Raw genomic sequence first — 144,179 nt, 5'->3', positions numbered from 1 at the left:
CCTCTCCTCACCACTCTCTCTCCCCCTATCTATCTCCTCTCCCCACCACTCTCTCTCCCCATATCTATCTCCTCTCCCCACCACTCTCTCTCCCCCTATCTATCTCCTCTCCCCACCACTCTCTCTCCCCCTATCTATCTCCTCTCCCCACCACTCTCTCTCTATCTCCTTTCTCCACCACTCTCTCTCTATCTCCTTTCCCCACCACTCTCTTTCCCCCTATCTATCTCCTCTCCCCACCACTCTCTCTCCCCCTATCTATCTCCTCTCCTCACCACTCTCTATCCCCTTATCTATCTCCTCTCCTCACCACTCTCTCTCCCCCATCTATGCCCTCTCCCCACCACTCTCTCTCCACATCTACCTCCTCTCCCACCACTCTCTCTCCCCCATCTATCTCCTCTCCCCACCACTCTCTCTCCCCCATCTATGCCCTCTCCCCACCACTCTCTCTCCCCCTATCTATCTCCTCTCCCACCACTCTTTCTCCCCCTATCTATCTCCTCTCCCACCACTCTCTCTCCCCTATCTATCTCCTCTCCCACCACTCTCTCTCCCCATCTATCTCCTCTCCCACCACTCTCTCTCCCCCTATCAATCTCCTCTACCCACCCCTCTCTCTCCCCCACTCCCCATCTATCTCCTCTCCTCACCATTTCCGCTCTATCTATCTCCTCTACCCCACCACTCTCTCCCCCATCTATCTCCTATCCCCACCACTCTCTCTCCCCCTATCTATCTCCTCTCCCTACCACCCCCCCATTACAGTATCCCCCCATTACAGTATTCCCTTTTCCCACCACTCTCTCTCTATCCCCTCTCCCACCTCTCTCTCTCCCCCTATCTATCTATCTATCTATCTATCAATCCCCTCCCCACTCTAAAGTGTATTCCTCAAAAGTTATCCTCCCTATAGCCCCTGGTAGCCGTGAGCGAATCAGAAAGCAAATGTTTGTTTAATGTTAATGACAGCCAGCTGCTCGGTTCGGCACCTTTCAGAATGACTGTGGGTCTCATTCGTTGTCCCAAATTGCACCCCATTGCCTACATAGTGCCATTAGGGTGCCATTTGGGACACAGTCAATGGCTTCAGAAGATGGCACTGTACCGCATCAATACCAACAATACAATACAAGCAACAGTGTTCCAATAATAACATGCACAAATAAAAATGTGAAATTAATTTAAATCAAAAAGCCAGTGACAATATTGTATTTTCAAACATATCCCTGCTTATTGTTTTTTTCCCCCTTATTTAACAGCAAATTGCCAACAGCGATTCCGGTCAAGCCCAATCGCACGTTACATTCTAAACGCCTCCTGAACAAACAGCCTTTTCTTACAGTGTGCATCCCAAATGGCACCTTACTCCCTATATAGTGCACTACTTTTGACCAGTGTCCTATGTAGGGATAGAGTGCCGTTTAAGACGAAGAATGTTTGAACTCAAATTCAGCATTTCCTTAAGTCCACACGATTAGCCTTTGACTAGGTCTACACAACAGGCCAGTCGGGGCCAGGGACGCTGATAACAGCAATATAGTCTCTCTTGCCAGATAACAATCTAATTTTCTCAATTACTCCCCCACAACAACAACTAAAAAGAGAGGGGGAAAATGCAATCAACTCAAAACAGATACAATGTGCCCTGTGGAGAAACTGCTAGGGCAATTCTAAATACTGTAGTCACACACATAACCTGTTATAATGTACTGGACCCTAAACAGCACCTGTTGTAGTGATGTGAAATGGCATCTTATTCCACTTACAGTACATAGGCATTAGGGTGGCATTTGGGACGCAAAATCAGTAAAGGGTCTGTAATTATAAGCTGCACTTTCATAAATACAAACACACAAACATTTCAACTGCTCATCTTTTGGAAAACCACCAGGAGAAAATAGCTGTGAATTTATGGACCAAAGTACAACATTTTTTATTTATATATAAATTAATATAAAAATGAATAAATAATCAAATACCACATTCTCACAATGAAAAATATATATATATTTTTTTATATACATCATGAAATATACCATTTTATTTTTAAATGATTCAAGAATGTCACCTTAGCTCTTTTATTATGTCTTTGTTTTAGTTTGGTCAGGGCGTGAGTTGGGTGGGTTGTCTATGTTTTGTTTTCTATGCTGTGTTTTGCGTTTGGCCTGGTATGGTTCTCAATCAGAGGCAGGTGTCGTTAGTTGTCTCTGATTGAGAATCATACTTAGGTAACCTTTTCCCACTTGTGTTTCGTGGGTGATTATTTTCTGTTCTGTGTTTTATTTCACCGTTCAGGACTGTTCGTTTGTCGTTTTATTGTTTTTGTTTCAGTGTTCACTATTCGTATTAAAAATCAAGATGGACACTTACCACGCTGCGCTTTGGTCCTCTCCTTCATACGACGACCGTTACAAAGAATAAGTGCTGCATTATTGTGAAATAATTTTTCATTGTCACTTTTCAAAATAATGTTACCATATTTAATTGAATAATCATACATAGTATTTCCCAGTGGCTTTTTCATTAGAACATTTCATAATGACACCTTATCACAGTATGTATTTCTAGATTTCACTTCATTACCTTTTTCACTTCATGGCCTTTTTCACGTTCTGACCTTAGTTCCTTTGTTATGTCTTTGTTTTAGTTTGGTCAGGGCGTGAGTTGGGGTGGGTAGTCTATGTTCTTTTTTCTATGTTGTGGTTTTGCATTTGGCCTGGTTTGGTTCTCAATCAGAGGCAGGTGCTGTTCGTTGTCTCTGATTGAGAATCATACTTAGGTAGCCTTTTCCCACCTGTGTTTTGTGGGTGATTTTTTCCTGTTTAGTGTTTTTTTCATTCACCTTACGCGACTGTTCGTTTGTCTTTTGTTGTTTTGTTCAGTGTTCAGTTATTTTATAAAAATATGAACACTTACCACGCCGCGCTTTGGTCCCTCACCTTTTTCCACCACAGACGATCGTTACATCATGGCCTTTTTCACTTCATGGCAACTCTTTCCATAATCGCAATATGTCAATCAATGCAAGTGGGCAAGGTCAAGTAGGTAGGTCATTGGTTCAAAGCCCTTGAACAAAATTGCAAGGAAAAAGTAGTGGCCTTGTGTTTTAGATGATTGTCCTGATGAAAGGTGAATTTGTCTTCCAGTGTCTTTTGGAAATCAGAATGAACCAGGTTTTCCTCTAGCGTTTTGCCTTTGCCTAGTCCTTGCCAATGACAAGCATACCCATAACATGGTGCAGAGTGGTGTACAGTGATGTATTGTGTTGGATTAGCCCAAACATAATGCTTTGCATTCAGGACATTAAGAAAATTTCATTGCCACATCTTTTGCAGTTTTACTTTAGCGCCTTATTGCAAACAAGATGCATGTTTAGGACACTTTTCTTTGGGGGGGGGGGTTACCCCCTTTTTCTCCCAATTTCAATCTTGTCTCATTTCTGCAACTCCCCAATGGGCTCGGGAATGGTGAAGTCATGCATCCTCCGAAACATGACGCGCCAAACCGCACTCCTAACACCTGCCTGCTTAACCTGGATGCCTGCTGCACCAATATGTCGGAGGAAACGACTGTGGTCAGCTTGCAGGCACCTGGCCCGCCACAAGGAGTCACTAGAGCACGATGAGCCAAGTAAAGCCCCCCCCAGCCAAACTCTCCCCTAAACCGGACAACGCTGGGTCAATTGTGCGCAGCCCTATGGGACTCCCGGTCACGGCCGGGATCAAACCCAGATCTGTAGTAACTCGGGAGGCCCTGTCTTGGAATATTTTTTACTCTGTACATGTTTCCTTCTTTTTACTCTGTCATTTAGGTTAGTATTGTGGAGTAACTACAACATTGTTGATCTATCCTCAGTTTTCTCCAATGACAGTCATTAAACTCTGAAACTGTTAAAAAATATATAATAACAAAAAATATAGTGCCTAAAGTCAAAGATATCGCTGAAGTCGAGCTCGTGTTGCCCTATTCTGGATGTAGATACTCTGTTCAACAATGGATGAAAACCACAAACCTATATCAGAGCGTTGGACCAATGACCTACAGTCGTGACCAAAAGTTTTGAGAATGACACAAATATACATTTTCACAAAGTCTGCTGCCTCAGTTTGTAGAATGGCAATTTGCATATACTCCAGAATGTTATGAAGAGTGATCAGATGAATTGCAATTAATTGCAAAGTCCCTATTTGCCATGCAAATGAACTGAATCCCAAAAAACATTTCCGCAGCACTTTCAGCCCTGCCACAAAAGGACCAGCTGACATCATGTCAGTGATTCTCTCGTTGACACAGGTGTGAGTGTTGACGAGGACCATGCTGGAGATCACTCTGTCATGCTGATTGAGTTTGAATAACAGACTGGACGCTTCAAAAGGAGGGTGGTGCTTGGAATCATTGTTTTTCCTCTGTCAATCATAGTTACCTGCAAGGAAACACGTGCCGTCATCATTGCTTTGCACAAAAAGGATATTGCTGCCAGTAAGATTGCACCTAAATTAACCATTTATCGGATCATTAAGAACTTCAAGGAGAGCGGTTCAATTGTTGTGAAGAAGGCTTCTGTCTCCTAAAGTTGATTCAGCTGCAGAATCGGGGCACCACCAGTACAGAGCTTGCTCAGGAATGGCAGAAGGCAGGTGAGAGTCCATCTGCACGCACAGTGAGGCGAAGACTTTTGGAGGATGGTCTGGTGTCAAGAAGGGCAGCAAAGAAGTCACTTCTCTCCAGGAAAAACATCAGGCACCGACTGATATTCTGCAAAAGGTACAGGGATTGGACTGCTGAGGACTGGGGTAAAGTCATTTTCTCTGATGAATCCCCTTTCCGATTGTTTGGGGCATCCGGAAAAAAAGCTTGTCCGGACAAGACAAGGTGAGCACTACCATCAGTCCTGTGCCATGCCAACAGTAAAGCATCCTGAGACCATTCATGTGTGGGTTTGCTTCTCAGCCAAGGGAGTGGGCTCACTCACAATTTTGCCTAAGAACACAGCCATGAATAAAGAATGGTACCAACACATCCTCCGAGAGCAACTTCTGCTAACCATCCAGGAACAGTTTGGTGACGAACAATGCCTTTTCCAGCATGATAGAGCACCTTGCCATAAGGCAAAAGTGATAACTAAGTGGCTCGGGGAACAAAACATCGATATTTTGGGTCCATGGCCAGGAAACTCCCCAGACCTTAATCCCATTGAGAACTTGTGGTCAATTCTCAAGAAGCGGGTGGACAAACAAAAACCCACAAATTCTGACAAACTCCAAGCATTGATTATGTGAGGATGGGCTGCCATCAGTCAGGACGTGGCCCAGAAGTTAATTGACAGCAAGCCAGAGGGGATTGCAGAGGTCTTGAAAAAGAAGGGTCAACACTGCAAATATTGACTCTTTGCATCAACTTCATGTAATTGTCAATAAAAGCCTTTGACACTTCTGAAATGCTTGTAATTATGCTTCAGTATTCCATAGTAACATCTGACAAAAATATCTAAAGACACTGAAGCAGCAAACTTTGTGGAAATTAATATTTGTGTCATTCTCAAAACTTGTACTTGCCCACTTGCATTGATTGACATATCTCTTGCGATTATGGAACTAGTGGCCATGAAATGAAAAATGCCATGAAAAGAAAAAAGTCATGAAATTCAGAAGGCGCCATTATGAAATGATAAATGTTCTAATGAAAAAAGCCATTGGGAAATACAACTATTATTATGAAATTAAATATGTACAAAACAGTAAGTGACATTGTGAAAAAATATCATAATGCAGCACATATTCTTAAATAATTTTAAAATATTATTTATTAATGATATATTAATGTATTTATATTTAGTACTTTGGTCCTCCATATGAAGTAGCCAATTAAATGCCTACTAGGGTATTCTGTATGAATTACATTTTATTTGAATGAATTAAGGACATTTTATTTTAGTGTCAAATTGCCAACTGGCAACCCATCCATTATGGGATTAATTGACACATAAGCAAACATTACAATAATTCACTATGGTAATTAAATGATAATTCTGTTTGTAACCTATTAATTGACCATTGGTTAATGTGGATTGTTTTCCCCAAACAAAGACTGGTAATAGATCACTAATACACTACTTAAAAATAATAAATCAAATAAAAGACTTGGTACAGCACCATTTGATTGAATAGTCAGAATTCCTCATTGAGGGAAATACAATTGAAAGCTGCTGATTCTAACATCAGTAAATGGAATTGCCCCAGCAGTTATCATACAGTAATAGAATTGAAAGGAAGCTAATTTATTCCTCTTGAATAGGTTGTCTCTTATTATTGGTTGAGATCTCCTCCAGGACCTGTATTCATAAAGTGTCTCAGGGTGGGAGTGCTGATCCTAAAATGGCTACTTTCATCATGATAAAAATACATTTTAAAATGAAACAAATGTAAAAAGCATGTTAAACATCCTTACTCCCAATTACATTTCTATGTGAGAACAATCTGAGATAGCCAAAATATTTTGGGGGCTGTCCGGGTATGGAATCACCCTAGTGCACTGTGTAGGGAATAGAGTGCCATTTGGGACATAGACAGTGCCAGCCTCAATTCACAGCGGTTTCGCCCCAGCATCTCTTCCTACTTACCTTCCTCTCTCATGACAAGAGTTGACCTCTCAGGGGTCAAGGCTACAGCGGCTAATGGACGAGAGATGTTTAAATTATATATGGCATGTACATGTGAGACCCCTTCGGGAAGAGCGTCGGAGAGAGCTGGTTTTAATTTGCAGGTTTAAATAGTTTCAGACAAGAGAGTGTTAGATGTGCTGGCAAACTGTACAAAATCGAACCATCGAAGATTCTCTATCCTGCCTAACAAATTATTCTGACATAGGATTCTTAGGATGATTTTAGAAAAGTGTGAATGTGTGACTATTACAGTACAGCCACAAAATGTGAGAGAGTAAAAATAAAAACGTTTCCTAGATTTCTAGATACCTCAGAGCGGTTTGAAGTGCCACTACAACACTTATTATTCTTTTACTATTTTAATTTTCATCATTTAGAAATCTCTCAGCTTTTATTTTATTTGTTAAGAACTTTGAAATTCATTCCTCTGTAAGAAATGTGCTTTACAAATAAAATAATTTGAATTAAACCCAATATCCTGGAAATTGAAACAAAAATACTTATTATAAATACTTACACATATACTGTATATGTCGAACATATCAAGACCACATACTGTTGCACCATGGGGGCTCCTGCAAAGTGTGTGACATCACACAGCATTTGTTCCTCTCAGAAGCACAGGGCCAGTCTATAGCTGTACTGTGGATTATCTTTCAAACACAAGTCATGTTACTGTACATGAGGCCAGTGGTATCACATGACTACAATGGCTTCTTACAAAAAATAAACACATGAATATCTGGTTTACACAAGCAGGATCAAATACTTCTTAACACCTGCACGCTTAACCCGGAAGCCAGATAGGCAGTTGAATTTTTTTTAAATCCAAGACTGGGAGCTTCTAATGAGCAGCAACACACACCAGCTGCCTTGTCACTCAGACATTTAAGATGAAATATCTTTTACATCCCCATGAATGACAACACAAGGGGTTGAATCGCTGTAAGAGGGAGAGGAGTGAGACGTATAAAAACCCCAAGTCGCATCCCAAACGTCACCCTATTCCCTACATAACGTATTACTGTTGACCAGAACTGTATTCTAAAGTGGTGCACTATGTAGGGAATAGGGTACCATTTGGGTCACAGACCCACATCTCCCCATATTCCTCCTGAGTGGGGCTAATGAAGGGATTTAGATTCCGTGCGTCTCCCCCATCTGTGACGTCTCACTCCTGTTTCATCCTCTCCTGTTGTTAGCCCAAGCCTCTAACCCCCCCCCCCCCCCACATATAGATTTAAGTATGTTCATGGATACTCAGTTATGCACAGTGAACACATATAGATTTAAGTATGTTCATGGATACTCAGTTATGCACAGTGAATACATATAGATTTAAGTATGTTAATGGATACTCAGTTATGCACAGTGAACACATATAGATTTAAGTATGTTCATGGATACCCAGTTATGCACAGTGAACACATATAGATTTAAGTATGTTCATGGATACCCAGTTATGCACAGTGAACACATATAGATTTAAGTATGTTCATGGATACCCAGTTATGCACAGTGAACACATATAGATTTAAGTATGTTAATGGATACTCAGTTATGCACAGTGAACACATATAATTTTAAGTATGTTAATGGATACTCAGTTATGCACAGTGAATACATATAGATTTAAGTATGTTCATGGATACTCAGTTATGCATGGTGAACACATAGAGACAGACAACAGCAGAGAGCAGCTTTACCTGCTTCTGTCCCTACAGCGAGTTTTTACCCAGGGGTCCCTGATGATGGTCCCTGTGACAATGAGCTAGCAGCATTACCATGGTGTCTGACTCTGCAGCTCCATGTCTGAACCACAGTACATCTCTTGTATTCCAAATGGCACCCTATTCTCTACATAGGGCTCTGGTCAAAAGTAGTGCACTATGTTCCCTGGTCAAACGTAGTGCACTAAATAGGGAATAGGGTGCCATTTGGAACACAGGAGATGTATTGTGGTTCAGACATGAAGCCTCTGTGTTCCTATTAGAAGATGGCTGCTCAGCGGTGCTGCCGACTGCTGAGCAGCTCAGACCAGAAAACCCTCAATCCACTGGCTACATCCTCATTCTCTCGGCTAACACTTTGCACCACAGGCCAGACAGCACCTCTTATCTGTACTCAGAGGTGTTAGGGGAGTTTGGACAAGATCTCCATATCCAGCCCCAGCAGCATCCAGCCCTATCCCCAGCAGCATCCAGCCCTATCCCCAGCGGCATCCAGCCCTAACCCCAGCAGCACCCAGCCCTATTCCCAGCAGCACCCAGCCCTATCCCCAGCAGCATCCAGCCCTAACCCCAGCAGCATCCAGCCCTAACCCCAGCAGCATCCAGCCCTATTCTCAGCAGCATCCAGCCCTATCCCCAGCAGCATCCAGCCCCAGCAGCATCCACCCGGCCCCAGCAGCATTCAGCCCTCCCCAGCAACATCCAGCCCTATCCCAGCAGCATCCAGCCCTGTCCTCAGCAGCATCCAGCCCTATTCCCAGCAGCACCCAGCCCTATCCCCAGCAGCATCCAGCCCTACCCCAGCAGCATCCAGCCCTATTCCCAGCAGCATCCAGGCCTATTCCCAGAAGCATCCAGCCCTATTCCCAGCAGCATCCAGTCCTATTCCCAGCAGCATCCAGCCCTGTCCTCAGCAGCATTCAGCCCCAGCAGCATCCAGCCCTATTTGCAGCAGCATCCATCCTCAGCAGCATCCAGCCCTATTCCCAGCAGCATCCAGCCCTATTCCCAGCAGCATCCAGCCCTATTCCCAGAAGCATCCGGCACTATTCCCAGCAGCATCCAGCCATATTCCCAACAGCATCCAGCCCTATCCCCAGCAGCATCCAGCCCTATTCCCAGCAGCATCCAGCCTTGTTCCCAGCAGCATCCAGCCCTATTCCCAGCAGCATCCAGCCCTGTCCTCAGCAGCATCCATCCCCAGCAGCATCCAGCCCTGTCCTCAGCAGCATCCATCCCCAGCAGCATCCAGCCTTATTCCCAGCAGCATCCAGCCCTATTCGCAGCAGCATCCATCCTCAGCAGCATCCAGCCCCATTCCCAGAAGCATTCAGCCCTATTCCCAGCAGCATCCAGCCCTATTCCCAGCAGCATCCAGCCCTATTCCCAGCAGCATCCAGCCCTATTCCCAGCATCATCCAGCCCTATTACCAACAGCATCCAGCCCCATTCCCAGCAGCATCCAGCCCTCTCCCCAGCAGCATCCAGCCCTGTCATCAGCAGCATCCATCCCCAGCAGCATCCAGCCCCATCCCCAGCAGCATCCATCCTCAGCAGCATCCAGCCCTATTCCCAGAAGCATCCAGCCCTATTCACAGCAGCATCCAGCCCTATTCCCAGCAGCATCCAGCCCTATTCGCAGCAGCATCCAGCCCTATTCCCAGCAGCATGCAGCCCTATTCCCAGCAGCATCCAGCCCTTTTCCCAGGAGCATCCAGCCCTATTCCCAGTAGCATCCATCCCCAGTAGCATCCATCCCCAGCAGCATCCGGCCCTATCCCCCAGCAGCATCCAGCCCTGTCCTCAGCAGCATCCAGCCCTATCCCCCAGCACCATTCAGCCCTATTCCCAGCAGCATCCAACCCTATACCCAGCAGCATCCAGCCCTATCCCTCAGCAGCATTCTGCCCTATTCCCAGCAGCATCCAACCCTATAACCAGAGACAGAGACAGAGAGAGTGCATGAGAGAGATTGAGTTTATGCACGCCCATGCATGGAAGTATCTGTGTGTGAGAGACAGAGAAGATGACATAATCAGGAACCCGTAATGTATACTATTCCATAACACACCCTTCCCTTCGCCACTCAACAAAATGGTGAGTGTAAACAGACCATAACCATGAAGCTAGCATCTCAAAGCTGTCAAGGACAGCAGAGTCATCTTCTTGGAAGAATTATAACTATTAAACTGTGTCCACCGTCCTAACAGGTGCCACTTTATATAATGTTTTCATACCCTACATTACTCATCTCATATGTATATACTGTACTCTATACCATCTACTGCATCTTGCCATCTTGATGTAATGTATCACTAGCCACTTTAAACAATGCCACTTTATATAATGTTTACATACCCTACATTACTCATCTCATATGTATATACTGTACTCTATACCATCTACTGCATCTTGCCATCTTGATGTAATGTATCACTAGCCACTTTAAACAATGCCACTAATGTTTTCATACCCTACATTACTCATCTCATATGTATATACTGTACTCTATACCATCTACTGCATCTTGCCATCTTGATGTAATGTATCACTAGCCACTTTAAACAATGCCACTTTTTATAATGTTTTCATACCCTACATTACTCATCTCATATGTATATACTGTACTCTGTACCATCTACTGCATCTTGCCTATGTCGTTCGGGCATCACTCATTCATATATTTGTTTGTACATATTCGTATTCATTCCTTTGCACTTGTGTGTATATGGTAGTGGTTGTGAAATTGTTAGGTTATATTACTTGTTAGATATTACTGCATGGTCGGAACTAGATGCACAAGCATTTCGCTACACTCGCATTAACATCTGCTAACCATGTGTATGTGACAAATACATTTGATTTGATTTGATTTAATGTAGGTGTCCATCTATGATGAATAGAATTAAGAAAAGACAGTAATAAAATCAGTGATACTCTCATGCATTCAATTACACTAGATACACTATGTATTCAGTCTCGTGCTGATGCTCACTTGTTCTTCTATTTTCCATGTGTTTTATTCTAAGAAATATATAATTACTAGACAGACCATCGATAGTAAATTGCACTTTTGAACAGTCTGTTGAATATCATGCGGTGGCAGGATTTGTGAGAAAGAAAAGGCTTCCAACTGCTTGTAAATGGTTGTCCTTGGCAAGAATCTTCATCCTGACAGCTGTTGATAACACCAATACACATGCTTCCCTTGTCTTGTTTGTTGTACTTTTTCACTCATAGGAAATAAGTCATTAGCCTGTTAAATCACTCCTCCATGACAATATTTATTACTTATTATTTCCTGAGAAATATATGAAAATCTTATATTCTTGATTAGTACATTCTGAATACAAAAACGTTACAATTTGAACTCAATGGGCACTTTTGGCCATTAAACTCATCAATCAGCCATCCATTCATTCATTCATTCATCCCCAGAATGAATATCCAACTGACCGATCAACTGACCTCTTGTTTACAGCTCATATTTCAACCAGGGGAAATATGTCAGTAGTATATTTAATCCTATGGGCAGAGGTGGATCCCAGGATGTGCATGCTGTATGCCATTTGTGACCACTCATCACTGTCCTGCTGCTGTCAGACAGATTATACTGTTGTTTGAACATTTTTTCACAACGACACGGAAACACCTGTGCCTTTATGCATTTGAAAAAGCAGTGCGCTTCATAGGGTACAGGGTGTAATTCGGGAGTCAGCACGCAACCTATTTTTTGTGTTCTGTGACAGCCTTCCTCCACACTTCAACCTGACTATAGCGTTTATCACCGGCATGGGTCTTATAAGTCAGTAAATAAATAGTACAGTAAATAGCTAAATGCTGGCAGCTGTAGAATACAGACTGACAAATCAGTTAAAACAGGTAATGAGGTTTCTTGAACACTTAAATTAACTCCTGGGTCATTTTAAGTGCATCATTCATAACGGAATCAGTCACATCGATCGTTTTGCAAACGTGTTTCCTCAATGAAGATACCTGAGACCATTCACCGCAAACCTCATCAATTAAATCAGCTTGAGTGAGCGCTGCAGTTTTGGACTCTGACTTTCAACCTGCTTCTACGTTGACATGGTAACGTGATGTTTATATAATATCCTCGATATCACCTCTCTCGCCTCCTCAATCAATCACTGCTATGCCATGCCCATGCACCCAACCTGGTCTCAGAGTATTTTGTATTATTCTGTACGTAAATCCGAGACACTCCACATATGTTACTTTTCGTATGGTATGTATTAATTTGTGGATGTCCATCATCTATTTTGTAGATATGTTACAAATTACAATTTGTATGATATTAATGATGTGAGAAATGGTGGTGGAAATCCCATTAAAACAGCTCAATACATTAGAGGTGCTGAAGAGGCTTGTTTTCGGTTGCTTGTACAGTACATTTGTATTTAGAACTTTCTTGGAAGTATATAGTGGCCGTAACGGGAGAAAATGAAGATAGTTGCTCAGCGAAACTCCATATCTGGTGATCAACGAACGTATTTTGACATTAGAATGCTTGCAGAGCTGGTGAATGGGAGTTTGAATAGGAGCTTTTGGGGCGTTAGAGAGGCTCTACCGCACAGATACTCGTTCAAGTTGTTTTGTGATAACCTACCTTGTTCAGTTTATTTCAGATTTAACCATCAGCTAAATCAATCTTGACAGGCTTCTGTACACATTGGTGTAAAGTACTTAAGTAAAAATACTACTTAAGTCATATTTTGGGGTATCTGTACTTTACTTTTACTTCACTACATTCCTAATGAAAATGATGTACTTTTTACACAATACATTTCCCTGATACCCAAAAGTACTCATTACATTTTGAATGCTTAGCAAGACAGGACAATTGTCTAATTCACTTGATCAAGAGAACATCCCTGGTCATCCCTACTGCCTCTGATCTAGTGGACTCACTAAACTCATGCTAAATTTGTAAATGAGTGTTGGAGCATGCCCCTGGCTATGCGTAAAAAAAAAAAAAAAACAGGAAAATGGTACAATCAAGTATCAAAAGTAAGAGTATAAATCATTTCAAATTCTTTATATTAAGCAAACCAAAGTATATTTAAAACCAAATACTTTTACTCAAGTAAAATTTTACTGGGAGACTTTCACTTGTCATTTTCTATTAAGGTATCTATACTTTTACTCAAGTAGGACAATTGGGTACTTTTTCCACCACTGCCTGTACTGAGCTGACAAGGTAAAAATCTGTCGTTCTGCCAATGATCAATTAAGGCATCTCCCCGCACCTCTCTGATTCAGAGGGGTTGGGTTAAATGCGGAAGACACATTTCAGTTGAATGCATTCAGTTGTACAACTGACTAGGTATCCTCCTTTCCCTAATTGTGACAACAATTACATCCTGCATCACTGCTGTAATGACTGGTTTCCGCTAGTTACCACAGCCACAAAGTCCAAATTGGCTATAGCCTAATGTAAAAATTCATGAAAACGAAAAATAGCTTTTTAGTCTTATTTCAAGGTTAGGCGTAAGGGTAGCAGTGTGGTTACGTTAGGGTTAGTATTAGCGTTAGGTTTAAAATCACATTGGTCTACCGGGTGGCACAGCGGTCTAAGGCCTGTGACGCTTCTAGCACTGAGATGCCCTCAGTGCTAGAAGCGTCACTACAGATCCTGGTTCGATTCCAGGTTGTATCACAACCGGCCGTGATTGGGAGTCCCGCATCATCCCGTTCAGGTTTGGCCGGGGTAGGCCATCATTGGAAATAAGAATTTGTTCTTAATTGACTTGCCTAGTTAAATAAAGGTTAAATAAAAAAAATGAGATTATGGAATATTGTTATTTGATCACCAGTTTGTTGCACGTGCGCGGCACCTACTCCAACCACCGCAAATTAAGCTAAAACCGTCCTTTTGCTCATGAATTGAGGATGACAAAATGTGTCAACATTTAAAGACAACAAAATGTAATGACAACATCCGATAGTGTATGCTCCTGTGTTAATGCAACAGTAACCTAACGTTGCAGGCGTAAAATAATGCAACATCAGACAATATCATCAGGCATTATACAAAAATAAAAACAAGTTGTGGAACAATGCGTAGATGTAGGCCTACCAACCATTTCCAAATGGAAGCGCTGCCTGTGAGCGCTGCCTGCCGGGCAGTGTAGGCTACACCCCCTTTAACACACACACACACACACACACACACACACACAGAGCGCGCGAACAACCAAAGCGATATGAAACGTTTGATCTATCCCTGAAGCCCAAAGCGAAAGCACATGTAGCCTATGCTACCAAGGACATGGGGCAGAGTGGGTGAATGAGTTTACCTCGGTGTCGTAGATTTTGGTGATGAGTGAAAACTTGTAATTCTGTGACTCTCGTATGTGCTGGATGGCCAGTTGGACAGCGGGCTCGATGCCCTGACTAATGCTGCTCATCAGCGCCGACTCGTTCATCGGCATGAGCACCATGATGGGCAACTTCTCATCATCCCCCGAGAACCAGCTGTTGTCCTGACCGTGCCTCGTATAGTCATTGCAGACCTTGGCTAGCACAGGTTGAAACGCCAAGATGGACAGGAGCAGGTATCCCGACAGAGGCGTCATCTCCCATCCGCAGTGCCTTCGCGACGGGGCCATGCTACTGTGGCGTTCAGGACGACCAAATAAGATCCCACCCAGCTCTCACTGCTCAAGCATCGCAAATTCAGGGGCGTCCGAGCCGAGAGGAGAATATAGTAGCCTATTCAAATGGTCCAAACCGCAAAACAGCAACCGTAGCCTAGGTAGGGGGTTCAACAGCAGCGAGCAACCTCGACCCGATTGTAGCCTATCACAGCGAATTTAAAACAGATTTATTCTCGATGACAGGTTTTCTGTAGGATTATTCCAAGGTTCCAGTTTTGGTGTTGCACCATATATGGAAGAAACGGAGACGCGTTCTGTTGCAGGTGTTATTGGCGCTGACGGTTCTCTCCTCCTGGTCTCCGTGATGCACAAGGTTTCCGCGTTAAAATCTCTCCAACTCAAACACTATCCTCTCAACCTGGTGAAGCAGCGCGAAAATGGCACAAGAACATCACAATTCACAGTCCGTAGGCTGCTCAAAAAGCCCAAATAAGACAACTTCAAGATGACAGCGGTCGACCAGAGTCACTCACTCTCGTTGACAGTTGGATACAAATTCACCTCCCGAGTATTTTCACCATCAAGAGACGGCAGAGTAGCCTAATAGAACATCCGTGCCAGCGCACTACACTATATAACCTATTAAGATCGAAGAGAATACGGAAATTATTCTGGAGAGCCTAAATAGAGAATATTCAAAGTAATCTTGATTGCAGCGCGTCCAGAGTGCGCGAGACCAGATAGCGTCGGCGTTCTAACAGCCCGCGCGACTGTCAGTGTGTGTGCTAGCTACAGACGATGCTGCGGCTGCCTTATTGCCTCTGAAAAGGCTTCACTTATTTAGCGCTGTCTGCTGCTACTCAGAGCGCGCACGAGTGGGAGCAGCAAAAGAAATGCGGAAAAAGGAAGACAGAGAGGGAGAGGGAGAGGGAGGGTGGGGGACTCAGAGGAGGGATAGATGGATGGAGCAAGCTCTTGTGTAAGCATCAGCCGCCTGACAGGCAAAGTTGATTTAATGGGCTTTCTGTTTAGCAGAGAGACAGGGTTTCAAACATGCAAGAGGGGTTGTCAAGTGTAGCCGGATACAGTACATGACCAAAAGTATGTGGACACCTGGTCGTTGAACACCACTACAGCAGCCTCCACTCTTCTGGGAAAGCTTTCCACTAGATGTTGGAACATTGCTGCAGGGACTTGTATCAATTCAGCCACAAGCACATTGGTGAGGTTTGGCACTGATTAGGTGATTAGGCCTGGCTCGCAGTCGACGTTGCAATTCATCCCAAAGGTGTTTAATTAGGTTGAGGTCAGGGCACTGTGCAGGCCAGTCAAGTTCTTCCACACCAATCTCAACAAACTATTTCTGTATGGACCTTGCTTTGTGCACAGGGCCATTGTCATGCTGAAACAGGAAAGGGCCTTCCTCAAAAGACAGAATCGTCTAGAATGTCCTTGTGTGCTATATAGTTAATATTTCCCTTCACTGGAACTAAAGGGCCTAGCCCGAACTATGAAAAACAGCCCCAGACCATTATTCCTCCTCCACCAAAACCAAACTTTACAGTTGGCAGTATACATTGGAGCTGGTAGCGTTCTCCTGCCATCATCCAAACCCAGATACGTCCATCGGACTGCCAGATGGTGAAGCATGAGTCATCACTCCAGAGAACGCGTTCCCACTGCTCCAGAGTCCAATGGTGGCAGGCTTTACATCACTCCAGCCGACACTTGGTGTAACCGATGTGAAATGGCTAGCTAGTTAGTGGTGGTGCGTGCTAATAGCGTTTCAATCGGTGACGTCACTCGCTCTGAGACCTGAAGTCGTTGTGTGCAGAGGGTCCCTGGTTCAAGCCTGGGTCGGGCGAGGGGGCGGAAGCTATACTGTTACATTGGCATTGGACATGGTGATCTTAGGCTTGTGTGCGGCTGCTCCCGACGAACAGTTCTTGTTGAAGTTGCTTCCAGAGGCAGTTTGGAACTCGGTAGTGAGTGTTGCAACTGAGGATACTTTTTTTTCGCACTTCAGCACTCAGCGGTCCCATTCTGTGAGCTTGTGTGGCCTACCACTTCGCGGCTAAGCCATTGTTGCTCCTAGACATTTCGACTTGACAATTACAGCACTTACAGTTGACCTGGGCAGCACCAGCAGGGCAGACATTTCACGAACTGACGTGTTGGAAAGGTGGCATCTTATGACGGTGCCACGTTGAAAGTCACTGAGCTCTTCAGTAAGACCATTCTACTGCCAATGTTTGTCTATGGAGATTTGCATGGCTCGTTGCTCGATTTTATACACCTGTCAGCAACGGGTGTGGCTGAAATAGCCAAATCCACTAATTTGAAGGGGTGTCCACATACTTTTCTGTATATAGTGTATTTTCACAATGGCTCTATGGGCTAGCCTACATCTTAAAACCATCCTGATCTCATAGAGCAGACGCAACATAATAAACATAAATCAAGGTCACTGAAATTAGTATGATATGTTATTTTTAGTATGGTTACATAAGACCGAAGGTAAACTTAAGGCAAAGAAGTAGGGTGGTTGGCCGGGGTGGATGGGTAGGCGAACGTCTAGCAACCCAAAAGTTGCTTGTTCGAATTTCATCACGGACAACTTTAGTATTTTAGCTAATTAGCAACTTTGCAGTTATTTACTACTTTGCAACTACTTAGCATGTTAGCTAACCTTAACCCTAACATTTTAACCTAATTCCTAACCCTAACCTTAACCCCTAACACCTAGCCTAGATAATGTTAGCCACCTAGCAACATATCATATGTTTTGCAAATTCGTAACATATTGTACAAACTGCAATTCGTAACAGATTGTACAAATTGCAAGTCGTAACTTATCATACAAATTGTAATTGGCAACATATCATACGAAATAGATGATGGACATCCACAAATGAATACATACCATACGAAACGTAGTGTATCGTACTAATTGGAGTGTCCCGGATTTACTTTTACTATGTTACATCTACCCTTTTGTCCAGGTTGCATGCATGTATAACAACCTCAGCATCACAGGAGGCTGCTGAGGGGAGGACGGCTCATAATAACGGCTGGAACGGAGCAAATGAAATGGCATCAAACACCTGGACACCATGTGTTTCATGTATTTCATACCATTCCACTCACTCAGCTCCAGACATTACCAAGAGCCCGTCCTCCCAATTAAGGTTCCACCAACCTGTACGTCTGCATGGACTTAAAATAATTTAACATGACTATGGTAGCCTATGGCTAAAATGATTGCTTTACTCTATATTATATAGGCTATATACATTTCAAAATTGTGTATATTGAATATGTTGAATCACAAGCTAAGCAATCAAGGGATTCCTTTACAGAAGCGCAGTCATGCAGTTTGGTAAATTCATAAATTATCTAAAATATGAGAGCAGAAGAGAATATCGAATGCCATAAACATAACCAATGGCATGTTATGGACCTCTCAGCAGCAGGCAATGGGGGAATTAAAGCCTTGTTAAATAAACACTGCCACCTAGCCTCTTCAAGGCGATTATTCCCCCATTCTCTCATACAGTATGGGCAGCCTAATTGTGACTTTGGCTTTAGTGGGTACTGCAATAAAATGTATGCTCACTGAATTTTAAACACAATACTTCTTGAAGGTACACTCTGACAAAAATTATTTTGTTGTCCCGTTTGAGTCAAGTTTCTAAGGGATGAAGGTGGAGGATGACGCTCTCCACATCCTGTATCACTGCGTTAGACACGGCGCTCTTTGTGGGACAAAATTCAGACAGTTTAAGCCAGTGGTTCCCAACCTTTTCTGCTTTCTGTACCACCCACATAGTTTTGCTCTGCCCAGAGTACCACTGAAGTACCCCCTCATGTGCATTTTACCAGTATGGTCTCATGAGTCTTCTGAAGTACCCCCTGTTTCCTAGTACCCCTGGTTGGGAACCACTGGGTTAAGCGGTTGTGCGCAAAGGGGGGTAAATGCTTACTGTACCATGCCTGTGAAAGCCTTTCACATGCAGTCTTTGTTCCCCATTACCTGTATGTCGCCAAGGGCACTCAATCCCTTTCCAACTCGAAACTACCCACACAAGACTGACTGCATTTCTCCAGCGACATTTGAAGCTGAACAGAACAATAGGCAATTATTTGAAATTGTTTGCTGTAGCCTACACTTCTCCTAAACTGAACATCAAACAGCAATTTGAATCCACCATGCTAGGGGCAACTTCTCTTTCCATGTTTTTTCTCTCATCAATCTACACACAATACCCCATAATAACAAAGCAAAAATAGTTTTTTAGATATGTTTGCAAATGTATTACAAATAAAAAACTGAAATATCACATTTAATAAGTAGACCCTTTACTCGGTACTTTGTTGAGACACCTTTGGCAGTGATTACAGCCTCATGTCTTCTTGGGTATGATACTATAAGCTTGGCACACCTGTATTTGGGGAGTTTGTACCATTCTTCTCTGTGGATCCTCTCAAGCTCTGTCAGGTTGGATGGGGAGCGTTGCTGCACAGGTATTTTCAGGTCTCTCCAGAGATGTTCGATCGGGTTCAAGTACGGGCTTTGGCTGGGCCACTCAAGGACATTCAGAGATTTGTCCCAAAGCCACTCCTGCGTTCTCTTGGCTGTCCTGTGTTGTCTTGGCTGTGTGCTTAGTGTCGTTGTCCTGTTGGAAGGTTAACCTTCACCCCAGTCTGAGGTCCTGAGCGCTCTGGAGCATGTTTTCATCAAGGATCTCTCAGTACTTTCATCTTTCCCTCGATCCTGACTAGTCTTCAAGTCCCTGCCACTGAAAAACATCCCCACAGCATGATGCTGCCACAACCAAGCTTCACCATAGGGATGGTGCCAGGTTTCCTCCAGACGTGACGCTTGGCATTCAGGCCAAAGAGTTCAATTTTGGTTTCATCAGACCAGAGAATCTTGTTTCTCATGGTCTGAGAGTCCTTTAGGTGCCTTTTGGCAAACTCCAAGCAGGCTGTCATGTGCCTTTTACTGAAGAGTGGCTTCCGTCTGGTCACTCTACCGTAAAAGGCCTGATTGGTGGAGTGCTGCAGAGATGGTTGTCCTTCTGGAAGATTCTTCCATCTCCACAGAGGAACTTTGGAGCGCTGTCAGAGTGACCATCGGGTTCTTGGTCACCTCCCTGACCAAGGCCCTTCTCCCCCGATTGCTCAGTTTGGCAGGGTGGCCAGCTCTAGGAAGAGTCTTGGTGGTTCCAAACTCTTTCCATTTAAGAATGATGGAGGCCACTGTGTTCTTGGGGACCTTCAATGCTGCAGAAATGTTTTGGTCCCCTTCCCCAGATCTGTGACTCGACACGATCCTGTCTCAGATCTCTACAGACAATTCCTTCGACCTCATGCCTTGGTTTTTGCTCTGACATGCGCTGTCAACTGTCAACAGGTGCATGGCCTTCCAAATCATGTCCAATCAATTGAATTTACCACAGGTGGACTCCAATGAAGTTGTTGAAATGGAAACAGGATGCGCCTGAGCTCAATTTCAAGTCTCATAGCAAAGGGTCTGAATAGTTATGTAAATAAGGTATTTCAATTTAGCCTTTTTTATAAAGGTGCAAAAACATTCTAAAAGTCTGCTTTCGCTTTGTCATCATGGGGTATTTTGTATAAATTGATGAGAAAATTTTTGTATGAAGTGTTTATTTCCAAAATGCTATATGTCCATAGAATTAGTGTTTTTTAATCAGAAAGAATTGTTAATGGGTATCTTCAAGTGTGTAAAATATTACTGTTCTCAGACTTTTAATTCATAGATGAGTATGAACATGTTTTTGTTGTTGTTGCAAAAATGCTATATATCCATCGTATTGCGTAAATTAGACAATGTGGATGCAAGTTTACAGCTTACTATTGAACTAGGTCTTCAATGTATCAGAATTGTGTCAGCCCACTGAACTAAGACCTATAGGTGGTCATATAGAACTAAATCCTACATGTGTTAATATAGAACTAAATCCTATAGGTGTTTATATAGAACTAAATCCTATAGGTGTTAATATAGAAGTAAATCCTATAGATGTTAATATAGAACTATATTCTGTAATGTGATGTTAACCTTCTAAATGAGAGTATGGATTTTCATACCAATATTAACCAGTCAGTGGCCACGCCGACGTGAGCGTAGACATTACATCGGTGTCATGGAACCGCCCTTTTCTACTGAAATGTTTAAAACCACCCATGACTACATTTACATTTCATACCAAAGAGACCCACGGTAAGCCGGACGTCTCAAATGGTTAAGAAGACTAGAAAACATGTAGCCAAAGCTATATGTGAAATGGTTTAAAACTACAAGATTGGAGACCATACAGCTGTAGTTTGACTACACGGCTGGAAATGGTTCAACTCCGAGACTATCGATCACTACAGAATAACAGCAAATCTTAGACGTAATAATTACTAGTCTGCAGCTAGAAATTACTTAAGTCCAGAACGAGAATACCGACAACCGCCGAAGCGTCTATTCTATGAGAACATATCTGAAACGCACTCTGAAGTATCCATCCTGAACCACCGACAACTACAAAAGACTTTGTGACTTCAATGAAAGTTAACCAGACACCCCGATGAACCCTACAGGACGATCAAGTATTCCAACAGAGAAGACAACAACGACATGCGAGCGTAAATATATATGCATTGCAATTATTGTCGAATGAGAGGCCGTTCATGTGCAAAAGATTAGCATTTCAATAAATATAATTATAGACTGTGTGTAATGAATCCATTTAGTCTTTCCCGCTCTTTCTCAGTCCCACCCCTTTTATTTTGTCTACCAAGCCGCCATATTGGCTTCTATCATTGTTAGTAACCAATATCTACTGTTTGTTTGTTATGTATTTCTGTGATTATTTAGTTAGTTAGTAAATAAATAATTTAGCCAATTTGTATATTCCTTATTCATTATGGAAACTAGGGTTCGTGCAGATAACCAAGAATTTTACAACGTTCAGATGAGAATGATAGAAGATAAAGAATAATTAATGACTGATGACTGAAATGTAAGAGATCTTTAGATCTCTAAGAGTTCATTCGGAAGACGGAACTCCTTAAATAAACTTCTCCGTGGTGCCCCAGGTTATTAATGAGTTAAATGTTACATGATTTATAATTCAATCACGTAATCAATTAAACGTTAGGTAATCGATTTGATAAAATAGTATGTCATCACATTAAGGATACTAAAGACACGACAGGTGTTAATATGGAAGTAAATCCTATAGGTGTTAATATAGAACAAAGTCCTATAAATTTTAATATAGATCGAAATTAGATTATTCATTATGTATAGTCTGATGAACCCACTCTGCTACACATCATTTCCATGTATCTCAGTTGAAGTCTGTTCACCCACATAACACCGACATGTTTGGTAACCTTTATAGGCAAACTCACTGAATGTAATATTTTCCATCATGTAGTGGTATTAACCATACCCACCTTAACCGCCTCTGTGTGAAGTCCTTCATCAAGCTGGATGGACACGTCATCACGCCCTACGTTCCAAATGGCACCCTATACCCTAAATAGGGCACTACTTCTGAAATAAAGAGAATGGGGTGTCATTTTTTGGAACATGAAACATGAAATTGGTATCTTACGCATAGCCACACCTCTCCGAGGTTAACATACAACCCAGGTTAGAATACAACCTGGGTGAGGATGCAACCCGGGTGAGGATGCAACCCGGGATTCCTGCAGTTTCTAACTGTTTAGACCAGGTGAAAGCCTCCTACCAATCCTTCTGACCTCTCTCATCACTGGCAGATTTGTATTTTCTCTGTGATATCCTGATAAAGAACTAGGTCAAGATTATTCTAGTGCCATCTGTTTATTCCCCCATAAGACACATCCCTCACTGTTCCAACTTCAGCAGAAAGAGCGAAAGAGAAAAAGAGAGAGGGAGAAAATCAACGAGGGCAAAATAGTCATGAAAAAATATGTTTGAAAAGAACATAAAATCTGTGTTTCTGTACGGCTGACAGGTATGTTGTCTGAACCCTGTGGTCTACAGTGCCTTTGGAAAGTATTCATACCTGTACTTTACTTTAATATTTATATTTTTGACTACTTTTACTTCACTACATTCCATAAGAAAATATTGGACTTTTACTCCATACATTTTCTTTGACACGTAAAAGTTTTCGTTACATTTTGAATGCTTACCAGGACAAGAAAACAGTCAAATTCATGCACTTATCAGTCGAACATCCCTGGTCTTCCCTACTGCCTCTGATCTGGTGGACTTACTAAACAGAGAACATCCCTGGTCATCCCTGCAGCCTCTGATCTGGTGGACTCACTAAACAGAGAACATCCCTGGTCATCCCTGCAGCCTCTGATCTGGTGGACTTACTAAACAGAGAACATCCTTGGTCATCTCTATTGCCTCTGATCTGGTGGACTTACTAAACAGAGAACATCCCTGGTCATCCCTACTGCCTCTGATCTGGTGGACTTACTAAACAGAGAACATCCCTGGTCATCCCTACTGCCTCTGATCTGGTGGACTTACTAAACAGAGAACATCCCTGGTCATCCCTACTGCCTCTGATCTGGTGGACTTACTAAACAGAGAACATCCCTGGTCATCCCTACTGCCTCTGATCTGGTGGACCTACTAAGCAGAGAACATCCCTGGTCATCCCTACTGCCTATGATCTGGTGGACTTACTAAACAGAGAACATCCCTGGTCATCCCTACTGCCTCTGATCTGGTGGACTCACTAAACAGAGAACATCCCTGGTCATCCCTACTGCCTCTGATCTGGTGGACTCACTAAACAGAGAACATCCTTGGTCATCTCTACAGCCTCTGATCTGGTGGACTCACTAAACAGAGAACATCCTTGGTCATCTCTACAGCCTCTGATCTGGTGGACTCACTAAACAGAGAACATCCTTGGTCATCTCTACAGCCTCTGATCTGGTGGACTCACTAAACACAAATGCTTCGTTTGTAAATAATGTCTTAGTGTTGGAGTGTGCCCGTGGTTTTCCATAAATAAATTAAAAAACAGGAAAATGGTGCCATCTGGTTTGGTTAATATAAGGAATTTGAAATGATTTATACTTTTACTTTTTTTTTTTTTTTTTTTTTAAATTTTATTTATCCTTTATTTATCATGTATTTTAACTAGGCAAGTCAAGAACATATTCTTATTTACAACGATGGCCTACCAAAAAGCAAAAGGCCTCCTGCAGAGACGGGGGATAAATATATATATATATATATATATATATATATATATGTATATAGGACGAAACACAAATCACGACAAGAGAGACAACACAACACTAGATAACACTAGAGAGACCTAAGACAACAACATAGCAAGGCAGCAACGCATGACAAAAACATGGTACAAACATTATTTGGCACAGACAACAGCACAAAGGGCAAGAAGGTAGAGACAACAATACATCATACACAGCAGCCACAAATGACAGTAATTGTGTCCATGATTGAGTCTCTGAATGAAGAGACTGAGCTAAAACTGTCCAGTTTGAGTGTTTGTTGCAGCTCCTTTGTCGCTAGCTGCAGCGAACTGAAAAGAGGAGCGACCCAGGGATGTGTGTGCTTTGGGAACCTTTAACAGAATGTGACTGGCAGAACGGGTGTTGGATGTGGAGGAGGGGGGCCTAAGAGGGTTTTATAAATAAGCATCAACCAGTGGGTCTTGCGACGGGTATACAGAGATGACCCGTTTACAGAGGAGTATAGAGTGCAGTGATTTGTCCTATAAGGAACATTGGTGGCAAATCTGATGGCCGAATGGTAAAGAACATCTAGCCGCTCGAGAGCACCCTTACCTGCCGATCTATGAAGCATGGGTAGGATGGTTATCTGAATCAGGGTTAGTTTGGCAGCTGGGGTGAAAGAGGAGCGATTACGATAGAGGAAAACACGTCTAGATGTAACTTTCGCCTGCAGCTTTGATATGTGCTGAGAGAAGGACAGTGTACTGTCTAGCCATACTCCCAAGTACCTGTATGAGGTGACTACCTCAAGCTCTAAACCCTCAGAGGTAGTCATCACACCTGTGGGGAGAGGGGCATTCTTCTTACCAAACGACATGACCTTAGTTTGGGAGGTGTTCAGAACAAGGTTAAGGGTAGAGAAAGCTTGTTGGACACTAAGACATATTTGTTGTAGAACATTTAACACAAAATCCTTAAGCAAATTTTAAACCAAATACTTTTATACTTTGACTCAAGTAGAATTTTACTGGGTGACTTTTACTATTAGTCCTTTTCTATTAAGGTATCTTTACTTTTACTCAAGTATGATAGTTGGGTACTTTTTCCACCACTGCTGAATTCTAAATTGATTAAAAATTTAAAAAATCATCTCACCCATCTACACACGCAATACCCCATAATGAGTGAAAACACATTTCTAGAAATGTTTACAAATGTATTGAAATTTAAATACAGAAATATCTCATTTATACTGAACAAAAATATCATTGCAACAATTTTAAAGATTTTACTGAGTTACAGGTCATATAAGGAAATCCGTCAATCAGAAAAAAATGTATTTGGCCCTAATCTATGGATTTCACATGCCTGGGAATATAGATATGCATCTGTTGGTCACCTTAAAACAAATGGGCCTCACAATGGGCTTCAGGATCTCGTCACGGGATCTCTTTGCATTCAAATTGCCATCGATAAAATAGAATGTTATGTTTGTGGTCCATAACTTATGCCTGCCCATACCATAACCCCACCGCCACTATATGGCACTCTGTTCACAATGTTGACATCAGCAAACCGCTCGCCCACACAGTGCCATGCACGTAGTCTGCAGTTGTGAGGCCGGTTGGATGTACGGCCAAAATCTCTAAAACAACGTTGGAGGCGGCTTATGGTAGAGAAATGAACTTTCTACTCTATAGCAACAGCTCTGGTGGACATTCCTGCTGTCAGCATGCCAATTGCACGCTGCCTCAAAACTTGAGACATCTGTGGCATACTTATTTTCCACCATCATTTGCAAATAAATTCATTAAAAATCCTACAATGTGATTTTCTGGATTTTCCCCCCTCATTTTGTCTGTCATAGTTGAAGTGTACCTATGATTACAGGCCTCTCTCAACTTTTTAAGTGGGAGAACTTGCACAATTGGTTTCTGACTAAATACTTTTTTGCCCCACTGTAAATACAGATTTGTTTTTGTACTAATGTTACTGTCCCTACTACAACAACAAAAAATACTTAAATACATGTAATTTTTTTCTTGAAACATTACTGTAGAATTCCATTCATTCCTGTGGAGGACTGCTCCTTTCTATACCAACATTATGGCTGACCGGTGGCTTAAAGCCTCTCAATGGCCAATACATAGCATCAGCAATCTAGGGTTTATATACCTCATTGGTTCCAATGTTCCAGTGTTCTTATCGTCTCATCCATGTCACAAAGCATATATCATGTGATCCTTTATGGCTAAGTTGTTTGAGCACGGCGCTTGTAATGCCAGGTTTGTGGGTTTGATTCCTGCTGGGACCATCCATAGTAAAACCTATGCACGCATGACTGAGTTGCTTTGGATAAAAGTGTCAGCTAAATTATAAATTATCATCTATCACGACTATGAAATTGTATTTCCCCCTCCCCCAGTGAAATGTCAAACCAAGCTATTAAACAACCTCTATTCTGCTAATCCGGCCACAACGGCATGGTGCAATATGAAGGGTAAAGCCAGACTATCATTACACATACGTACAGTATGTTGATACCATACTGAAAAGGAAAAGAGCAGTCATGGATGAAATTGAGGTGATTACATTTGATTAACACGTTCAGTGAAGTGAATCAGACTGTGATTGAATTCAACTTGGACCGGTATATGAGCAGCAGTTACAGCCTATCAGTCTCAGAAGATGATACTATTATCCTTCTTTTTGGAGATGTATGAATCAAGCTGATTTAGGTTCAGTTTGGCTTTTTATATCACGGTGAATAAGATTACATGGACAAGGGGGATCTGATCCTAGATCAGCACTCCTTTGAGGCGCTTGATGCAAGTTCTGAGCAAAGCCGACTCTGGGTAAGCATCATTGGCTAAATACAGGTTATAAAATGAGCGTCTCAGAGTAGATTGGATTAAAAGGGTGAATTGGTGCAAGTAAAAACCAAGTGGAGGACACACACACAGCCTGACGTGTTCATGTTCAATATAAATTAATGGGATGGCCTGAGGACATCCCTCATTACTACTTTTGACGATGCACTGTTGGACACACATTGAATTATAAATGCCAGGTGTTCCAAACACTATGAATGAGGCATGATATTTCATATTTCAGACGGGTGTATTTCGTAACAGCCGCCCTACTCTGTCTATTCTTACTAATGTATTTAGAGAATGTTCTGATTACTGGACTGCCTGACAGATCGTTAATCATGTTTCCTTTTCATTGGAAGGTATTCTTCAGTATTAAATCACATAATTTCTGACATAAAACCCACAGACAGTACAGCTTTGGCTTAGTTAACAGTAGAGGCCTAGAAAATAATTGAATTGCAGGCGTGTATTGGTGAAGTCACCGCGAGATCAAGAGGCATGCAATAAAGAGCATCACATTGTATTCAAGTACACGGTTGTGTTATTACCTAGGTAGTAGGCCTCTTAGTGTTTTACTTGCTGAGCTTTATGGACTCTATAATACAGAGATGTAGCTAGTTAGGACCCATGTGAGAGATTCCATTACTATTAGGTGAACTGAAGGAAATGTCTTATTAAGAAATAATAAATGCTATTATACATGGCTCAGTACCTGAGGTACGTAATTAGAAGTAAGGTACATTCAGGGAATTGTATGAGCCTAACAAGATGTCCTTTAATAGGATGGTTTTAAAAGCTAGATCCTTTTAAACAAGCCCTCTGTACAAGTCTTAATAATTCATCAGAATGGAGAGTGAGGCTTGTAAATGATATTAAAGTCCAAACTACTTGTAACGGTGACAGACACACTGTAAATATACTATCAGTATGGCCTGTTTGTGATCCTCCGGTCTAAACCTGTTGGTGTTCCCCCGGTCTAAACCTGTTTGTGGTCCCCCTGTCTATACCTGTTTGTGGTCCAGTGGTCTGAACCTGTTGGTGTTCCCCCTGCCTAAACCTGTTTGTGGTCCCCCTGTCTAAACCTGTCTATGGTCCAGTGGTCTAAACCTGTTTGTGGTCCCCCGGTCTAAACCTGTTTGTGATCCAGTGGTTTAAACATGTTTGTGGTCCAGTGGTCTAAACCTGTTGGTGTTCCCCCTGCCTAAACCTGTTTGTGGTCCCACTGTCTAAACCTGTCTATGGTCCAGTGGTCTAAACCTGTCTGTGGTCCCCCTATCTAAACCTGTTTGTGGTTCAGTGGTCTAAATCTGTTTGTGGTCCAGTGGTCTAAACCTGTTTGTGGTCCCCTTGTCTAAACCTCTTTGTGGTCCAGCGGTCTAAACCTGTTTGTCGTCCCCCGGTCAAAACCTGTTTGTGGTCCAGTGGCCTAAACCTGTTTGTGGTCCCCCTGTCTATACCTGTTTGTGATCCAGTGGTCTAAACCTGTTTGTGGTCCCCCTGCCTAAACCTGTTTGTGGTCCACCTGTCTAAACCTGCTTGCGGTTCCCCTGTCTATACCTGTTTGTGGTCCAGTGGTCTGAACCTGTTGGTGTTCCCCCTGCCTAAACCTGTTTGTGGTCCCCCTGTCTAAACCTGTCTATGGTCCAGTGGTCTAAACCTGTCTGTGGTCCCCCTGTCTAAACCTGTTTGTGGTCCCCCTGTCTAAACCTGCTTGCGGTCCCCCTGTCTATACCTGTTTGTGGTCCAGTGGTCTAAACCTGTTGGTGTTCCCCCTGTCTAAACCTGTTTGTGGTCCCCCTGTCTATACCTGTTTGTGGTCCAGTGGTCTGAACCTGTTGGTGTTCCCCCTGTCTAAACCTGTTTGTGGTCCCCCTATCTAAACCTGTTTGTGGTTCAGTGGTCTAAATCTGTTTGTGGTCCAGTGGTCTAAACCTGTTTGTGGTCCCCTTGTCTAAACCTCTTTGTGGTCCAGCGGTCTAAACCTGTTTGTGATCCAGTGGTCTAAACCTGTTTGTGGTCCAGTGGTCTAAACCTGTTTGTGGTCCAGTGATCTAAACCTGTTTGTGGTCCCCCTGTCTATACCTGTTTGTGATCCAGTGGTCTAAACCTGTTTGTGGTCCAGTGATCTAAACCTGTTTGTGATCCCCCGGTCTAAACCTGTTAATGGTCCAGTGGTATAAACCTGTTTGTGGTCCCCCTGTCTAAACCTGCTTGCGGTCCCCCTGTCTATACCTGTTTGTGGTCCAGTGGTCTAAACCTGTTGGTGTTCCCCCTGTCTAAACCTGTTTGTGGTGCTCCTGTCTAAACCTGTCTATGGTCCAGTGGTCTAAACCTGTCTGTGGTCCCCCTATCTAAACCTGTTTGTGGTTCAGTGGTCTAAATCTGTTTGTGGTCCAGTGGTCTAAACCTGTTTGTGGTCCAGTGATCTAAATCTGTTTGTGGTCCAGTGGTCTAAACCTGTTTGTGGTCCAGTGGTGTAAACCTGTTTGTGGTCCCCTTGTCTAAACCTGTTTGTGGTCCAGCGGTCTAAACCTGTTTGTGATCCAGTGGTCCAAACCTGTTTGTCGTCCGCTGGTCAAAACCTGTTTGTGGTCCAGTGGCCTAAACCTGTTTGTGGTCCCCCGGTCTAAACCTGTTTGTGGTCCCCCGGTCTAAACCTGTTTGTGATCCAGTGGTTTAAACATGTTTGTGGTCCAGTGGTCTAAACCTGTTTGTGGTCCCCCTGTCTATACCTGTTTGTGGTCCAGTGGTCTAAACCTATTGGTGTTCCCCCTGTCTAAACCTGTTTGTGGTCCCCCTGTCTAAACCTGTTTGTGGTCCCCCTGTCTATACCTGTTTGTGGTCCAGTGGTCTAAACCTGTTGGTGTTCCCCCTGTCTAAACCTGTTTGTGTTCCCCCTGTCTAAACCTGTCTATGGTCCAGTGGTCTAAACCTGTCTGTGGTCCCCCTATCTAAACATGTTTGTGGTTCAGTGGTCTAAATCTGTTTGTGGTCCAGTGGTCCAAACCTGTTTGTGGTCCAGTGGTCCAAACCTGTTTGTCGTCCCCCGGTCAAAACCTGTTTGTGGTCCAGTGGCCTAAACCTGTTTGTGGTCCCCCGGTCTAAACCTGTTTGTGGTCCCCCGGTCTTAACCTGTTTGTGGTCCACATGTCTATACCTGTCTGCGATCCAGTGGTCTAAACCTGTTTGTGGTCCAGTGGTCTAAACCTGTCTGTGATCCCCCGGTCTAAACCTGTTAATGGTCCAGTGGTCTAAACCTGTTTGTGGTCCCCCTGTCTATACCTGTTTGTGGTCCAGTGGTCTGAACCTGTTGGTGTTCCCCCTGTCTAAACCTGTTTGTGGTCCCCCTGTCTAAACCTGTCTATGGTCCAGTGGTCTAAACCTGTCTGTGGTCCCCCTATCTAAACATGTTTGTGGTTCAGTGGTCTAAATCTATTTGTGGTCCAGTGGTCTAAACCTCTTTGTGGTCCAGCGGTCTAAACCTGTTTGTGGTCCAGTGGTCCAAACCTGTTTGTCGTCCGCCGGTCAAAACCTGTTTGTGGTCCAGTGGCCTAAACCTGTTTGTGGTCCCCCGGTCTAAACCTGTTTGTGGTCCAGTGGTCTTAACCTGTTTGTGATCCAGTGGTTTAAACATGTTTGTGGTCCAGTGGTCTAAACCTGTTGGTGTTCCCCCTGTCTAAAACTGTTTGTGGTCCCCCTGTCTAAACCTGTCTATGGTCCAGTGGTCTAAACCTGTCTGTGGTCCCCCTATCTAAACCTGTTTGTGGTCCAGTGGTCTAAATCTGTTTGTGGTTCAGTGGTCTAAATCTGTTTGTGGTTCAGTGGTCTAAATATGTTTGTGGTCCAGTGGTCTAAATCTGTTTGTGGTCCAGTGGTCTAAACCTGTTAATGGTCCAGTTGTCTAAACCTGTTTGTGATCCCCCGGTCTAAACCTGTTAATGGTCCAGTGATCTAAACCTGTCTGTGATCCAGTGGTCTAAACCTGTCTGTGATCCAGTGGTCTAAACCTGTTAATGGTCCAGTGGTCTAAACCTTTTTTGTGGACCCCTGTCTAAACCTGTTTGTGGTCCTCCTGTCTAAACCTGTTTGTGGTCCAGTGGCCTAAACCTGTTTGTGGTCCCCCGGTCTAAACCTGTTTGTGGTCCAGTGGTCTTAACCTGTTTGTGGTCCACCTGTCTATACCTGTCTGTGATCCAGTGGTCTAAACCTGTTTGTGGTCCAGTGGTCTAAACCTGTTTGTGATCCCCCGGTCTAAACCTGTTTGTGGTCCAGTGGTCTTAACCTGTTTGTGGTCCACCTGTCTATACCTGTCTGTGATCCAGTGGTCTAAACCTGTCTGTGATGCAGTGGTCTAAACCTGTCTATGGTCCAGTGGTCTAAACCTGTCTGTGGTCCCCCTATCTAAACCTGTTTGTGGTTCAGTGGTCTAAATCTATTTGTGGTCCAGTGGTCTAAACCTCTTTGTGGTCCAGCGGTCTAAACCTGTTTGTGGTCCAGTGGTCCAAACCTGTTTGTCGTCCGCCGGTCAAAACCTGTTTGTGGTCCAGTGGCCTAAACCTGTTTGTGGTTCCCCGGTCTAAACCTGTTTGTGATCCCCCTGTCTATACCTGTTTGTGGTCCAGTGGTCTAAACCTGTTTGTGATCCCCCTGTCTATACCTGTTTGTGGTCCAGTGGTTTAAACATGTTTGTGGTCCAGTGGTCTAAACCTGTTTGTGGTCCCCCTGTCTATACCTGTTTGTGGTCCAGTGGTCTAAACCTGTTGGTGTACCCCCTGTCTAAACCTGTTTGTGGTCCCCCTGTCTAAACCTGTCTATGGTCCAGTGGTCTAAACCTGTCTGTGGTCCCCCTATCTAAACCTGTTTGTGGTTCAGTGGTCTAAATCTGTTTGTGGTCCAGTGGTCTAAACCTGTTTGTGGTCCCCTTGTCTAAACATCTTTGTGGTCCAGCGGTCTAAACCTGTTTGTCGTCCCCCGGTCAAAACCTGTTTGTGGTCCAGTGGCCTAAACCTGTTTGTGGTCCCCCGGTCTAAACCTGTTTGTGGTCCCCCTGTCTATACCTGTTTGTGATCCAGTGGTCTAAACCTGTTTGTGGTCCCCCGGTCTAAACCTGTTTGTGGTCCCCTTGTCTAAACCTCTTTGTGGTCCAGCGGTCTAAACCTGTTTGTCGTCCCCCGGTCCAAACCTGTTTGTGGTCCAGTGGTCTAAACCTGTCTGTCGTCCCCCGGTCAAAACCTGTTTGTGGTCCAGTGGTCTAAACCTTTTTTTTGTACAGTGGTCTAAACCTGTTTATGATCCCCCTGTCTAAACCTGTTTGTTTTCCAGTGGAATAAACCTGTTTGTGGTCCAGCGGTATAAACCTGTTTGTGGTCCAGATGTCTAAACCTGTTTGTGGTCCAGCGGTCTAAACCTGTTTTTGGTCCCCCTGTTTATACCTGTTTGTGGTCCAGCGGTCTAAACCTGTTTTTGGTCCCCCTGTTTATACCTGTTTGTGGTCCAGTGGTCTAAACTTGTTTGTGATCCCATGTCTAAACCTGTTTGTTGTCCAGTGGAATAAACCTGTTTGTGGTCCAGCGGTATAAACCTGTTTGTGGTCCAGTCTAAACCTGTTTGTCTGGAATAAACAGCGGTATAAACCTGTTTGTGGTCCCTAAACCTGTCTATACCTGTTTGTTTATACCTGGTCCAGTGGTCTAAACCTGTTTGTGGTCCCTAAACCTGTTTGTTGTCCAGTGGAATAAACCTGTTTGTGGTAAACCTGTTTGTGGTCCAGTGGTCTAAACCTGTTTGTGGTCTTAACCTGTTTGTGGTCCACCTGTCTATACCTGTCTGTGATCCAGTGGTCTAAACCTGTTTGTGGTCCAGTGGTCTAAACCTGTTTGTGATCCCCCGGTCTAAACCTGTTTGTGGTCCAGTGGTCTTAACCTGTTTGTGGTCCACCTGTCTATACCTGTCTGTGATCCAGTGGTCTAAACCTGTCTGTGATGCAGTGGTCTAAACCTGTCTATGGTCCAGTGGTCTAAACCTGTCTGTGGTCCCCCTATCTAAACCTGTTTGTGGTTCAGTGGTCTAAATCTATTTGTGGTCCAGTGGTCTAAACCTCTTTGTGGTCCAGCGGTCTAAACCTGTTTGTGGTCCAGTGGTCCAAACCTGTTTGTCGTCCGCCGGTCAAAACCTGTTTGTGGTCCAGTGGCCTAAACCTGTTTGTGGTCCCCCGGTCTAAACCTGTTTGTGATCCCCCTGTCTATACCTGTTTGTGGTCCAGTGGTCTAAACCTGTTTGTGATCCCCCTGTCTATACCTGTTTGTGGTCCAGTGGTTTAAACATGTTTGTGGTCCAGTGGTCAGTGGTCATGTTTGTGGTAAACTTGTTTGTGGTCCCCCTGTCTATACCTGTTTGTGGTCCAGTGGTCTAAACCTGTTGGTGTACCCCCTGTCTAAACCTGTTTGTGGTCCCCCTGTCTAAACCTGTCTATGGTCCAGTGGTCTAAACCTGTCTGTGGTCCCCCTATCTAAACCTGTTTGTGGTTCAGTGATCTAAATCTGTTTGTGGTCCAGTGGTCTAAACCTGTTTGTGGTCCAGTGGTCTAAACCTGTTTGTGATCCCCCGGTCTAAACCTGTTTGTTGTCCAGTGGTCTTAACCTGTTTGTGGTCCACCTGTCTATACCTGTCTGTGATCCAGTGGTCTAAACCTGTCTGTGATGCAGTGGTCTAAACCTGTCTATGGTCCAGTGGTCTAAACCTGTCTGTGGTCCCCCTATCTAAACCTGTTTGTGGTTCAGTGGTCTAAATCTATTTGTGGTCCAGTGGTCTAAACCTCTTTGTGGTCCAGCGGTCTAAACCTGTTTGTGGTCCAGTGGTCCAAACCTGTTTGTCGTCCGCCGGTCAAAACCTGTTTGTGGTCCAGTGGTCTAAACCTGTTTGTGATCCCCCTGTCTATACCTGTTTGTGGTCCAGTGGTTTAAACATGTTTGTGGTCCAGTGGTCTAAACCTGTTTGTGGTCCCCCTGTCTATACCTGTTTGTGGTCCAGTTGTCTAAACCTGTTGGTGTACCCCCTGTCTAAACCTGTTTGTGGTCCCCCTGTCTAAACCTGTCTATGGTCCAGTGGTCTAAACCTGTCTGTGGTCCCCCTATCTAAACCTGTTTGTGGTTCAGTGGTCTAAATCTGTTTGTGGTCCAGTGGTCTAAACCTGTTTGTGGTCCCCTTGTCTAAACCTCGTTGTGGTCCAGCGGTCTAAACCTGTTTGTCGTACCCCCGGTCAAAACCTGTTTGTGGTCCAGTGGCCTAAACCTGTTTGTAGTCCCCCGGTCTAAACCTGTTTGTGATCCCCCTGTCTATACCTGTTTGTGGTCCAGTGGTCTAAACCTGTTTGTGATCCCCCTGTCTATACCTGTTTGTGGTCCAGTGGTTTAAACATGTTTGTGGTCCAGTGGTCTAAACTTGTTTGTGGTCCCCCTGTCTAAACCTGTTTGAGGTCCCCTGTCTAAACCTGTCTATGGTCCAGTGGTCTAAACCTGTCTGTGGTCCCCCTATCTAAACCTGTTTGTGGTTCAGTGGTCTAAATCTGTTTGTGGTCCAGTGGTCTAAACCTGTTTGTGGTCCAGTGGTCTAAACCTGTTTGTGATCCCCCGGTCTAAACCTGTTTGTGGTCCAGTGGTCTTAACCTGTTTGTGGTCCACCTGTCTATACCTGTCTGTGATCCAGTGGTCTAAACCTGTCTGTGATGCAGTGGTCTAAACCTGTCTATGGTCCAGTGGTCTAAACCTGTCTGTGGTCCCCCTATCTAAACCTGTTTGTGGTTCAGTGGTCTAAATCTATTTGTGGTCCAGTGGTCTAAACCTCTTTGTGGTCCAGCGGTCTAAACCTGTTTGTGGTCCAGTGGTCCAAACCTGTTTGTCGTCAGCCGGTTAAAACCTGTTTGTGGTCCAGTGGCCTAAACCTGTTTGTGGTCCCCCGGTCTAAACCTGTTTGTGATCCCCCTGTCTATACCTGTTTGTGGTCCAGTGGTCTAAACCTGTTTGTGATCCCCCTGTCTATACCTGTTTGTGGTCCAGTGGTTTAAACATGTTTGTGGTCCAGTGGTCTAAACCTGTTTGTGGTCCCCCTGTCTATACCTGTTTGTGGTCCAGTTGTCTAAACCTGTTGGTGTACCCCCTGTCTAAACCTGTTTGTGGTCCCCCTGTCTAAACCTGTCTATGGTCCAGTGGTCTAAACCTGTCTGTGGTCCCCCTATCTAAACCTGTTTGTGGTTCAGTGGTCTAAATCTGTTTGTGGTCCAGTGGTCTAAACCTGTTTGTGGTCCCCTTGTCTAAACCTCTTTGTGGTCCAGCGGTCTAAACCTGTTTGTCGTCCTCCGGTCAAAACCTGTTTGTGGTCCAGTGGCCTAAACCTGTTTGTGGTCCCCCGGTCTAAACCTGTTTGTGGTCCCCCTGTCTATACCTGTTTGTGATCCAGTGGTCTAAACCTGTCTGTGGTCCCCCTATCTAAACCTGTTTGTGGTCCAGTGGCCTAAACCTGTTTGTGGTCCCCCGGTCTAAACCTGTTTGTGGTCCCCTTGTCTAAACCTGTTTGTGGTCCAGTGGTCTAAACCTGTTTGTCGTCCCCCGGTCAAAACCTGTTTGTGGTCCATAGGTCTAAACCTTTTTTTTGTACAGTGGTCTAAACCTGTTTGTGATCCCCCTGTCTAAACCTGTTTGTTTTCCAGTGGAATAAACCTGTTTGTGGTCCAGCGGTATAAACCTGTTTGTGGTCCAGATGTCTAAACCTGTTTGTGGTCCAGCGGTCTAAACCTGTTTTTGGTCCCCCTGTTTATACCTGTTTGTGGTCCAGCGGTCTAAACCTGTTTTTGGTCCCCCTGTTTATACCTGTTTGTGGTCCAGTGGTCTAAACTTGTTTGTGATCCCATGTCTAAACCTGTTTGTTGTCCAGTGGAATAAACCTGTTTGTGGTCCAGCGGTATAAACCTGTTTGTGGTCCAGCGGTCTAAACATATTTTTGGTCCCCCTGTCTATACCTGTTTGTGGTCCAGTGGTCTAAACCTGTTTGTGATCCCATGTCTAAACCTGTTTTTGGTCCAGTGGTCTAAACCTGTTTGTGGTCCAGTGGTCTAAACCTGTTTTTGGTCCCCCTGTATATACCTGTTTGTGGTCCAGTGGTCTAAACCTGTTTGTGGTCCAGTGGTCTAAACCTGTTTGTGGTCCAGCGGTATAAACCTATTTGTGGTCCAGTGGTCTAAACCTGTTTGTTGTCCGCTGCCTCGGCATCATCTGTCTTGTTTCCTTCTCACTATCCTGTCCAATAAACATTTACAAACCTGGCGTGGTATGGGTTTAGCCTTTTCCATCTTACTACAACCTGGTGTGGTATGGGTTTAGCCTTTTCCATCTTACTACAACCCGTTGTGGTATGGGCTTAGCCTTTTCCATCGTACTACAACCTGGTGTGGTATGGGTTTAGCCTTTTCCATCGTACTACAACCTGGTGTGGTATGGGTTTAGCCTTTTCCATCGTACTACAACCTGGTGTGGTATGGGTTTAGCCTTTTCCATCTTACTACAACCCGTTGTGGTATGGGTTTAGCCTTTTCCATCGTACTACAACCTGGTGTGGTATGGGTTTAGCCTTTTCCATCGTACTACAACCTGGTATGGTATGGATTTAGCCTTTTCCATCGTACTACAACCTGGTGTGGTATGGGTTTCCTTCTACAACCCAGCATGGTATGGGTTTAGCCTTTTCCATCGTACTACAACCTGGTGTGGTATGGGTTTAGCCTTTTCCATCTTATTACAACCCGGTGTGGTATGTGTTTAGCCTTTTCCATCGTACTACAACCTGGTGTGGTATGGGTTTAGCCTTTTCCATCGTACTACAACCCGGTGTGGTATGGGTTTAGCCTTTTCCATCATACTACAACCTGGTGTGGTATGGGTTTAGCCTTTTCCATCGTACTACAACCTGGTGTGGTATGGGTTTAGCCTTTTCCATCGTACTACAACCTGGTATGGTATGGATTTAGCCTTTTCCATCGTACTACAACCTGGTGTGGTATGGGTTTAGCCTTTTCCATCTTATTACAACCCGGTGTGGTATGGGTTTAGCCTTTTCCATCTTACTACAACCTGGCGTGGTATGGGTTTCCTTCTACAACCCAGCATGGTATGGGTTTAGCCTTTTCCATCGTACTACAACCTGGTGTGGTATGGGTTTAGCCTTTTCCATCGTACTACAACCTGGTGTGGTATGGGTTTAGCCTTTTCCATCGTACTACAACCTGGTGTGGTATGGGTTTAGCCTTTTCCATCTTATTACAACCCGGTGTGGTATGGGTTTAGCCTTTTCCATCTTACTACAACCTGGCGTGGTATGGGTTTCCTTCTACAACCCAGCATGGTATGGGTTTAGCCTTTTCCATCGTACTACAACCTGGTGTGGTATGGGTTTAGCCTTTTCCATCGTACTACAACCTGGTGTGGTATGGGTTTAGCCTTTTCCATCGTACTACAACCTGGTGTGGTATGCGTTTAGCCTTTTCCATCTTATTACAACCCGGTGTGGTATGGGTTTAGCCTTTTCCATCTTATTACAACCCGTTGTGGTATGGGTTTAGCCTTTTCCATCGTACTACAACCTGGTGTGGTATGGGTTTAGCCTTTTCCATCTTACTACAACCCGTTGTGGTATGGGTTTAGCCTTTTCCATCGTACTACAACCTGGTGTGGTATGGGTTTCCTTCTACAACCCGGCGAGGTATGGGTTTAGCCTTTTCCATCGTACTACAACCTGGTGTGGTATGGGTTTAGCCTTTTCCATCTTACTACAACCTGGTGTGGTATTGGTTTAGCCTTTTCCATCGTACTACAACCTGGTGTGGTATGGGTTTAGCCTTTTCCATCGTACTACAACCTGGTGTGGTATGGGTTTAGCCTTTTCCATCTTATTACAACCCGGTGTGGTATGGGTTTAGCCTTTTCCATCTTATTACAACCCGGTGTGGTATGGGTTTAGCCTTTTCCATCGTACTACAACCTGGTGTGGTATGGGTTTATCCTTTTCCATCTTATTACAACCCGTTGTGGTATGGGTTTAGCCTTTTCCATCGTACTACAACCTGGTGTGGTATGGGTTTAGCCTTTTCCATCTTACTACAACCTGGTGTGGTATGGGTTTAGCCTTTTCCATCTTACTACAACCCGTTGTGGTATGGGTTTAGCCTTTTCCATCGTACTACAACCTGGTGTGGTATGGGTTTCCTTCTACAACCCGGCGAGGTATGGGTTTAGCCTTTTCCATCGTACTACAACCTGGTGTGGTATGGGTTTAGCCTTTTCCATCTTACTACAACCTGGTGTGGTATTGGTTTAGCCTTTTCCATCTTACTACAACCCGTTGTGGTATGGGTTTAGCCTTTTCCATCGTACTACAACCTGGTGTGGTATGGGTTTCCTTCTACAACCCGGCGAGGTATGGGTTTAGCCTTTTCCATCGTACTACAACCTGGTGTGGTATGGGTTTAGCCTTTTCCATCTTATTACAACCTGGTGTGGTATGGGTTTAGCCTTTTCCATCTTACTACAACCTGGTGTGGTATGGGTTTAGCCTTTTCCATCTTATTACAACCCGGTGTGGTATGGGTTTAGCCTTTTCCATCGTACTACAACCTGGTGTGGTATGGGTTTAGCCTTTTCCATCTTACTACAACCCGTTGTGGTATGGGTTTAGCCTTTTCCATCGTACTACAACCTGGTGTGGTATGGGTTTAGCCTTTTCCATCTTATTACAACCCGGTGTGGTATGGGTTTAGCCTTTTCCATCGTACTACAACCTGGTGTGGTATGGGTTTAGCCTTTTCCATCTTATTACAACCCGGTGTGGTATGGGTTTAGCCTTTTCTATCTTACTACAACCTGGTGTGGTATGGGTTTAGCCTTTTCCATCTTATTACAACCCGGTGTGGTATGGGTTTAGCCTTTTCGACCTTCCTACAACCCGGTGTGGTATGGGTTTAGCCTTTTCCATCTTACTACAACCAGGTGTGGTATGGGTTTAGCCTTTTCCATCGTACTACAACCTGGTGTGGTATGGGTTTACCCTTATTACAACCCGGTGTGGTATGGGTTTAGTTCCCTTCCTACAACCCGGTGTGGTATGGGTTTAGCCTTTTCCATCTTACTACAACCAGGTGTGGTATGGGTTTCCTTCTACAACCCAGCGTGGTATGGGTTCCCTTCTACAACTCGGTGTGGTATGGGTTTCCTTCTACAACCCAGCGTGGTATGGGTTTCCTTTTACAACCCGGCGTAGTTTGGATTTAGCCTTTTCCATCCTTCTACAACCCGGCGTGGTATGGGTTTCCTTCTACAACCCAGCGTGGTATGGGTTTCCTACCCCAACCCGGCGTGGTATGTGTTTAGCCTCCAATGGAAATGCTTAGAAAGTAAATATGATCAACGATATTTGATCAACTAAATATATATTGACGTTTATAGATTTTTCCAGCACGCACCTTGACCATTGTACCCAGTGAGTTACAATAGAGAACTCTGATGCACCCTGTGATTACAATAGAGAACTCCACATACCACCAGCGATTAACAACAGAAAACTCTGATGCCCCCAGTGATTTACAATAGAGAACTCCACATACCACCAGCGATTAACAACAGAAAACTCTGATGCACCCAGTGATTTACAATAGAGAACTCTGATGCCCCCAGCGATTAACAATAGAGAACTCTACATGCCCCCAGTGATTTACAATAGAGAACTCCACATACCACCAGCGATTAACAACAGAAAACTCTGATGCACCCAGTGATTTACAATAGAGAACTCTGATGCCCCCAGCGATTAACAATAGAGAACTCTACATGCCCCCAGTGATTTACAATAGAGAACTCTGATGCCCCCAGTGATTTACAATAGAGAACTCTGATGCCCCCAGTGATTTACAATAGAGAACTCTGATGCCCCCAGTGATTTACAATAGAGAACTCTGATGCCCCCAGTGATTTACAATAGAGAACTCTACATGCCCCAGCGATTTACAATAGAGAACTTTGCATGCCCCAGAGATTTACAATAGAGAACTTTGCATGCCCCAGCGATTTACAATAGAGAACTCTACATGCCCCCAGTGATTTACAATAGAGAACTCTACATCCCCCCAATGATTTGCAATAGAGAACTCTACATGCCCCCAGTGATTTACAATAGAGAACTCTACATGCCCCCAGTGATTTACAATAGAGAACTCTGCATGCCCCCAGTGATTTACAATAGAGATTTCTACATGCCCCCAGTGATTTACAATAGAGAATTATACATGCCCCCATGATGTCCACACTGTCAGTGCCGTTGTAGTGGACACAGGTCACTTCAACACCATGGTAGAGGTGAAACTATGCAGATTAAGGATGAGTCCCAAATGGCACCCTATTTCCTAGCCTATTCAATAACTGTGTGTCCTGATCAAAGTTAGTTCATTATAAAGGGAATAAACTATAATCAAAAATAGTGCATTCAGGAAACAACCTATAGCGACAGAGGAGAGGAGCTTCACCGTACAACTGAGTCATTTCACACATGGCTGAGGCCAACCTGAAACTCCAATAATGGACTGTACATCAAACGGATCTTGATGCTACACTGAAGTAGGCTACTACTGTTTTACCATAGCACACACCATAGAACAAAGCCCTCACGAACCAAAGAGGCTCCACTTCTTCTTGTTCTTGACACACCTATACTCCGGTTACAGTGTAGGAGAGATATCTGAATAATTGATTTTCCAGTCCTGAGAAACCCATGCATACCAAGAAGTTCTATGAGTTATTCCCGCTGTAGTCGCAGCCGTCTGCAGGCGTCGCAGGGAAAATGCAGATTTTATGAGCTCGGGAACATGAAGACACTGTAGATTGCACTCGTATCCTTCCCAAGGCAGGAGTCTGTGTGCTACGTGTCAAACCCCTAGAGATGAGTAATCTCCTTGTCGAAGGGAGTTGGAGACGGCATGATTACTGTCAGCTATGGTGTATAGGGATGAAATTCTTGGTAACAGAATTATTGTTTTATAGCTTTGTAATAAGAACACGATTAGCAACATTGTATCAACATGTTGTTACCATCACTGTGGTTTTCAAGATGTACTCGTTTAGGTGTCTGCTAGAAGATGACATGGACTGACATAAGTAACGTTTTAAAAAGTGGGTAGGCCTATCTTGTCTTTCATGAGAAGGCAATCTGGAATCCAGTGTCTGGTATCAAGATTAAAAAGCCACTTAAACAGTTATACCTACTTTGAAATGACACAAACAGGTTATCAAAATATCAATCTAAAAGTCCAAAACGATATAAGAGGTTTAAAAAACATTTGTCATATTTGACTCAAAATTCCATGACGTCTACTTGAGTCGGACATTGTAGACAGAATAAATGGTTGAAAGTCAATGCGTGATTAATTTAATTTGGCAATAAATCTCAGGTTAATCTAATAAATATTGCTATCAGATTGTAAAGGGTATCAGTGTGGGGAATCCCACTATTACACCAGCCTCATTCAAAATAACATGCATTAAGCAGACAATCTGTAAACAGCAGCATGTTTACATAACAGAGTCAAAATGGGCCCTTGATTGACTGAGGTTACTGTTCCCTGTCTTCTTTATCTCTGTCCACAGATTAAAACAAGATTATTCTGGAAATGAGAATATACGGAGATGAAGACGGGGCTGATAATAGGTCTTTGAGGATATTTTGGCTGTACTGTTTGTACTGAGCATTGTTAAAGCAAAGCTACATTTTATGTAATTCCAATTCATATTACACTGTATCACATATAACCTACAATCTGACATGTCCTCATAGATTAAGGTAGATTGAAAGAGAGCAGCTCTTTGTAATTTAATGATGTACTGACATATTCAAATATTTCTATGAGGTAACGGGGACATTTATGACAGCTGCTGTTCGTCTTTGTGTCTGTGTGTACACGCGTGTGCACCTGCCTGCCTGGCTGCATGTGCATGCATGTGTGTGCACAGGAAATCATTTTCTCTGGCAGTCATAGCCGATTAAGAGGAGGGAGGTAAAACTGTGAGGTTTAAATCTGTGTCACCGTCTAAAGGCTGGTGTAGAGGCAGGAAGGGCAGGGAGGTAAAATCTGTGTGAGGTTGTAGAGGCAGGAAGGGCAAGGTAAAACTAAATCTGTGTCACTGTCTAAAGGCTGGTGTAGAGGCAGGAAGGGCAGGGAGGTAAAACTGTGAGGTTTAAATCTGTGTCACAGTCTAAAGGCTGGTGTAGAGGCAGGAAGGGCAGGGAGGTAAAACTGTGAGGTTTAAATCTGTGTCACAGTCTAAAGGCTGGTGTAGAGGCAGGAAGGGCAGGGAGGTAAAACTGTGAGGTTTAAATCTGTGTCACCCTCTAAAGGCTGGTGTAGAGGCAGGAAGGGCAGGGAGGTAAAACTGTGAGGTTTAAATCTGTGTCACTGTCTAAAGGCTGCTGGAGTGACGGGAAGGGCAGGGAGGTAAAACAGTGAGGTTTGAAGCTATGGCACCCTCTAAAGGCTGCTGGAGTGACAGGAAGACAGGTTGTCAATGTGTCGGCTCTGTTTTGGAGGGTGGATGTCAGCTAACCCAGTTCTTAATTAGAGCCTGTAGGTCTGAGAGAGGAGGGGGAGACTGGCAGAGTGGAGCTGTGGTCTCTCACATTAGCCCTGGAAGTATTATTAAAAACTGTCACTCTAATTAGCGGGTATGATCACACATGCACTCACACACAGAGAGAGAGACGCAGGCACAAGCACAGGCGCGCACACAGACAGACAGACAGACAGACAGACAGACAGACAGAAAGACAGACAGACAGACAGACAGACAGACAGACAGGCAGGCAGGCAGGCAGACAGGCAGGAAGACAGGCAGACAGATGTAGACACACACACACACACACACACACACACACACACAGACTCTCACACACACAGAGAGAGAAGCAGGCACAGGCAAAACACACACAATGTTTAGCCTTTTCCATCCTACTACAACCAAGCGTGGTATGGGTTCCCTTCTACAACCTGGTGTGGTATGGGTTTCCTTCTACAACCCGGTGTGGTATGGGTACCACACACACACACACACACACACACAGACACACACAGACACACACAGACACACACACACACACACACACACACACACACACACACACACACACACAGAGCCAGAGAGAGAGAAACAAGCGATTACCATCAGTTTCGACTTCAGTTATTTCCCTAGCTCGATCTGTCATTGAAATCAGGTCAACAGGTTTTTTTTCTCCATTTCAAGCCTCTGGGGTCCCAAATTATTTTCTGGAATCCAGTCGTTTCTGCTTCATGCAATGCAATCGGAAATCATTCAGTCCCCTGGACTTTTTTCACATTTTGTTACGTTACAGCCTTACTCTAAAATTGATTACATTTGTTTTTTTCTTCATCAATCTACACACATTATCCCATAATGACAAAGCAAAATTTGTTGGCAAATTTTTAAAAAACTACAAAATCACATTTACATAAGTATTCAGACCCTTCACTCAGTACTTTGTTGAAGCACCTTTGGCAGCAATTAAAGCCTTGAGTCTTCTTGGGTATGACTCTGCAAGCTTGGCACACCTGTATTTGGGGAGTTTCTCCCATTCCTTTCTGCAGATCCTCTCAAGTTCTGTCAGGTTGGAAGGGGAGCAATGCTGCACAGCTATTTTCAGGTCTCTCCAGAGATGTTCGATCGGGTTTATGTCCGGGCTCTGGCTGGGCCACTCAAGGACATTCAGAGAGACTTGTCCCAAGCCACTCCTTGTCTTGGCTGTGTGCTTAGGGTCATTGTCCTGTTGGAAGGTGAACCTTGGCCCCAGTCTGAGGTCCTGAGCACTCCGGAGCAGGTTTTCATCAAGGATCTCTCAGTACTTTGCTCCATTCATTTTTGCCCCGATCCTGACTAGTCTCTCAGTCCCTGCCGCTGAAAAACATCTCCACAGCATGGTGCTGCCACCACCATGCTTCACCGTAAGGATGGTGCCAGGTTTCCTCCAAATGTGACGCTTGGCATTCAGGCCAAAGAGTTCAATCTTGGTTTCATCAGACCAGAGAATCTTGTTTCTCATGGTCTGAGAGTCCTTTAGGTGCCTTTTAGCAAACTCCAAGTGGGCAGTCATGTGCCTTTTTTTTGAGGAGCGGCATCTGCATGGCCACTCTACCATAAAGGCCTGATTGGTGGAGTGCTGCAGAGACGGGAGAACCATCTCCACAGAGGAACTCTGGAGCTCTGTCAGAGTGACCATCGGTTTCTTGGTCACCTCCCTGACCAAGGCCCTTCTCCCCCAATTGCTCAGTTTGGCAGGGCGGCCAGCTCTAGGAAGAGTCTACCCTTCCTCAGATCTGTGCATCGACACAATCCTGTCTCGGAGCTCTACAGACAATTCTTTCGACCTCATTTCTTGGTTTTTGCTCTGACACGTACTGTCAACTGTGAGACCTTATATAGACCGGTGTGTTCCTTTCCAAATCATGTCCAACCAATTTAATTTACCATAGGTGGACTCCAATCAAGTTGTAGAGACATCTCAAAGATGATCAATGGAAACAGCATGCACCTGAGCTCAATTTCGAGTCTCATAGCAAAGGGTCTGAATACTTATGTAAATAAGGTATTTTGTTCATTTTATTTTATTATTATTGCAAAAATCCTGTTTTCACTTTGTCATAATGGGGTATTCTGTGTAGATTGTGGGTGATAAAAAAGTATTTATTCCATTTTAGAATAAGGCTGTAACGTAACAAAATGTGTAAAAAGTCAAGAGGTCTGAGTACTTTCCGAAGGCACTGTATATAACACGGACAAAACACATTACAGAACATCTGGAATCCAGTCGTTTCTGCTTCCACATCCATATATAAACACTGACAAAACACATTACAGAACATCTGGAATCCAGTCGTTTCTGCTTCCACATCCATATATAACACTGACAAAACATCACCAGATGACCTTAAAAAAAACAACAGCAGATTAACATTAACAGAATGTGTGTCTGAAAAGCTATAAGAAGTTTGTTGATGGATATTTGTATTTTGTATTTAAGTTATCATTTCATTTTTACTTGGTGTTATCACTGTTACACACAATACTTCTGCTAGAGTGTGTCCCAAATGGCACCCTATACACAGTAGTTCACTAGTTTTGACTAGAACCCATTTGGTCCTGGTCAAAAGTAGCGCACTAAATAGGGAATAGGGTTCCATTTGGGATGAAAAACAGTACTATCAACAATTGTGTTCAATGTGCTGGGGACTGCTGTGACCCATCAAAATGTACTAGTTATAGCACTACACATCTCTATGCTTGTAGCTGTTTGGCTGATAAACTGTGTTCGTTAGAGTATGATGCTTAAAACCTCTTACTTCTACCCCCTCCTTTTTCGAAAATTCTGTTAAAAATCGCGCAACTTTTCAGCGTCCTGCTACTCATGCCAGGAATATAGTATATGCATATGATTAGTATGTGTGGATAGAAAACACTCTGAAGTTTATAAAACTGGTTAAATCACGGCTGTGACTATAACAGATCGTGTGTTTCATTGAAAAACGCAAGAAAAACTGCTCTCTGAAAGCTAAAAATAATTTCCATAAGTCACTTCCACGAGTTGTTAAAAGAGAACAGAATTTAATATCGACCTGCCTGCAATTCATACAAATTCCACACGATGTCGCCATTGTCGTCATTTTCAATTGAATTAATTGTTGGAAAATCCATCTATCTGGCATCCATTTTCCCAGTCTTCACCCGGATGTTGTTGAAGAAGACATTAGCAGCCATTGATTTGCAAGCGAAGACCTATTGAAAATACATCGCCCTGTAATCATTTTGATAGATTATAAACGTTTACTAATACCTAAAGTTGGATTACAAAAGGATTTCGAAGTGTTTTGTGAAAGTTTATCGTCGACTTTTTTAATTTTAAAAAATTACGCAGCGTTTAAAAACGATGTTTTTTTCTGAATGACACAGCTTCCATACAAAGCTATTTTGGGTATATATGGACCGATTTAAACAAAAAAAAGACCCAATAGTGATGTTTATGGGGCATATAGGAGTGCCAAGAAAGAAGCTCGTCAAAGGTAATGAATGTTTTATATTTTATTTCTGCGTTTTGGGTAGCGCCGGCTACCGCAAAATCTGTTGTTTACGTGTCGTGCTGGCATTTTGGGGGGTGCATGCTATCAGATAATAGCTTCTCATGCTTTCGCCGAAAAGCATTTTAAAAATCTGACTTGCTGGCTAGGTTCACAACGAGTGTAGCTTTCATTCAATACCCTGCTTGTGAATTTTGATCAAAGATTGAGTTGTAACGAGTACATTTAGCATTTAGCGTAGCGCATTTGCATTTCCAGGGGCATACTTGAGACGTCTGCGTCTCAAGTATGGTCAAGAAGTTAAGGGCTTGCTGGCCCAGATACAGTACTCCCAGAATAGATAGATGATCAACGTCTCCTCCATTCTTATGACTGCTGTCCTCAAAACATCTACAGATGACATCACAAGTCACCGAGGGGTCACCTGGACCACCAGGTGCATACAGGGATTAGCTCCTGCAATGAAGAAACACATATCTCAGTTTTGGAAAGATTTGGTGACATATTTCTAGTTGTATCATCCAAAGTTGTGTACAATGCATTTCCATGCTAGTTTGGAACTCTGGATATTAAATAAACTTATGAGATACAAAATCAGTAATGATCTGCCGTGATGATATGTCCGGCCAGGTCACCTGTGATACAAGTCTGTATTCGACGTCCATCCCTGTCTGAGAACGTCAGGAGATGACATGGAAACACTAGGGGCAAAAGTGAGCGCTGTTACCTTCAAGTAGGTTAGGTTTTGCTAGGGCGTTGTGGATGGGAATGGTGGTTGTGCGTAAGCCTATCCCAAACCTTAACCGAAACTTAAAAGTGTGGAGTTAATGCCTAAACATATCCTTAAACACAACAACAAAACATTACTTTTGCAACAACCACAAAATGTGAAGTTTGAGAAACATGGATGAACGTCTAATTCTGACGTGAGACTGTGAGAGCTAGTTAAATATGTCACACACCCACAGCCAGGCTGTTGTATTTCTGTCACTACATGGAATCTCCTAGGGTGTGTCCCAAGTGGTACCCTGTTGACAATAGTGCACTATCCCTGAACTGGTCGAAAGTAGTGCACTATGTAGGAAATAGGGTGCCATTTCAAACGCAGCCCAGGTAAACACCATGCAGTCACTCCTCAGGATACTCTTACTGCCGTGGTTAACATGGCATGGCAAAAATAATCTTCCAGTCTCACACTCCTTCTAGTGTTAGACGTGGCTGGACCATCTAAATCAACCCACCACCGCTAATCAAGTCTGCAATGATTGCACATTCACGGATACACACACAAGCGAACATACACACACACACACGCACTAGACACATTCTATCTGAATCTCTTAATTCCCCTCCTCTCTTTCTTTTCAAGAAAATAACATTCAACAGCATAGTTCACATGCAATCTGAGTAAAATATTCCTACCAGCCCATGTCCTTCCTAACATGACCAGAGGAAGCAGCAGCACTCCACAGTACCTTCCTCCATGTAGAAACCATTACAACACCCAATCAGTCTCTGTCTATCTCTCAAATGACACCCTATTCCCTACATAGTGCACTACATTGACCAGTAGTGCATTATATAGGGAATAGGATGCCATTTGGGACATACTCCTGTGTCTCCACTAATGAGAACCAACCATCTATCCAGTCAGACAGCCAGGCAGCCAGTCAGATAGCCAGCTAGTCAGTCAGCCAGCCAGCCAGCCAGTCAGTCAGCTATCCAGACAGCTAGCTAGACAGCCAGTCAGCCATCTATCCATCCAGTCAGTCAGCCAGTCAGCCAGCCAAGGAGGGGGAGGCCCAGCCTGTCCAGCCCACGTGCCTGACTGGTCTCCACTCTCCAAGGAGGACCAGCGCTCCAGGACTCCGGCCAGCACCATTAATTATGGAGGGAACCCAGAACACCCAAATTAATAAGAGTTTGCTCCTGAAAGGTTAAGAGCCAGTCAATGATTTATACATGTATGTCCGGGGTGAGACACAGAGAGAGAGCGAGAGAGAGAGAGAGAGAGAGTGAAAAATAGAGAGATAAGAAAGAAATAGAGAGAGAGACAGATGGAGAGAGAGAGCGAGTCAGAGAGCGAGAGATAGACTGTGAGGCTGCCGGTAGCACATTATGAACTCTCTTTTCTCCTCTGATTAGACTTATGGTGAATTGAGATGTTCTCTTCCACTCAAGGCGTTCAACCACACTCATAACTGATGGGATAGTTTGGGAGCGCTGTCGGCCAGGAGGCCTAACCCCAAACGACCTCAGTTCATCTTTCAATCACCCACGTGGGTATATGTTCCTAAAAACCAATGAGAAGATGGCACGTAGGTATATGCTTCTAAAAACCAATGAGGAGATGGGAGATGCAGCGCGTTCTGCGTCACAAATACAATCACCTTCTATTTTAACGCCTGGCAACGCAGATGCTCTTTGACGCGCGTGGGCACTGATTGAATAACATGTATGTGTACATTTATTTTTGCAACACACGTGACCAGTGTTGTCAGCATGTAAGAGTTTCTTATAGAACAAAAGGCAGGCAAAAGGTAGGTCAAGACAGGCAAAGAGTCAAAATCCAAATCAGAGCCAGGCAGGTTTTATTTATATTTATTTATTTATTTCACCTTTATTTAACCCGGTAGGCTAGTTGAGAATAAGTTCTCATTTACAACTGTGACCTGGCCAAGATAAAGCATAGCAATTCGACACAGACAACAACACAGAGTTACACATGGAATAAACAAAACATACAGTCAATAATACGGTAGAACAAAGAAAACAAAATGTCTATATACAGTGAGTGCAAATGAGTTAAGATCAGGGAGTTAAGGCAATAAATAGGCCATAGTGGCGAAGTAATTACAACATAGCAATTAAACACTGGAATGGTAGATGTGAAGAAGATGAATGTGCAAGTAGAGATACTGGGGTGCATAGGAGCAAGATAAATAAATAAATAAAGTATGGGGATGAGGTAGATAGATGGGATGTTAACAGATGGGCTACGTACAGGTGCAGTGATCTGTGAGCTGCTCTGACAGCTGGTGCTTAAAGCAAGTGAGGGAGATATGAGTCTCCAGCTTCAGAGATGTTTGCAGTTCTTTCCAGTCATTGGCCTCAGAGAACTGGAAGGAAAGGCGTCCAAAGGAGGAATTGGCTTCGGGGGTGACCAGTGAGATATACCTGCTGGAGCGCGTGCTACGGGTGGGTGCTGCTATGGTGACCAGTGAGCTGAGATCAGGCGGAGCTTTACCCAGCAGAGAATTGTAGATAACCTGTAACCAGTGGGTTTGGCGACGAGTATGAAGCGAGGGCCAACCAACGAGAGCATACCGGTCGCAGTGGTGGAAAGTGTATGGGGCTTTGGTGACAAAACAGATGGCACTGTGATAGACTGCATCCAATTTGTTGAGTAGAGTGTTGGAGGCTATTTTATAGATGACATCGCCAAAGTCGAGGATCGGTAGGATGGTCAGTTTTACGAGGATATGTTTGGCAGGTGCGGGCAGTGATCGATTGAATAGCATGCATTTAGTTTTACTTGCATTTAAGAGCAGTTGGAGGCCACGGAAGGAGAGTTGTATGGCATTGAAGCTCGTCTGGAGGTTAGTTAGCACAGTGTCCAAAGAGGGGCCAGAAGTATAAAGAATCGTGTCGTCTGCGTAGAGGTGGATAAGAGAATCACCAGCAGCAAGAGCGACATCATACAGTGAAGAGAGTCAGCCCGAGAATTGAACCCTGTGACAATTTGACACAATGAACTCTATCAGAGAAATAGTTGGTAAACCAGGCGAGGCAATCATTTGAGAAACCAAGGCTGTCAAGTCTGCCAATACGAATGTGGTGATTGACAGAGTCGAAAGACTTGGCCAGGTCAATGAAGATGGCCTCTTATCAATGGCGGTTATGATATTGTTTAGGACCTTGAGCGTGGCTGAGGTGCACCCATGACCAGCTCTGAAACCAGATTTGAATAGCGGAGAAGTTACGGTGGGATTCGAAATGGTCAGTAATCTGTTTGTTAACTTGGCTTTCGAGGACCTTAGAAAGACAGGGTAGGATAGATATAGGTCTCTTGCAGTTTGGGTCTAGAGTGTCTCCCCCTTTGAAGAGGGGGATGACCGCGGCAGATTTCCAATCTTTGGGAATCTCAGACGATGCGAAAGAGAGGTTGAACAGGCTAGTAATAGGGGTTGCAACAATTTCGGTAGATCATTTTTAGAAAGAAAGGGTCCAGATTGACTAGCCCGGCTGCTTTCTAGGGGTCTAGATTTTGCAGCTCTTTCAGAACCTCAGCTATCTGGATTTGGGTAGAGGAGAAATGGTGGGGGCTTGGGCGGGTTGCTGTGGAGGGTGCCGGTCAGTTGACCGGGGTAGGGGTAGCCAAGTGGAAAGCATGGCCAGCCGTAAAGAAATGCTTATTGAAATTCTCAATTATAGTGGATTTATCGGTGGTAACAATGTTTCCTAGTCTCAGAGCAGTGGGCAGCTGGGAGGAGGTGCTCTTATTCTCCATGGACATTAGTGTCCCAGACATTTTTTGAGTTTGTACTACAGGATACAAATTTCTGTCTGAAAAAGCTAGCCTTAGCTTTCCTAACTGCATGTGTATATTTGTTCCTAACTTCCCTGTAAAGTTGCATATCACAGGGGCTATTCGATGCTAATGAAGAACGCCACAGGATGGTTTTGTGCTTGTCAAGGGCAGATAGGTCTTGAGTCAACCAAGGGATATATCTGTTCCTGGTTCTACATTTTTTGAATGGAGCATGCTTATTTAAGATGGTGAGGAAGGCACTTTTAAAGAATAACCAGGCATCCTCTACTGACGGGATGAGGTCCATCTCATTCCAGGATACCCCGGCCAGGTCGATTTAGAAAGGCCTGCTCGCAGAAGTGTTTTAGGGAGCGTTTGACAGTGATGAGGGGTGGTCGTCAGACCCATTACGGATGCAGGCAATGAGGCAGTGAGGCAGTGATCGCTGAGATCTTGATTGAAATAAGCAGAGGTGTATTTGAAGGGCGAGTTAGTTAGGATGATATCTATGAGGGTGCCTGTGTTTATCAATTTGGGGTGGTACTTGGAAGGTTCATTGATCATTTGTGTGAGATTGAGGGCATCTAGCTTAGATTGTAGGATGGCTGGGGTGTTAAGCATTTTAAGTTTAGGTCACCTGGTAGCACGAGCTAAGAAGATAGATGGGGGCAATCAATTCACATATGGTGTCGAGGGCACAGCTGGGGGCAGAGGGTGGTCTATAGCAAGCGGCAACGGTGAGAGACTTGTTTCTGGAAAGGTGAATTTTTAGAAGTAGAAGCTCGAATTGTTTGGGTACAGACCTGGATAGTAAGACAGAATTCTGCAGGCTATCTTTGCAGTAGATTGCAACACTGTCCCCTTTGGCAGTTCTATCTTGGCGGAAAATGTTATAGTTAGAGATGGAGATTTCAGGGTTTTTGGTGGTTTTCCTAAGCCAGGATTCAGACACGGCTAAGACATCCGGGTTGGCAGATTGTGCTAAAGCAGTGAGTAAAACAAACTTAGGGAGTAGGCTTCTAATGTTAACATGCATGAAACCAAGGCTTTGACAGTTACAGAAGCACAACAAATGAGAGCACCTGCGAAGTGGAGCTAGGCACTGCAGGACCTGGATTAACCTCTACATCACCAGAGGAACAGAGGAGAAGTCGGATACGGGTACGGCTAAAGGCTATACAAACTGGCCGTCTAGCACGTTCGGAACACAGAGTAAAAGGAGCAGGTTTCTGGGCACGATAGTATAGATTCAATGAATAGTGTACAGACAAAGGTGAGGTAGGATGTGAGTACATTGGAGGTTAACCTAGGCATTGAGTAATGATGAGAGAGATAAAGTCTTTAGAGACGTTTAAACCAGGCAATGTCATCGCATATGTAGGAGATGGAACAACATGGTTGGTTATGGCATATTGAGCAGGGCTAGAGGCTCTACAGTGAAATAAGACAGTAGTCACTAACCAGGACAGTAATGGACGAGGCATATTGATATTAGAGAGAGGCAGGCGTAGCCAAGTGATCATATGGGTCCAGTAAGTGGTTGGGCTGGCTGGGGACACGGCGATTCAGACAGGTACAGGACGGCAGACAAAAGGTAGGTCAAGACAGGGAAAGAATCCTAATCTAAATCAGAGTCAGGCAGGTACAGGACGACAGGCAGGATCAGGGTCAGGACAGGCATAAAGGTCAGAACTGGTAAGACTAGGAAACTTGCAACAGAACAAACTTGCAACAGACAAACAGAAAACACAGGTATAAATACACAAGGGATAATGAGGGGAGGTGGGAGACACCTGGTGGGGGGGTGGAGACAAGCACAAAGACAGGTTAAACAGATCTTAGTGTGACAAAAACCAAGCCACACTAGGATGCTCATATGCAGGTTACTGTATATACCTTGGGACGTTAATATGCAGGTTACTGTATACATACTGGGACGTTAATATGCAGGTTACTGTATATATACTGGGACGTTATATGCAGGTTACTGTATATATACTGGGACATTAATATGCAGGTTACTGTATATATACTGGGATGTTAATATGCAGGTTATTGTATATATACTGGGGCGTTAATATGCAGGTTACTGTATATACACTGGGAGGTTAATACGCAGGTTACTGTATATATACTGGGACGTTAATATGCAGGTTACTGGATCGGTTATCCTACCGATCCTCAACTTCGGCGATGTCATTTACAAAATAGCCTCCAACACTCTACTCAGCAAATTGGATGCAGTCTATCACAGTGCCTTCCGTTGTGTCACCAAAGCCCTATATACTACCCACCACTGCGACCTGAATGCTCTCGTTGGCTGGTCCTCGCTACATATTTGTCGCCAGACCCACTGGCTCCAGGTCATCTATAAGTCTTTGCTAGGTAAAGCTCTGCATTATCTCAGCTCACTGGTCACCATAGCAACACCCACCCGCAGCACGCGCTCCAGCAGGTATATTTCACTGGTCATCCCCAAAGCCAACACCACCGTTGGCCGCCTTTCCTTCCAGTTCTCTGCTGCCAATGACTGGAGCGAATTGCAAAAATCACTGAAGTTGGAGACTTATTTCTCCCTCACTAATTTTAAGCGTCAGCTGTTAGAGCAGCTTACCGATCGCTGCAGCTGTACACAGCCCATCTGTAAATAGCCCATCCAACCAACTGCCTACCTCATCCCCATATTTGTTTTTCTGCTCTGTTGCACACCAGTATTTCTACTTGCACATTCTCATCTGCACATATATCACTCCAGTGTAAATTGCTAAATTGTAATTACTTTGCCACTATGGCATATTTATTGCCTTACTTCCTTACTTAATTTGTACACACTGTATACAGATTTTTCTATTGTGTTATTGACTGTACGTTTGTTTATCCCATGTGTAACTCTGTGTAGTTGTTTGTGACGCACTGCTTTGCTTTATCATGGCCAGGTCGCTGTTCTCAACTGGCCTACCTGGTTAAATAAAGGTGAAATAAATAAATTTACACTGGGACGTTAATATGCAGGTTACTGTATATACACTGGGATGTTAATATGCAGGTTACTGTATATATACTGGGACGTTAATATGCAGGGTACTGTATATATACTGGGAGGTTAATATGCAGGGTACTGTATATACACTGGGATGTTAATATGCAGGTTACTGTATATATACTGGGACGTTAATATGCAGGTTACTGTATGTATACTGGGACGTTAATATGCAGGTTACTGTATATATACTGGGACGTTAATATGCAGGTTACTGTATATATACTGGGACGTTAATATGCAGGTTACTGTATGTATACTGGGACGTTAATATGCAGGTTACTGCAGCCTACATTAACATCCTTATCTAGCATATACTTTGTCATTATGTTATTATTTCATGATGTAATATACAGTGCCTTGCGAAAGTATTCGGCCCCCTTGAACTTTGCGACCTTTTGCCACATTTCAGGCTTCAAACATAAAGATATAAAACTGTATTTTTTTGTGAAGAATCAACAACAAGTGGGACACAATCATGAAGTGGAACGACATTTATTGGATATTTCAAACTTTTTTAACAAATCAAAAACTGAAAAATTGGGCGTGCAAAATTATTCAGTCCCTTTACTTTCAGTGCAGCAAACTCTCTCCAGAAGTTCAGTGAGGATCTCTGAATGATCCAATGTTGACCTAAATGACTAATGATGATAAATACAATCCACCTGTGTGTAATCAAGTCTCCGTATAAATGCACCTGCACTGTGATAGTCTCAGAGGTCCGTTAAAAGCGCAGAGAGCATCATGAAGAACAAGGAACACACCAGGCAGGTCCGAGATACTGTTGTGAAGAAGTTTAAAGCCGGATTTGGATACAAAAAGATTTCCCAAGCTTTAAACATCCCAAGGAGCACTGTGCAAGCGATAATATTGAAATGGAAGGAGTATCAGACCACTGCAAATCTACCAAGACCTGGCCGTCCCTCTAAACTTTCAGCTCATACAAGGAGAAGACTGATCAGAGATGCAGCCAAGAGGCCCATGATCACTCTGGATGAACTGCAGAGATCTACAGCTGAGGTGGGAGACTCTGTCCATAGGACAACAATCAGTCGTATATTGCACAAATCTGGCCTTTATGGAAGAGTGGCAAGAAGAAAGCCATTTCTTAAAGATATCCATAAAAAGTGTCAGTTAAAGTTTGCCACAAGCCACCTGGGAGACACACCAAACATGTGGAAGAAGGTGCTCTGGTCAGATGAAACCAAAATTGAACTTTTTGGCAACAATGCAAAACGTTATGTTTGGCGTAAAAGCAACACCCTGAACACACCATCCCCACTGTCAAACATGGTGGTGGCAGCATCATGGTTTGGGCCTGCTTTTCTTCAGCAGGGACAGGGAAGATGGTTAAAATTGATGGGAAGATGGATGGAGCCAAATACAGGACCATTCTGGAAGAAAACCTGATGGAGTCTGCAAAAGACCTGAGACTGGGACGGAGATTTAGGAGCGTGACATCATTGTCTATTTCATCTCAGAGCCTATACCAAGGCAGGATAGGAGTGTGACATCATTGTCTATTTAAACTCAGAGCCTATACCAAGGCAGGATAGGAGCGTGACATCATTGTCTATTTAAACTCAGAGCCTATACCAAGGCAGGATAGGAGCGTGACATCATTGCCTATTTAATCTCAGAGCCTATACCAAGGCAGGATAGTAGTGTGACATCATATCCTATTTAATCTCAGAGCCTATACCAAGGCAGGATAGGAGGGTGACATTATTGCCTATTTAATCTCAGAGCCTATACCAAGGCAGGATAGGAGGGTGACATCATTGCCTATTTAATCTCAGAGCCTATACCAAGGCAGGATAGGAGCGTGACATCATAGCCTATTTAATCTCAGAGCCTATGCCAAGGCAGGATCGGAGCATGACATCACTGCCTATTTAATCTCAGAGACTATGCCATACAAACCTAACAATCTATCGATAAACTAAATATTTTACAACAATTTGTCTTTTGCATGTCGTGGCCTAATAATGCCAAAAGTTCCAAATTACACAACTAGTAAAGGGCATTTTGTCACCATAAAAGGTGAATGGAGGCATTTTCCAGTCTGGGGGTGTTAATGCTTGTTCATCCGCACAGTTTTACGACAGGTCTGGTTCATAATGGGAAACATGGGTATGTATGATGTGAGGCAAGTTTATAAATCTCAACAGTTTTGTAAGTGCAAAGACTTTTCAGAAATGGCGCATGCAGAAATGTTTTGTATAATGTACGCAATGGCTGTAAATGAGGCCCCTGGTTCATACCAGCAATACTGGCCCAGTGGGGATCTCTCCTTAGGAACTAGCACTTCCTTATATCTGACTGTTTGTGTGAGCTTCCTGCCTCGGTCTTGTCCCCCTGAACTGAGAATGTTCCGGCGTCCCCCAGCGATGAACTCTATCAATCACCCCACTTGGAAAAGGTTACTTGGCTTTGGCTACTGGCTAGGCACCGGTACTCCCTGCCCACGCCATGCTCATCAACACTCCCCACCTACTTTCTATTTCTCTTTGGCTCTTGCTCTCTCTCTCTGGTAGTCAGACAGGGACCTCAGCTGTGATCTGTAACCACTGTGCTTTTAAAACCCCACTGGATGTGTGTCTCTGTGGTGCCACATGGTCCATTTCACAAGATGTTGTGAGAATACACTGCAGGCTCAAAGCAACAGATTTTTCTAAGTGACTAGAGGATATTGTGTGTAATGTACCCATGAAATATGATAGCAACATTGCCTTTCAACACCCAGTAAAAGGAAAAATATTCTAAAGTTGCCACCATCAACAACGTAATGACCGTAAAGCACATTGCTTAAACAAACAATTGTTTGTCATTTTATAAACCAACCATTAAACGGATAATTTTGCCAATGATGAATCATGCATGAAAAATCTTCCTACAGCTGGATAGACCTACAGCTCATATCTGAGGAAAATGAAAGTTGTGCTCTCTTAAAAGAACATTAGCTGAAGCTCCACTACTGAGATGTCTGGCCTTGAGCTTCGTTGATTCCACAACTCCTTATCTTCTCTGCCTCTGCTACACTACATAAGATAAATAGGATAGAATAATTAATTACACAGCAAGCAAAGTATTTTCTAAAACCCTAAAGCCTGATACGTATAAATGTTGCTCACACTTTCAATTGAGCAGAAGGAGAAACAGCTGAGAAAAAACTAAGTAGTGGCCAGGGGCTGGTATCAGGAGGATGCATGGTCACGGTGTGAGACCAGTTGAAGAAAATAAAGACCTGCACATGTGAACCCTGGTCAGCGGTGATGGTATTTTCATTCACACGTGTGTGAACACAGACAGCAACTTATCTGCTTGTGAATAACACAAACCAAGTCCCACCATCCCAGAGCAAATCCTCTAAGGACAGCAATGACACCTTTACACTGAGAAATGTAATGCCAATAGTTTTTAATTCAATGCCAATAGTCTTTAATTCAGTGCCAATAGTCTTTCTCATTCAGTGAAACTGATGAATAAAAAGAGGGATGTTTTTATGCTCTCTCTGGTGACTGGGTGACATCAGGGAAGGGGTAACATTCAATCTCATTCAGCCACTTGTGAACGGCTGTGTTCCTTCTTATGGTCTCCACCGACTCCAGAGTCAACCTGTGGCTGGGTGCCCCCTGGTCCTTCCTTCCTGCAGCTCCAGGAGGATCTCCCTGCTTCAGCCCTGTCTGCCCTCCACTCCTACCCCCTCTAGCAAGGCCCAGCGCTGCCCCGCACGTTGGTGGCCTCAGCTGCTTCTCAGCGACACTACTTGTTTGGACCCTCTCGTGGAGCTTCTTGGTTTCATTCCTGTTGCAGATCTCCCTCAGCTTCCTGTAGAAGACGCGGCAGCTGAAGCCCTCCATCCAGCTGAGGCCAATGTGGTTCTGCAGTGTGGCCAGGCTGGGATAGAGCAACAGGCACCCAGCACACCGGTACTGGAGCTCCCCCTCTACCTGCTCCATGGCAGAGGCCCTGCGCAGGAAGTTAAAGTCCAGGTGACGGGGCTCGTATCTGGGCTCCACCGACTTGGACCGCTCCTTGGCTGAAGGCTGAGGTGGATGTGGTGGATATCCCTGTCCGTAAGGGCCGGGTGGGGTGTGCTTCAGGGGGGTGCAGGGAGGGTGAGTGGGGATGGACTGCGTCTGTCGTACGTGTGGCTCTGCTGTCCTCAAAACCGTGAGGGAGGGTGGCCATCTCATTGAGGCTGGGAGAGAGAACAATAAATGAGGGGAACGTACATATGAAGAACCCTGATCTATGAAGACATTGCTAGGTGAACACACATCAATGCTCCCGACTGGCCTTTGCACTTTTCCGATTTCTATTCAGTATAGCATTTGAGAGGTAGACTAAACTGAAGAAAGCAGCCCATTGAGAACATCTACCATTATGAAGGAACTGGAGAACATCTAGCATTATGAAGGAACTGGAGAACATCTAGCATTACGAAGGAACTGGAGAACATCTAGCATTATGAAGGAACTGGAGAACATCTAGCATTACGAAGGAACTGGAGAACATCTAGCATTACAAAGGAACTGGAGAACATCTAGCATTACAAAGGAACTGGAGAACATCTAGCATTACGGAGGAACTGGAGAACATCTAGCATTATGAAGGAACTGGAGAACATCTAGCATTACGAAGGAACTGGAGAACATCTCGCATTACGAAGGAACTGGAGAACATCTAGCATTACAAAGGAACTGGAGAACATCTAGCATTACGAAGGAACTGGAGAACATCTAGCATTAAGAAGGAACTGGAGAACATCTAGCATTACAAAGGAACTGGAGAACATCTAGCATTAAGAAGGAACTGGAGAACATCTAGCATTAAGAAGGAACTGGAGAACGTCTAGCATTAAGAAGGAACTGGAGAACATCTAGCATTAAGAAGGAACTGGAGAACATCTAGCATTATGAAGGAACTGGAGAACATCTAGCATTATGAAGGAACTGGAAAAGTGCTCTAACCTCGCTAGAAGAAAACTACAGAAGAGTTTTGTCCATTTTGGTGTGTCGGAGGAGGCTGCAAAATTCACAAACTAGAGCATTTTGTGATAAAAACATGTTTTTCCTTAAAACATAATTTCACATTGAATGTTTACCACATGGAAATGGATTACTGGACTTATTTATATATATTTTTCGGTTTTATATTCTTGTCTTGCATGCTCACATTTCTCAGAGGTGTGAAATCAATCCTAAGGCACTGCATGTAATGTTAATGGAGTAATCACATTTGAGCGTCTCCCTATTTTTAGCCAACACATTTGAATAAATGTAAATCTCCTACACAGGCTTGTCATTATGTGTCATCTGCATTAGCTCTGCCATGTCCATTGACTTTGGGGTGAAAAGAGCCATAGACTCCAGGGTGTGTTGAACAAGTGTGATATGTTCTGATGGTTCTCCTCTCTCCATCACCATGGAGATGCTTCTCAAAAGGGCAATTTCTTAAGCAAGAATTTTGCTAGGATTGTCTGGGAGTGGTCTGAGTGGGCATGGGGGAAAACTGAAACATTGATTTTATTGGTAGAGAGGTTATGAATTGTCTGTCTTATTCATCTACAAACTAATTGATTTTCAGGCAGTCATTTCAAACAGCTCTTACAGTAAAAGGGCATTATCATCATTTTCACAATTTCACAGTATTATTCCAACTTCAGTGTGGAAATATACGTATATAAAACACAGGGAAATCAAATTTGACTGCACTGGGGCTTTAAGATAATTTCAGATATCCTAAACTCTGAGTAAAACACATTCAAAAGGGAAGTAGGAACTTATATTATGTTGATGTATTCATTCATTTATTTAACACACTTAGTTTCAAACACCTAGACAACACAGCAACAATAATACAGTACACACATTCTCCATCAACTCATTAAAAACTGCCTCAGTGAAGCAATGATGTCACTTCTGTCTTCTGCAGCCACTTGTGGATCATGTCTGCCTTCTTGTCCCTTGTCCCAGGACCTTTCCTCCCGTCAACATCGGTCGGATGGTGGGCCAGGGCCAGCGAGGCCGAACCGAGGCGAATGATGGAGGAGCTAGAGTGCTTTGGGTCGATATCCAGGGCCCGGGCATCCTTGCTCTGGCAATTCATCATGACCATGGGGCTGCGGTCCTGCATGCTCTTCAGCTTCCTGTAGAACACCCTGCAGCTGAAGCCCTCGCTCCAGCCCTGGTCGATGTGACCCAGCAGGGTCCCCAGGTGGTCGTAGTACCTCAGGCAGCCTGAGCACTTGTACTTACTCTCCCCGCAGACTAATTCTGCAGCCGTGACCATGTGGATAAAGAGAGGATCCACCTCGCCACACAGTGACCTCTGGGAGTCGGAGTGGTGGTGGTAGTACATGGTCTGTGGCGGCTGGGTGTGAGGGTGAGGGTCGGTGCCGGTCAAACTGTTGGACCCTGCCAGGGTTTGAGTGTCCAGGTTGAGGGAGTAGCTGTGGACAATGATGTCTTGGTGGAGGTGTTGGTCGGAGGGCCTACTGGCGAGGTGCTGCTCGCTGCCCAGGTTGGTGGTGCCGAGCCTAGAGAGGAGGTCTGAGAGACTGGGGTTGAGTCTGGAGGGAGATGTCTCTATGGCCTTTGACTGCACCTGTACCTGACTCTCACAACCTGTATAGACAGCAGGCAGTTTACAAATCCAAGGCTTCATTAGTGGTCTAAAATTGAATCAATGAAAGAAAAATCTAGTCTGCATTGCCTCTTAATTAAAAGTCAGTCTAAATTGGAACAGTTGGAGTGTTTTCAGAGGTAGAAGTGAGTGGAAGAAATTCACTCATTTCTCCCACAGCTAGAGGTGGAAATGGGTTTGACGCATTACAGTTCACTAAAGGTCATGACCTTCATCAAGCAGCAACATCTAAATGGAAAAATCCATTGAGTCTATCTGTACTTTTACCAAGAGTGATCACCAGATTCCCCTTCAGAAATGTCCATGTCATTGTCATCTCGCCCTGATAAACACTTTTACATGTCGACATCACATTATTACATTACTAGTGTCATAAGGGCAGCAATCTGAAAACATTAAAGAGTAACATACCAGATGATTCCTCTACAATATTTTTATTTTTGTTCTTAGTCCTCCTCAGAGCGTCCACACTCATGACCTTCAGTGCATCCTGCCTACACTTTTTCAACAGCTACTTTGAGTAGATAACTGTTCATTAATAAATGATATGAAAAGTGCTATAGAAATGTAATAAATTAGTATAACACTTGAGCAATCGTGTGCATCATCATCACAGGCCAGAACAGTGATGTCACAAAGGGAACTCAATCTGAACATTTCGCTGTGATTAACATTTTCTAACATTAGCTAAAATGAGAATAATATTGAGTGCTATATTGTTGCTTAACAAGAGCTGATTTTATCAGAAGTATCAGAACAAGCATTCCTTTTCCAGATAAATGTTTATAATGTCCATTCCTCTAGCATAACAATTTGCTAAAATATGTAGGCTACATATTTTGTGGATAACAGTGCCAGCATAATCATTTACCTCTCTCTGCAGTCCTAGTGTTATCAGTAAGATCATCTGTGGTATCATTCTTTGGCGAGACAAGCTTCCTATAGTGTCCCTTCGTGTGATACCTGGTTATATCCAACTCTAGTCAGACAGAGAAGGATGTAAAGACATATTACTGAAACACTCAGTGGCCATGATAAAAAACAAAAACTATCATTTGAGGTGTAACACATTTAAATAAGCAAGGCTACATCAGAACAGAGAACAACATAATAATACATGTTTTATTGAGAGATGGGAGAGTGTTGCTGCAATTGAGAGCATGGTTCATGTGTATTCAGGGCCAAATAAATGACAAGCCAACATGAGCTCAGATTGTTCACGGTACAAATAAATGTTCCCACTCAACTATCAGATGAATTACTTAGCTGTAAATGTACCTTCAATCTTCTTCACAGCAAAGTCCATTGAATTTCCCCCGTCTACAGTTTTGTGTACAGTTCTGTTATGAGCTCTTGAAGTACTAAAATGTTGCATGCTTCAAATACTTTGTTTCCTTGTTCCCCGGGAAACCTGAATTCTATGAGATCAGAGGGTTCCATTCAGAGAAGAGATACAAATGATCTAAAAATGTCAGTCAGCTCAAGCATTTGTCCTATGAATGCACTTATGTACATGATCATCTTTGATCAATCAAGTATGTGTTCACTTTCTTAGTTCCAAATACAGGTGGTAATTAGATCCACATCAACCTGGCGCTAGTGGTTAGAGTGTTGGACTAATAACCGAAAAGTTGCAAGTTCATATCCCCGAGTTGACAAGGTATCTGTCGTTCTGCCCCTAAACAGGCAGTTAACCCCCATAAGAATTTGTTCTTAACTGACTTGCCTAGTTAAATAAAGGTAAAAAAATAAAAACACTTTTCCTTTACATTCACCAAAACATAATCTAAACAAGAGCTTCAAGGCTCCTGAGCATTACCTCAGTATGCAGGCCTTACATAATCAATGCATCGTCTGGCAAGCCTCCTGAAATTAAGGTGTTTCACCTAATGCATTCAGCTATAGCAGCCGCTCACTGTGTCAATGGGTATTGGGGTTTATGTAAAGCACTGAGACGAGAAATAGGCGATGTCACACACTCAAGCCTCCTATGGTTTCTCCCTCCCCTGACAACTAAAGAGCCTTACCTTCTCAAAGGAGCTGTACTGTAGGAAGTGTGATGTACAAGACCAATAGACATGGGATGTGGGTTACTGTGGAAGGCTTGCATAAATATACATAAATAAATATAACAAATATAAATGTAACAATTTCAAAGATTTTACTGAGTATAAGGAAAACAGTAAATTGAAATAAATTCATTAGGCCCTAATCTATGGATTTTTTATTATTTTTTAAAAATTGTAAAATCTAACTTGGCAAGTCAGTTAAGACAAATTCTTATTTGCAATGACTGCCTACACAGGCCAAACCCGGACACTGCTGGGCCAATTGTGTATCGCTCTATGGGACTCTCAATCACGACTGGTCGTGAGAGCCTGGATTCGAACCAGAGTGTCTGTAGTGACACCTCTAGCACTGAGATGCAGTGCCTTAGACCGCTGCACCACTCGGGAGCTCCAGTCACATGACTGGAAATACAGATGCATATGCATATGTTGGTCAGATACTTACAAAAAAAAGTATTGGATCATAAAACCAGTCAGTATCTGAAGTGACAACCATTTGCCTCAAGCAGCGCAACACATCTCCTTTGGATACAGTTGATAACGCTTGTGGTCTGTGAAATGTTGTCCCACTCCTCTTCAATGGCTGTACGAAGTTGCTAGATATTGTCGGGAACTGTCGTACACGTCGATCCAGAGCATCCCAAACGTGTGACATGTCTGGTTAGTATGCAGACCATAGAAGAACTGGGACATTTTCTGCTTCCAGGAATTGTGAACAGTTCCTTGCGACATGGCAGTGCATTATCATGCGGGAACTTGATGTGATGGCAGCGACAATGGCACGACAATGGGCCTTAGGATCTCGTCACTGTGCATTCAAATTGCCATCGATAAAATGCAATTGTGTTCGTTGTACCATAACCCCACCCCCACCCTGGTGCACTCTGTTCACAACGTTGACATCAGCAAACAGCTCACTCATACAACGCCATACCTCTCGCCATCTTCCCAGTACAGTTGAAACCGGGATTCATCGTGAAGAGCACACTTCTCCAGTGTATCAGTGGCCATCGAACTTCCACCACTGACGTTGATTACAACACCGAACACCAGTCAGGTCAAGACCCTGGTGAGGATGACGAACACGCAGATGAGCTTCCCCGATACTTTTTTTGTTTGTTTGAATTTTACCTCTTTTTCTCCCCAATTTCGTGGTATCCAATTGTTGTAGTAGCTACTATCTTGTCTCATCGCTACAACTCCCGTACGGGCTCGGGAGAGACGAAGGTTGAAAGTCATGCGTCCTCCGATACACAACCAAACTGCTTCTTAACACAGCGCGCATCCAACCCAACCAATGCGCCGGAGGAAACACCGTGCACCTGGCCACCTTGGTTAGTTAGCGCACACTGCGCCCAGCCCGCCACAGGAGTCGCTGGTGCGCGATGAGACAAGGACACCCCTACCGACCAAGCCCTCCCTAACCCGGGCGACGCTAGGCCAATTGTGCGTCGCCCCACGGACCTCCCGGTCGCAGACGGTTACGACAGAGCCTGGGCGCGAACCCAGGGACTCTGATGGCACAGCTGGCGCTGCAGTACAGCGCCACCCACTGCGCAACCACTGCGCCACCCGGGAGGCCCCCCCCGAGACTTTTTCTGACAGTTTGTGCAGAGATTCTTCATTTGTGCAAACCTACAGTTTCATCAGCTGTCCAGGTGGCTGGTCTCAGAAGATCCCGCAGGTGAAGAAGCCGGATGTGGAGGTCCTGGGCTGGCATGGTTAGCGGTTGTGAGACTGGTTGGACGTACTGTCAACCATGGTAGGGAAATTAACATTACCTGGCAACAACTCTGGTGGACATTTCTGCTGTCAGCATGCCAATTGCACGCTTCCTCAAAACTTGAGACATCTGTGACATTGTGTTGTGTGACAAAACTGCACATTTTTGAGTGGCCTTTTATTGTCCCCAGCACAAGGTGCACCTGTGTAATTGTCGTGCTGTTTAATCAGCTTCTTGATATGCCACACCTGTCAGGTGGATTAACTATCTTGACACAAGAGAAATACTCACTAACAGGGATGTAAACAAATTTGTGCACAACATTTGAGAGAAACAAGCTTTTTGTTTATATGGAACATTTCTGTGATTTGTTTCAGCTCATGAAACACAGGACCAACACTACATGCATTTATATTTTGGTTCAGAATATGTACATCACTGTTATACATAAAGATACATTTCTTTTCAGAAGGTTATTAAGGTCTTTCCGTGTCAACAACTTATTCATGATATTTCTGGGAATGCTGAATTTTATCATTACATATTCCATACACTGTTCAAAGGCAAAAATATATATACATTATGGCAATATATAAACTATACAAGGAGTGAATAGTACTCAGCGCTGATCTTGAGCTAATGCAGATTGATGTCTCGGCAGCATTAGTGCCTGTCAGAATGAGGGGTTCCAGCTAGTTCTTCTGAGAGCGTGTCATTCTGTGAGAGAGCCAGCAGACTGAAATGTTCCAAAATAGATATATCTGCTCTACAGATATACTCCATGATTGAAAGAAAATCACATATTTGTTAAATGTTGGTTTATGAGGTTACAATTTTCAACACAAAGGATAATTTCAGCCTTCCTGAACTGGCCCCAGCTAGTTCCCTTCAGTGTTTCTGTGAGGAGAGAGACAGCGAACACAGCTCTAACTACCAAGGTTCTAATTCCCTTCCTTTCCTCTCACTGCGCCAGAGAGCCAGCCTAAGCAGACAACACCACACAAAGGAGGCCCACGCAAGCACCCTATGAAATATCAAACAGTGGAGCTTCATGAATGAGTAATTGAGGAAAACGGCAGGGCATAGCTGAGGCACAGGGGGAAGAGGGGACTTGGCATGAGCTCGACATTTCCCCATCTCACACAGCAGCTGGTGTTAAAAACCAATCAGATATGGTTTGAACAGAACTCTCTCTCCCTACACAAAGAGGATAATGGGAATGGATCCACCAGTAGCAGTCTATATTATTATGACTGGGATGCATGACTCATATATGGAAAAGGGAACAAACTATTAAAATTGTAATAATATGAGTAGTTACTAAAAATATGTAGTGTTTTCTTGGGGAGCTTTTTTAAAATGTTTTTTATTTATTTTTAGTTACAGTACTCAAAAATACCTGCCTGTGTGTCAGGCCACAGCAGAGTACATACATAAGCATCTGAAATGTACAGAAATAAAATGTCTACTGTGCTGTAATGGGAGGAAGGAGAAAGATTGTGTGAATTCAGGTATTTGATGTACAGTACCAGTCAAAGGTTTGGACACACCTACTCATTCAAGGGTTCTTTATTTGTACTATTTTCTACATTGCAGAATAATAGTGAAGACATCAAAACAATGAAATAACATATGGAATCATGTAGTAACTAAAAAATCTAAATCTTAAACAAATCAAAATATATTTATATTTGAGATTCTTCAAAAGTAGCCACCCTTTGCCTACTTCGCTCAACAAGCTTCAAGTGGAAAGCTTTTCCAACAGTCGTGAAGGAGTTCCCACATATGCTGAGCACTTGTTGGCTGCTTTTCCTTCAATCTGCAGTTCTACTCATCCCAAACCATCTCAATTGGGTTGAGGTCAGATGATTATGGAGGCCAGGTCATCTGACGCAGCACTCCATCACTCTCCTTCTTGATCAAATAGCCCTTACACCGCCTGGAGGTGTGTTTTGGGTAATTGTCCTGTTGAAAAACAAACGATAGTCCCACTAAGCACAAACCAGATGGGATGGCGTATCGCTGTAGAATTCTGTGGTAGCCATGCTGGTTAAGTGTGCCTTGAATTCTAAATAAATCAGACAGTGTCACCAGCAAAGCACCCCCACACCTCCTCCTCCATGGTTCATGATGGGAACCACACATGCAGAGATCATCCGTTCACCTACTCTCTCGTCTCACAAAGACATGGCCGTTGGAACCAAAAATCTCAAATGTGGACTCCTACATGATTACATTTTTGTTATTTCATAGTTTTGATGTCTTCTCTATCATTCTATCACTCTGTCCCACTCTCACCGGCGCCTCTCTGCTTTCGCTGCCTCCAGCTCTGCTTTGGGGCGGCGATATTCCCCTGGCTGTGCCCAGGGTCCTTCGCCATCCAGAATCTCCTCCCAAGTCCATGAGTCCTGCGTTCTTTGCCGCTGCTGGCCGTTACCACGCAGCTAGGTCCATTGTTTGTGGGTTATTCTGTCACGATCGTCGTAAAGAGGAGACCAAAGCGCAGCGTGACTAGAATACATTCTTCTTTTAATGAATGAAGAACACGAAGAACACTTAAACAAAAACACGAACGTGACGCTATGACAACGAGTGCAGACACAGGCAACTACACATAGACAATAACCCACGAAATACCCAAAGAAGATGTCTGCCTAAATATGGTTCCCAATCAGAGACAACGATAAACAGCTGCCTAATTGAGAACCAATCTAGGCAACCATAGACATACATAAACACCTAGATGGTAAACAACCCCATAAACCTATAAAACCCATAGACAGTACAAAAACACATACATCACCCATGTCACACCCTGACCTAAACCAAATATATAAAGAAAACAAAGAATACTCAGGTCAGGGCGTGACAATACATACATACCAACCAAGAATACAATACTTAAAAGTTGTACTTTGTATTATTATTCAGAAATTAAACATTACACATAAAATACTTTTCCCAGAATGGTACTAGAAAAATGGTATGTTAATATGATTACAAACTCCGTTTCATCCAATCTATTCCATTTTAGGGACAGTTCCTAAAAATATCTTGAATTAATAACTCGTTTTTTTGATGGTAAAAGGCCACTTGGAATGAACAGCATTAAAATAAAATCCAGTTGGATCCAGCATATTGATTTGAAAAAGTAGTTCTCAACATAGAGAACAGGGTGCCATGTGGTAGGCATCCAGGGTACTGTGTCCCAAACAGACAGAACGTCTGGGCAGCTAGCAGAACCTCACACGTTGTACGGTGATAGAGGAGCACCGCGACATAACCTGCCAGAAAGATATTAAGCAAACCAGGTGAATGGTCACTTATCAATTCTGCTGCTGTCATATACAGTGGGGCAAAAAAGTATTTAGTCAGCCACCAATTGTGCAAGTTCTCCCACTTAAAAAGATGAGAGGCCTGTAATTTTCATCATAGGTACACTTCAACTATGACAGACAAAATGATTAAAAAAAATCCAGAAAATCACATTGTAGGATTTTTAATGAATTTATTTGCAAATGATGGTGGAAATAAGTATTTGGTCACCTACAAACAAGCAAGATTTCTGGCTCTCACAGACCTGTAACTTCTTCTTTAAGAGGCTCCTCTGTCCTCCATTCGTTACCTGTATTAATGGCACCTGTTTGAACTTGTTATCAGTATAAAAGACACCTGTCCACAACCTCAAACAGTCACACTCCAAACTTCACTATGGCCAAGACCAAAGAGCTGTCAAAGGACACCAGAAACAAAATTGTAGACCTGCACCAGGCTGGGAAGACTGAATCTGCAATAGGTAAGCAGCTTGGTTTGAAGAAATCAACTGTGGGAGCAATTATTAGGAAATGGAAGACATACAAGACCACTGATAATCTCCCTCGATCTGGGGCTCCACGCAAGATCTCACCCCGTGGGGTCAAAATTATCACAAGAACCACACGGGGGGGGGACCTAGTAAATGACCTGCAGAGAGCTGGGACCAAAGTAACAAAGCCTACCATCAGTAACACACTACGCCGCCAGGGACTCAAATCCTGCAGTACCAGACGTGTCCCCCTGCATAAGCCAGTACATGTCCAGGCCCGTCTGAAGTTTGCTAGAGAGCATTTGGATGATCCAGAAGAAGATTGTCATATGGTCAGATGAAACCAAAATATAACTTTTTGTTAAACTCAACTCGTTGTGTTTGGAGGACAAAGAATGCTGAGTTGCATCCAAAGAACACCATACCTACTGTGAAGCATGGGGGTGGAAACATCATGCTTTGAGGCTGTTTTTCTGCAAAGGGGCCAGGACGACTGATCCGTATAAAGGAAAGAATGAATGGGGCCATGTATCGTGAGATTGAGTGAAAACCTCCTTCCATCAGCAAGGGCATTGAAGATGAAACATGGCTGGGTCTTTCAGCATGACAATGATCCCAAACACACCGCCCGGGCAACGAAGGAGTGGCTTCGTAAGAAGCATTTCAAGGTCCTGGAGTGGCCTAGCCAGTCTCCAGATCTCAACCCCATAGAAAAACTTTGGAGGGAGTTGAAAGTCCGTGTTGCCCAGCAACAGCCCCAAAACATCACTGCTCTAGAGGAGATCTGCATGGAGGAATGGGCCAAAATACAAGCAACAGTGTGTGAAAACCTCGTGAAGACTTACAGAAAACATTTGACCTCTCATTGCCAACAAAGGGTATATAACAAAGTATTGAGATTAACTTTTGTTATTGACCAAATACTTATTTTCCACCACAATTTGCAAATAAATTCATAAAAAATTCTACAATGTGATTTTCTGGATTTTTTCCTTCTCATTTTGTCTGTCATAGTTGAAGTGTACCTATGATGAAAATTACAGGCCTCTCATCTTTTTAAGTGGGAGAACTTGCACAATTGGTGGCTGACTAAATACTTTTTTGCCCCACTGTACCATGTCAAATAACATACAATAAAACATGTTTTACAATGTAGGGACATGCCTGGAATACCAAATGCCTAAGCAAACCGTAAATAACGCTACTATAACTCAGGAAAAACAAATCTCCTATTTATTCAACTCCCTGGCGCAAAAATATGTCTGCATCCCAAATGGTACTCTATATAGTGCACTACTTTGGACCCTGTTCAAAATCAATAGGTTTACATATTGTGATTCACACGGTCTTGTTTAAAGAACTGTTGTCAATGTACTTAGAAAACATGTTATGAACTGTGGCCATGGATATGAAAAGGTATAAATCAAATCTCATATCCCTATTTCAATTGAAGTGATGTAGAGATCCTCAGTCCTCAAGCACGTAAACTCCTGTGTGTGTGTGTGTGTGAGAGAGTGTGTGTCCAACGTCCCCCTAAACGCAACAGCCATACCACTAGGCTAAGCGAACAGGGATCAATGCAGCACTCCATTCACCCACAATCTCCTTGCATAAGATATCGATCTTAAAGTACACTTAAGCTATATCTCAAATGACACCTAGCAGCCATACTCAACTGGTGTTTCCAGATCTGGACCCAGAACGGGGTCAATACGGACCGCAGGTCCTGACTAAATAAATAGCATTTCTTTTTTGGGAAATTAAACTTACTGCTGTTGAGAGTTATAATAGTAGAATGCACAAGGTAACATCTTGACATTTGGTTGTGTATGGACAGTTTTCCTTCCTCCACTGACAGACCTTAGAGCGCTATTTATAACCTGTCCGAAAAATGTCCAGTTAATTACCACAAGCGCATGTCAACTAGATACGAAAGTTAACCAGCTACCTACATAGTTATCGTGGCCAGATTACATGCCCAGGGGCCACCATCCCAAGGGAACCCCGACTGATTTTGTTGAGCCACTCAGGTATCATATGAACACACATAAGACATGTCAAAATGTGTAGAATTGCAGGAACTTAGTTAAAAAAACAGCAACTTTATTTTTTATATCTGGCAAAAAGAGGGGTATAAACAGTTTGAACAGCTCGGAGGTCACAACATTGGGGATTGTTACTACGGCAAATGACAATATCCATCCGGACCATTGCCACAGAGGAAATGTATGTGACCGGACCTTCTCAAATAGTAGTCGAGTACCCCCGCACTATATTATATAGGGATAAGGTAGGTATCATTTGAGATTTGTCCTTAATCTCTTTTAACAAAAATGTGGATTTGTTTTATAATTCCATGCGTATCTTTCCATATCTCTTTTTGCATCAGGTAAGGCACTTCTGGGTAAAATGGCCCAAATGATGGCCTTATGGGACATTTATTGTCAACAATTGTTTTCCCCATTTTGTTGTTGCAGTTGCAATACATAAAGTCAAGTGGCTCATTTAACTTAGTGCTGAATTAACAAATCCACGCTGACATCAACGATGATCAATAAGTAAGTAAATAAACATTGAGTAAATATATCATTTAAAATAAACAAGAATTGTAATATAATTAACACACAGAATATAGCTACGTTAAGTCTTCGTAGCTTCACTCTACTAGGAAAAGAACAATCTCACTAGGAGTCAATTGCATTGACAAGATGTATGTTAGACCAAAAAACACTGAAAAACCACAAGTATTCCTTCTTTCAGAAATGTTTAAATTGCTTACCGTGAGTTATCCAAATTCATAATTGTGATTCATGAACACAACTAAAGACCGGAGTGGAATTTCTCCTACTACCAGTAATTGTGTGGCTAAAGACGTACTGTGTGTTGTCTTAAGCCTATGAGCGGAGCAAATCGAAAATTAAAAAGCCCCTCCACGATTCTGTCATCGCAAATTGTTTGCTGTGCAATCAAAAATTTCACCACATATTTTGAGAGGGCTTGCAAATTTGACCAATAACCACACTAATTTCTGCATAAAAAAGTCTAATCATTGCAACATTACCGCATAAAACAGATCCATCACGGCATTACAAAAAGAGGGCGCGCAAATGAACCAATCACAGCATAATATGTTTCAATCAAGCTACATGGCAACAAATGTTTCCCTCGTCAGCGCACTTTCGCGACAACTTGAACAAAATTGTTGCATACTGCCATGCACGATTTTTTGGTCCGCAAATATCACCCCAAAAAAATAACATCCTGGAGGGACTGGTTGAAGTAGTACGCACGTATTTTAAATAAAAAATACACGTAGAAAACAAAATACTTGCTCCAAAAATACCTGAACAATTAACCACTCACATCACTGAGCTGATAACATGCTCGACGGAGTGAAAAAGATCAGCACAAAAGATGGAAGCTTTGGCTCCGTCTAGAGGTTGAGTCTGAGATTTCCAGCTATAATGTAATGCGCAAGTACATAAGAGTCTGTCATGATCACTGCAATGCCAAAAACATTCACTACCAGCTGCTAAGTGCTCCTGTGTTCCAGAGAAAGAGAGAGGTAAGAACGAAAGTGAGAATAAAAAGTAGGAGTGGCTTTCAGTCAGATGAACAGACAGGTAATTAAATCCCACACATAAAAATGTGTTAAATATCTGTCCATTCCAACATCCTTCGTCTCCCAGGTTTTCCCAACAAATATCGACAAAAAAAGATTTGAGAAGTAGACATGGTATGAGTTATTATCAAGTGTGCGAAAACGTCAGCGTTGTCCAGCAAGCACACGGTTGTGCATAGATACAGGAGGTGAGAACAGTTCGCCTGACCAGGGTCATATTCATTAGAGCACAACATTTAAAAAGAGTGTGCAACAGAAAACAAATGATGCCTATTGGACTACTTCAGATAGAACCTCCCCGTTTTGGACCATTTTCTTCTGTTTTCTATCTTGTGAATACGACCCAGGTCATCTCCACGGCATAAGGACGCTGGACCTGAGTATTGGTCTTTGGGGCCCTCCAGCTGTCACCCTCTATCCCAGGGTTAAGAGTTTGGTTGACCCTCTACTCCAGGGATAGGGATTTCGGCTGGCCCACTCCACTACGCCCCCCTCTCCTCAAAAAACCACTTCTGGTTGGCGTGGTCTGAGCAAGGCCGCAGGGCGGGGGCAGGGGTGCCGTTGTCAGTCTTGTCCACGGCCTGGACACACTTCTGCGTCATCACATGGAAGAAGGTGTCATCCTAGTAGTAGAAAGGAGTTATTAAAAACATGTTACCTTTATTTAAAACAGGTTATTGAAATATAATCTATTTTACAAGCCAGGCCAAATGGACCACTAGTATAGAGTAGAGAAGCACTGTCCTTAAGGCCTATTAACTAATGCTGGTCCCTATTAACTAATGCTGGTCTTAATCCTTCCCTTTAACCAACTAATATATACCTAAACAACCAAGTCTGTAGACTCACTAGCCAATCAATAAAAAATATGATTTTAACAGCAGTAGGACTGGCTACAACCCTGGAGAAGTGAAGTTGTGAACCACTGGTGTGTAGACTACATCCAGGAACAAGAGACGACATACAGTCATTACAGAGGGGAGCAGTGCAGTGCGAAAAGAGTCAAAAACTGTTTGGAAACCAGGAGAGCAACTTTGATTTTAGAAGTGGGAGGGACATTTTTTTAAATCCAATAAACACTCCAAACAGCCTACCCGACCGCTCAGAGGAGTCGGCATGGTCCTAAAGCACACAGTTACCTTGTTTTATATCACATTCCATAGATAAAACCGGGGAGGACAAAAATGCAAATGTGGGGGACTTTCACCCATCCCCAGTGAAAGTTGCACCCCTGCTGGAAACACTGAACACATACCTGTACTAAACTACCACAACAAGCATGGACTGTGCACCCAGTCAATAGGCTACCTCAATGCTTTATGATCCATTGTGGACAAAACACCATAAAAGCACTTATCACCTGAGATACATCAAGCCATCCAGAAGACATTATTTGATCATGTGACCCCTACTCCAGAGAGAGACTAGGACTATTAACATCTACTATAGTGATACTGGGATGAGTCTGTATGTGAGGAGAGTTGGAGTCTGTGGAGACTAAGGACTTGAGAAAGAAAGAGCGAGAGTGCTGACAGAGGTACTGCTGAAAGAGTGTGAGAATGGGAGCTGAGAGAGTATGAAAATGGGAGAGCTGAGAGAGTGAAAATGGGAGAGCTGAGAGAGTGAAAATGGGATAGCTGAGAGAGAGAAATAGATAGATAAAGCCATCACGTACAGAGAGATTAACCTTGAGGAGAGTCCCCAAAGCAAGCTGGTCATAGGGCTCTGTTCACAAACAACCCCAGGACTGTTTGTGTTTGGAATGTTTACTGTTCATTTTTGATTGTTTTTCACTTTTGTTTATTATCTATTTCACTTGCTTTGGCAATGTAACATATGTTTCCCATGCCAATAAAGCCCTTTGAATTGAAGTGATTTGATAGAGCGAGGTAGCACTGAGAGAGAGAAAGAGCTGAGAGGGGAGAGGGCTTAATGTCAGTATTTGTCAAAGCTTCCCTTTGAACATGCTCTGAATGCATTGTGGCCGCTCCAACAAGAAAGTCAACAGAACAGAGAACACAAGAGTGCTTAGTGACAACCAACATTTAGCTACACCCGTACTGTACTCTACTGTATATACTGCCTTTAGAAGCCCTTGATTTTCCCCACATTTTGTTGTGTTACAAAGTGGGATAAAAACGGAATGTGTTGTCAATTTTTGTCAATAATCTACTCAAAATACTCTTTCGGTTACTGGCCAAACGCTCTAACCACTAGGCTACCTACCACCCCTAAAGTCAGATCACCATTGGGCTCATAATGAAATCCCTGAGAAGTTTCCTACCTCTCCAGCAACTGAGTTTGGAAGGACGCCTGTATCTCTGTAGTGACTGGGTGTATTGATACACCATCCAAAGTGTAATTAATAACTGCACCATGCTCAAAGGAGGATTTAAGTGTGTTTTTTAAATTTTTTATTTACCCATCTACCAATAGTTGCCCTTCTTTGCGAACCATTGGAAAACCCTTCCTTGCCTTTGTGGCTGAATCTGTGCTTCAAATTCACAAATTCACTGAGTGACCTTACAGATAATTGTATGTGTGGGGTACACAGATGGGGTACTAATTTAAAAATCATGTTAAACAAAGTTATTGCACACAGAGCGAGTCCATGTAACTTAAGTACATTTTTACTCCTGAACTTAATGTATGCTTGCCATAACAAAACTGGTTGAATACTTAGACTCAAGACATTTCAGCTTTTCATTTTTAATTCATTTGTAAACATATAATTCCACTTTGACATTGTGATATTTTGTGTACATTAGGGACACACAAAAAAAATCTACATTTAAATCCATTTTAAATTCAGGCTATAACACAACAAAATGTGGAAAAAGTACAGGGGTGTGAATACTTTCTGAAGGCCCTGTATGTCCATGTGTTCATCTGGGTTTTCTACTCCCCTCTCCACCTTCTTCAGAGGAGGCTGGTGGACAGGGATCTAAGAGGGCTGGGTCTTTGTAATGGTTGAATGGAACGGTACCAAAACGTATGATATCCATGTGTTTGATACCCTTACACGGCAGGTAGCCTTAGTTTGGGCCAGTAACCGAAAGATTGCTAGTTCGAATCCTTGAGCTGACAGGGTAAAAATCTGTCGTTCTGCCCCTGAACAAGGCAGTTAACCCACTGTTCCCTGGTAAGCCGTCATTGTAAATAAGAATTTGTTCTTAACTGACTTGCCTAGTTAAAATAAAGGTTAAATACATTTTAAAAACATTTATTCCATTACAAAATTCCTGTCCACCTATGTCTCTGCCAACCATCCACCACTGACCCTTTCCTCTGCTCCCTGTTTGCTGCCATGACACAGTCCCCATCCAGCTCACCTCTCTGAGGACAAACTTCTGGTCCTGTGGGACAGTCTGCCGGGGTTTCCTGCACAGGTGCACAGTCAGGTAGTTGGAGACGGCGTCCCCCACAGCACACCCTGCTGGCTCCCTGGTGTTATAGCGGATCTCCCTACTCTCATTGGAGTACTCAAAGAACTGCAACAGGAGAGACGAAGAGTGTGTGCGTGGTTCGTGGAGTTTTTGTTGTGCTCCATACAGCTAACCTCACACACAATGGTACCTGTTTTCTTCACTATCATTTTGGTCCAAATACACATGAATCATTTTGTACTTGTCAATGTGCATTATAACATGAAGCCCTGAGTCAAATACCACTTCCATTACCACATGCTGTCTGCCAGGCCCAGTTAAACATCAAATGACCATTATATTCCAGTTTCGCCTCTCCCATTTACTCATTGGTTTTCACGAGCATATTAACCGACGTGGGAGATTAAAAGATGAACGAGGAGAGATTAAATCAAAGAAAACTAACTAGGTTTCTCCTTTATCTGTGGACTAATGGTCAGAGTAGAGAACACCCGACTTTGTATGAATCAAGGTTCAATTCTACAAAGATCCACCAAAAGAAGAAGGTAAAATAATCTAAAGTTTTCCTTCCTTGACAAATTAGCTAGCAACAGCAAGCTAGCTAAAGGTCTATGAATGCTGCATGTGTTTCAACCTGTCTCTAATATAGTTGGTTAGGCATTTTAATGTGCGTGCTATGAACACGTCTGCTGGGTATAGACAGAATCAGCACGCAGGTGCAGGGCCGGTTTGGTCAAGGTGTTAGGCTATTAGCCATGAAAGCACTGTTTAACCATGACAGCTGAGGCGTAATTTGTTCTTAACCGACTTGCCTAGTTAAAAAAAAAAAAAAAGAAGTTAAATGAAAAAAAATGCTAAACAAAAATCTAAGCTAACACTAGACTAAACAATCACTGCAGTCCTGAAAACAATATAGGCTAGCACCCCCGGTGTCTGAACCACTACTAAATGAAGAACATGGAGAGTATTATGGAGCCATAGCTACCTGGTTTTAAATGAGGACATGGAGAGTATTATGGAGCTATAGCTACCTGGTTTTAAATGAAGGACATGGAGAGTATTATGGAGCCATAGCTACCTGGTTTTAAATGAGGACATGGAGAGTATTATGGAGCCATAGCTACCTGGTTTTAAATGAGGACATGGAGAGTATTATGGAGCCATAGCTACCTGGTTTTAAATGAAGAACATGGAGAGTATTATGGAGCCATAGCTACCTGGTTTTAAATGAGGACATGGAGAGTATTATGGAGCTATACCTACCTGGTTTTAAATGAAGGACATGGAGAGTATTATGGAGCCATAGCTACCTGGTTTTAAATGAAGGACATGGAGAGTAAAGATGGAGCTATAGCTACCTGGTTTTAAATGAAGGACATGGAGAGTAAAGATGGAGCTATAGCTACCTGGTTTTAAATGAAGGACATAGAGAGTAAAGATGGAGCTATAGCTACCTGGTTTTAAATGAAGGACATGGAGAGTATTATGGAGCCATAGCTACCTGGTTTTAAATGAAGAACATGGAGAGTATTATGGAGCCATAGCTACCTGGTTTTAAATGAGGACATGGAGAGTATTATGGAGCTATAGCTACCTGGTTTTAAATGAAGGACATGGAGAGTATTATGGAGCCATAGCTACCTGGTTTTAAATGAAGGACATAGAGAGTAAAGATGGAGCCATAGCTACCTGGTTTTAAATGAAGGACATAGAGAGTAAAGATGGAGATATAGCTACCTGGTTTTAAATGAAGGACATGGAGAGTATTATGGAGCTATAGCTACCTGGTTTTAAATGAAGGACATGGAGAGTAAAGATGGAGATATAGCTACCTGGTTTTAAATGAAGGACATGGAGAGTATTATGGAGCTATAGCTACCTGGTTTTAAATGAAGGACATGGAGAGTAAAGATGGAGATATATCTACTTGGTTTTAAATGAAGGACATGGAGAGTATTATGGAGCTATAGCTACCTGGTTTTAAATGAAGAACATGGAGAGTATTATGGAGCTATAGCTACCTGGTTTTAAATGAGGACATGGAGAGTATTATGGAGCTATAGCTACCTGGTTTTAAATGAGGACATGGAGAGTATTATGGAGCCATAGCTACCTGGTATTAAATGAGGACATGGAGAGTATTATGGAGCCATAGCTACCTGGTTTTAAATGAAGGACATAGAGAGTAAAGATGGAGCCATAGCTACCTGGTTTTAAATGAAGGACATGGAGAGTAAAGATGGAGCTATAGCTACCTGGTTTTAAATGAAGGACATGGAGAGTAAAGATGGAGCCATAGCTACCTGGTTTTAAATGAAGGACATGGAGAGTAAAGATGGAGCTATAGCTACCTGGTTTTAAATGAAGGACATGGAGACTAAAGATGGAGCCATAGCTACCTGGTTTTAAATGAAGGATGTGGAGACTAAATATGGAGCTATAGCTACCTGGTTTTAAATGAAGGACATGGAGAGTATTATGGAGCTATAGCTACCTGGTTTTAAATGAAGGACATGGAGACTAAAGATGGAGCCATAGCTACCTGGTTTTAAATGAAGGATGTGGAGACTAAATATGGAGCTATAGCTACCTGGTTTTAAATGAAGGACATGGAGAGTATTATGGAGCTATAGCTACCTGGTTTTAAATGAAGGACATGGAGAGTATTATGGAGCCATAGCTACCTGGTTTTAAATGAAGGACATGGAGAGTATTATGGAGCCATAGCTACCTGGTTTTAAATGAGGACATGGAGAGTATTATGGAGCTATAGCTACCTGGTTTTAAATGAAGGACATGGAGAGTAAAGATGGAGCTATAGCTACCTGGTTTTAAATGAAGGACATGGAGAGTATTATGGAGCCATAGCTACCTGGTTTTAAATGAAGGACAAGGAGAGTAAAGATGGGGCTATAGCTACCTGGTTTTAAATGAAGGACATAGAGAGTAAAGATGGAGCTATAGCTACCTGGTTTTAAATGAAGGATGTGGAGAGTAAAGATGGAGCTATAGCTACCTGGTTTTAAATGAAGGACATGGAGAGTATTATGGAGCCATAGCTACCTGGTTTTAAATGAAGGACATGGAGAGTATTATGGAGCCATAGCTACCTGGTTTTAAATGAAGGACATGGAGAGTATTATGGAGCCATAGCTACCTGGTTTTAAATGAGGACATGGAGAGTATTATGGAGCTATAGCTACCTGGTTTTAAATGAAGGACATGGAGAGTAAAGATGGAGCTATAGCTACCTGGTTTTAAATGAAGGACATGGAGAGTATTATGGAGCCATAGCTACCTGGTTTTAAATGAAGGACATGGAGAGTATTATGGAGCTATAGCTACCTGGTTTTAAATGAAGGACATGGAGAGTATTATGGAGCCATAGCTACCTGGTTTTAAATGAGGACATGGAGAGTATTATGGAGCTATAGCTACCTGGTTTTAAATGAAGGACATGGAGAGTAAAGATGGAGCTATAGCTACCTGGTTTTAAATGAAGGACATGGAGAGTATTATGGAGCCATAGCTACCTGGTTTTAAATGAAGGACAAGGAGAGTAAAGATGGAGCTATAGCTACCTGGTTTTAAATGAAGGATGTGGAGACTAAAGATGGAGCTATAGCTACCTGGTTTTAAATGAAGGACATAGAGAGTAAAGATGGAGCTATAGCTACCTGGTTTTAAATGAAGGACATGGAGACTAAAGATGGAGCTATTGCTACCTGGTTTTAAATGAAGGATATAGAGAGTAAAGATGGAGCTATAGCTACCTGGTTTTAAATGAAGGACATGGAGACTAAAGATGGAGCTATAGCTACCAGGTTTTAAATGAAGGACATAGAGAGTAAAGATGGAGCCATAGCTACCTGGTTTTAAATGAAGGACATAGAGAGTAAAGATGGAGCTATAGCTACCTGGTTTTAAATGAAGGACATGGAGAGTATTATGGAGCCATAGCTACCTGGTTTTAAATGAAGGACATAGAGAGTAAAGATGGAGCCATAGCTACCTGGTTTTAAATGAAGGACATAGAGAGTAAAGATGGAGATATAGCTACCTGGTTTTAAATGAAGGACATGGAGAGTAAAGATGGAGATATATCTACCTGGTTTTAAATGAAGGACATGGAGAGTATTATGGAGCTATAGCTACCTGGTTTTAAATGAAGGACATGGAGAGTAAAGATGGAGATATAGCTACCTGGTTTTAAATGAAGGACATGGAGAGTATTATGGAGCCATAGCTACCTGGTTTTAAATGAAGGACATAGAGAGTAAAGATGGAGCCATAGCTACCTGGTTTTAAATGAAGGACATAGAGAGTAAAGATGGAGATATAGCTACCTGGTTTTAAATGAAGGACATGGAGAGTAAAGATGGAGATATATCTACCTGGTTTTAAATGAAGGACATGGAGAGTATTATGGAGCTATAGCTACCTGGTTTTAAATGAAGGACATGAAGAGTAAAGATGGAGATATAGCTACCTGGTTTTAAATGAAGGACATGGAGAGTATTATGGAGCTATAGCTACCTGGTTTTAAATGAAGGACATGGAGAGTAAAGATGGAGATATATCTACCTGGCTTTAAATGAAGGACATGGAGAGTATTATGGAGCTATAGCTACCTGGTTTTAAATGAAGAACATGGAGAGTATTATGGAGCTATAGCTACCTGGTTTTAAATGAGGACATGGAGAGTATTATGGAGCTATAGCTACCTGGTTTTAAATGAGGACATGGAGAGTATTATGGAGCTATAGCTACCTGGTTTTAAATGAGGACATGGAGAGTATTATGGAGCCATAGCTACCTGGTATTAAATGAGGACATGGAGAGTAAAGATGGAGCTATAGCTACCTGGTTTTAAATGAAGGACATAGAGAGTATTATGGAGCCATAGCTACCTGGTTTTAAATGAAGGACATGGAGAGTATTATGGAGCCATAGCTACCTGGTTTTAAATGAGGACATGGAGAGTATTATGGAGCTATAGCTACCTGGTTTTAAATGAATGACATGGAGAGTAAAGATGGAGCTATAGCTACCTGGTTTTAAATGAAGGACATGGAGAGTATTATGGAGCCATAGCTACCTGGTTTTAAATGAAGGACATGGAGAGTATTATGGAGCCATAGCTACCTGGTTTTAAATGAAGGACATAGAGAGTAAAGATGGAGCCATAGCTACCTGGTTTTAAATGAAGGACATAGAGAGTAAAGATGGAGATATAGCTACCTGGTTTTAAATGAAGGACATGGAGAGTAAAGATGGAGATATATCTACCTGGTTTTAAATGAAGGACATGGAGAGTATTATGGAGCTATAGCTACCTGGTTTTAAATGAAGGACATGAAGAGTAAAGATGGAGATATAGCTACCTGGTTTTAAATGAAGGACATGGAGAGTATTATGGAGCTATAGCTACCTGGTTTTAAATGAAGGACATGGAGAGTAAAGATGGAGATATATCTACCTGGCTTTAAATGAAGGACATGGAGAGTATTATGGAGCTATAGCTACCTGGTTTTAAATGAAGAACATGGAGAGTATTATGGAGCTATAGCTACCTGGTTTTAAATGAGGACATGGAGAGTATTATGGAGCTATAGCTACCTGGTTTTAAATGAGGACATGGAGAGTATTATGGAGCTATAGCTACCTGGTTTTAAATGAGGACATGGAGAGTATTATGGAGCCATAGCTACCTGGTATTAAATGAGGACATGGAGAGTAAAGATGGAGCTATAGCTACCTGGTTTTAAATGAAGGACATAGAGAGTATTATGGAGCCATAGCTACCTGGTTTTAAATGAAGGACATGGAGAGTATTATGGAGCCATAGCTACCTGGTTTTAAATGAGGACATGGAGAGTATTATGGAGCTATAGCTACCTGGTTTTAAATGAATGACATGGAGAGTAAAGATGGAGCTATAGCTACCTGGTTTTAAATGAAGGACATGGAGAGTATTATGGAGCCATAGCTACCTGGTTTTAAATGAAGGACAAGGAGAGTAAAGATGGGGCTATAGCTACCTGGTTTTAAATGAAGGACATAGAGAGTAAAGATGGAGCTATAGCTACCTGGTTTTAAATGAAGGATGTGGAGAGTAAAGATGGAGCTATAGCTACCTGGTTTTAAATGAAGGACATGGAGAGTATTATGGAGCCATAGCTACCTGGTTTTAAATGAAGGACATGGAGAGTATTATGGAGCTATAGCTACCTGGTTTTAAATGAAGGACATGGAGAGTATTATGGAGCCATAGCTACCTGGTTTTAAATGAGGACATGGAGAGTATTATGGAGCTATAGCTACCTGGTTTTAAATGAAGGACATGGAGAGTAAAGATGGAGCTATAGCTACCTGGTTTTAAATGAAGGACATGGAGAGTATTATGGAGATATAGCTACCTGGTTTTAAATGAAGGACATGGAGAGTAAAGATGGATATATATCTACCTGGTTTTAAATGAAGGACATGGAGAGTATTATGGAGCTATAGCTACCTGGTTTTAAATGAAGGACATGGAGAGTAAAGATGGAGATATAGCTACCTGGTTTTAAATGAAGGACATGGAGAGTATTATGGAGCTATAGCTACCTGGTTTTAAATGAAGGACATGGAGAGTAAAGATGGAGATATATCTACCTGGCTTTAAATGAAGGACATGGAGAGTATTATGGAGCTATAGCTACCTGGTTTTAAATGAAGAACATGGAGAGTATTATGGAGCTATAGCTACCTGGTTTTAAATGAGGACATGGAGAGTATTATGGAGCTATAGCTACCTGGTTTTAAATGAGGACATGGAGAGTATTATGGAGCCATAGCTACCTGGTATTAAATGAGGACATGGAGAGTAAAGATGGAGCTATAGCTACCTGGTTTTAAATGAAGGACATAGAGAGTAAAGATGGAGCTATAGCTACCTGGTTTTAAATGAAGGACATGGAGACTAAAGATGGAGCCATAGCTACCTGGTTTTAAATGAAGGATGTGGAGAGTATTATGGAGCTATAGCTACCTGGTTTTAAATGAAGGACATGGAGAGTATTATGGAGCCATAGCTACCTGGTTTTAAATGAAGGACATGGAGAGTATTATGGAGCCATAGCTACCTGGTTTTAAATGAGGACATGGAGAGTATTATGGAGCTATAGCTACCTGGTTTTAAATGAAGGACATGGAGAGTAAAGATGGAGCTATAGCTACCTGGTTTTAAATGAAGGACATGGAGAGTATTATGGAGCCATAGCTACCTGGTTTTAAATGAAGGACAAGGAGAGTAAAGACGGAGCTATAGCTACCTGGTTTTAAATGAAGGACATAGAGAGTAAAGATGGAGCTATAGCTACCTGGTTTTAAATGAAGGACATGGAGACTAAAGATGGAGCTATAGCTACCTGGTTTTAAATGAAGGACATGGAGACTAAAGATGGAGCTATTGCTACCTGGTTTTAAATGAAGGATATAGAGAGTAAAGATGGAGCTATAGCTACCTGGTTTTAAATGAAGGACATGGAGACTAAAGATGGAGCTATAGCTACCAGGTTTTAAATGAAGGACATAGAGAGTAAAGATGGAGCCATAGCTACCTGGTTTTAAATGAAGGACATAGAGAGTAAAGATGGAGCTATAGCTACCTGGTTTTAAATGAAGGACATGGAGAGTATTATGGAGCCATAGCTACCTGGTTTTAAATGAAGGACATAGAGAGTAAAGATGGAGCCATAGCTACCTGGTTTTAAATGAAGGACATAGAGAGTAAAGATGGAGATATAGCTACCTGGTTTTAAATGAAGGACATGGAGAGTAAAGATGGAGATATATCTACCTGGTTTTAAATGAAGGACATGGAGAGTATTATGGAGCTATAGCTACCTGGTTTTAAATGAAGGACATAGAGAGTAAAGATGGAGATATAGCTACCTGGTTTTAAATGAAGGACATGGAGAGTAAAGATGGAGATATATCTACCTGGTTTTAAATGAAGGACATGGAGAGTATTATGGAGCTATAGCTACCTGGTTTTAAATGAAGGACATGGAGAGTAAAGATGGAGATATAGCTACCTGGTTTTAAATGAAGGACATGGAGAGTATTATGGAGCTATAGCTACCTGGTTTTAAATGAAGGACATGGAGAGTAAAGATGGAGATATATCTACCTGGCTTTAAATGAAGGACATGGAGAGTATTATGGAGCCATAGCTACCTGGTTTTAAATGAAGGACATAGAGAGTAAAGATGGAGCTATAGCTACCTGGTTTTAAATGAAGGACATGGAGAGTATTATGGAGCCATAGCTACCTGGTTTTAAATGAAGGACATAGAGAGTAAAGATGGAGCCATAGCTACCTGGTTTTAAATGAAGGACATAGAGAGTAAAGATGGAGATATAGCTACCTGGTTTTAAATGAAGGACATGGAGAGTAAAGATGGATATATATCTACCTGGTTTTAAATGAAGGACATGGAGAGTATTATGGAGCTATAGCTACCTGGTTTTAAATGAAGGACATGGAGAGTAAAGATGGAGATATAGCTACCTGGTTTTAAATGAAGGACATGGAGAGTATTATGGAGCTATAGCTACCTGGTTTTAAATGAAGGACATGGAGAGTAAAGATGGAGATATATCTACCTGGCTTTAAATGAAGGACATGGAGAGTATTATGGAGCTATAGCTACCTGGTTTTAAATGAAGAACATGGAGAGTATTATGGAGCTATAGCTACCTGGTTTTAAATGAGGACATGGAGAGTATTATGGAGCTATAGCTACCTGGTTTTAAATGAGGACATGGAGAGTATTATGGAGCCATAGCTACCTGGTATTAAATGAGGACATGGAGAGTAAAGATGGAGCTATAGCTACCTGGTTTTAAATGAAGGACATAGAGAGTAAAGATGGAGCTATAGCTACCTGGTTTTAAATGAAGGACATGGAGACTAAAGATGGAGCCATAGCTACCTGGTTTTAAATGAAGGATGTGGAGAGTATTATGGAGCTATAGCTACCTGGTTTTAAATGAAGGACATGGAGAGTATTATGGAGCCATAGCTACCTGGTTTTAAATGAAGGACATGGAGAGTATTATGGAGCCATAGCTACCTGGTTTTAAATGAGGACATGGAGAGTATTATGGAGCTATAGCTACCTGGTTTTAAATGAAGGACATGGAGAGTAAAGATGGAGCTATAGCTACCTGGTTTTAAATGAAGGACATGGAGAGTATTATGGAGCCATAGCTACCTGGTTTTAAATGAAGGACAAGGAGAGAAAAAGACGGAGCTATAGCTACCTGGTTTTAAATGAAGGACATAGAGAGTAAAGATGGAGCTATAGCTACCTGGTTTTAAATGAAGGACATGGAGACTAAAGATGGAGCTATAGCTACCTGGTTTTAAATGAAGGACATGGAGACTAAAGATGGAGCTATTGCTACCTGGTTTTAAATGAAGGATATAGAGAGTAAAGATGGAGCTATAGCTACCTGGTTTTAAATGAAGGACATGGAGACTAAAGATGGAGCTATAGCTACCAGGTTTTAAATGAAGGACATAGAGAGTAAAGATGGAGCCATAGCTACCTGGTTTTAAATGAAGGACATAGAGAGTAAAGATGGAGCTATAGCTACCTGGTTTTAAATGAAGGACATGGAGAGTATTATGGAGCCATAGCTACCTGGTTTTAAATGAAGGACATAGAGAGTAAAGATGGAGCCATAGCTACCTGGTTTTAAATGAAGGACATAGAGAGTAAAGATGGAGATATAGCTACCTGGTTTTAAATGAAGGACATGGAGAGTAAAGATGGAGATATATCTACCTGGTTTTAAATGAAGGACATGGAGAGTATTATGGAGCTATAGCTACCTGGTTTTAAATGAAGGACATGGAGAGTAAAGATGGAGATATAGCTACCTGGTTTTAAATGAAGGACATGGAGAGTATTATGGAGCCATAGCTACCTGGTTTTAAATGAAGGACATAGAGAGTAAAGATGGAGCCATAGCTACCTGGTTTTAAATGAAGGACATAGAGAGTAAAGATGGAGATATAGCTACCTGGTTTTAAATGAAGGACATGGAGAGTAAAGATGGAGATATATCTACCTGGTTTTAAATGAAGGACATGGAGAGTATTATGGAGCTATAGCTACCTGGTTTTAAATGAAGGACATGAAGAGTAAAGATGGAGATATAGCTACCTGGTTTTAAATGAAGGACATGGAGAGTATTATGGAGCTATAGCTACCTGGTTTTAAATGAAGGACATGGAGAGTAAAGATGGAGATATATCTACCTGGCTTTAAATGAAGGACATGGAGAGTATTATGGAGCTATAGCTACCTGGTTTTAAATGAAGAACATGGAGAGTATTATGGAGCTATAGCTACCTGGTTTTAAATGAGGACATGGAGAGTATTATGGAGCTATAGCTACCTGGTTTTAAATGAGGACATGGAGAGTATTATGGAGCTATAGCTACCTGGTTTTAAATGAGGACATGGAGAGTATTATGGAGCCATAGCTACCTGGTATTAAATGAGGACATGGAGAGTAAAGATGGAGCTATAGCTACCTGGTTTTAAATGAAGGACATAGAGAGTATTATGGAGCCATAGCTACCTGGTTTTAAATGAAGGACATGGAGAGTATTATGGAGCCATAGCTACCTGGTTTTAAATGAGGACATGGAGAGTATTATGGAGCTATAGCTACCTGGTTTTAAATGAATGACATGGAGAGTAAAGATGGAGCTATAGCTACCTGGTTTTAAATGAAGGACATGGAGAGTATTATGGAGCCATAGCTACCTGGTTTTAAATGAAGGACATGGAGAGTATTATGGAGCCATAGCTACCTGGTTTTAAATGAAGGACATAGAGAGTAAAGATGGAGCCATAGCTACCTGGTTTTAAATGAAGGACATAGAGAGTAAAGATGGAGATATAGCTACCTGGTTTTAAATGAAGGACATGGAGAGTAAAGATGGAGATATATCTACCTGGTTTTAAATGAAGGACATGGAGAGTATTATGGAGCTATAGCTACCTGGTTTTAAATGAAGGACATGAAGAGTAAAGATGGAGATATAGCTACCTGGTTTTAAATGAAGGACATGGAGAGTATTATGGAGCTATAGCTACCTGGTTTTAAATGAAGGACATGGAGAGTAAAGATGGAGATATATCTACCTGGCTTTAAATGAAGGACATGGAGAGTATTATGGAGCTATAGCTACCTGGTTTTAAATGAAGAACATGGAGAGTATTATGGAGCTATAGCTACCTGGTTTTAAATGAGGACATGGAGAGTATTATGGAGCTATAGCTACCTGGTTTTAAATGAGGACATGGAGAGTATTATGGAGCTATAGCTACCTGGTTTTAAATGAGGACATGGAGAGTATTATGGAGCCATAGCTACCTGGTATTAAATGAGGACATGGAGAGTAAAGATGGAGCTATAGCTACCTGGTTTTAAATGAAGGACATAGAGAGTATTATGGAGCCATAGCTACCTGGTTTTAAATGAAGGACATGGAGAGTATTATGGAGCCATAGCTACCTGGTTTTAAATGAGGACATGGAGAGTATTATGGAGCTATAGCTACCTGGTTTTAAATGAATGACATGGAGAGTAAAGATGGAGCTATAGCTACCTGGTTTTAAATGAAGGACATGGAGAGTATTATGGAGCCATAGCTACCTGGTTTTAAATGAAGGACAAGGAGAGTAAAGATGGGGCTATAGCTACCTGGTTTTAAATGAAGGACATAGAGAGTAAAGATGGAGCTATAGCTACCTGGTTTTAAATGAAGGATGTGGAGAGTAAAGATGGAGCTATAGCTACCTGGTTTTAAATGAAGGACATGGAGAGTATTATGGAGCCATAGCTACCTGGTTTTAAATGAAGGACATGGAGAGTATTATGGAGCTATAGCTACCTGGTTTTAAATGAAGGACATGGAGAGTATTATGGAGCCATAGCTACCTGGTTTTAAATGAGGACATGGAGAGTATTATGGAGCTATAGCTACCTGGTTTTAAATGAAGGACATGGAGAGTAAAGATGGAGCTATAGCTACCTGGTTTTAAATGAAGGACATGGAGAGTATTATGGAGCCATAGCTACCTGGTTTTAAATGAAGGACAAGGAGAGTAAAGATGGAGCTATAGCTACCTGGTTTTAAATGAAGGATGTGGAGACTAAAGATGGAGCTATAGCTACCTGGTTTTAAATGAAGGACATAGAGAGTAAAGATGGAGCTATAGCTACCTGGTTTTAAATGAAGGACATGGAGACTAAAGATGGAGCTATAGCTACCTGGTTTTAAATGAAGGATATAGAGAGTAAAGATGGAGCTATAGCTACCTGGTTTTAAATGAAGGACATGGAGACTAAAGATGGAGCTATAGCTACCAGGTTTTAAATGAAGGACATGGAGAGTATTATGGAGCCATAGCTACCTGGTTTTAAATGAAGGACATAGAGAGTAAAGATGGAGCCATAGCTACCTGGTTTTAAATGAAGGACATAGAGAGTAAAGATGGAGATATAGCTACCTGGTTTTAAATGAAGGACATGGAGAGTAAAGATGGAGATATATCTACCTGGTTTTAAATGAAGGACATGGAGAGTATTATGGAGCTATAGCTACCTGGTTTTAAATGAAGGACATGGAGAGTAAAGATGGAGATATAGCTACCTGGTTTTAAATGAAGGACATGGAGAGTATTATGGAGCTATAGCTACCTGGTTTTAAATGAAGGACATGGAGAGTAAAGATGGAGATATATCTACCTGGCTTTAAATGAAGGACATGGAGAGTATTATGGAGCCATAGCTACCTGGTTTTAAATGAAGGACATAGAGAGTAAAGATGGAGCTATAGCTACCTGGTTTTAAATGAAGGACATGGAGAGTATTATGGAGCCATAGCTACCTGGTTTTAAATGAAGGACATAGAGAGTAAAGATGGAGCCATAGCTACCTGGTTTTAAATGAAGGACATAGAGAGTAAAGATGGAGATATAGCTACCTGGTTTTAAATGAAGGACATGGAGAGTAAAGATGGATATATATCTACCTGGTTTTAAATGAAGGACATGGAGAGTATTATGGAGCTATAGCTACCTGGTTTTAAATGAAGGACATGGAGAGTAAAGATGGAGATATAGCTACCTGGTTTTAAATGAAGGACATGGAGAGTATTATGGAGCTATAGCTACCTGGTTTTAAATGAAGGACATGGAGAGTAAAGATGGAGATATATCTACCTGGCTTTAAATGAAGGACATGGAGAGTATTATGGAGCTATAGCTACCTGGTTTTAAATGAAGAACATGGAGAGTATTATGGAGCTATAGCTACCTGGTTTTAAATGAGGACATGGAGAGTATTATGGAGCTATAGCTACCTGGTTTTAAATGAGGACATGGAGAGTATTATGGAGCCATAGCTACCTGGTATTAAATGAGGACATGGAGAGTAAAGATGGAGCTATAGCTACCTGGTTTTAAATGAAGGACATAGAGAGTAAAGATGGAGCTATAGCTACCTGGTTTTAAATGAAGGACATGGAGACTAAAGATGGAGCCATAGCTACCTGGTTTTAAATGAAGGATGTGGAGAGTATTATGGAGCTATAGCTACCTGGTTTTAAATGAAGGACATGGAGAGTATTATGGAGCCATAGCTACCTGGTTTTAAATGAAGGACATGGAGAGTATTATGGAGCCATAGCTACCTGGTTTTAAATGAGGACATGGAGAGTATTATGGAGCTATAGCTACCTGGTTTTAAATGAAGGACATGGAGAGTAAAGATGGAGCTATAGCTACCTGGTTTTAAATGAAGGACATGGAGAGTATTATGGAGCCATAGCTACCTGGTTTTAAATGAAGGACAAGGAGAGTAAAGACGGAGCTATAGCTACCTGGTTTTAAATGAAGGACATAGAGAGTAAAGATGGAGCTATAGCTACCTGGTTTTAAATGAAGGATGTGGAGACTAAAGATGGAGTTATAGCTACCTGGTTTTAAATGAAGGACATAGAGAGTAAAGATGGAGCTATAGCTACCTGGTTTTAAATGAAGGACATAGAGAGTAAAGATGGAGCTATAGCTACCTGGTTTTAAATGAAGGACATAGAGAGTAAAGATGGAGCCATAGCTACCTGGTTTTAAATGAAGGACATGGAGAGTAAAGATGGAGCTATAGCTACCTGGTTTTAAATGAAGGACATGGAGAGTAAAGATGGAGATATAGCTACCTGGTTTTACATGAAGGATGTGGAGACTAAAGATGGAGCTATAGCTACCTGGTTTTAAATGAAGGACATAGAGAGTAAAGATGGAGCTATAGCTACCTGGTTTTGTCCCATGCCATGACAGGGGTAGAGGATGATCCGGTGGCCCACCAGGTTATGGTCGTCTGGAGGGTTGTAGTCAAAGCAGTAGCTGGACATGCCTCTGTTCTTCAGCTAAAGGGAAACAACATGCAGATGCTGCTGTTAAAGTACAGCTATGAGTGTGGGGAGTCAAGGGAAAGTTCAGTCAAGTTGTCTATGATAACCCACTTGAGTGCACTATCTCTTTAATAAACGCAGATTCATGAATGTGGTACATTTACTTAAGTAGTACTTTAAAGTATTTTTTACTTATGTCAGGTTTAATGGTATCTGTACTTAACTATTTATATTTTTGCCAACTTTTACTTCACTACATTCATAAAGAAAATAATGTACATTTTAACTCCATACATTTTTCCTGACACCTGACACCCAAAAGTACATTTTGACAGGAAAATGGTCCAATTCACACACTTATCAAGAGAACATCCCTGGTCATCCCTACTGCCACTGATCTGGTGGACTCACTAAACACAAACGCTTAGTTCGTAAGTTATGTCTGAGTGTTGGAGTGTGCCCCTGGCTATCCGTTAACAAAAAAACAAAATAGCATAGGGATGTCTATATAAGGAAGTTAAAATGATTTATACTTTTACTTTTGAAACTTAATAATTCAGTTTATTTTAACAATTCCATTTACTTTTGATACTTAAGTATATTTAAAACCAAATACCTTTAGACAAGTAGTATTTTACTGGGTGACTTTCACTTGAATTACATTGTGCAAATGTGAGGTCGCCTGGGTTGAAAACAACATGTGTTTCTTATTGGACAGGTTCAGGTAGTTTCGGTCTGTCTCCTTCGGTTTGGTGCCTAACTAATACAACGTTGGAGTCAAAATGGCATCATTCTCCTCACCATTCCAAACATCCCAGGGCTGTCCTCAGGGACGTGGATATCAGGATAAATGTTCTCCAGGTACCACTTGAAGTCCTTACATCCCAGCTGGGTCCTGAGCCTCCTCCTGTCTGTCACGTCCCCAAAGGCTTCCTAACAACAACAACAACAACAACAACAACAAGAGACTTTAAAATTATACAATTAGATTTATTTTGAGGCCATGCAGTCATGAGCTCAGAAGTAAATGTTCAACTGACTTCCTGTCTGTTTGAGTCTCTGGGTATTATTCTGTGAACTGACAAACATCACCATCTATGGTTTTTCAAAAAAGTTCCCATAAACACACAAATCACAAAACCACCACGTACACTGACACTCAAAAACAGACTTTTGCATCACATTCCTCTTTTGTTGTACACAATCTCAACTCAAACGTAAACACTCCTCCCACACACACAAACACTTCCCACTAGCAGACCACCACTGCATCCTGGTCACTGTTAGCACAAATACACTCCAAGCCACAGTCTAGGGTTGCAAAATTCCCAAGGTTTTTCAGAAATCAAATTTGATTTGTCAGATGCTTCATAAACAACAGGTGTAGAGTAACAGTGAAATGCAAAGAAAAATAAAATAGAGAAATAATAGAAAAGTCAAACAAGTCAGAACAAATAAACTGAGTAACGATAACTCGGCTATATACACAAGGTACCAGTACTGAGTCGATATATGTACAGTTGATGTTGGAAGTTTACATACACTTAGGTTGGAGTCATTAAAACTCGTTATTCAACCACTCCACAAATTTCTTGTTAACAAACTATAGCTTTGGAAAGTCGGTTAGGACATCTACTTTATACGTGCTATATCGAACAGAACCTGAAAGACCGCTCAGCATGGAAGAAGGCACTGCTCCAAAACCACCATAAAAAAGCCAGACTACGGTTTGCAACTGCACATGGGGACAAAGATCATGCTTTTTTGGAGAAATGTCCTCTGGTCTGATGAAACAAAAATAGAACCGTTTGGCCATAATGACCATCGTTATGTTTGGAGGAAAAGGGGGAGGCTTGCAAGCCAAAGAACACCACAATTATGTGGATATATTGAAGCAACATCTCAAGACATCAGTCAGTTAAAGCTTGGTCGCAAATGGGTCTTCCAAATGGACAATGACCCCAAGCATGCTTACAAAGTTGTGGCAAAATGGCTTAAGGACAATAAAGTCAAGGTATTGGAGTGGCCATCACAAAGCCCTGACCTCAATCCCATCGAAAATTTGTGGGCAGAACTGAAAAAGCGTGTGTGAGCAAGGAGGCCTACAAACCTGACTCAGTTACACCAGCTCTGTCAGGAGGAATGGGCCAAAATTCACCCAACTTATTGTGGGAAACTTGTGGAGGCTACCCAAAACATTTGACCCAAGTTAAACAATTTAAAGGGAATGTTACCAAATACTAATTGAGTGTATGTAAATTTCTGACCCACTGGGAATGTGATGAAAGAAACAAAAGCTGAACTAAATCATTCTGACATTTCACATTCTTAAAATAGAGTGGTGATCCTAACTGACCTAAGACAGGGAATTCTTACTAGGATTAAATGTCAGGAATTGTGAAAAACTGAGTTTAAATGTATTTGGCTAAGATGTATGTAACTTCCGACTTCAACTGTACTAATAACTAGGAATAAAGTGAAATAATAAACAGTAGCAGCACCGTTTGCAAGGAGTCCAAAAAAGTTTGTGCAAAAAGGGTCAATATAGATAGTCTGGGTAGCTATTTGATTAGCTAACTATTTTGCAGTCTTATGGCTCGGGGGTAGAAGTTGTTCAGGGTCTTGTTGGTTCTAGACTTGGTGCATCCGTACCACTTGCTGTGCGATAGCAGAGAGAACAGTGTACGACTTGGGTGGCTGGAAGATTTGACATTTTTTAGGGCCTACCTGCCTGGTATAGAGGATACATGGAGCTCGGCAGAGAGCTCTGCTCCAGTGATGTACTGGGCCGTACGGTCGGATGCCAAGCAGTTGCCATATCAAGTGGTGATGCAGAAAGTAAAATAATGCTCTCAATGGTGCAGCTGTAGAACGTTTTGAGGATATGAGGCACATGCCAAATCTTTTCAGCCTCCAGAGGGGGAAGAGGCATTGTTGTGTCCTCTTCATGACTGTTGGTGTGTTTGGACCATGATAGATCTTTAGTGATGTGGACATTGAGGAACTTGAAGCATTCGACCCACCCCACTAAAAATACAGCTGAAAACTCTTGGAAAACATGATGGCTTATCCTGAGGTATTCTAACTCAGGCAAGCAGAAGCAGGAAGCAACTTCCTGAAGAATAGAGAGGGGCAGAAGCAGGAAACAACTTCCTGAAGAATAGAGATCAGGAGGGGAAGAAGCAGGAAACAACTTCCTGAAGAATAGAGAGGGGAAGAAGCAGGAAACAACTTCCTGAAGAATAGAGAGGGGAAGAAGCAGGAAACAACTTCCTGAAGAATAGAGAGGGGAAGAAGCAGGAAACAACTTCCTGAAGAATAGAGAGGGGAAGAAGCAGGAAACAACTTCCTGAAGAATAGAGAGGGGAAGAAGCAGGACACTTCCTGAAGAATAGAGAGGGGAAGAAGCAGGACACTTCCTGAAGAATAGAGAGGGGAAGAAGCAGGACACTTCCTGAAGAATAGAGAGGGGAAGAAGCAGGACACTTCCTGAAGAATAGAGAGGGGAAGAAGCAGGACACTTCCTGAAGAATAGAGAGGGGAAGAAGCAGGAAACTTCCTGAAGAATAGGGAGGGGCAGAAGCAGGAAACTTCCTGAAGAATAGAGATCAGGAGGGGAAGAAGCAGGACACTTCCTGAAGAATAGAGATCAGGAGGGGAAGAAGCAGGACACTTCCTGAAGAATAGAGATCAGGAGGGGAAGAAGCAGGACACTTCCTGAAGAATAGAGATCAGGAGGGGAAGAAGCAGGACACTTCCTGAAGAATAGAGATCAGGAGGGGAAGAAGCAGGAAATGTGGAATCCTTCGACCAGCACGTCTGGAAAACCTGGACATTTTGGGGTAACCCAATTAGCATTACAATATCAGCTATTCTTTATTTCTGTGTGGTGGTTTACTGTGTTTCTGAAACTGAATTCCTACTGGTCCAGAGGGATTGTTAGGTGTTAGTTATGGTCCACAGAGGAGTGTTGGAGACAGGAACATCTGTTTGGAGACAAGCCCCTGTTGGACGAAGGTGAGCAACGCCACAGGATGAAAGATGGGAGCGGCATGCCTGAACATCTCTAATTGATTGCCCATCAATTTATTTAGACCCCAGAGAAAGATAATCAGTCAGGGGAGACAGGAGGGTGGGGGCAGTAAGGGCCAGTAGGGGGCAGTCTTACAGAAATGATTAGGCTTACAAAAACTTTCCTAACCATCCCAGGTTTTCCAGACATCCCGAGTTAGAAGATTCCTGGAATCAGGAAGGAATTCGCAGGAAATCCGGGAATGCTCCAACCGGAATTTCTAGAAAACCTGGGGAAAGTTGGAATTTTGCAACCCTTACTGTTAGAAAGTAGTAAAATGCAGGTTTCAACTTATGTGAATTAAAAGTTGAACAGGAAACAAGCCCCTGAGGAACATTAGTCCAACCATTAGAAAACAACATTGCTTGACAGGAGCTTTATCAATTTGAATCACTGGATTCTTGAGAGCGATTGTATCTCATAGTGTTCTACTGAAAAGGTCACACTGACACATTCCCCTTCACCTGAATGCCAGGCAGAGAGCTCACAGCTCTAAATTGAATATATCCTGAGAGGTTTGGAAACGGAAGAGAAAGACAAAGAGATTGCTGGTTTCTGACCCAACTGAGACGGAGGGTGGGGGGGAATTTTCTAACTATTCCATTGGTTCCATTGCGCCAGGCAAGCTAAATCAAGCCCAGTTTAAGTATTTGAAATAATTTCAACTAGTATTTGAACCCAGGCCTGCTAGCAGCCTAGCACCTGGGTTGGCGCAGAACGGAGCATCTCTGACTAACTGAAGGGTAGGTGGGTGATGCCCACAGTTGCTGCGTGGAGTTGTGCCTCTCAATGGTAATCTCACACCGGACGCAGTGTCACCTTGTGTCTCGTCCTCATGCATCCCAAGTGTCACTCAATCAGGGGAGCATTTAGAGAGCAGGGGGCGGAGAGAAGTGTGTGTGTGTGTGTGTGTGTGTGTCAGAGGTAAAAATTATATAATAGGAAGGGCTTTTCCCTTCTTTCAGTGTAAGATGGCTGCTCTTAACCAACTTAACCATAGAGGTATGAAACACAAGTGTTAATGGAAGTTGTGCTCCTCCAAGGCATGCTTTTATGTGAATTTGATCATTACTTTGAAAAGCTCTGCATGCAGACATATTACCACCATACACTACTGGTCCTGACCCACAATCCCAGCACCATACACTACTGGTCCTGACCCACAATCACAACACCATACACTACTGGTCCTGACCCACAATCACAACACCATACACTACTGGTCCTGACCCACAATCACAACACCATACACTACTGGTCCTGACCCACAATCACAGCACCATACACTACTGGTCCTGACCCACAATCACAGCACCATACACTACTGGTCCTGACCCACAATCACAGCACCATACATTACTGGTCCTGACCCACAATCACAACACCATACACTACTGGTCCTGACCCACAATCACAGCACCATACACTACTGGTCCTGACCCACAATCACAACATCATAAACTACTGGTCCTGACCCACAATCACAGCACCATACACTACTGGTCCTGACCCACAATCACAACACCATACACTACTGGTCCTGACCCACAATCACAGCACCATACACTATTGGTCCTGACCCACAATCACAACACCATACACTACTGGTCCTGACCCACAATCCCAGCACCATACACTACTGGTCCTGACCCACAATCCCAGCACCATACACTACTGGTCCTGACCCACAATCACAACACCATACACTACTGGTCCTGACCCACAATCACAACACCATACACTACTGGTCCTGACCCACAATCACAGCACCATACACTACTGGTCCTGACCCACAATCACAGCACCATACACTACTGGTCCTGACCCACAATCACAGCACCATAAACTACTGGTCCTGACCCACAATCACAGCACCATACATTACTGGTCCTGACCCACAATCACAGCACCATACACTACTGGTCCTGACCCACAATCACAGCACCATACACTACTGGTCCTGACCCACAATCACAGCACCATAAACTACTGGTCCTGAGCCACAATCACAGCACCATACATTACTGGCCCTGACCCACAATCACAACACCATACACTACTTGTCCTGACCCACAATTACAGCACCATGCACTTTCAAACTCTGCAGCCACACATTTTGCTAGTCCCTGTTCAGGGCTGGCCTACCAGGCGAGCGTGGGGGTTACGGTGGTAGTACAACTCCTTGTAGTCGTCCATCCAGACCTCAGCAGCACGCACGCTGTTGGCCAGGGCCTTGCTCCGTGAATAGGGGGCCTTCTTGGGGAAGACGTGGCCCACGTGGGAGCAGGGGTGGATCTCCAGGCTGCCCCCGCACTGCCAGATCTAAATAACAACAACAGCAACACGATGACATGATTAGCTACACACCATGATTCAATCAGGCAGCACAATGGACAGCTTTGTGTGTCTTTCTAAAAGGGAAGGAAGTTCTGTTGTTGTATGGCGGTTTGGTTCTTTTCCACAGGAAGTAACTGAAGGAAAACATGACCTCTGTGCTGGTTTAAATTCTTCAAATGTTGCAACTTTATTGACTGTGGAACCTTAATTGACAGAGGTAACTTTTGGTTCAAAGTTCTTGAATGTAATTTTGATTAGGGAACAGAAAGGCCATTTTTGTTTATCCAAAATTGCATAGTGATGACCTAGTTATATAATGAAAGTGTAAAGATTGCAGCCTTGTGTGAATCCCCACATATTTCACAACAGTATGGTGACCATCGGTTACTGGATTCCAGTGGGTTTTTTAACTTATCACAGAAACGTCAGGAAAAAGGCATGGATTAACTGCACAGAGTACAGCAAGCCCAAACCTATCACTCTCGCTCGTTCTCTCTCTCACCCACACTCACCCTGAATGAGAACTCTAGGTTCTCTCCTCCCCACACCTCCATGCCTGTGTCATACGTGCCCAGGTAATGGAAATAGTTCTTACTGACAGCAAACAGCCCTCCAGCCATAGTAGGAGACCTGAGACCAAAACACACACAGCTTACAGAGCAGATCTTCAGAACTTGTTCCATTATTATGATAAATTATATAGCCTATGGTATGTATAACAATTGTTGATCTCTACATAATATGCATATCAAATTGTTAAATGTATATCTTGACAGTTAACTGAGGATTAGAATATTTACCTTTCCGATACACAGAAGATGTTACGGTACCACAGCCCTGATGTCATCAATGGCAGAGTGCCTGTTTCTAATATGCGGTACCACAGACCTGCTGTCATCAATGGCAGAGTGCCTGTTTCTAATATACGGTACCACAGACCTGATGTCATCAATGGCAGAGCGCCTGTTTCTAATGTACGGTACCACATACCTGATGACATCAATGGCAGAGCGCCTGTTTCTAATGTAGGGTACCACAGACCTGATGTCATCAATGGCAGAGCGCCTGTTTCTAATGTACGGTACCACATACCTGATGACATCAATGGCAGAGTGCCTGTTTCTAATGTAGGGTACCACAGACCTGATGTCATCAATGGCAGAGTGCCTGTTTCTAATGTAGGGCACCACAGACCTGATGACATCAATGGCAGAGTGCCTGTTTCTAATGTACGGTACCACAGCCCTGATGTCATCAATGGCAGAGTGCCTGTTTCTAATGTAGGGTACCACAGACCTGATGACATCAATGGCAGAGCGCCTGTTTCTAATGTAGGGTACCACAGACCTGATGTCATCAATGGCAGAGTGCCTGTTTCTAATGTAGGGTACCACAGACCTGATGTCATCAATGGCAGAGCGCCTGTTTCTAATGTAGGGTACCACAGACCTGATGTCATCAATGGCAGAGTGCCTGTTTCTAATGTAGGGTACCACAGCCCTGATGTCATCAATGGCAGAGCGCCTGTTTCTAATGTAGGGTACCACAGACCTGATGACATCAATGGCAGAGCGCCTGTTTCTAATGTAGGGTACCACAGACCTGATGTCATCAATGGCAGAGCGCCTGTTTCTAATGTAGGGCACCACAGACCTGATGTCATCAATGGCAGAGTGCCTGTTTCTAATGTAGGGTACCACAGACCTGATGTCATCAATGGCAGAGCGCCTGTTTCTAATGTAGGGCACCACAGACCTGATGTCATCAATGGCAGAGTGCCTGTTTCTAATGTAGGGTACCACAGACCTGATGTCATCAATGGCAGAGCGCCTGTTTCTAATGTAGGGTACCACAGACCTGATGACATCAATGGAGGAGCGCCTGTTTCTAATGTAGGGTACCACAGACCTGATGACATCAATGGCAGAGCGCCTGTTTCTAATGTACGGTACCACAGACCTGATGTCATCAATGGCAGAGCGCCTGTTTCTAATGTAGGGTACCACAGACCTGATGACATCAATGGCAGAGCGCCTGTTTCTAATGTAGGGTACCACAGACCTGATGTCATCAATGGCAGAGTGCCTGTTTCTAATGTAGGGTACCACAGACCTGATGTCATCAATGGCAGAGCGCCTGTTTCTAATGTAGGGCACCACAGACCTGATGTCATCAATGGCAGAGTGCCTGTTTCTAATGTAGGGTACCACAGACCTGATGTCATCAATGGCAGAGCGCCTGTTTCTAATGTAGGGTACCACAGACCTGATGACATCAATGGAGGAGCGCCTGTTTCTAATGTAGGGTACCACAGACCTGATGACATCAATGGCAGAGCGCCTGTTTCTAATGTACGGTACCACAGACCTGATGTCATCAATGGCAGAGCGCCTGTTTCTAATGTAGGGTACCACAGACCTGATGACATCAATGGCAGAGCGCCTGTTTCTAATGTAGGGTACCACAGACCTGATGTCATCAATGGCAGAGTGCCTGTTTCTAATGTAGGGTACCACAGACCTGATGTCATCAATGGCAGAGCGCCTGTTTCTAATGTAGGGTACCACAGACCTGATGTCATCAATGGCAGAGCGCCTGTTTCTAATGTAGGGTACCACAGACCTGATGTCATCAATGGCAGAGCGCCTGTTTCTAATGTAGGGCACCACAGACCTGATGTCATCAATGGCAGAGCACCTGTTTCTAATGTAGGGTACCACAGCCCTGATGTCATCAATGGCAGAGCGCCTGTTTCTAATGTAGGGTACCACAGCCCTGATGTCATCAATGGCAGAGCGCCTGTTTCTAATGTAGGGTACCACAGCCCTGATGTCATCAATGGCAGAGCGCCTGTTTCTAATGTAGGGTACCACAGCCCTGATGTCATCAATGGCAGAGCGCCTGTTTCTAATGTAGGGTACCACAGCCCTGATATCATCAATGGCAGAGCGCCTGTTTCTAATGTAGGGCACCACAGACCTGATGTCATCAATGGCAGAGCGCCTGTTTCTAATGTAGGGCACCACAGACCTGATGACATCAATGGCAGAGCGCCTGTTTCTAATGTAGGGCACCACAGACCTTATGTCATCAATGGCAGAGCGCCTGTTTCTAATGTAGGGCACCACAGACCTGATGACATCAATGGCAGAGTGCCTGTTTCTAATGTAGGGTACCACAGACCTGATGTCATCAATGGCAGAGTGCCTGTTTCTAATGTAGGGTACCACAGCCCTAATGTCATCAATGGCAGAGCGCCTGTTTCTAATGTAGGGTACCACAGACCTGATGTCATCAATGGCAGAGCGCCTGTTTCTAATGTAGGGTACCACAGACCTGATGTCATCAATGGCAGAGTGCCTGTTTCTAATGTAGGGTACCACAGACCTGATGTCATCAATGGCAGAGTGCCTGTTTCTAATGTAGGGTACCACAGACCTGATGACATCAATGGCAGAGTGCCTGTTTCTAATGTAGGGCACCACAGACCTGATGACATCAATGGCAGAGTGCCTGTTTCTAATGTAGGGTACCACAGCCCTGATGTCATCAATGGCAGAGTGCCTGTTTCTAATGTAGGGTACCACAGACCTGATGTCATCAATGGCAGAGTGCCTGTTTCTAATGTAGGGTACCACAGCCCTGATGTCATCAATGGCAGAGCGCCTGTTTCTAATGTAGGGTACCACAGACCTGATGTCATCAATGGCAGAGCGCCTGTTTCTAATGTAGGGTACCACAGCCCTGATGTCATCAATGGCAGAGCGCCTGTTTCTAATGTAGGGTACCACAGCCCTGATGTCATCAATGGCAGAGCGCCTGTTTCTAATGTAGGGTACCACAGCCCTGATGTCATCAATGGCAGAGCGCCTGTTTCTAATGTAGGGTACCACAGCCCTGATGTCATCAATGGCAGAGCGCCTGTTTCTAATGTACGGTACCACAGACCTGATGACATCAATGGCAGAGTGCCTGTTTCTAATGTACGGTACCACAAACCTGATGACATCAATGGCAGAGTGCCTGTTTCTAATGTAGGGTACCACAGACCTGATGACATCAATGGCAGAGTGCCTGTTTCTAATGTAGGGTACCACAGACCTGATGTCATCAATGGCAGAGCACCTGTTTCTAATGTAGGGTACCACAGACCTGATGTCATCAATGGCAGAGCGCCTGTTTCTAATGTAGGGTACCACAGACCTGATGACATCAATGGCAGAGCGCCTGTTTCTAATGTACGGTACCACAGACCTGATGTCATCAATGGCAGAGTGCCTGTTTCTAATGTAGGGTACCACAGACCTGATGTCATCAATGGCAGAGTGCCTGTTTCTAATGTAGGGTACCACAGACCTGATGACATCAATGGCAGAGCGCCTGCGTTTCTGCTCATACTCTGGCACCGAGTGCCAGGTGAAGACCAACCGCCAATCAAACCCTCCGATCTGGGGTTCCCCGGGGTTGCCTAGATACTGGAAGGTGTTCCAGTCGATGACATCAATGACGGGACACACCACAGCGGACGGCTCCTCCTTTATCCTGGGGCAGAGGAGATGAGAGCAGAAGGAAGCATGGGGCAGGGGGTTGCAGTATAACAGGGTGACGACAGAGAGAAAGGCCTCACCAGGTACCATATGGAACAGCAGCACGATACATTCAACCGCAAAGTAGAAGGAATGGAGAGAGGCACTACTGTACATGTGGAAACTAAGGTCCCACGACTAGACTGAAGAACAGTCCTGACCTGGCCCAATACGGGGTTTCTCACCTGTCGAGCAGGGGCTCCAGCCAGCCCTTGTGACATTCACAGTGGCAGTCGAGAAAGGTCAGCACATCGCCCGTGGCGATGGAGGCCCCCAAGAGCCTGGCCCGCACCAGGCCCTCCCTCTTCCTGGCCCGGATCAGATGCACCTTCTTCAAGTTGGAGATGTAGTTTTCTAAGGGCTCCTTCAAATGAGCTGACAGGGAACCAAAAGGGCTGTTTATGTATCACGACAAGAGTGTACATCTCCTCAACTGGGATGTGTGTAACATGCAGGTACAGTATGTGTAATGTTACAACAGGGTGCTGCTGCTAACAGATGTGCCTGCGCTTTGTGGTTTAATTGATAATGACAAGCAAGTAAGAAAGGCTTTTCTTCACAATGTTTTCTTCCAAATGTACTGATTTAGCACCATCTAGTGGCGATGGAAGGAACCACTCAATGTCAAATGGGGAAGTGATGCCCTTTGAGGTTCAGTAAATATTGGTGCCCTTTTAATCCTTAAGAGAAAACACACACAAAAGTATAATAATTGTGAACCAACACTGGCACTTGACTCTTTTTCCCCTTACTACCTCTAACTTTGCTGATAGATACTTTGAGGAAAAAGGTACTTACTATGACTGATGTGTGGTTGTCCCACCTAGCTATCTTAATACGAATGTAAGTCACTCTGGATAAGAGCATCTGCTAAATGCCTAAAATGTAAACGACTTGTCAGAAATCTGATTAAATATTCGGAGTGACTCCCATGGCCAATACTACGTCATGTGCTGAAAGTGACAAACTGTGGCCTATGAGTAAGGCTGCATGATAACCAACTGGTATTCAAATATACTTAAAGTTCACTTAAAAATATTCATTTTAGTATTTTGTTCATTAGTCCGTTGTTAACACAATCCCCCTAAAATTGTGCATGTCAGCAGTCAAGTTTTCAAGGTAGAACACTTTCAGTACAGAGCAGAAACTTTGATGATGATGAGTTCGCATTATATCTCTTTAACCTTAACATATTGAATGTCATATTCATCAGATATTGGCTCACAATGGCTTTGGCAGACATAGTGATGTCACTCTAGCCAAGCATGTCTGTAAATCTGGGCCCATACAAACAGGGTCTCGGGGTAAGAGTTTAGCCTTTTAGATCACAATTAATACAAATTGCATTGACAGGAGGCACCTGGTCCTAGATCAGCACACAGGCAAAGGGTGGATACTTTGAAGAATCGCAAATATAAATATATTTTGATTTGTTTAACTCTTTCTTTGGTTACTACATGATTCCATATGTGTTACTTCATAGTTTTGATGTCTTCACTATTATTCTACAATGTAGAAAATAGTAAAAATAAAGAAAAACCCTTGAATGAGTAGGTGTGTCCAAACTTTTGACTGGTACTGTATATACATGATTGTACCTCTGTCACTATAGTCGTCCACCAGCACCACCTCTCGTAGCAGTCTGTCGGGTGAGGTCTCCAGGACACTATGGACAGTGCGTAGCAGCGTGGACCAGGCCTCGTTGTAGAAGGCGATCACCACTGAAGTGGATGGCAATGACCTATAGTCATACTTCTGGTCCTTACAACTGGAGAAGTAAAGAGAAAGAGTTCACTTGTTATAGATTTGTAGCAAGCCTGACCCCAGACATCCCCTTTCCATCATGCTTCTCATTGTTTACTCACTGTCATTGGCATGACAAGGAGTGTAATTATAGCACAAACAGATCTGTCACCCCGGCTAATAGACCTGGGCCAGTATTCAAAAAAATTCTAAGAGTAGGAGTGCTGATCTGATCTAGGAAGAAAGAAAATCTGTTTGTTTTTGGTCAATGTTGTTGGTTACCCTGGTGCTTGGATGTCTGACTGAGATGCAGGACTTTATTCATTCTTTTCACATGGCTTAACAGGCACCGAGTCATTTAATACCTAATTCCTGGCCCTTTAGTAAACTCAAAATAAACAGTTTAACGAGCTTTGTCAGTGATCTGACTTTATCCAACCTTGCAACATCAAGCATTGCCTTGCCTGTCATTTAGGCATTTAGAAATATTCAACGAGGTTTTCCACAATGGGTTGATGGCGAGGGGCTAACCTACTTCATATTCAGTCAGTCATATTTTAGAAAAGCTCTATAAAATACTCTTATCACAAGGAAATGTTGGGAAAACATCATAAACACCACACTCAAACTCACGCCAACTTACAGAGGATTCCATCGTTCGGGTAGACTGCGGTGGAGAGATACCAGATCACTCACATAGGTATTAATCTGGTGTTTATTTATACTTTCTTCCTCTTTTTTCTTCTCCTCTCCAACGAGGTTCAATTTGACAGCTCTGCCCATTTCTCCCAAGGCATTTAAATCCAACTGCGGTTTGTCATAAACAGGCTTTTTAAGCATTTCATTTGCAATATCTTGCTCAGTGGGAACCTCTCTTCGACTTGTTCCAGCTATGTCACCGGGATTATTATGCCTGTTTAAAATAAAATATCCCACTATAGACGCCCCAAAAAGGCAAACTATCAACTTCCATCGATTCCTTCTCCGGGAAAGTGCCATCGTGTCTCCCTTCCTCCTTCACGAGATACGTTCATACCCCGTGGGCTACAACAGCATCATGGTGCATTACCAAACCAGATCCACCAAATTCACCATGAACTGGCTTCTGATAATAACTTTACGCAATGTAAAAGTACCCCTAGTTTGCTTGAATCAACTTTTTATTTCAAAATGTTTAACAGGGTTGACTAAATTTAACTAGCCAAGTCAAATGTCAACGGTCTTTTTCTGTCATCCAGCGATTGGCTTCCTTGGTCAAAGTTGATTGAAATAGTACTTCTCCATAAACGTGATGTTAAAAATGGATTTACCCGATTAGAGTAGCTATCTTGATGGATTATCAATAACACCCAATTAAAAAATAAATAAAAAAATCAAGGTCAAATTAAAGTGTCCAGCGCTTCATTCTGTCACAGTAGCACTAAATCCTAATCCTTGTTCGGCACCCTACTTATCTTCGCGCCACGGACACAATGTAGCCTACATGAACTATGTCACATTGTAGCTCTTTACCTGCAACCTACTCACACACTTCAACGGTTTCCGTTAACGAGCCGCACAAAATCATACACGTCGATACATTTAAGAAGTTTATCAGAAGTTTATCAGTCACTAATCTTTCTCCAGTGTCACGAGTTGCTGTACCAACAAACGACGCTGTGCAAACAATGTCTTCTGCGTTCCAGGAAACTGAAACGGAAAAAAACGAGTTACAGTTTAACAATGTTACAGCTGCTTCGTTTCGATGTCCTATTCATAATTATGCAAATGCATGAAGCATTAAATTGACTGCTTCCGGGTTGGCAACAAGTAGTAAAAAAAAAAAAAGTACATTATCACGTGACTGTAGTTTACTGTAGTTTTCATGCACTGATATTCCGTGTTCTTGTATGAACAGAGCTTGTGTTATTAAATATATGATTTAACATTTAACATTTACGGGTGCTACAAAGTCATCTTCATTGTGGACAAATATTCTTACATTATTTCTCTTAGCACTGTTAAATGTCACTTAGCCCTATATATATTTTAAATAATCTAGTTTGAAGCAAACATCTTGAAGCAAATTAAAATTATCAATAATTGAGGTAACTGTTCAGAGTGAGAAGGTAATTTGTGTGCCATACTGTTTGATTGAATACTCTTATTGTCAAAACAACAAAGATAAAAGGTACCATGGTACACTGACCTGTCTGTCTTACTATCTCTGGAGGAAAACATATATTAGCCTGGATGAGGACGTTTTTATAAAAAAGAAACAGTTAACACTCATTTTGTAGGCCAACAGGTAAATGTATTATTTATCTTAACCTATTAAACATAAAACAATATGTAAAAGAGAGATACTTCAAATGCAAATTCAATGGTCCATACACTCTCCTCAGACAGTAGTGCATGTAATGGCATTAGTGTCAAGAAGCCAACTAATATAGTACTATATCAACCTCCAGTTAATTGGCTTCATTTCCACGGTGGTTATGACGCAATATCTCAAGGTGCTGTCCAGAGTAATGCACATGCATGCACAGCATTTCACAAGTGTCATTTACATCATTTCTGTCCAGAAAAATCTATTTAGGCTTACACTTCACTGAGCCTGAAGATTATTCTACCATTTCACACAAAGCCATGGAGTAATTTGTTTGGATAAGTAGTAAACACCGGAGGCTCTGGTCATGTAATGTCCTACAGAATGTTGGACATCCTGATTGTTGTATTGCTCATGGTAAGGTTTAAAAAGCAGTTAGGGGGGTACTACGTTAACATATGGAATTGTTTTAAGATGGTCATACCATGGATCATTTCTCTATTTGATTTAGTATTTTAGGACCCCTTTAAGTATTAAAAAAAATTACATATACTTTTTTGTTGTTCAAATATTGAATTTGGTCTTCACTACTATAGAAACGAATTGTATAACACATTCATAAATGAAAAAAAAAAAAAGACTGTTGAAATATTCATCATAAGGAATAAGGTTTTGAAGTGTCTGTCCTATATCTAGGAGATAAGAAAGCCCAGAAAATATATATTTTGGGGATTTAAACCCTTATTTTTGTTGGCACAAAACGGCCTCCATGCTTCCATTCGTTTGTATGGGTTACCTTGAGAGGCGTCCCATGACACTGGTAGGGGTCAGAGCAAAATAGAGAACACCATCGTGTTCGTAAGATTCTCCCCTTTCCATAGTGGTCATAATAACCAAACCGCTCAGACGCTACAGACGTTTTCGTGAAGGGACAGATTTTCGGGATGTCTGGTGGTCTGACAAACACCGATGTAGCTTTGCCACCTTTCACCGCTGATGCGGAAGGCCGACATAGGCGGATTGAGACACAGTCTATGCAAAACAACCACATATCTCTAGTTTAAACTGACAGATTTTGATGGGGATTAGGTTACTTAGATTATAATAGACTCTTAAGGATTAAAAGGGCACCAATATTTACTGAACCTCAAAGGGCATCACTTGCCCATTTGACATTGAGTGGTTCCTTCCATTGCCACTAGATGGTGCTAAATCAGTACATTTGGAAAAAAACATCGTGAAGAAAAGCCTTTCTTGCTTGTCAAAGTTCACTGGAGTCTTGTGTCAGTACTAAGAGAAATAAAACCAACTATTTTGGATTCTTGTTTTAATGGTCATTGTTCAGTGAGTTAAAAGGCATTGATCTAGCAATCCTCCAAAACTCTCGGGAGCTCTGTTGGGCTCTGGGTTAGGGGAGGGTCTGGCCGGGGTAGGCCACCAATGTAAATAACAATTTGTTCTTAATTAACTGGCATGCCTAGTTAAATAAAGGTTCAATTAAAAAAATGTAAACACCAATTTTATTTTGACCCTTTTATTCTTCACTGGTACAAATAATAATCCCCACCACCTCTTGTGCTTATTAAATCAGTTCAGTAGTTTAAATACACCACATGCCATTCAGGTCCCTTTATACCAAGAAATATCATATTAAGCTGGAGTCATTTTGAATGATCAAACAATCATTACAAATATTTGATATGAAGAAAAAAAAATGCCCTAGTGCAAAGGACCACAAAAAGACAATTAGGAAGAACAGTCTGCGGCAGTACAACTGATTTCAATAATAAGCACTTCAATAGCAACAAACACGGAATCATTAAGGCCATAATGTGGTTCTCGAATCCCAATCAAGGGAACCAGATATTATAGGAAAGGTTCAGGTTAGGAGAGAGAGTAAGAGCAGAGTACGGGTGTTGATGTAAGTCTGTCAAAGACAAAGGAATCTGTTGTGTGGCAGGTTTAAGACAATCAAGCCCTTGAGAGATCAACAATTGATGCACGATACAGCATAAATGCTACAAGTAAGCAATGCTGTGACATGCTTGTGTTAGTTGCGACGCGGAGGCCTTGGAAGAGAGCAGACAACATTACTGTAGACCAAGACTCATATGAGAATATTGCCACTATGAAAGTCAAATGAACATCTTTATAATTGTATGTTAGGCACATTGGATTTGTATTTTTCTGTAGATTAAAATGTGTAAAAGAATTCTGCCCCCAAAATGTAACTGTGCCTCACGTTTTGGAGGCATCATAGACCCAGTAAATCAGCCTGTTTTTGAATCCACAGCACAGTGAAGACTCCCAGACAACAATGTCAGACATCCCACCACCCTCAGGCAATCGAAAATTGCACTTAGCACAAGCTTACAGCGAGGGAAACAAAATATTTGATCCCCTGCTGATTTTGTACGTTTGCCCACTGACAAAGAAATGCTCAGTCTATAATTTTAATGGTAGGTTTATTTGAACAGTGAGAGACAGAATAACAACAAAAAAATCCAGAAAAACGCATGTCAAAAATGTTATAAATTGATTTTCATTTTAATGAGGGAAATAAGTATTTGACCCCTCTGCAAAACATGACTTAGTACTTGGTGGCAAAACCCTTGTTGGCAATCACAGAGATCAGACATTTCTTGTAGTTGGCCACCAGGTTTGCACACATCTCAGGAGGGATTTTGTCCCACTCCTCTTTGCAGATCTTCTGCAAGTCATTAAGGTTTCGAGGCTGACGTTTGGCAACTCGAACCTTCAGCTCCCTCCACAGATTTTCTATGGGATTAAGGTTTGGAGACTGGCTAGGCCATTCCAGGACCTTAATGTGCTTCTTCTTGAGCCACTCCTTTGATGCCCTGGCCGTGTGTTTTGGGTCATTGTCATGCTAGAATACCCATCCACGACCCATTTTCAATGCACTGGCTGAGGGAAGGAGGTTCTCACCCAAGATTTGACGGTACATGGCCCCGTCCATTGTCCCTTTGAAGCGGTGAAGTTGTCCTGTCCCCTTAGCAGAAAAACACCCCAAAGCATAATGTTTCCACCTCCATGTCTGAGGGTGGGGATGGTGTTCTTGGGGTCATAGGCAGCATTCCTCCTCCTCCAAACACAGCGAGTTGAGTTGATGCCAAAGAGCTCCATTTTGGTCTCATCTGACCACAACACTTTCACCCAGTTGTCCTCTGAATCATTCAGATGTTCATTGGCAAACTTCAGACAGGCATGTATATGTGCTTTCTTGAGAAGGGGGACCTTGCGGGCGCTGCAGAATTTCAGTCCTTCACGGCGTAGTGTGTTACCAATTGTTTTCTTGGTGATTTTGGTCCCTGCTGCCTTGTGATCATTGACAAGATCCTCCCGTGTCATTCTGGGCTGATTCCTCACCGTTCTCATGATCATTGCAAATCAACGAGGTGAGATCTTGCATGGAGCCCCAGGCTGAGGGAGATAGACAGTTCTTTTGTGTTTCTTCAATTTGTGAATAATCGCACCAACTGTTGTCACCTTCTCACCAAGCTGCTTGGCGATGGTCTTGTAGCCCATTCCAGCCTTGTGTAGGTCTACAATCATATCCCTGACATCCTTGGAGAGCTCTTTGGTCTTGGCCATGGTGGAGAGTTTGGAATCTGATTGATTGATTGCTTCTGTGGACAGGTGTCTTTTATATAGGTAACAAACTGAGATTAGGAGCACTCCCTTTAAGAGTGTGCTTCTAATCTCAGCTCGTTACCTGTATAAAAGACACCTGGGAGCCAGAAATCTTTCTGATTGAGAGGGGGTCAAATACTTATTTCCCTCATTAAAATGCAAATCAATTTATAACATTTTTGACATGCGTTTTTCTGGATTTTTTTGTTGTTATTCTGTCTCTCACTGTTCAAATAAACCTATCATTACAATTATAGACTGATCATGTCTTTGTCAGTGGGCAAACGTACAAAATCAGCAGGGGATCAAATACTTTTTTCCCTCACTGTAAGTGTTTCAAGTCTTGTTCGAATAGCCCAATTTCAACCTACTTTGAACAGTCTCCAAACAGAGAGACGGACACTGGTGAGTAGAACACATACAGTATCCTAGCATGACAGGGTCCTCTTAACTCCCTTTCACATCAACAACAAGATGGGGCTTGTATAGTTACGTCTCATATGATACAAAGCTTTGGGACTTATTCAGCTATCTCAAAGGGTTATCTTTGAATTACAAACCCCCAGATTAACCACACATAGAAAAGAGTAATCATTCAGACCTCTAAATGAATCCTTTTAATGTACTAAACTTTTTTATCTTATTTTAAGGACAACACAATTCAGTTATTTGTTGTGGTCTACATGTAAAAAAAACACAAATATTCTATAAAATCATTCTGTAGTGCAACAGTACTTGTTCGAATCTATGCTGATCCCACTGAATTAAAAAACAAAACTCCCATGATGCCTGCCATTGATCCTCTTTGAAACCAGTCTTTTAGATCTGACACCACTAGACAATCCTGGAATGTTCCTTCAAGCTTTCTTATTGTTTTTAAGCTCCCATAGTGACAGGAAGGAAAGATCAACAAAACGAGGGCATTCTGACAGACGGGCATAAATACTGTCACCTCTGGTGTGGACCCCACTTGGTTTGCAAAGGCACTTTAAATGAGGAAGTCTTCCCACAGGGAACAAGTAGGTAGTTTGCTGAGAGGCTTTGCTGGGACCCCTCTTTAAAAATCATGCCTCTCAATCGTCCACCGTGGAACTGTAATTGCACTTAGGTCAAAGGTCAATTAGGGTTAGGGTGAAGCTAGTTCCCCCCGTTCTCAAACTTCCAGCGCTGGTGCTTGTCCCCGGGGGTGCACGTCCTCATCTGGACGTCCGCTCGCCCCTCGGCTGTGCGGCAGGAGGTGACACACATGTCTGAGTGAGGGTGGTATATGGTCCCGTCCTGTGGTCACACAGAGACAGGTAAGACAACAGCTATGTTGAATACAGTCTGTTTCTGACTGACAAGACAACTTGTCATGTGTTTACCAATTCAATCAGCCCAGTAGTGCATAGTATGAACATCTGTAGTGTTTTTCTGTGAGTGAGTATGTGTGTAAGAGCATTTTTCTGCTTACATGCATTTTTGCTTGCATCTGTATCACTCACCTCTCTGAACTCCCAGATGATGGTGGGGGGTGTAGGGGTTCTGTCGTGGGGGCAGTGTTTCATCCCAATGTAAGTCTGTCCCTCTGGGACCTCGGCACACAGCTCCGTCACAGAGTTATAGCGGATCTCCTTATGAGTCGTGTACTCAAAGTACTAGGGGAAAGAGAGATGCATGGTTAAACTCTGCAGACCTGAATTATAGTAACCATCGTACCTGGGGAATGGATGAATGTTTACTCTCGGTGCTTCTACTTATCAAATCAGCAGCTCCAAACATTAGCATTCAACAGTTAAGAGATTTCACCAAAAGAATCGCTTACTTTTAAGAGAGAAATGGTTGGATCTAGGTCTAAAGTAATGTCTGTTGAGCAAGCAGGGGGGAGAGAAAGAGAGAGGCGCGCGCCACTCTCTCTCTCTCTTTCTCCCCTCCACGCCTCTCTCTCTTCACCCCCGGAGTCTCTCTCCCCGCCACGCCTCTCTCTCTTCACCCCCGGAGTCTCTCTCTCTCTCTCTCCCCCACGGGTCTCTCTCTTCCCCTCCCAGACGTCTCTCTGTGTGTATGTGTGTCTCTCCCCCCGCGCAGCTCTCTCCCACTTTGCAGTGATGGCAGATCTCCCTCCCCCCTCCTTCTCCCTCCCTCCCCCGCGCGCCTCTCCCTCCCTCCCGCCTCTCTCCCTCCCCCCGCGCCTCTCTCTCCCTTGCGCACCTCTCCCTCCCCCCGCGCCTCTCTCCCCCAAGCGCCTTTCTCTCTCCCTCTCCCCACCACGCGTCTCTCTTCCCCCCGAGCCTCTCTCTCCCTCTTGTCGCGCGCACAAGCTTCTCTCCCTGCGCCTCTACCTCCCCCCGCGCAGCTCTCTCCCTCCCCCCCGCGTGCCTCTCCCTCCCCCCGCGCCTCTCTCCCCCAAGCGCCTTTCTCTCTCTCTCTCTCTCTCTCTCTCTCTCTCTCTCCCCACCACGCATCTCTCTTCCCCCCGAGCCTCTCTCTCCCTCCCTCCCTTCCCACGTGCCTCTCTACCCCTCTCCCCCCAGCACCTCTCTCCCTCCACCACTTTCCCTGCATGCCTCTCTCTCTCTCTCTCTCTGCGCACCTTCTCTTTCTGCGCACCTTCTCTTTCTGCGCACCTTCTCTTTCTGCGCACCTTTTCTCTCTCTCTCTCTCTCTGCTCGCACCCCCCTCATGTATCTTTTAAATGGAACTAGGAGTGAACTCTCTAAAGAGAAGGTAGAGGTTTCCGTTTCAGTGCAGGCTGTGGAAACATTGATTTTCAGTCACACACATGGTGCTTTTAGTAGCGTTGGACACCTGATGCGATGCATCAATGAGTAATCAGAGATGGCCTCTGCCTGCATGTCTTCCACTACTCCCTGTTGTCTGACTGGACATCAAATATACATCCATACAGTCAGCAAGTACCTGTAAACTAACTAGAAACATAGCTATAAATGTATTTTTTTTTAAACGTTTTACGTAGATTTAGGCCTAAAATATGCTTTAGGATACTTTGTCATTAAGCCAAAGGATACTTTGGATACTTTGTCATTAAGCCAAAGTTGTAGATGTCTCAGCATCTCACTTGACACTAAATTCTAGATAGCTGAGATGAGGTGGATGGTCACCGGATATGGGTGACATTCAGAGTAACCACTCCGTCCGTCCATCAGGGAGACGGACGTGGGATCAGGGGGGTTGAGAGAGAGATAGAAAATAAACTGACAAGACATGACATTTTTAAATCACCTGGTTGCCGCCCTGCCCATGGCAACCGAAGAGGGAGATGTGCGCCCCCGTGGGACTGTGTTCCGGAGCGTTGTAGTCCAGGCACTCTGAATGGATCCCAGAGCTACGCACCTGTGATGAGAATGATCCGGATTAGCATCATGAGATCTGCCATCACTGCAAAGAGGGTCAGATTAAAGGAGACATGGTGATTCTGCCTCTGCATTGCTGGATCTTTGGCAGTTTGGTCTGCATTTCTGTGTAGTACATAGTGACAACTGCTGATGTAAAGAAGGCTTCATACACTGAGACTGACACACATACACAACCCTTTTCTCAATTGTCTCAAGGCCTAAAAATCCTTTAACCAGTCTCCTCCCCTTCATCTACACTGAAGAAAAGTGGATTTAAGGGGAAGAGACAGGTTAAGATTTTTAAGCCTTGTGCCAATTGAGACATGGATTATGTGTGCCATTCAGAGGGTGAATGGGCAAGACATGGATTATGTGTGCCATTCAGAGGGTGAATGGGCAAGACAAACGGGGTATGGTAGTAGGTAGCAGGCACACTGGGGCGGCAGGGTAGCCTAGTGGTTAGAGCGTTGGAATAGTAACCGGAAGGTTGCAAGTTCAAACCCCCGAGCCGACAAGTTACAAATCTGTCGTTCTTCCCCTGAACAGGCAGTTAACCCACTGTTCGTCATTGTAAATAAGAATTTGTTCTTAACTGACTTGCCTAGTTAAATAAAGGTTAAAAAAAAAATACAAAAATAAAAAAAACACTGGTTTGTGTCAAGAACTGCAATGCTGCTGGGGTTTTTACGCTCAACAGTTTCCAGTGTGTATCAAGAATGATCCACCACCCAAACGACTTCCAGCCAACTGGACACAACTGCGGGAAGTGTCCCTGTGGAACGCTTTCGACACCTTGTCGAGTCCATGACCTGACGAATTGAGGCTGTTCTGAGGGCAAGAAATGCATACATTTTTACATACGGAAGAACTAAAAGTATGCAGGCAATAGGGCAAAGGAAAATGGGTAGGAGATGCTAGTCTATTTTAATGATATTACCATGCTCATTTCACATCTACATGGAGGCCAACGAGGTAGGACATAGGAGTTCATTTTGGCTTCGACTTATTACGGACCGATGTTTTATGTTGTTTACATTTTTTGGAGTGCTTTAGATATTGAATCGTATTGATGGGGAGAGAGAGAGAGACTCACCGCCCCATGCCAGCCCTCCCGGTCCTCTGGTACATGCAGGTCAGGGTAGATGTTCTTCAGGTACCAGTCAAAGCTGTTACACTTCAGCCTCTCTCTGAGGACAACCCTCTCTGAGATGTCCCCATATGTCTCCTGTGGAAAAATAACACTTCAGTCTCTCTCTGAGGACAACCCTCTCTGAGATGTCCCCATATGTCTCCTGTGGAAAAATAACACTTCAGTCTCTCTCTGAGGACAACCCTCTCTGAGATGTCCCCATAGGTCTCCTGTGGAAAAATAACACTTCAGTCTCTCTCTGAGGACAACCCTCTCTGAGATGTCCCCATAGGTCTCCTGTGGAAAAATAACACTTCATCTAACACGTTTATTTGAGTAGGGATGGATACACACAACATTGACACATAACACTTTAGCTTGCAACAATTTCCAGAATTTCACAAATTAGGCCCACACACACACACACACACACACAACTCTAAAAGACGCAGCAGGTAGCCTAGCGGTTTAGAGCGTTGGGCTAGTAACCAAAGAGCAGACTATGAAAAGTCTGCCAATGTGCCCTTGTACAAGGAACTTAACACTAATTGCTCCCGTAAACTGCTCTGTATAAGAGAGTCTGCTGAATGACAAAAATGTCATGTAAATAAGCTGGATTACACTGCAATCCTCAATGCAGCTCTGGTCAAATATGTCAATCCTAGGAGTGCTCTGATATGACACACTAACCATGATGGTACTGGGTGACAACATGAAGTAGCTACATCCTGGTCTGATAACCTGAATCTGTTTGACTCCTGGGTGGTGCATTGCTGTTGTGTCCTTAATGAAAGTCATTGAGAAGGATTTCCTGGATGCCAGGTGTGAGCGGGACACCTGTGTAGTACTGATAGCAGTGGTTCTCCCCACCTTGAACAAACCAAAGGGATGGGAATTCAAACATGTTTGTGGCAACTGATGAACCAGAGGTGTATTCATTAGGGCACACCGTAGCAAAACATTTAGCAACGGCAAAATGAAAACACCCGTTTCTTACTGAATAAAATTCAGGTAGGTTTTTTGTTTTCCATTTCATCCCATTAACTTCTGCTTGGTTCTTTGTGAAAACACACCTGGTTTGTTTAGACAAAAAAAAGACCCCAAAAAAAGACTAGTGGTTGTCACTAGTCTGGCACCCAGTCTCCAGCTACCTTTGGTTGGGTCATTTATTGTTTGATCAAAGATGCCTGGCATTAATCATGTAATTTATGAGGTGAAACCAAGATGAACATGAGACTTTGATATCAGGCAACACAAAGAAAGCTGAGAGGGACACACACAACCTCATCAACCACTGCTGACACCTAGACAGGTGAAGAACATCTCCATCCAAGTTACTCCATTACGATACAATATTAATCACGTCTAGGGTGTTCCATCCTTGGTAGAACTATCACAGCTCTAAAGGGCCAATCAGGAGTTGCTACATCCACGTTGAGTGTGGATGATACAGTAGGGTTCTCCAACTGGATACCTGAGGGACAAATTTGGCCATAAAAGACTAAAAACACCAGGAAATCAGCACCAAGTGATTTATATTAAGAAATCTGTTCCCGAATATTCCCACACAGAGAGACACATGATCATACATAAATACAAGAAATGTTTGACTAAAACATAATCATTTTAAACCTCTGTTTGGGCTTCTTGCGGTCAATTTTTCCGGCTACAAATATTTTATATTTTTTATTATGTTCCAGTCCCCGACCTCAAGAAAAACCCCATCCAGCGGCTGAATCTAGTTGATGATCCTTGATACAGTATAAAGACATTGATTCTTGAAGAACAGATCTTAAAAATGAGCTTAGTTCAACTGTCAAACCCCATCAGAACCCAAAATATCAGCTGTTTGTTAACAAAGTCAATGTAAACAAACACTGTTTAGCTTCAAAACATGGTTCAAACTATAATGTTGATATCATGGACGGTCAGTCCAAAGCTCTTTCTAAGAATGTAAGAGTGGTTATAGTTCTCAAGCCCCATCCCTCAGCGGTTTACCAAAACAAATGTCAGAGTGCATGATTAGGGTTTTTTTTATCTCCAGATTGGTCCTGAAGCATGAGCTACTTCTTATCAACGGTTGGGATTATGCACATTACAATAAGTGACTATCACATTACAATAAGTGACTATCACATTACAATAAGTGACTATCACATTACAATAAGTGACTATCACATTACAATAAGTGACTTTATCACATTACAATAAGTGACATTATCACATTACAATAAGTGACATTATCACATTACAATAAGTGACATTATCACATTACAATAAGTGACATTATCACATTACAATAAGTGACATTATCACATTACAATAAGTGCCTTTATTATTGGTATTTCTACAGCCTGATCGATCTACAATCACTGCATCCTCCACTACTAAGGGAAAGGAGGATACCTAGTCAGTTGTACAACTGAATGCCTTCAACTGAAATGTGTCTTCCGCATTTAACCCAACCCCTCAGAGGTGTGGGGGGCTGCCTGAAATCGCCATCCACATCTTGGGCGCCCAGGGAACAGTGGGTTAACTCACTTGCCCAGGTGCAGAACAACATATTTTCACCTTGTTGATCCGATCCAGCAACCTTTCGTTTCCTGGCCCAACGCTCTAACCACTAGCTACCTCATAATGGTGTAGCTTTGTTGTAGCCCTGACAACTCACTGAAAATACTGTACCTCACGTTGATCATATGACAATGGGGAGCGAGATAAAATAAGCTAACATTTTACTGTAAAGTGTACTACAGTACTCTACCTTCCTGGCAGGGGGGTTTCTGTTGTAGAAATGCTGTTTGTAGGTGTCCATCCACACCTCGGCAGCACGGACCGTGTTCTGGAGGAACTTGGGCCTGGCGTAGGGGGCTTTCTTTGGGAAGACGTGGCCCACATGGGAGCAGGGGTGGATCTCCAGAGAACCTCCACACTGCCACACCTGGGGAACAGGAAGAAATATAGCCCATTTGACATTTTTTGCATCTTATGATATTTCTGGCAAAAATCCAGACAAGAGATGTACAGGATGGGTATGCATGTGACTCAAACCTTCCCAGAAATCCCAAATGTAAGATTTGTGGAGAGGTTCCTATTGCTCGTATTTTCTTTCTGTGTATATACAGTGGCTTCGGAAAGTATTCAGACCCCTTGACTTTTCCTCCACATTTTGTTACATTACAGCCTTATTCTAAAATGGAATAAATAAAACAATTTCCTCATCAATCTACACACAACACCCAATAACGACAAATCAAAAACAAGTTTGCAGAAATGTTTGCAACTTTAATAAAAATAGTATCACATTTACATAAGTATTCAGATCCTTTACTCAGTACTTTGTTGAAGCACCTTTGGCAGTGATTACAGCCTCAATTCTTCTTGGGTATGACACTACAATTTTGCCACATGTTTTTGTGGAGCTTCTCCCATTCTTCTCTACAGATCCTCTCAAGCTCTGTCAGGTTGGATGGGGAGCGTTGCTGCACAGCTATTTTCAGCTCTCTCCAGAGATGTTTGAGGAGGTCCGGGCTCTGGCTGGGCCACTAAATCCACTCCTGCGTTGTCTTGGCTGTGTGCTTAGGATCATTGTCCTGTTGGAAGGTGAACCTTAGCCCCAGTCTGAGGTCCTGAGCACTCTGGAGAAGGTTTTCATCAAGGATCTCTCTGTACTTTGCTCTGTTCATCTTTGCCTCAAACCTGACTAGTCTCCCAGTCCCTGCTGCTGAAAAACATCCCCACAGCATGATGCTGCCACCACCATGCTTCACCATAGGGATGTTGCCAGGTTTCCTCTAGACGTGACGCTTGGCATTCAGGCCAAAGAGTTCAGTCTTGGTTTCATCAGACCAGGGAATCTTGTTTCTCATGGTCAGAGTCTTTAGGTGCCTTTTGGCAAACTCCAAGCGGGCTGTCATGTGCCTTTTACTGAGGAGTGGCTTCTGTCTGGCCACTCTACCATAAAGAGTGCTGCAGAGATGGTTGTCCTTCTGGAATATTCTCCTTTCTCCAAAGAGGAACTCTAGAGCTCTGTCAGAGTGACCATCATGTTCTTGGTTACTTTCCTGACCAAGGCCTTGCTCTCATAGCAAAGGGGCTGAATATTTCTGTTTTTAATACATTTGCAAAAAAAAAATAAATAGAAAAACCTGTTTTCGCTTTGTCATTATTGGGTATTGTGTGTAGATTGCAGAGGATTTATTTATTTATTTAATCAATTTTAAAATAAGGCTAACGTAACAACATTTGGAAAAAGTCAAGGGGTCTGACTACTTTCCGAAGGCAGGCAGGCAGGCAGGCAGGCAGGCAGGCAGGCGCGTGCACACACAAAAATATATTTCATATTTGAGATTCTTAAAAGTAGCCATAATTTGCCTTGATGACAGCTTTGCACACTCTTGGCATTCTCTCAACCAGCTTCATGAGGTCTTGTTAAAAGAGAAGTTGTGGAATTTCTTTCCTTCTTAATGCGTTTGAGCCAGTCAGTTGTTTAGTGACAAGGTAGAGGTGGTATACAGAAGATAGACCAAGTCCATATTATGGCAAGAACAGCTCAAAATAAGTAAAGAGAAAAAACAGTTCATCATTATATTAAGAGATGAAGATCAATCAATCTGGAACATTTCAAGAACTTTGAAAGTTGCTTAAGTGCAGTCGCAAAAACCATCAAAAACCACCACTTTCCAGTCTTGTTGAGGATGGCTTGTTGTCAGGCTGAAAAAGGCGGCTGATGTTGGTGGGATTTGGAGGATGATGGAGGTAACAGAGGAAAGAGCCTCAGATCCACAAAGTCCTTTCCACCAGGTGGCTGATGAGATATGTTTGCACGACTGCCATATTGCATCTCCCTCCCAAAGCCCTTGCTTGGAAGTGTACTTCGCCAGACTGCCAACAACCTTAACCTCATCCAGGCCAAGGTGGCGAGACACGGTAGTGACACCATAGGCCTTGTTGATCTCTGCACCAGACAGGATGCTTTTGCCAGCAGACTTGGGGTCCAACATGTACTCTGTGGCATGTATGGACTTCAGGCAGAAGTCTTCACGCTTTATGATGCATTTCAGAACTGCAGTTTCCTCTGCTTGGAGCAACAGTGAAGTGGGCAGGGCAGTACGGATTTCTTCTCTTACATCTGCAGTCTGAACATCAGACAGAATGGCATTGTCTCCTTCAATCTGTGCAATGGCTACTGCTATAGGTTTCAGGAGTTTCAGGCTGCTTACCACTCTCTCCCAAAATACATCATCCAGGATGATCCTCTTGATGGGGCTGTCCATATCGGCAGACTGTGATATGGCCATTTCTTGGAGACTCCTTCCCCTCCAGGAGACTGTCAAACATGATGACAACCCCACCCCAACGGGTTTTGCTGGGCAGCTTCAATGTGGTGCTCTTATTCTTCTCACTTTGCTTGAAGAGGTAGATTGTCGCTATAACTTGATGACCCTTCACATACCGAACAATTTCTTTGGCTCTCTTGTAGAGTGTATCCATTGTTTTCAGTGCCATGATGTCCTTGAGGAGCAGATTCCATGCATGAGCAGCAAAGCCAATGGGTGTGATGTGAGGGTAGGACTCCTCCACTTTAGACCAAGCAGCCTTCATGTTCACAGCATTGTCTGTCACCAGTGCAAATACCTTCTGTGGTCCAAGGTCATTGATGACTGCCTTCAGTTCATCTGCAATGTAGAGACCGGTGTGTCTGTTGCTCCTTGTGTCTATGCTCTTGTAGAATACTGGTTGAGGGGTGGAGATGATGTAGATAATTATTCCTTGCCCACGAACATTTGATCACCCATCAGAGATGATTGAAATACAATCTGCTTTCTCTTTGATTTGCTTGACCTTCACTTGAACTCTGTTGAACTCTCTATGAGTAGATAAAGCATGTCTGGTTGGAGGGGTGTATGCTGGGCGAAGAACATTCAGAAATCTCTTCCAAAACACATTGCCTGTGAGCATCAGAGGTGAACCAGTTGCATACACAGCTCGAACAAGACATTCATCAGCATTTCTCTGACTACGTTCCTCCATCGAGTCTTAAAAAAAACTTTGATTCCAGGAGGACCATGAGCTGTTGCTATCAATAAGGTATCTGATTCCAGGAGGACCATGAGCTGTTGCTATCAATAAGGTATCTGATTCCAGGAGGACCATGAGCTGTTGCTATCAATAAGGTATCTGATTCCAGGAGGACCATGAGCTGTTGCTATCAATAAGGTATCTGATTCCAGGAGGACCATGAGCTGTTGCTATCAATAAGGTATCTGATTCCAGGAGGACCATGAGCTGTTGCTATTAATAAGGTATCTGATTCCAGGAGGACCATGAGCTGTTGCTATCAATAAGGTATCTGATTCCAGGAGGACCATGAGCTGTTGCTATCAATAAGGTATCTGATTCCAGGAGGACCATGAGCTGTTGCCATCAATAAGGTATCTGATTCATCATTTTCACCTCGAATAGAAGTAGAGGGACTTTTGTCAGAGGTTGCTTGTTGTGAGCACTGAGGGAACTTCATGCACTTGGTCAAATGATTCTGCATTTTTGTTGCATTCTTCACATATGATTTGGCACAGTATTTGCAAATGTTTCCTGCAAAGATTAGAAAAAAAATAGTAAAAAACTAACAAATACAATTCCCTGTACAGATAAATATTTAACGCAGTTAGATTAAACAACTCCTTTGTACGAGAAATGTTTTAAAAATGAAACATGTATGGACACAGGTGAATTAACCCTCCTCAGTTACCAGGCTCAAGCAAGCTAAACCCCACATGGTACAGTAGCAAAAACTAACTAGCAGAAATTGTTAACAAGTTAGAAATGATTTAAACACACTTTGCTGTAGGCTACTATTAACAAAAACTCCTGTATGTCATAAAATATATTCACCCCACCCAGTATTGTAATCAAAACCTACCAGAAAGCTTGTAGTCCTTGGCTCAGACAGTGTAGTAGTGTGGCATCTCATTAGTGTGCAAGATCTTGAGAATCAGCTGTGCATGTGATGGAAGAATGCACTGTGCATGCAGAGGGTTGCAATTCCATTGAATTGGGGATAGTTTAACCAAAATATGCCACAAGACCTAGAATTGCCTTATGTGTATCCCACAAAAAAGGTTCACTGTTATAAGCTAACTTTTCTGATGAATTTAAGCAAAATTCCCAGGCTTAACTTCCCATGGAACATTTTCGGAAAAATTCCAGCAATTTACCGGAACGTTTTCTACCTATTGCAATCCTAGTTACCAGCCTCAAAAATATCAGACACATCTCAACATCAGCTGTTCACAGGAAACTGTGTGAATCAGGCCTTCATGGTCGAATTGCTGCAAAGAAACCACTACTAAAGGACACTTCTCCGCATGTGTGGTTCCCACCGTGAAGCATGGAGGAGGTGTGTTGGTGCTTTGCTGGTGACACTGTCTGATTCATTTAGAATTTAAGACACACTCAACCAGCATGGCTACCACATCTGGTTTGCGCTTAGTGGGACAATCATTTGTTTTTCAACAGGACAATGACCCAACACACCTCCAGGCTGTGTAAGGGCTATTTGACCAAGAAAGATAGTGATGAGTGCTGCATCAGATGACCTGGCCTCCACAATCACCCGACCTCAACCCAATTGTGATGGTTTGGGATGAGTTGGACTGCAGAGTGAAGGAAAAGCAGGCAACAAGTGCTCAGCATATGAGGGAAGTCCTTCAAGACTTTTGGAAAAGCATTCCAGGTGAAGCTGGTTGAGAGAATGCCAAGCGTGTGCAAAGCTGTCATCAAGGCAAAGGGTGGTCACTTTGAAGAATCTTAAATATATATATATAGCTAACAAGAGAATCATGAAAACCAGTTTGTTGGGGGATCTTTTTCCCATTTTAATACATTTCCTGCAGGACATTTGATTTATGGTATCAATTTGCATCTTATAATTGCTTGTTTTCCACTACAGCCAATAAAACAGCTTTGGAGAGCGACAGGGTGCTACCTCACTATTCGCTAATTACCTTTAGCGACTTCCTTGAGTTACGCCTCAATTACACAACACATGCTCTCATTGTAATGGATACTTAGCTAGAACCCTATTCATTCTCATCAAAACATTTCATTCTGTGCCATATTTACTCCTTTGTGTTCCCAAAACACAGTTGTAAACCAATTCACAAGTCATTATTTATGGATGGAGAGTCCCAGAGAGAGGCATTTTATCTCCACATACATAAAACATTATATAGGGTGATACCCCATCCGTCTTTAGTTTTTCACACACACACACTTGGATCAAAAACAGGAAATCTGTGCCAGTAATGATTGACGTGAACAACTGAAAGGGACACCAACAACAAGGTAGCCTTCATTATCTAAATGGGGATGTAGTGTCCGACACCATCCAGCCATCACTCACCTTCAGCAGATCAGACACTGTGAGACATCACTTCGCCATCAGGGCCTGCTGACAACTAGCTAACGTCCCAAATGGCCCCCTGTTCCCTATGTAGTGCACTACTTATGACCAGGTGCTGGTCAAAAACAGTGCACTACATAGGGAAACGGTTGCCATTTGGGACACAGACAGACTCTTCTAGGCGACACTGATGAATCAAGCTAATTAACTGGATTTGAACTGGGGATAGCAGTCTGCCTATATCCATTTTCTTCCAATTAAACGTATTATTGAAACATTTTTGAAGCATAGAACATATACTTTGTAAAACTTTTTGGAGCATGGATCATTGACATTTAAAAAAAAAATTGGGACAAAGATCAGAATATAGGTGGGTGACCTTTCTGCATTAGATTAGTCTCTTTTTTTACCAAGTACCTGAGAAATAGCTTAATTGTGCCAAATGCAAATGCTACTGGCACTGAGATGTTGATGCCATATTGAAAGAGCGGTTGCTTCCCAATTGGCATCATATTCCCTATTCCCTTAGGGCCCATAGGAGTCTGGTCCAAATTAGTGCACTTTAAAGGGAATAGGTGCCATTTGGGACACAGTCAATGAGTATTTAGTACTCACCCTGAAGGACAGTTCCAGGTTCTCTCCTCCCCACACCTCCATGCCCATGTCATATGTGCCCAGGTACTCAAAGTAGGCCTTGCTCACAGCAAACAGCCCACCGGCCATGGTAGGAGACCTGAGAGAGAGAAAGCATAGTGGAACATGGAGGTCAGTACAGTGTGCAGTTTAACAGTCAGAGGCCATATTAGAAGACTTTTAAATCAAATCTATTTCTCCCTTTCCTGAGGTAATCACTTATTTGTATGTGATTAGACCAAACTTAAGTGATTAGACATTATTCAAGGAATGGAGAGAAGGTGAGATGCATTTCAAAACATAATAAACTAGGTCAGAAAGGAGAGTATTTGGGATCCAACTATAACTTTTACAAAACAACTTCTCTTCAAAATATCTCCCAATTGAATTTCCTCCTAAGAGGAGAGCCAGAGGTTGTTTCCCACAAGGCACCCTATTACTTATCTATAGAGCAATACTTTTACCAGGGCCAGAGGGCTCCCAGAGGGCTCCCAGAGGGCTCCCAGTCCCAGAGGGCTCCCAGAGGGCTCCCAGAGGGCTCCCGTCAAAAGCAGTGCACCAAAGGGGTGCCGTTTGAGATGGGCCCAGAAATCCCATATGGACAGAAACTGATGACCATAGCATTACTGACCTGATGGGTTCGGTGCGGGATTTGCGTTTCTTGCGGTCGACCTCAGGGAGGGAGTGCCACTGGAAAGTCAGCCTCCAGTCAAAGCCTCCGATCATGGGCTCATCTGTCTGCATGTAGAACTCAAACGAGTTCCAGTCGATGGTGTCGATCACCGGACACACGATGGTGCTCTCATTCTCTCCAATCCTGGAGGGAGGATGAGACACACAGTATGGTGTCAGAAAGGACACTCACTGATAAGATACACAGTATGGTGTCAGAAAGGACACTCACTGATAAGATACACAGTATGGTGTCAGAAAGGACACTCACTGATAAGATACACAGTATGGTGTCAGAAAGGACACTCACTGATAAGATACACAGTATGGGGTCAGAAAGGACACTCACTGATAAGATACACAGTATGGTGTCAGAAAGGACACTCACTGAATGTCCCTGGAAGGTTTTCATGAGACATTCCCTCATTTACATGTGATGAAATTCACGTGCCACTATACTTGACCAGGAATGCCAATAGGCCAACCAACACTAATCTGTTTTTATTGCCTCCAGAATGTCTTGTTGCTATGCAACCCTAATGACCAGTCCCATCCCATTAATTGAGTATTGAATCTGTAATTGTAATCAAATTGTCAATATGCTGGCTAAGTGAAACACACCTCTCCAAGAGCGGCTCGATCCAGCCGGGGACACACTCGCAGTGACAGTCCAGGAAGGTCAATACGTCCCCCGTGGCGTAGGTGGCGCCGATGAGCCTCGCCCTGACCAGCCCCTCCCTCTTGTTGGTGCGGATGAGGCGGACACGCTCCCAGTTACTGATGTACTGCTCCAGCTGAGACTGCAGATAGACTGGGTTTCACACAGAGAGATGGTCAAGGCTTCTCTCTCACACACACACACACACACACACACACACACACCTCCTAAAAACTCATAATTGATAGTTTGGGAAGGGCATAAATCCTTACTTCGCAACTGTGTTCAAAAAGTTTATTTGCCGTGTGCACAGGATACAACCGGTGTAAATCAGTACAGTGAAATTCTTACCTTGAGAGCTCTTTCCCAACAGTACAGTGATAATAATGTAGACAATAATAGAAAATAGAACAACGAATAAACAGATCTTATCTTTGCACATTGACAGACCAACAGGCGAAGCTAAATTATTATTCAACTGCAATGAAAATGACAGTCCCAGTCTCCCCGAAGGGGAAGACACCGTCAGTAGTGTTGATGACAGTGCTTTCCTCTCTCCTCATCATCAGGCTCTTGTATATTACAGTTGTGGATGAGAATGACGTGGTATCTTACACCCTGACTGGTCTCAGAGGGCGGGGGAGAGTCAATTGTAATATGTGGTCATTTGATACTCAGAGAGAACAGCTATCCTGTCTGAGCATAGAATCGAATGAATAGAACAGACTTCCCCCATTCAGGTCAATGATGCCATAATGGGTGGACTGGTTGCAATTTTGAATAATTTGGCTCAATCTATTCCTGTGCGTGTCTGAGACAGGTCTCTTATGTATGTGTCAGTGAATAGGCTATTATATAATTAGTTTTTCCTGACCAGCGCCACACATAAACACTAGAAACTCCACTTGTACTGACACTCAGCAGTGACTGTGTTGTCTCCAAGGAAGAATATGTCCTTTCTCTCTCACAGAACTCTCTGGCTCATCTCATCTCATGTCAGATATGTACAGATAAGCCCCATTGTTCGGCCTACAGCGTTACTGTTCTAAGTAAGGATCCTGTTCTGTATTACCGTCAACTTTGGGGAGCAACTCAATGCCTGACAAATAATAACTAGGTATTCTAAGGTATCTTTTAACCTTTAACCTTTTATTTTGCTCTCTAACTTGTGTTTTCTTGGCATTAAGGATTGTTCATATAAAAACTAAGTTTATTAACCAGATGTTCACAAATTAAAATATGTTCTATGATCCCCCCCCCCCCCCAAAATAGACAACGACAAAGCACGAACTGACGCAAACCCTATAATGTTTGTAGAGGTGCTGACTAGGCTAACAGAACAGTAAACAATGTAAAAATGACTATTAACGATCCCCCAAAAAAGACAACAAAAAAGCTCGGTCAAACCTCGGTCACTAAAGTCGTCTATGAGAATGATCTCCTTCAGGAGGACAGCAGGAGTGCTCTCCAGAACACTGTGGATAGTCCTGAGCAGGGTGGACCAGGCCTCGTTGTAGAACGCTATGATCACTGACGTGGTCGGCAGATGGCGGTAGTCAAACTTCTTAGCTCTGCATCTATACTCAAATGAAAGAGAGAGATGTTGTTTATTAGGATTGCTTTCAGCCTATCAAAGACTTATCTTTTTAAAGTCCCTAAATAAAGTCCCTCAATTCTGAAATTCATCAGTCTATTCTTGTTCTGAGAAGTGAAGGCTATTCCTTGCGAGAAATTGCCAAGAAACTGAAGATCTCGTACAACGCTGGGTACTACTCCCTTCACAGAACAGCACAAACTGTCTCTAACTAGAATAGAAAATGTGGGAGGCCCCGGTGCACAACTGAACAAGAGGACAAGTACATTAGAGTGTCTAGTTTGAGAAACAGACTCCTCACAAGTCCTCAACTGGCAGTTTCATGAAATAGTACCCACAAAACACCAGTCTCAAAGTCAACAGTCGAGAGGCGACTCTAGGATGCTTGCTTTCTGGGCAGAGTTCTTCTATCCAGTGTCTGTGTTCTTTTTCCCATCTTAATCTTTTATTTTTGTTGGCCAGCCTGAGATATGGCTTATTCTTTGCAACTCTGCCTAGAAGGCTACCATCCCGGAGTCACCTCTTCACTGTTGACGTTGAGACATTTGTTTTGCGGGTACAATTTAATGAAGCTCCCAGTGGGTCAGAAATGTACATACACTCAATTAGTATTTGGTAGCATTGCCTTTAAATTGTTTAACTTGGGTCAAATGTTTTGGCTAGCCTTCCACAAGCTTCCACAATAATTTGGGTGAATACGTTCATCTCTAGGAGACAGAACGCATCTCCTTCCTGACTGGTATGACGGCTGCGTGGTCCCATGGGTTTTATACTTGTGTACTATTGTTTGTACAGATGAACGTGGTACCTTTAGGCGTTTGGAAATTGCTCCCAAGGATGAACCAGACTTGAAGGTCTACAATTTCTTTTCTGAGGTCTTGGCTGATTTATTTTGATTTTCCCATGATGTCAAGCAAAGAGGCAGTGTGTTTGAAGGTAGGCCTTGAAATAAGTCCACAGGTACACCTCCAATTGACTCAAATGATGTAAATTACCCTATCAGATGCTTCTAAAGCCATGACATCCTTTTATGGAATTACCAAGCTGTTTAAAGGCACAGTCAACTTAGTGTATTTAAATGTCTGACCCACTGGAATGGTGATACAGTGAATTATAAGTGAAATATTCTGTCTGTAAACAATTGTTGGAAAAATTACTTGTGTCATGCTCAAAGTAGATGTCCTAACCAACTTGCCAAAACTATAGTTTGTTAACAAGAAATTTGTGGAGTGGTTGAAAAATGAGTTTTAATGACTCCAACATAAGTGTATGTAAACTTCCGACTTCAACTGCACCTACATACACAAGTATTATACATAATGATTGGAGCTGACTGCAAGACAGACCACACAGTCACTCTATTTGGAGCAGTGAACATGTGACAGTTTGCTAGAGAGTTGCTTTGGTCAGTGCAGGAGAGGAGCATTTGGTCTCATTCCTGTGGGGAGTTGTGGAAACGACAAGAAACAGAAATATGAGGGGAAAGAAATCACACCGACGTCCCACATGCCTGAGCAGTTCTCATGGAGAGACCAGAGGACAATGTGCCAGAGCAGTTCTCGTGGAGAGACCAGAGGACAATGTGCCTGAGCAGTTCTCATGGAGAGACCAGAGGACAATGTGCCTGAGCAGTTCTCATGGAGAGACCAGAGGACAATGTGCCTGAGCAGTTCTCATGGAGAGACCAGAGGACAATGTGCCTGAGCAGTTCTCATGGAGAGACCAGAGGACAATGTGCCTGAGCAGTTCTCATGGAGAGACCAGAGGACAATGTGCCTGAGCAGTTCTCATGGAGAGACCAGAGGACAATGTGCCTGAGCAGTTCTCATGGAGAGACCAGAGGACAATGTGCCTGAGCAGTTCTCATGGAGAGACCAGAGGACAATGTGCCTGAGCAGTTCTCATGGAGAGACCAGAGGACAATGTGCCTGAGCAGTTCTCATGGAGAGACCAGAGGACAATGTGCCTGAGCCGTTCTCATAGAGACCAGAGGACAATGTGCCTGAGCCATTCTCATAGAGAGACCAGAGGACAACAAATGGAGAAAAAGGAATGATGAGAAGGGGATATAGAGAGAACAGCGAGAAAGAGTTAGAGCGAGAGAGAGAGAGAAAGAGAAAAGCGAGAAAGAGTTAGAGCGAGAGAGAGAGAACAGCGAGAAAGAGTTAGAGCGAGAGAGAGAGAGAGAGAGAGAGAAAGGGGGCAAGGAAAATGAGAGAGGCAGGGAGGTAAAGAAATAAAGGAAACAGAACTCAGGTTTCTGCACCAAAGGGGAAGTTACAGAAAGAATGGCATTTGAGAGCTTCAGTCAGGGACGGAGGCTACTCTCTTCAGTCAGGGACGGAGGCTACTCTCTTCAGTCAGGGATGGAGGCTACTCTCTTCAGTCAGGGACGGAGGCTACTCTCTTCAGTCAGGGACGGAGGCTACTCTGTAAAGAACTGGAGAGACAGCTCATGTGCCTTTAAAAAAAAAGGATCCTGGCCTCACTGTTTATTGGAAGCTGACCATGAACCTCGACAGATTCAGTGTTTATTGGAAGTCATTGAAACTCAAGCAGAACAGCGTCTTATGGAAAACAGATGAAAAGTAACAAAAACACAAGCTTGAATTCAACCACAGCAATAATGGTGTGTGTGTGTAGTAGCTTGATTATAGACAAGTAGTAACCTGTTTTGTTGCCGATCTTTATGCAAGCAACAGTATGCGTCACAATATAGGTAAACAACACAGTAGTAGGTAACAAATCTGCTACATTCCAAGCAATTTACGTGCCTAACAAGATTTAAGTCTCCTGTTATGTGATTGGCCCGATCTCAACTTACACTGTGTGTTACTAATTGACCTCATGCTTGCCTTGTATTTGAAGTCAGGATTTAGCTTTAAACTTTAATTCGAGCATTCAGGGACCCTTTATTTTTGGGCACGAATTTCTCACGACCCTACAAATCTAATGACACAACCTTAAAATCAGTACATTTAGATTTTTACATCAACAAATAACCTTAAAATCATAACATCAATCTCTTATCAAAATGAAGAGAAACCAACATTTACTCAATAAAATCTTATTTTTCAAATGATTTTGCTCACAAATTTTTGTATATTATAGTATACTCTTAATTATTTGTTCCTAAAAACAAACATGATTTTATGTGAGGGGTAATAATATAAGACATTATCACACAGGTGTTGGGCTGCCAGCATCACTCAGCATCACTTCTGCTGTGAACAGCTGGGAAGATGAAACACAGATGGAGACTTTTTATTGAGGCAATCAAAGTCCAGTCCTCTAGTGCAATGAGTACCGTACCTTTTAAACTGAGTAAGGCCAGTTAGGGAAGTTACTCATTCATCCCTTACAGCTGTACAGAAAATATCACTGTCTTACATGACACCAGAACAGCCAAGTCTAATTCAGCTTCATAACACAGATTTAAGTATCCATGTACGTCTCTGCAATCAGACTCACTGGACCTGTACAATAAGAGGTGGTTACTGGTCTAAACTACTGGTCCAGATGGATTGAAATGCCGGGGGGGGGGGGTCTCAATCCCAATAGCATACTCCTCACAACCCCTCTCCTTCCCTCTTTCTCAAAGCCCATTGGAGGACAAGGTCAGAGGGGAGGGACCTCTCAATTTTGAGAAGAAGACGAGGAGAGAAGATGCGACGAGAACGCAATTGAGATGTTCCCACTGTGTGAAGATGAAGATAATTTGCCTACTCACTCCTTCATCCTGTTGTCCTGGATGTGTCGGTGCAGAGAGATCTTATCGCTGACAAAGATATTAATAGCGTATCTCTCCACGCTGTCCTCCTCTTGCTTCTTCTCCTCCGGGCTGAGGTTTAGCCTGGTGGCCTTGCCCCATTCCCCGGGAGCGTTGGCATCCGCCGGCGCTTTCACGTACACAGGCCTGGCCAGCTGCTCGCTCCCCTGTTCCTCCACAGGGGCCAAGTGCCTAACCAGCAGGCTGCGGCCCCCTCCGTCCTCCCCTCCATCGTTCCCTGTGGAGGAGAAGGAGGCGGAACGGACCAGGAGCAGGTAGCCCAGCCACAGCACCCACAGCAGGAAGAAGGACTTAGCTAGGAGGCCCAGCTTCCGGGAGCAACGCACCCTCATCGCCCCCGGCAACCACTAGAGTGGAATCTCACCAGCTGCCACTTAAAAAGTCCCCAGGACACACAGCTCTGTGGAAAACACAAACACACAACAGGGAGGGCTGAGAAAATGTTTAGGTCCAGTTTGAAGTTTGGCCTATGATAAAAGTAGTAAGACACCTTGAGCTGAGTTACTCCATGACAGACTTGATAAGACTTGAACCATTGCAGTGAGCAGATAGAGCTATACCACTTATAATCGGTGGAAAAGGAATTCCCAGGTAAACGAAAGTGAGAGCAGCCACAGATAGTCAATCAAAAATCTATCTGGTTTATTACATGTTGCAACAGGGAGACAACAACAGCACAGAAGCAGAGAAAATGTCTAACTGGCCTCTTGGAAACAGGCACTTTATATCCTAATACAAGCACCAAATGTTCTCTAAACACCAGCCGAGAGGCTTGTAGAAAGTCCAAACAAAACGCTGTGACTTTGTCAGCTGCTACAGAATCACACAGTGGTCACAGAACGTCATCAATACAACAGTGAATAATCAGTGTGTCCTCAGTCCTTGTATCTCCAGTCTGGAGTCAATCACTATCAACAGAAATGAGAAAAATCCATAACAAGTCTCGTGACCTTCAATTTGAACCTTGAGAGTCGCAAATAGACCACTGGAAACGATGCGTGTTACAAAAACTCTAAATATTCTAAACTTAGTGTTGATCAGGCTAAATTAAATATTAAAACGTTGCCATATTAAATATTTCCATGACAACGGTTGAATAGTAGTGTTCCTAACAAGTTTCATATTGACAGATTAAAATTCTCACTCAAGAGCGTTCCACGTGACAGGGAGATAAAAATTAAGCACAAAACGCTTAAAGGCTAAATTAAATATGACTCTATGCTAATTTCATTCCAGTCAGTGGCAGCGCTAATACTCGACTGAGACGTCTGTTTGCGGCTAAATGAGAAAACACTGCTAATGATGTCGTTCAAATTGACTAAACTGATGACAATCATCATCATCCAAGATCAATAATGACAAACTCAGGGCTGGGCTAGATGTGAGCTGAAATTAAATACAAATAGCAAAGATAGATCACTGTACCGCTGATATAATTATGTAGGCTACTCTGTGGTGAGATAGTTGAACTTATTATAATAATTTTGTTGTTGTTGTTGTTGTTGTTCTTTTTACCACTTTTTCGTGATATTCAAATTGGTAGTTCCAGTCCTATCCCATCGCTGCAACTCCCGTACAGACTCAGGAGAGGCGAAGGTCAAGAACCATGCGTCCTCCGAAACACGACTCACCAAGCCGCACTGCTTCTTGACACACTGCTCGCTTAACCCGGAAGCCAGCCGCACCAATGTGTCGGAGAAGACACTGTACACCTGGAAACCGTGTCAGCGTGCATGCGCCTGGCCCGCCACAGGAGTCACTAGAGCGTGATTGGACAAGGACAACCTGGCTGCCCAAACCCGGATGACGCTGGGAGACCCGGATGACGCCGGGAGACCTCATGGGTCTCCCGGTCGTGGCAGAGCACCGTATCGAACACGGATCTGTAGTGATGCCGCTATCACTGCTAAGCAGTGCCTTAGACCACTGCGCCACACGGGAGGCCCCAGAGATACTCAAACTTAATCAAATCCAACATTTTATACAGGAGGCATTGCACATGGCACACTCTAGAAAGTTCTATTCAGAACCTAACGGGTCATTCTTCTGTCCCCAAGGGAAAAGCATTGAATGACTATTTTCACAGAAGGTTCTATATGGAATCTAAAAAGGGTTATAACATAGAACCTAAAATGGTTCTTCAAATAATTATCCCATAAGGACAGCCGGAGAAACCTTTCAGAAACATTTTTCTCTCTCTCTAAGAGTGTACTAAATAGTCAAGGTTCTCTGAGACAATATGTTTACGAAACAGTCTAAGCCTAAGGTTTTTCTACTGTTCTTTTAGTGTTAACACACAGGCTTAGAGACAGACTTCTCCTGGTGTTAACACACAGGTTTAGAGACAGACTTCTTCTGGTGTTAACACACAGGCTTAGAGACAGACTTCTCCTGGTGTTAACACACAGGCTTAGAGACAGACTTCTTCTGGTGTTAACACACAGGCTTAGAGACAGACAGCTCCTGGTGTTAACACACAGGCTTAGAGACAGACTTCTTCTGGTGTTAACACACAGGTTTAGAGACAGACTTATTCTGGTGTTAACACACAGGCTTAGAGACAGACTTCTCCTGGTGTTAACACACAGGCTTAGAGACAGACTTCTTCTGGTGTTAACACACAGGCTTAGAGACAGACAGCTCCTGGTGTTAACACACAGGCTTAGAGACAGACAGCTCAGCTCAGAAGACAGGCAGACCAGAGGCAAATCAAAGAGGGCAGACACTGCTAAACCCGTCTCCATCATCACTGCTGACATTGAGTGTAATCGCAGCATTAATAATTCAGCAGGGAGCGATACGCACTACAACAGTGACTGACAGACTGAGGCTTCAGAATGTAACTTTGATCCACTCTGTGTCTTTCCACTCCGAAGATACACCCGATGAGGTGTTCTATCCACACACACACACACACACACCCGATGAGGTGTTCTATCCACACACACCCGATGAGGTGTTCTATCCACACACACAGACACACACACCCGATGAGGTGTTCTGTCCACACTCACACACACACAATGAGGTGTTCTATCCACACACACACACACAATGAGGTGTTCTATCCACACACACACCCAATGAGGTGTTCTATCCACACACACACACACACACACACACACACCCGATGAGGTGTTCTGTACACACACACACACTCCAGCTTCCTACTGTACCATTGACATTTTTCCATAATCCAGACTACACTGCTTTACTGCTATAATATCAATTTAACTCTAGAATAAAAAATAATCAATGATCATGACAGGGCACTTGAGGGTGTCAGTGAGGATGTCAGCCTATATAGATTTATATATACACAACGCACCATAAACTGTCAGATTCAGGTCTGAGGAGACTCTAAGAATGGTGTGTGTTGCAGCATTGTTGAGTCACTAAGCAGGGGTCTCCATTTCAGTCCTTCAAGATGTTAGCAGGGCATGCCTCTTTCACACTCAATGCTCTGGTCACTGGCCAAGGGACTCCGAGGCCTGGGGTTACAAAATGGAGAACGCCACTAAACAAAACCTCCTTTATATTAGACGTCCATCACATCTTCCTCCCACAAATCGGATAGCCCTTGGTGGGGCTGGGTAGGGAGCGATTTGCACCAGCAGAGTCTGACAGAAGGCTTAGGGAGAATTTCTGCCTCCTCTTTGAGGTAAGACTGTGTGAGCTCTGCAGAATCCAAAACAAGTAGACCTAAGCCACCAGCTACAGCAGGCTTTGGATCCATGGCTGGCTACACTGCCCCATTGCTACTCTATCACTAATCTAGATGCCACCTGATCTAGCATCTTCTGTCAGAGGGGGTTTTCAAGGGAGTCCGGAAAGCAGTGTTTAATCTTAAAGGTCTGACTGACGACAGAGCAGATGACTGCTTTACTGTTGTTACAGTAGGCTATAGAGACTAGAGACTAGCTGTACGGTAGGCTATAGAGACTAGCTGTACGGTAGGCTATAGAGACCAGAGACTAGCTGTACGGTAGGCTATAGAGACTAGCTGTACGGTAGGCTATAGAGACTAGAGAGTTTAGCTGTACGGTAGGCTATAGAGACTAGAGAGTTTAGCTGTACAGTAGGCTAGAGAGACTAGAGAGTTTAGCTGTACGGTAGGCTAGAGAGACTAGAGAGTTTAGCTGTACGGTAGGTTAGAGAGACTAGCTGTACAGTAGGCTATAGAGACTAGAGAGTTTAGCTGTACAGTAGGCTAGAGAGACTAGCTGTACGGTAGGCTATAGAGACTAGAGAGTTTAGCTGTACGGTAGGCTAGAGAGACTAGCTGTACAGTAGGCTATAGAGACTAGAGACTAGCTGTACAGTAGGCTATAGAGACTAGAGAGTTTAGCTGTACGGTAGGCTAGAGAGACTAGCTGTACAGTAGGCTATAGAGACTAGAGACTAGCTGTACAGTAGGCTATAGAGACTAGAGAGTTTAGCTGTACGGTAGGCTAGAGAGACTAGCTGTACAGTAGGCTAGAGAGGCTAGCTGTACAGTAGGCTAGAGAGGCTAGCTGTAAAGTAGACTAGAGAGGCTAGCTGTAAAGTAGGCTAGAGAGGCTAGCTGTACAGCAGGCTAGAGAGACTAGAGAGACTAGCTGTACAGTAGGCTAGAGATATTAGCTGTACAGTTGGCTAGAGAGACTAGCTGTACAGTAGGCTAGAGAGACTAGCTGTACAGTAGGCTAGACAGACTAGCTGTACAGTAGGCTAGAGAGACAGTAGGTGCAGTAGGCTAGAGAGACTAGAGACTAGCTGTACAGTAGGCTAGAGAGACTAGAGACTAGCTGTACAGTAGGCTAGAGAGGCTAGAGAGACTAGCTGTACAGTAGGCTAGAGAGACTAGAGACTAGCTGTACAGTAGGCTAGAGAGACTAGCTGTACAGTAGGCTAGAGAGACTAGCTGTACAGTAGGCTAGAGAGACTAGCTGTACAGTAGGCTAGAGAGACTAGAGACTAGCTATACAGTAGGCTAGAGAGACTACCTGTACAGTAGGCTAGAGAGACTAGCTGTACAGTAGGCTAGAGAGACTAGCTGTACAGTAGGCTAGAGAGACTAGAGACTAGCTGTACAGTAGGCTAGAGAGACTAGCTATACAGTAGGCTAGAGAGACTAGCTGTACAGTATGCTAGAGAGACTAGCTGTACAGTAGACTAGAGAGACTAGCTGTACAGTAGGCTAGAGAGACTAGCTGTACAGTAGACTAGAGAGACAGTAGGTACAGTAGGCTATAGAGACTAGAGAGTTTAGCTGTAGCCATCTGAAGGATTTACATCCAGCCATGATCCTATGTCACTTTGTGTGCTGGAATAGAGAGAATTTACATATGGGCCACTGCACCTTGGCGTCAATGACCTGTAATGGTAACTGCACTATATTGCATTTGCACTATGTAGGCTACACCTCTGCAGAACACTGGATGTGGACTGCAGGCCTGTACACAGTGCTGTGAAAATGTATTTGCCCCCTTTCTAATTTAGCATATTTTTTATACTGAATGTTAAATAAAGATCTTCAACCAAAACCTAATATATTACTTATTTCATTTGTTTCATAAACAATGTTATGCAACACCCAATGCCCCTGTGTGAAAAAGTCATTGCCACCACCTTTAGCTGCAATGACTCCAAACACACGCTTCCTGTAGTTGTTGGTCAGTCTCTCACTGTGGAGGACTTTCAGCCCACCCTTCCGTGCAGTACTGCTTTCACTCAGCGACATTTGTGGGCGTTCAAGCATGAACAGCTTGTTTAAAGTCCTGACACAACATCTCAATTGGGATTAGGTCCTGACTTTGACTAGGCCATTCCAAAACTTAAAATGTTATTTTTTTTTAGACATTTTCAAGTAGACTTGATTGTGTGTTTGGGATCATTGTCTTGCTGCATGACCCAGCTGTGCTTCAGCTCAGACAGATGGCCTGACATTCTCCTGGAGAATTCTCTGATACAGAGCAGAATTCATGGTTCCTTCTATTAAGGCACGTTGTCCAGGTCCTGAGGCAGCAAAGCATCTCCAAACCATCACACTACCACCACCATGCATTCCACAGTAAGAACCTTATACCAACGGTGACGCATGGTGGTGGTAGTGTGATGGTTTAGGGACAAAATTTCTCCACAGCGATGTGAGAGACTGATCAACAACTACAGGAAGCATTTGGTTGGAGTCATTGCAGCTAAAGGTGGCACAACCAGTTATTGAGGGTAACGGGGCAAATACTTATTCACACAGGGAAATTGGGTGTTGCAAAACTTTGTATATTAAATAAATATATATTTTTTTGTTATTTGTAAACTCAGGTTACCTGTATCTAATACTGGGTTTTGGTTGAAGATCTGATAACATTCAGTATCAAAAATATGCAAAAGTAGAGAATATCAGAAAGGGGGCAAATACTTTTTCACAGCGCTGTGTACATGTCACGACAGGATCCCTCTCACCGTGTACATGTCACGACAGGATCCCTCTCACTGTGTACATGTCACGACAGGATCCCTCTCACTGTGTACATGTCCTGACAGGATCCCTCTCACCGTGTACATGTCACGACAGGATCCCTCTCACCGTGTACATGTCACGACAGGATCCCTCTCCCTGTGTACGTGTCACGACAGGATCCCTCTCACTGTGTACGTGTCACGACAGGATCCCTCTCACTGTGTACATGTCACGGCAGGATCCCTCTCACTGTGTACATGTCACGACAGGATCCCTCTCACCGTGTACAGTACATGTCACGACAGGATCCCTCTCACCGTGTACATGTCACGACAGGATCCCTCTCACCGTGTACATGTCACGGCAGGATCCCTCTCACCGTGTACATGTCACGACAGGATCCCTCTCACCGTGTACGTGTCACGACAGGATCCCTCTCACTGTGTACGTGTCACGACAGGATCCCTCTCACTGTGTACATGTCACGGCAGGATCCCTCTCACTGTGTACATGTCACGACAGGATCCCTCTCACCGTGTACAGTACATGTCACGACAGGATCCCTCTCACCGTGTACATGTCACGACAGGATCCCTCTCACCGTGTACATGTCACGGCAGGATCCCTCTCACCGTGTACATGTCACGACAGGACCCCTCTCACCGTGTACATGTCACGACAGGATCCCTCTCACCGTGTACATGTCACGACAGGATCCCTCTCACTGTGTACATGTCACGACAGGATCCCTCTCACTGTGTACATGTCACGACAGGATCCCTCTCACTGTGTACATGTCACGGCAGGATCCCTCTCACTGTGTACATGTCACGGCAGGATCCCTCTCACTGTGTACATGTCACGGCAGGATCCCTCTCACTGTGTACATGTCACGGCAGGATCCCTCTCACTGTGTACATGTCACGGCAGGATCCCTCTCACTGTGTACATGTCACGACAGGATCCCTCTCACTGTGTACGTGTCACGACAGGATCCCTCTCACTGTGTACATGTCACGACAGGATCCCTCTCACTGTGTACATGTCACGGCAGGATCCCTCTCACTGTGTACATGTCACGACAGGATCCCTCTCACTGTGTACGTGTCACGACAGGATCCCTCTCACTGTGTACATGTCACGACAGGATCCCTCTCACTGTGTACATGTCACGGCAGGATCCCTCTCACTGTGTACATGTCCTGACAGGATCCCTCTCACTGTGTACATGTCACGACAGGATCCCTCTCACTGTGTACATGTCCTGACAGGATCCCTCTCACTGTGTACATGTCACGGCAGGATCCCTCTCACTGTGTACATGTCACGACAGGATCCCTCTCACTGTGTACATGTCACGGCAGGATCCCTCTCACTGTATACTGTTGCCGACAAATATTTTGTCACCCTTTCACTTTTCTTAAATAAATCCTTACTTCTTCTAAAATAACTTGAAACAAGGGACCTCCCGGGTGGCGCAGTGGTTAAGAGACTCTGGGTTCGGGACCAGGCTCTGTCGTAACCGGCCGCGACCGGGAGGTCCGTGGGGCGACGCACAATTGGCCTAGCGTCGTCCGGGTTAGGGAGGGTTTGGCCGGTAGGGAAATCCTTGTCTCATGGCGCACCAGCGACTCCTGTGGCGGGCCAGGTGCAGTGTGCGCTAACCAAGGTTGCCAGGTGCACGGTGTTTCCTCCGACACATTGGTGCGGCTGGCTTCCGGGTTGGATGGCGCTGTGTTAAGAAGCAGTGCGGCTTGGTTGGGTTGTGTATCGGAGGACGCATGATTTTCAACCTTCGTCTCTCCCGAGCCCGTACGGGAGTTGTAGCAATAAGACAAGATAGTAGCTACTAAACAATTGGATACCACGAAATTGGGGAGAAAAAGGGGTAAAAATTCAACAAAAAAATTAAAAATAAAATAAATAACTTGAAACTGAAAAACAACTTTGGTCTCCACACCTTAAGATAACTGCAGGCAACTGCTTATTGTAGCCATCAATGAGCTTGCAGCAACTTTCTACTGGCAAATAAATGCTTCAGAGTTCAAGTAACAGACACATCAACTGTTCAGAGGAGACTGCGTGAATCAGGCCTTCATGGTCGAATTTCTGAAAAGAAACCACTACTAAAGGACACCAATAATAAGAAGATACTTGCTTGGGCCAGGAAACACAAGCAATGGGCATTAGACCGGTGGAAATCTGATGAGTTGGACCGCAGAGTAAAGGAAAAGCAGCCAACAAGTGCTCAGCATATGTGGGAACTCCTTTAAGACTGTTGGAAAAGCATTCCTCACGAAGCTGGTTGAGAGAATGCCAATAGTGTGCAAAGCTGTCATCAAGGCAAAGAGTTTTACTTTGAAGAATCTCAAATATACAATATCTATTTCACATGTTTTTGGTGTGATATTACACACTTTCCATGTGTTATTTCATCGTGTTGATGTCTTCTCTATTATTCTACAATGTAGAAAATAGTAAAAATAAAGAAATCATTGAATGAGTAAGTGTGTCCAAACTTGACTGGTACTGTATTACTGTATGCATGTATGTATGTATGTATGTATGTATTTCTGGTGAGACAAGCTTTTAAATGGATAGTCGTTGGCTAAATGACTGGAAGTCTATGGGAACAGCCAGCACGTCATTGCCCTAACACTAGTAGCAATGCTCTGTCCCCCACTTACCCTTGCCACCACTGCTGAAAACAATCCTAGGGGAAACACATTGTCACTGGAATGTATTTGGCAGGCATTCTAAAAGTAGTTACGTTAGTATGGACATGGGAGCCTTGCCAATGTCTTCCTCTGCAACCGAAGAGGAAGAAAAACACCCGACACTGACAAAGAGCTACAGTCAATCAACAACAGTCGTATTAAAGTACAAACGCAGAACAGGGCTGCTGCTTTCACTGTGACATCCATCTCAGAGACCAGTCAAACACATTGCACTGACGACACTCACTGTAACTCAGAAAATGTGTGCGAGTACATTTTATCAGTCTCGCTGAATGGTACACCGCAGATGAACAGCGGGCCAACATGAAATATGAGGGACAATATGTGAGCGTTTACTCGCTGTTAAACATTCAGCACTGAAAAACCTCAAAATATGTGCTAGTACATTCGGTATTCTACCATGATGTCATCTGTCTCACTGAATAGTGTAGTTTGGAGTTTCTCTAGCAGATGCTGATCTTGGGTCAGTTTTGCATTTCCATCACTAATGGTTAAGGTTGGAAATGGGGATGCTGACCCTTGATCTGTACCTACGGGAAATTTCCCCCGGCATTTCACTGAACGGTACACCAGAGAGGAACATCTGGCCAGCTCGAACTACAAGAGCCAACAGGCCTATACTCCCCGTAAACATTTGGCACAGAAAAAGCTCTCTCGACGACAATAACAACTCTTCAGTGATTACACTGAGCGTAAACACTATAGTAAGTCCGACCGGCCGACCATACGAACTGGATCAGGAGGTTGATAAATAAAGTTAGGCTATAACATGTCTTCCACATACCTCCGTTACACTGACGAAATTTGTCTAAAGCCTACAGTGAAAGCTTGTCGTTCAGCTTTACTTTCTCTTTAAATGGACTTGATGCATCTTGTCTGATGTTAGCCCAAACTGTCAAATGAAAATAGCCGATGTCTCCTTGTATGTTGACAGATTCCGTTTCAAAGACTTTGGGGAAAAGTTTGGCATAGTGCTTGTTTTCCCTGATGTTTAGGTTGTGGTCTGGATGCAGCAGAGTGAGCAGAAGTGGGCGTGTCAGTAGATGGCTAAAGGTCCAGCTACATTTCTACATTTTCAGCATAAGGCCTACATTTTGTTCCAACAGAGTGCAAATAAATCATAGCTAGTTCATGAAACTTGACAGGCTTTAATTATAGACAATACAGAAACATGTATCACTGTAATGCAAATATGCTGAGAATGGTGAAACTGCAGCATCTAGAGATCACCTTCAGTTTAAAGAAGATGAGGCTTACTGTGATAGTGAGCTAGAGTAACTCAACTTGGGACTGTGAAGGGTTTAAAAGCATTGCACCTTTAGAATGAACATATAACCATGTTAAATCAGGGAATATAAACTCTAGCTAAAAACCAATGCATGTAGTTGTTGTTACCAACTGTTTGTTACAACATAACAGTAGTATAAAAGTTATTTGCATGGACTGACATGGGTTAGCTATTATTAGGTTCGCCTAACTCAGCTGTCAAGACAGACAACTAAATTAGCTGGTTACTAAATCTCAGCTATTGAGTCTTTTTGTTTAGATTACCAACTAGTTAGCTAGCTAAGGTTAGCTTGTTACTGACTGGGAGCTGGATGACCATAGTTCGAAACCTTCAGGAACAAGACATTTACATCCAACGTAAATTTACTAAACACCCAACTAGCCACGTTTGGCAAGAACACAAAGTTCCTGCAGCAAAAGACCAAGCAATTATAGCTAGCTACTGTAGCTAGCTATCCTACTTGATAGTTAGCTAACTGTAGCCCAGGGCGACCAGAGCTCATCTATGTATTCGTTTGCTAATCAGATTACACCTGATTAGCCACGTGTACAAATTAACTTCATTCTTACTTTATTACCTAGTCCACTACATTCCGTGTTCCTGGAAGCTGCTCGGCGTTTTGTCTCCGACTCAACCTCTGGCTTGCATCTGTCTAGCTCGATCTGAGACTGCAGCTTTCAACACAACCACATCCTCTTCACGTTGATGATGGTCTGCCGCGCTGGCTAGCTCGGGCTGTCACTTTTCCGTTCCGGAATTTATCTTGCCAGCTCTTGTTTTCACTCGATTTCAAATGAATTCTTGAAGTTGTGTAATAAATGAGACTGACTACATGTATGCGTACTTGTGCTGGAAATATTTCGGACCTTAAAACCTCTTGTTATTCACGAAATGCAGATTTGCTGACTGAGCAAGTGTACCTTGTTGATCACTCACTAGGAAGTTTGCAAATGTGGCGATTTGATCTGAATAAACCACGTGACCAACGCATTGTGGGAAAATAATATTAAAGACAGCACAGAATTTTATACAATGTTCCAAAATGAACAAGGATGTTTCACTTGTAATACTTTTTCCAATATCAAAAATAATAACAAAGTAATGCATCTTATATTTTCTATGTGCGTGTACTTGCAAGCGTGCATGTGTGTATGTGTGTGTGTGTGTGTGTGTGTGTGTGTTTGACTTTACGTGACACTTTACCCGTTAATCCCTACCTCTTTAACCTCCATTAGATATTTTCCATCCATGGATGAGGTGTGGTTTACAGGTTAGATAGCATGCATTGTTCAATGAGATTTTCATTGAGTCTAAACTCTTAATGTGTCTTTGTCTGGGCTTATGTTTGAAAATATATGATATTATAAACAAAAGGTCCATATATGCAGAAATGTAAAAGAAAGTGGAAAAACCCCATTGGGAATGGAGGAGTTAACTGCATCGAACCTTTGGACCATAACTGTTTGGTCTTTGAGTTTATAACCCCACCGGCTTTGTTGCCGAGGGCAGCCTAGGTGTGGCGGATATAACTGGACTTCAACCCCACCGGGTTTGTTGCCGAGGGCAGCCCAGGTCTGGCGGATATCAACAGTAAACTATAGAACACTGTGTGTATACAGACTCCATAGGCATTGCAATGCTAATAACAAAGATATGGCACAAGAACAAGTGGAAAAGTGTTTACATTTTTACTGATTTATTTTATGCAGAGCTCTCAGTCAGTTTAAGTTTAAGTTTATTTGTCAAATAAATACATTGGAAATCTGACTCACAGTAAAAGAAGAGGAATTATAATATGAATTTGACTTGAGAACATTTGTGACCACATCCCAGTTCACATCTATAGCTATTGAGGAAGAGCGAAAAACTGAAATCACTGAAATCCTAAACACTGAAAATATGGAAGGAAGTACATTCCAATAGATAAAATTCATGATATGTCAGCCGGCTATTAGCAAAAGGGTTTTGTGTGAAACATTTAAGTGCCGTCTCAGTTCACAGTGTCAAGAGAATGTTTTCTTATGTTGGATCAATACCAACACATGGTTTATGGTTTCATAACCCAAAACAGGTTTTAGGTTCCAATCTGAAATGACAGGCTGTGGAATAAGTTATGGGCTGAAGTTACTAGTTCAGTGCAGGGACTAGCACTGATAAAATAAGAAATGTGATACTGGAATTTTGCAATATGTGACGCAAATTGTGAAGATATTCAATGAAGCCAGTTACGATTTTTGTAAATAACTCCCAAGTTAAATAAATCACAAAACAGAGAATCGTGTGTCACAGTGTAATAACATAATTATAATTCCAATAATAGATAACAGGTGTGGACCATACTCTCCCTATTTGAAACAAATGACAGCTACATATTGCCAAAGAAAATTATTAATTAACCGGTTAACATCTGGGCCTGTCTGCATATGCTATGCACAGTTGCACACAATTCTCCCTTCCCTCTCAGCATATTTGACTTTAAAGGGATTGGTTTGTTGTCTTTTCCTCTAGGGGTCCTGTTCATACCGGACCAGTCCCGGATGGTATAGCAGTGTGCCAGGCTGCCAACCAACATGACACCTGTGGCTATTGGAAGCCTGCCAGGGAACTTTTATTTTCTTTCTATTTTTCCTTCACTCTTTCTCCCCTTCCCTCTCTTTCTCCTTCTCTTTTTCCCATTGAAAGCAATTGACACTTCTTTCTCTCCCAGGAACCCCCAGCCGGAACTAGAGGGGTTCCGTTTCCCTGATAGGATCTGAAATCTCAAGCTACTGAAGGAAAGGGATTATTGTACAGTCTTGTGTTTCAACCATTCCTGAATTCAAATACTTAATTTGTTTAATTGAATTGTACAAGTTTGCTTATCCATGTGTTCCTAAATAAATACAAATGTTCATTCAATTTATTGATTAGAATGAAACATTCTTAAAAAAAATGTATTACGATGTGTTGACTACTATGGTATCACTGTGAGATCCATGACAGGACAGTGGTAGGCCTACATACAAAGACCAACCATTTGTGCTCATTCCATGAAGGACCGTGATGAAGATTCAGATCCTAATCTGTAAATAATATATTCCAGCAATAAATGCATAAAATAAACAGGCCAGAAGGGCTTTTTTCTGGTTGGCCTGATTAAGCCTATTAGATAACAGTACACTGTCTGACTCTATCATTTTATTGTAATCTGGAGGGTCATTTCAGGTCAAACACAGTTCAAAATCAATCAACACCTCTCTCATCTTGGGACCTTCAAATGGATTTTCAAGTATTCAATATGAAACGCTCTATATTAGACCAGTCATTATTTACTGCTTGGTGGTAAATCATTTAGCAAAGTGTACAGTGCCATCTAGTGGCTATCTTATAATGTACATTATATTACACTTTCTCTGGCGCCACAATTGTCAGATCTGGGAGTTCAAGTCACAAAGTAGAAGACTCATCTGAGATTTTTATCCACCCAGAGTGTACTTCCTTCTTTTCACTCTTACACCACCTTCATGCACCTCAGCAGACGTGCCGTAGATTCCACAGCTTAACCAGGACATCTCCTCAAATCCCATTCATAAGCATGTGAACCCCCTTCTATCTGCAATGTATATGTCTCAGTGTTGGCTGGTGGGAGGAGACATAGGAGGATGGGCTCGTTGTAATGGCTGGAATGAATGGAACCGTATCGAACACATCATTTCCAGTGTTTGAAGTGTTTGATACCTTTCCATTAATTCTATGCCAGCTATTACCATAAGCCATTCCTCCGATATCTCTGCCCACCATCCACCACTGGTAGGTAGAGCATTGTTCAAGGATATGCCATTTATGTAAAGGAGAGAGAACAGAATTGGCAGAAAACTGAAAGTAAAGCCCAAAACCATGGAGTGTCACTGTTGCATTTCAACAACATCAAGGGCTGCCGGTAGCCTAGCAGTTAGAGCATTGGGCCAGTGTCTGAAAGGTCACTGGTTACATTACCCGAGCTGGCAAGGTTACCTTTGAAGATCTTCTTCTGTTTGCAATCCCAAGGGTCCCAGCTACAACATGAATGGTTGTTTTGTTCGATAAAATCCTTCTTTATATCCCAAAAAGTTTGTTTAGTTGGCACCATTGATTTCAGTAATCCACTCGTTCAACATGCAGACAAAGGAGTCCAAAAAGCTACCGGTAAACTTCATCCAAACAAGTCAAAGGACATTTCTATCTAATCCTCAGGTAGTCTAAAATGTAAATAAACTATAATATTTCACACGGAAAGTACTATGTTCAATAGGAAAGGAAAATTCGTAAGTGCGTCCCGAAAGATTGATTTGGTTCAGGTGCTCTCCTAACAAAAACTCAAAATACTTATTAGTTTTTCAAAAAAGAAGCCTGAAACCTTGAATAAAGACTGTTGACATCTAGTGGAAGCTATAGGAATTGCAATTTGGGTGACGGACATATATATAAGCAACAGGTTTTGATAATAAGAGCCTGGGAGCTGAAAAAAATAAGAATTCTGGTCTGATTTTCTTCGTATTTTATTCTGTTATAGTCTCAGACATTATTGTAACAGTTTTAGAAACCTCAGAGTGTTTTCCATCCAATAATACCAATTACATGCATATCCTGGCTTCTGGGCCTGAGTAACAGGCAGTTTACTTTGGGCACATCAGTCAGGCAGAAATTCAGGAAACTGCCCCCTAGCCCTAAAGAACTTGTCCCGGTTGGTGTTTTTAAATCACTGATGAAGGATTTTGAGGGTGATTCCCTGACCTGTCAATGTTTTTAATTAGCTGTTTAATGATTTTGTTATACTCTTGTGAATTCTATGGTTTTTACTAGATTACTTGTAGTTTTTCATGTTGTCTGTCTGTATTTGTGTAATGACTTGGTGCTGCCTATCTTGGCCAGGACGCTCTTGAAAAATATATTTCAAAAATATATTTCAAATCTCAAAGAGCCTGGTTAAATAAAGGTTAAATAAAAATGTAAAAATAAAATAAATGTGATATAGCGAAGCACCTGAGTGAGCTGGCTGCGAAATTACACAGGTACTTTCCCGAAACGGACGACACAAACAACTGGATTCGTTATCCCTTTCATGCCCTGCCTCCAGTCCACTTACCGATATCTGAACGAGAGAGCCTCATCAAAATTGCAACAAGCGGTTCTGTGAAAATTGAATTTAATCAGAAGCCACTGCCAGATCTCTGGAC

At 43.1% G+C, this 144,179-nt stretch overlaps 3 protein-coding genes across 4 annotated transcripts in view; all 3 read right to left on the bottom strand.

Annotated features, from left to right (window-relative positions):
* Positions 1-15,875, bottom strand: part of LOC139372747 (gamma-aminobutyric acid type B receptor subunit 2-like) — a 460,183-nt gene extending 444,308 nt beyond the window's left edge. The window contains exon 1 of the mRNA XM_071112543.1: positions 14,715-15,875. Coding sequence (XP_070968644.1) covers positions 14,715-15,026 — 312 coding nt within the window. The 5' untranslated portion in view covers positions 15,027-15,875. The remainder of the gene's footprint in view (positions 1-14,714) is intronic.
* Positions 15,876-70,193: 54,318 nt separating this feature from the next.
* On the bottom strand, positions 70,194-104,114 carry LOC139373796 (polypeptide N-acetylgalactosaminyltransferase 12-like). The gene is made up of 10 exons (XM_071114799.1): positions 102,986-104,114; positions 102,198-102,367; positions 100,785-100,974; positions 100,370-100,555; positions 96,526-96,643; positions 95,822-95,998; positions 90,406-90,537; positions 89,506-89,619; positions 75,066-75,224; positions 70,194-72,356 (listed from the first exon to the last, which is right to left on the bottom strand). The coding sequence occupies exons 1-10, from the start codon at positions 103,339-103,341 to the stop codon at positions 72,216-72,218; spliced, it is 1,743 nt and encodes a 580-aa protein (XP_070970900.1). The 5' UTR covers positions 103,342-104,114; the 3' UTR covers positions 70,194-72,215.
* Positions 104,115-106,168: 2,054 nt separating this feature from the next.
* LOC139373795 (polypeptide N-acetylgalactosaminyltransferase 4-like) lies at positions 106,169-139,938 on the bottom strand. 2 transcript variants are annotated; one of them, XM_071114797.1, is made up of 11 exons: positions 139,562-139,938; positions 128,457-128,916; positions 124,540-124,709; positions 123,096-123,285; positions 122,434-122,619; positions 121,785-121,902; positions 115,530-115,706; positions 112,730-112,861; positions 111,524-111,634; positions 109,786-109,938; positions 106,169-109,579 (listed from the first exon to the last, which is right to left on the bottom strand). In XM_071114797.1, the coding sequence occupies exons 2-11, from the start codon at positions 128,846-128,848 to the stop codon at positions 109,439-109,441; spliced, it is 1,770 nt and encodes a 589-aa protein (XP_070970898.1). In that variant the 5' UTR covers positions 128,849-128,916; positions 139,562-139,938; the 3' UTR covers positions 106,169-109,438. The 2 variants fall into 2 exon arrangements, with proteins under 2 accessions (XP_070970898.1, XP_070970899.1); XM_071114798.1 differs by having other exon boundaries at positions 139,554-139,903.
* Between the last annotated feature and the right edge of the window lie 4,241 nt (positions 139,939-144,179).

Source organism: Oncorhynchus clarkii, chromosome 18 (assembly GCF_045791955.1).
Source record: "Oncorhynchus clarkii lewisi isolate Uvic-CL-2024 chromosome 18, UVic_Ocla_1.0, whole genome shotgun sequence".
Classification (NCBI taxonomy): Eukaryota; Metazoa; Chordata; class Actinopteri; order Salmoniformes; family Salmonidae; genus Oncorhynchus; species Oncorhynchus clarkii.
This window is presented reverse-complemented; position numbering and strand designations above follow the sequence as displayed.

Coding starts and splice junctions, on each gene's coding strand:
- LOC139373795 (XM_071114797.1), bottom strand. CDS start 128,848: ATGAGGGTGCGTTGCTCCCGGAAGCTGGGCCTCCTAGCTAAGTCCTTC. Junction 124,710..128,456: donor CAGGACAACAGGATGAAGGA/GTGAGTAGGCAA, acceptor ATTTGAGTATAG/ATGCAGAGCTAAGAAGTTTG. Junction 122,620..123,095: donor ATCGAGCCGCTCTTGGAGAG/GTGTGTTTCACT, acceptor TCCTCCCTCCAG/GATTGGAGAGAATGAGAGCA.
- LOC139373796 (XM_071114799.1), bottom strand. CDS start 103,341: ATGGCACTTTCCCGGAGAAGGAATCGATGGAAGTTGATAGTTTGCCTT. Junction 102,368..102,985: donor CCCGAACGATGGAATCCTCT/GTAAGTTGGCGT, acceptor TTACTTCTCCAG/TTGTAAGGACCAGAAGTATG. Junction 100,556..100,784: donor CTGGAGCCCCTGCTCGACAG/GTGAGAAACCCC, acceptor CCTCTGCCCCAG/GATAAAGGAGGAGCCGTCCG.